Source organism: Strongylocentrotus purpuratus, unplaced genomic scaffold (genome assembly GCF_000002235.5).
Source record: "Strongylocentrotus purpuratus isolate Spur 01 unplaced genomic scaffold, Spur_5.0 spur5_scaffold_8, whole genome shotgun sequence".
NCBI lineage: Eukaryota > Metazoa > Echinodermata > Echinoidea > Camarodonta > Strongylocentrotidae > Strongylocentrotus > Strongylocentrotus purpuratus.
The window spans coordinates 14,529,645-14,649,692 of record NW_022145614.1 but is presented as its reverse complement, the minus strand read 5'-3'; the positions used below and the strand labels follow the sequence as shown (position 1 = coordinate 14,649,692).

Below are 120,048 nucleotides of genomic sequence, written 5' to 3'. Positions count from 1 at the left end.
CACGCAGGGGTCACAGTGGGTTCCACTTATGGCCTTAGCCTGTATCTGAGTTGTTGTCGTCCGTTATAGAGACTTGTGTGTAAAACCCTCACAATTGTTTTGATAAATCAATATCAGTGCTTTACGTATAAAATAATATATTATTTTGGTACAGCACCTTCTCATATGCTTTAAAAGTCTGAAAAGCAATCATCATATGAAATGGAGTATGATATTAAAGGTACTACGTCCCTTTTGCAGCCAACCTCAAATTCTGTAGAACTTTGCAGGAATTATGAATATGCCATGTATGTCCTATCTGTGAAATTTAAACGTTAGCAGTGTCCTCATATTCAAATTATGCAAGGAAACCCATTTGCTAGACTTCACTGTCAGACACTATTGAGTGACTGACTGGCTTTTTTCTTCTTTGGTAGTAACATCCATGAAAAGAGTTGTAAAGGGTACATGAGCATTTGTCTACATCAATAACCCACTTCTTGTGTTAAACTGATTGAATCTTTGCGCAGCATAAAACATATGACCATTCGGTACAATTGTCTGAAAATCAAGACTATTACTTTTGGGCTCTATAGCCCTAAAGTCGATTTGACAACTTATAGTCATTATTTTCCCTCTTGAAGACATTTTCAAGCCCCACCTTGTTTAGGGAAGTTCTAAATAAGTATTATCTTTCAAATGCAGTTGGAATTTAACCTTTTCATTTTCGGGCCTGCAAATGGGACATAGTACCTTTCAAGTCCTCTATAATATGCAACGTATTAATTAACTTATGGAAATACAATATTAACACTTTGATACAGAAAGTGTTTTGCAACAAGTTATTTTGTAGAAGACATTGGTATAGAATTATTTTCAAAATATAAACCACTCTAGTTTCCACAAAAATTGATAACAGTGATATAGGGTTATGGATTTATGGTATGTGTATAATTGAACATTGAATTTCTCCTTATCAAACGAGATATTCTTTAAGATTCAAGGGATGTGTTTCTTACATTCTAAACACAGTAACTCAACTATATACATTCAAAAATAAAATACTAGGCCTACATTAATGCATTCTTCTAAATTTTCTTGAATTACACAAAATGTTCTTTCAAAAATGGCGTTGTTGTTTTCATATTACGCATTTGAAAAGTAAATATAATTTCATGGGAAAGAGAAATTTAAATCGTCTTCATAAATTTAAGACAGACTTGTAAACAACTAAACATAACGGGGAAAAATATGCCCCGTAATCTCTGTTTTACTGCACTGTCAGTTTGTATATCTTTGTAATAAATAATAATATGCTATACACCATGAACATCTAATTGTTACGCCTAACACAACTGCAACTTCCTTTAGTACACCAAAACAAAACAACATCGAATAACAGTTGGCTTGCGCAAAGGGATTTCAATTCGGTTTAAAATTTATTCAACGCTCTTCATAAGAACATTTAAAACATACAAATACAGAATGGAGTTATAAAAAACAACAAGAAAGTGATAACAAACACAATGGCAATTTATAAGAGCATTTGGGATAGGCAGAAAGGAGGGATTCCTTATATAAAAGCCTACCCCCAAAAAACACACATACAGGAAAACGAGAACAAAAGAACAGAACAAAAAACAAAGAACATACTAAAACTTACTATCATGCACGATCAGAGTAAAAAAAAGTGTCAAAATTTGCCCGTGCTATTAATACTGATCATTATTTAACAGAAATTGTTTATATTTAATTTTAAAAAGATTGAGAGTTTTGCATTTTTTAATTTCCTATTCCATATTAATGGTTCTTTAAAAAAAATAATGAATTTTTCATACAATTCGTTCTAATCTTATACCAACTCTTCGGATATATACGTTTAATTTTAGTTTTATTGGCTTCTCAGAGCTCTTGCTACTCGTATATGAGAGTTTTGCATTTTTTAATTCCCTGAGGTATACGACTCCATATTAATGGTCCTTTAAAAAATAATGAATTTTTCATACAAGTCGTTCTAATCTTATACTAACTCTTCGGATATATACCTTTAATTTCAGTTTTATTGGCTTCCCATGCAGAGCTCTAGCTACTCGTATTCCCGTCCCAAGACCATACCCCGCGGGCTATAATATATTCATCCCGCATAATATTATTTGCGAAATTGAGAAGAGAAACCGAGATGACTTATGACAGATATTGTTACCATTTTCAAGCGGAGAAGAAAATGGCTGAATATTTCACACATAAGGCCAAATAAAAATCATATCCTACTCTTCAGTCCACTCCTACGTCTTATTTTTTCATTGTTATTTGTTATTTTTGTTATGAAATGATAACTAAGAACCTGAGGACGTGTAGACACTGCGGTAACTAAAAATTATAATGTAGAATGCAAATGCACCATGTTTTAATTCTCTGAAGCGCATCTGCAAGTGAAATTAAAGTAATGAAATTTGTGTTGAAAGTGACCCAATATCATTATTTACAAGACAAAAATATCGAATCTAAAACAACAAAGAACCCCTCCTCATTTCCAAAAAATCCTGACGAGAAACTTGGAATCAATTTTACTTGACGAAGGTTATTTGGAGTGTCTGCATTCATATAGATTGTTGTTTCTATATATATAAATAATCAACAAATAGTATTTCGCTTTTATGTTGCGCTTAATACATCTCGGACGTATCTAGGCTTGTGTACACGTATTGTCTTACTCCTGTATTTTAATTTACAGAAATTATGATGCAAGCAATTAAAAATGAGGGTTTCATCTTTAATTTGATTCAATTTGATTCAAATGATTTTATTTCTCATGCAAAACAAAATACAATGAATAATTATATCACAAAAAGTATGCAATGAAACGACAAATATAATAGAAAAAGCATGAGAAAAGAGGAACTAACTAGAAGCAGAGCTTGTTGAAGTGTTAGTTCCTCAGATGCTGTTTTACAATATAACATGAACAAAGTATGCTTAGAAATCAATAAATAGACAAATATGTAGCTAAGAAATTTTAGATTTTGGGGGAATTTTTTTTTAAAGAGGAAAAAATGGAGGAAAATAGTAAAAGGCAAAAAGAAAGAAAGATACAAAAAAGGGAAAATGAATGATTGCAAAAGCTCTAGAAAAAGTAAATTAGATTACTAGAATGAGGGAGAAAGCAGTCTGAAAGAGATTGAGTCGAGAGTCAAACAAACTGACTTTCAAATACCAATCCAAGGCATCCCCCCTCCCCACCCCCATCAAATTGTGCAAACATTTTCAATGACTTATTGCTTAATCCGAATACAATTTATGACACATACAATAATGTATCGAAAATGCTCTTCAGTGGATTTTTTTGCGGTCGGGTTTTTCTTTCTATGTTTTTTCCAAGTCTACTTCACGCTGTCTCTATTCTAAATCTTGATGTTCGACCATTTTGTTTTACCCCTCCCTGAAAAAGGGGCGCTCTATTGATTTTCTTTTTTTAGTAAGCAAGCAACTTATAGCTTCACCTGCCTGCTTCAAGCTGCAAAAGGGATTTCCCCTAATCGACCCATGCGGTTTGCACATTTCCCATCACTATTCATTGTATTCCGTCGAAACCCGCAAGAGGTGCAAATTACAGCAGATGGCATTCATTATCGGCTGTGATTTATTCAATCTACTTCTCAATTCCCGAATATATTCAAACAGCAGATTTTCACTAGTCTCTTCCTGGTAATAAATATGGTTGAACAGTTTTAAGGAAAATAACACAAATACAAACGTATGGGCGTACGGACTCAATTTCGCCAGTGGGAGAGGGGAGGGAGGAGGAGTGGGGGAGGGGGTAATGTCTCTTGCACGAATATAAATATATAAGTTTCTGCATTTTGCGAGGGAGAAAAATTAAGGATTACATTTTGGACGAGATACGGCATGAAGAACTGCAAATCTAATAACGATTAGACTTTTTATGATGATGATGATGGTGATGGTGGTGATGGTGATGATGGTGATGGTGATGATGTTGTTGAAGGTTATGATGATGATCATTATGATGATAATGATGCTTAACATCAACATGTGGATGTGTCGTGGTATAGTGGTTCATTCACTATTTCACTTGATTCGTCATCGCCATCATCACCATCACAATCATTTTCTGAAGTTATCTGCTCTCCAAAGAAATATAAGATGCTTTCAAATAATGGACATTTTGAACTTCATTCTATTTCACGCAGGCTGCACCTACAGTATATTTGTTGTACCCTTAATGACTTCTGGCTACTGATCCTCCGTCTCTGAATTATATTGTCTAGCCAGAAGCAGGGGCGGCGATTTCTTTTCATGACCGGGAGGGGGGACAAAATGCGAGGGACGAGGGAGCGCAGAGAACGATAGGGACGAAGGTGATGGAAGGATATTATGCGAGGGAGCGTAGCGACCGAGCGAGAAGATTTTGCATTGTTATTAGTTTAAACGCAGCATTATTGGGCCCTCCAGAGCCAAAAAGTGTTTGGCAGTCTTTAGTCAGTATTTGCTATACAATTTATTTTGGCACTTTTTTCAAATTTTCCGGGGGGGGGGGGACGACGATCCCCCTTAAAAAATTGAGATCGGGGAGGTGACTCCCCTGCCCCCATATTCATGCACACTCATACAAATATTATGCAGCATTAGTTAACTACATAGCCCAAACCATACTAATTGTGATTTGATAATAAATTGCTTATCAAAATAGCCTGTTATATATTAAAAAATATTAAAAAGGCATGATAAGGGGCGGTGTTCTGGCAATGTCACATTAACAATGCTTCATACTTCAAACTCTTTAAAACAATATCAGAGAAGAAAGAAAAAAAACAGCAGAAGGTCATGTTTTGTGAAAGCTCCATTTTGAATTTTGTTTTATTGTAAAAAAAAAATAAGACGCTGAGATGAAGCAAGAAAATGAAAGTGATTATAATCATTCTTCACTCTTCCTCGCCACTGTTCTTTCACTTCCAAAAAGTATGATAAAATGTATACCAAATAATGTATACACGCGGTTTAAACTTCACCATCTCAAAATAGATGTACAGGTGCTCCTCTGTGTCCGAGTGTAATGTAAAAGATAAATAACAACGACTTGCCTGATACTAATTCGTTCGTTCATTGTTTGGAGAAAAGTTACGTAAGCGACGGTGCTTTTAGTGTGTGGTCGTAACGACAGTATAGGAGCCAGGCAGTATATGATGATGAAGAAGAAGATGAAGAAGAAAAAGAATAAGAAGAAGGAGACGAAGAAGATGATGATGAAGAAGAAGATGACGAAGAAAAAGAAGAAGAATAAGGAGAAGAAGAAGATGAAGAAGAAGAAGAAGAAGAAGAAGAAGAAGAAGAAGAAGAAGAAGAAGAAGAAGAAGAAGAAGAAGAGAGAAAAAGAAGAACTGCTGTAACGTTCCAAACCTTCCCTCCTTTTTTTTATTATTATCTAATCATAAATCCTTTGATTCCGTTTGCTTGCATCATTTATGACATTTACGTAACACGGTCCCTATGTCTACACATTTGCTTTGAAGATTAGAATACAGAAACATTCGCGTTCTTGTTTCTTTAGTTTTATTGTGTTATCACTCAGGTGTTGTAAGGAGGGGGTTGGGTGATTCTTCTGTCGAAATCAGTCCTGTTAGTTAATTCGCAACTGTTTAGCACAAATTGTGTAAACTTTAATGATAACGTTGAGGCGGTTTCGCCGTGAGTTTGCTTATCTGTCAGCAATCTTCATTATGTTTTTCGCAAACGCCCCCCCCCCCCTCCTTCACAACAATTACATAGCTTTGTGGCCCTGGTTCTCACCAGTATTGTAGGACAAACAGTCTCCAAGGCTGTTCAAATATGAATAAAGACTTATATTACTGGGTAATGGTAAAGAATGTGTTCGTTCCCATATAATTTAAACATTCCACGTAATTTGAAAGAATGAATGGAGGAATTATAGTTGATCACCTAGCTATGCTCGACCAATATAATCGAATACAGATTATACAGTCCCTGCAATTTGAATGAATGAATGGATAAATATAGTTGATCGTCTAAAACGGATATGTGTACGGGTACACCCATCTCCTCAGAATCTTGAAATGCCAAGTTTCTGTTAAATGTCAAACGCATATAGTACTCTAAGACTCAGAGGGATTATATTTTGATGAGGAGATAACCCTAATTAAAGTGTCAAAACATTTGCTCGCTCGCTTCTTAAGCTCGTTTCCGAACTGACAAAATTCTTTCATCGTTTCGCTCGATTTTTACTCATCTAATAACTTATTAATCAGAATGGAAGGAGTGCTTTTACCATTATCATATTATACGCTATAGTCTGACAATCAAGATATGATTTTGCATTTTAAAAGGTTTTGGAGTCCTACCATGCTTACAATGACAATGTCTTAAGGGACTTTCATAACAAGAAGTTTTGACATTTTCATTTTTCTCGGTATTCTCCTTATTTTCCACATTGTGCTGCATTGTCGTAGTATATTTTTGCGTGGGATGTTTATTCATAAACATATAATCTTTCATACATAAAAGGTACCAGGTTGATGTATAATCGTAATAATATCGAGACTTCGGTGGAAAGCGCTTTAAAAGCACCGTTTTTAAAATAATAATTATTATTGTAAAGGAAGCCCCCCCCCCCCCTCCAACCTCCCTCCAACATAACAGGCATTTTAGTAAATCTGGATTTATATACAGCGCCTATTAGCAAAATAGTTTTTCGAAGCGCTTTACAGATTATCCCGCTCATTTGAATCATTCATGCACACAATGTGTGCACCATCTCCACTCAATAGGTATTATTCCTTCCATATAGTCACCGTGATGGGCTGAGGGCATAGTTATGGCAGCTACTATCACACCGGCTTCCGTCATCCTCCCCTGTTCTCATTTCTCTCCAGGGTATGGAGTGGCAAGTGTAGATTAATGCCTTGCCAAAGAAGTGCCGTGCCGAGTATCGAATCCACTCAACTATACGACACCTCTAATATTTCAAACCTCTCATCATACTTTTATCATTGAAGAACTGTTGCCCTTTGGAGGATTTTGTTATTGATCTGTAACTGATGGGCATAGAAATCACATCATACATAGGGGGGGGGGGGTTCCCTATCTCCCCCCTCCCTTTGATTTAAAAAAACAACACTATGATTCCTTCTTTTTTAAAGAAATGTATACACACTGACTCTGTAAAGAAATTACCCTCTGGCAATATCGTTTAAAAGTGATGGGAAAATATCGTCCATTAGGTAATATAGATTATAGATATAGATGCTCCTCGAGGCAGATTATATGGAGAAAAATTTGCACAAGAAATCTCGTTTTCTACAATCTTGCCTTGAGCACTATATGGCACTGCTTGAGATGAACTCAGTTTCGTCAAGTAAGTAACCAGGCAGTATCGAGGCCGATTAAATTCATGGATTTGATTCCCTGCACTGATTTCTATGATCTTCTACTTTCGGTTGAGGCAGCTAAAAGTTATTAACTGCATAAATACAAATCAATGGGTGGAAGGATGATTGAATGGATATAGAAAGTAAATGAATGGATGAATAAGTGAATGAGGAGAAAGATAGTGATACATAAATAGATTTTTTTTAAAGAAATGAATAAACGAATGAATAAATAAATAAATGTCTTGAATGAATAAATAGATGAATAACAACTGAAATGGAAAATGAAATTAGAAAAATAAGAATAGATGAAGATTTCAGAAAGGGGTAGGCAAGTAAAAAAAACAACAAATACAACACTGCATGCATACAGCAGTTTTGTTTAGAGAGAGAGAGAGATGAAGGGTGCGGGGGGATAACTTATAACATCATGAATAAAACGCCAAGGCGGGGGATTAAAAACAAAACTGATCACCCCCCCCCCCCCCCACCGAAACAACATTTGCCTAGCTATCTCCCTTGGGCAGATGTAGGGCGACCAAGCTAGATCGAAAGGAAATTCGATAGGGTGTTTTGTCATTCATGAAGTTCAAGCCCCCGAATGTAAATATTTGAGAAACAGTGAACGACTCTTTCGATAACAAATTAATACTAGTTTAAAGATCATGTGAAGTTCTGGTGAAAGTGAAAAGTAATTTGAACTTTCTCACTCGTCGTATGTGTATGTCAGCTTGGACGAATACCGTTGTAGAAATGTCCCCCTCAAAACGATTGCTCTTGAAGTATTGCCCTCTCTTTTTACGAAATAGGGCAAGAATATACATGTAGCTGAAACTTTTGGATAGGGAGAGAGTTGGTTTTGGACCACACGTTCAACGTGTTTCGTCATCAAACCCATTTCTGTGCGAAGTGCATACGACTTTCAGTAATATCAAGTCAATTATTATTTTGAGCTTTCCAAACATCGCAATGTACAACAATTCTTCTCATGTATATACTACGTAATCAACATTTCCCAATTGCTCCCAGACATTTTATGTCACAATTAAATTGCATGGCGGCCAGTAGCAGTGACGTAGCTGCATCGGGGCACGTGCCCCTCTCCCCAGTCGAATGGTGAAAAAACGAGAAAAGGACAAATGAGAAGGACGAGGAAGGAATATGTCTGGACCGCAACCCTGCACCGTCTCCCGCCAAAAGAAGAAGAAGAAAAAAAAGAAAAAAAAAGCGGTAGCCTTTTAGATTCGCATTTCATTTTCCGAGTTTAACCAGGATAATTCTTGTACATGCATTTCCAAATTTGGTTAACATTCTTTTCCTTCATTAAAAGAATTTATGCCGAGTTAACAACTGTTCCAAAGAAATGCCCAAATATGGATTACTTTGAACAAGAAGTAGAAAATGGTAAAAACATGTATCACAAATAACAGGTTTGTGTACCTTTCCCACGTGTAATATTTTGCCTTTTTGTATTTTTTTAAAGTCTACTTCCTTCTTGTCTTATATGTACATGTATTTATATTTAGCTACTGTCCTTCATTTGGTGCTACCTCAAAGAGCCAACAGAAAGATTTTATTTTTTTTTAACAATGAGGAACTAGATCCTAAAAATCAGACTTCTTATATACCATTTAGGAGCTAAAAATTGAGAATTAAAGCTAAAAATTTGAATAAACACTTTACAGTTTTCTGAAAACCTTTTTCAAATGTGCAACACAGTGGTCTCTTTGAGTTCTCAATGTTCATTAGTTATGTAAAACCAACATAATACAAATATTTAATTCTGCTGTGTAACAAGAACTGTCCTGACTCCTGAAGTTAGGATGCCAAAAGTTGACCGTTCTTTTGGAAGAGATATGATTATCAGTCATTATCAGAATGGAGGTCAAACAAAGGCAAATTTTATATTCATGAACTTTGTACAGCAAATATGCTCTTTAAAATATAGATCAATCATACTGTGTGAAAATAAAAGGTGGTAGTTTTCATTTTTTCTCTCTCTCAATGATTTGTTAAGGGAAATGAGGTGTGTAATATGAATTTCAATCCTTGAATAATATAATAGTATGATGCATGAAATGTCTATGAATATTAATATTCAATGAATGGTAAAAATGAACGATCTATCATGCATGTATGGTGTGCATATGAAGATTTTATAACTGCTTTGTCTGGTCTAACCTCAGACAAAATTAAATATTGAATGCAAGAAAAAAGATAAATGACAAATTCAATGTTTGTATGTTAAAAGTATCCATCTTTCATGCATAAAATGCTGGAAAATACATTGCATGCAATGTTTTAAGAAAACAAATTGAAAAATAAAGGTAATTTTATCTACATCTCTGACATATTCCATCTACCACAAAACCATATGGGCAACAAAAAAATAAACATAATATAATTATTACTTTTTGTAAACGCAATTTTAATAATCAGATTCAAATAAATGATTACAAAATCATAAATTGTCATATAACCAATTCAATGTACATGTACTCATTACAAACCAATCATAATTCATGTATTTTCTGATAATAATTGAATCCATCTGTTACATGTATATATATATTTTTTTATATGACAAGACAATTCTTATGGCAATTATAATTGTACAATGTAGAAGAACTTCAGGGGCAATAGCACCATGGGAAGTCATAATGCTTTTAGCTTGATCAATTAATACCTAGATATTCTTAGGATATAGTTGGTTGTTCACACTAGCATGAGCATCAATGCATGTTGCATAGTAGGTTGTAGATATACTCTTTATCTTCATTAATTAAAAAGCATAAGAGATAAACAATGACTTTACATTCCATCTGTCTAAGTGAAAATTTTGAAGGAAGAAAAGTCATTGAAGGTAGCAGTGAATACAGTGAAACCTGTCTATAAAGACCACTCAAGGGAAACAAAAAATGTGGTCTTTATAGACAGGTGGTCTTTCTATACAGGTGGTTGCTTAAGCAGGATTGACTGTACCTCTTTACATATTTAATTGGCTATTACAAAAAAAGAATGCAGACTTTAGGGATATTTATGCACAATTTGAAATGAAATAAAGCTACAAAGATTTAGGGTATACTAAAAACCCAGTGAGAAAAAAAAAGAAAATACAGAAATGGAAAGAAATATGAGGGAGAAGAAAAGCCAGAAAGAAAATGCTTGGTGTTCATGTTCTTGGCTACACCAGAATAAAGGACATATATCACACCACCCCTGCCCCCCAGGACATTAGAACATCATCCCCTGCCCCCCCCCCCCCCCCTCCTCCCCTCGGATTCTAAACAATACTGAATACACAATGGTGCTATAATTAGAGTCGGTCCCATGGAGTTTGTTTCCATGGATGAGCAAGAAACAGATTTAACAAAGACAGGCCTCATGCAAAGATCAGATGATAATACCGTTACCAATACAACAAACTCTCAATCAAAATCTTTACATACATCAGTCTCGTTCAATATACATGCGAGGTGAATAGTATGTGTATTTACCTTGACAACAAAGAAGATTAAGCCAATGTCTGTGGTTGGTTCATTTTTACCATAATGCTCATCAAAGTCACTTCTAAAAAAATACATTTCTATCCAAATAATCCAATACCTTCAAGTACTTCATGGCAAGATCGATTTTCGAATCCTGATGTAAAAGTGCTACCTTCATCGCAGTTGAAGAAATGAAATATTGCCTAGGAAACAAAGTAAATCATTTTTCGTCATAAACATTATATCTGCACAGCATAAGAAAGCATGGCATCACTTAATAGCTCTATTAAAGTGCTCTAAAATTAAATAAAATGTAATTCAATACAATTCAATTCAATACTTAATAGCTGAAGATAGAGAGAGGGAGGGAGGGAGAGAGAAAGAGAGAGAGAGAGAGAGAGAGAGAGAGAGAAAGAAAGAGAGAGAGTATCAAGACAATGTGCTGGTACTTTCAATTTCTCAATATCATTAATCAGTTTGCAGAACACCTGGCCATTCACCTACTAGTATTACATCTTTTATCTCTTACACTTCCTAATCAACCCACATCCTCATCCTATTACTGAAAACGTGATTGAAAGAATGAACCCTTTATCTGCTCAGGTCGATTAACCAAACAACCAGTGGATCGCCACAGTTGCCTTCTGTCACACATATGCTGTGTATGTCAATATATACTCCGAAAATAACGTGGTAGTCAAGGCAACTCGATTTGTAGCGGACAAAGATTTCATCAAGGCAATATGAATGTCCTAATCAAGTCATCAGCTGTACCCTTTGTGCCCATTTCTTTCTAATCATCATCACCTCTTCTCTTTCAGAATCCCATTCAAACCCCTTCTACGCCGCGGCCTGCAAATCCTACCAACAAAACTAAGTTTTTGACGAAGTGTTGGACTTTATATTTCAGTCACACAACACTATTAAACCAACCCAAAACCAGATCAACCGATTTAGGGCCATACCATACGTTGTAATGTCAATTATTGTTTGGCGTCTTGTGCAAATCCCAACCCAGATTTTAAGTGATGGGCAATGTGTTTACACAAATATCTCAGTGACACTGCCAAACCAACTCTAAATCAATGGATTGATCCTTGGCTGTTCATCGTAATGTCAATGATTGTTCGGTGTCTTGAAGGTCTGGTGTCGGTCTCATCGGTGTGACTTAAAGGTACTATGTCGAATTTGCAGGCCAAAAAATGAAAAGGTTAAATTCCAACCGCATTTGACAGATAATACTAATTTAGAACTTCCATTAAAAAAAGGGGGTTTGAAAATGTCTTTAAGTGGGAAAATAACGACTATTAGTTGTCATATCGACTTAAGTGCTACCAAGTCAGTAAGTAATAGTCTGATTTTCAGACCATTGTACCGAATGGTTGTACATTTTGTGCTGCACAAAGATTCAATCAGTTAAATTTTGGCCATTACAAGAAGTGGGTTATTGATGTAGACAAATGCTCATGTACCCTTTACAGCTCATTTTATGTATGTTATTACCAAAGAAGAAAAAAAGCCAGTCACTCACTCAATAGTGTCTGACAGTGAAGTCTAGCAAGTTAACGGGTTTTCTTGCATAATTTGAATATTAGGACACTGCTAACATTTAAATTTCACAGATAGACATACATTACATATTCATAATTCCTGCAAAGTTCTACAGAATTTGATGTTGGCTGCAAAAGGGACAGAGTGTCTTTAGTATAAGATTGGCAACATTCATTGGCAAAAATCTTTCTGATACAGAAACAGACGCATCCAGTCTGCAGTTTAGTCCCGTGGTTGATATCATATGTTATGCCGAATACATCTGTTAAACAAGTTGATTCTATTCAATTAAATTCAAATCTATTCCATTCAATTCAATATGATCAATACAAGCCATAAAACTGCTGTTAAAGTGAAAGTTCATTACGACACCTGTTTGAATACTTATTGGCACCGGAGTGATTGAAAAAAAGTAACACATACATGTAGTATAATTCAAGCCACAGGGGAATTACTATTAACCCATATACAGGGATATCGATTGGTTTTAACCGGTTATTTTACTGAATGAGCTTGAAAAGAGACTGGTAGAGTCCCAGTGCATGTGCCAATCAATATTATAAAGCCTGAAGGCCACGTAGCCTGAAATGGGGCTATGGCCTAAAAACAGGCATCCCTAATTTTGAACATGCAGTTAAAGTTCTTGCGGCATCATTTAGATGGTATATTAATTTGTATTCTGTCACACAGCATGATTGTAAATCCAATAGCACCACTCTACGGATGTTATAAAGGTACTGTTACACAGCTCTGTTTCCCAATGTTCGTGTACAGCTTCACCTGATTGTAATTTCATCATGTCTTTTTGCACCTTTGATGCCAAAGTTCGGAGGAAGATTGGTCCGGTCCTGGGGTCAGCTGCTCTCCTCAGGGACAGTGGTAGAGATCCTCAGTCCATGCATCTCTTTCACTTCCTCGGCTAAAGCCTATGATGCAGTCATAAAAATATAAATGAATGATAAATTAATGAATGAATGAACGAATAAATAGATAGATAACAGGATGGATAGATAGACAGACAAATAAATAAATAAATGAATAAATAAATAAATATACAATAAATTTGTGGCAGTGTCGTGGTCAAGTGGATATGTCACAGGACTGTGGCTCACAAGGTCTGGGGTTCAAGTCCCGCAGCGGCACTAATGTCCTTTGGCAAGACATTAATCTACATTTGCCACACTCGACCCAGGTGAGGTAAATGGGTACCTGGTTGGATTATTCCTTGAAAAGCACTGTGTGCTGATAACGCCTGCTGGAGCTGAAGCTAGGGTAATCATTTCCAAAGCTCTTTGGAAGCACATAGGAATGTTATATCATAATGTGTGCTTTACAAGAACAACTATCATTATTATCATTAAATGAATAAATAAATAAGTAAATAATCAATGAATCAGATAAATGAATTTACAACAAACAAAAATTACTCAGGAGTAGAGAATGATTTAACTCTGAGAAAAGAAAAGAGCTCTGAACACTTGAATCTTGAATCCGAACACGACTGCAAAGATATTCAAGAAAACAACTAAGAGGCATTTTGAATGCCTATTACAAGTACATTGTATATTGCCCATCATAATAGTAATCAGGTTCAGATTATGTTATATTTACAAAGGTACACAAGAGGCCACTGAAATTGCCACATGTATATTACCTATAGTGATCATGTTCAGATTTTGTCATGACATTGTAATTTTTGCACATTTCAAAATGAGATGAAAAATCTGCTGAAAATGCTTCAGGGTGGTATTGTTTATGTCTTTGCGATCGAGTTTCAGGCAAATCAATAAAACACATGAGAATATTCATGAGGAATTCTCACATTTCACAAGTACAAGAAGCAGGAGCAAATCCAAAGAGGCCTCCTAAAGACATTTTTTTTAAACACCAGTATTCGAGGAACATGGTGGGGGTTAGAGAATGGCATATTCAAAGAAAAAATATAATTTTATTTTTCTCAACGGATCCCTGCTCTTCCACTCCCCTCCCCCTCTCTTTCTCTCTCTCTCTCTCTCTTTCTCTCTCTCTCTCTCTCTCTCTTCTCTCTCTCTCTCTCTCTTCTCTCTCTCTCTCTCTCTCTCTCTCTCTCTCTCTCTCTCTCTCTCTTGTTGTCATTTTCTACATCAGGTTCCTTTTCAATTCTTCTTTTTCTGCCTACATTTTATATTTGTAAATAGTTGTTCATGTTTATTATCAATTTGAAGTGCAATATATTACACAATTCATCTAAGTTTTTAATTTCAATACATGTTACTTGTAAATTTGGTGAATGTTTTGTACCATTATATATATTTTTTGAACAATTATATTATTAAACAACTATATAAACTCTGTAGGTATCAGTCTCAAGGCTCTTTTGGGCTGTTTGTTGTTGGTCATTGGTTGTTCTGTTTTTATTCAAAATATAAAAATAAACAGGAAAATAACAAGTCTTATGCAACTGTAAATCAAAGGGCAATCCAGCCCAACTTCAATCTTGATATTCAACTGGTTGCTATTTTAAAGTCACAGCTTTCAAAACTCCAAACATAAAAAAGAAAACTTTTGAGAGGTAAAACCCAGTACAAAGGTTACGGGAGAGATTACGAAAGAAATTATCGAAGGGATGGAGGAAGAGGACAAAGACAGAGACAGAGTGAGGTGGTTTCCATAACAACAGTCAAACAATGAGTTAGGGAAGTATACTGAAAGAAATCAGTACAAAGGAACCTAAATTAGATGAATACAACAATAATGCTATAAAAGGACACCTTTACAAATTCTCATCCAGTTTCGATCAGTGTCTTTCACCGTGAAATTCACTGATCACACAACTTCACAAATGTTTCATGTTTATACATCCATTATATTTCATTTTGTACAATATTGCTGTGATTTTAAATCATTCAACAATGTCATATCTAGGTCAGAAAATACCATAAAAAGGATTTTGAAAATTCTATCTCCCTTATTTTTCCCTCCTTAATTGTTTTCATAGAAAACATGGTTTAAGGAAGTAGAAGAGGGGAAACAAAAGACTTCATCCAGGACTCTCTCCTCCCCATTTAACAAAAAATTATTATCATCAGTTATTACTAACAATAAAAATTGATAACGATCAAATGATGATAATAATGTTATTGTCATCATATCATCATTATCAATATTATTTAATCTTTTTTAATACAGGGTAGCCTGATCAGTGAAAAACATGGACTGTTTTCCTGTTCTCCGTGAGGGGAGGGGGGGGGGCGCACATGACTTTATCGCTGAGCAAATGTATGCTACATGGTGCGAACCCTCCTACCCTTTCAAAGACACTAATAGAAATGCTCAGACTTTCACTCACGAGAGCAATCACGCCAATATAAACTTGCAGCTTAGCCAACAAATAAATATACCAATCACTTTCAAAGGCCCAAATAAGAAAAGCCCTCAAACACGATCGTGTCACGTCGGTGAGAAAGTGAACCACGTCTGATCCCATAAAATAGAATCCGAGGGCCTCTATTGAAAAGGGAAAATCCCCAATTGCAATCTGAACTCACTTTCCACTTAGCCATGTTGCCTCCAAACCATAACATCACCATGAAGAGCTCGAGTTACAATTAGGTTGTCATGAATACATGCACGGGGTGGCACACTCTATACTGTTATAGCTGCAGGGCCTTTCACATTTTGAATAAAGAGAGAAAAAAAATTGTATGAAGAATCGTCTATCAAAGAAACAAAACATTCGCAGCCCCGGCCGGGGTGACAAAGCACACTAGGTTTGTAGCTATGGGGCTCTTTCACATGAATAGAGAGAACAGATTGCAAACAAAAACTTTCATCGAAGAAACACAACATACACTGACCGTACACATGATGGGATGATGAAAGTTACACTATTGCAGCCAAGAGGCCCTTTCATATAGATAAAAAGGGGAAAAAATATATAAAGAAACTTCTATCAAACAGACACAATACAATAACTGTATAGTACTAGCTAGTGTAAAACAGATGCAGCAAACCACTACGATAAAACTGCTACTACAAAATTCAAGTCCTTTTAAAGATAAACTTGAGTTCTGGTAAAAAAAGAAAATGAATTCTCACAGAATCTAACGAAACTCACACTAAATGTTCAAGATTACAAATAAATGTCATGTGCCAAACAATTTTGGAAGAAAATGTATACTGGCTGAGTAATGAGCATAGAAAGATAAGGAAATCAGGGTAGTACTAGCCCAGACACCATGTGTATTGTCCCATATACATCTTTCTGTGTAAGTGATTGTTACTTTACCAAGACTCTGCCAAATTTATGATGATTTTGATGACTCCAGAACCTTGCATTACACACCATTACTTACATGCTATATGATCCACTTTTCTGATCCATTCCACACCTTTTCTTTCACAATGCAATCGCATTACCAGAACTCAAGTTTATCAGTGAGTACTATGTGTTTCAAATATGCTTTTATACCAGAACATTGTCTACGGCCATCCATTAAAGTGCATCATTCGGCTAATGCAGCTCTTTGACGCGGTTTACCGAGTTATGTCTGAACTGGGCTTGAAGATGGAAAATGTTGTAAAAACAACCTTGCAGGGAACAGCATGGTTGGTATACATACATGAACACATTCTTATTTGACCCTACACTACCGGTATATTGCCTCTTGCCATTCATTCAAATGGCAAGTTTTGCTGTCATTTTTGTCCTTCTTAGTTGGCGTTTGTCTGAACTAGGCTTTAATTACAACATACCGGTCCTGTAAATGTTGCAAAAGCAACGTATTATACATACCGTATTGTCTTCCTAAACAACATTCACACAGTTAGTCAAGTCAACATTGCATCTTTCTAAAGTTCTCGTACGAAACGATGCCCAATCCTGCTTTACAAGATTTCATAAAGATCTTTACAGAAAGAAAGCTTAAAATCTTCAACACAACAAAAGAAAAAATCTTTCAAAAAAGACCTGGGGCCCGTTCCATAAATGTTTTATCTATAACAAATGCTAAATTTCTATGACAAATTTGCTCTCAGCCAATCCGATGCCTTGATTTCAGTAGCTTTTAACAGTAGCTTGTAACTTGTTATTAATATCAAGTTTTATGAAACATCGTCCTGAACCTACAGCCATCACATGAAATGTATTATTTTCCACATACAATAAACTGAAGTAGATCACCAGGGAGACACAACACAGATGATTAGGGGCATTAAAACCTCAAGCGAGAGGCAACTACCCATAGACACGACAAAAAAACCTGAAAAAAAAAAAATCCACTTCTGTAAACGTTCGCTCTCAAATAACCAGTGAAATGACTCTCCTTGCTTCCGTGCTGTGGCAAACAGAGCAGCAGCAAAAGGCACGTACGCACAACTTACACCAAAAAAAAAAGCAGAATCATCGAACACCGACATGTTTTTACTTTTTTTCCCAGTAATGTAAATGGAAGTACAAAAGAAATAAGATGTTTTTCAAAATGGTTTTCCTGTTAAAGGTACTATGTCCCATTTGCAGGCCAAAAAAAGGAAAAAGTTAAATTCCAACTGCATTTGAATTTAAGATAATACTAATTTAGAACTTCCCTAAAAAAGGTGGGGCTTGAAAACGTCTTCAAGTGGGAAAATAACAAATATTAGTTGTCAAATCGACTTTAGGGCTATAGAGCCCAAAAGTAATAGTCTTGATTTTCAGACAATTGTACCGAATGGTCATACGTTTTATGCTGCGCAAAGATTCAATCAGTTTAGTCTTGGCCATCACAAAAAGTGGGTTATTGATGTAGACAAATGCTCATGTACCCTTTACAACTCTTTTCATGTACATGTATGTTATTACCAAAGAAGAAAAAAGGGCAGTCAGTCACTCAATAGTGTCTGACAGTGAAGTCTAGCAAGTAAACGGGTTTCCTTGCATAATTTGAATATGAGGACACTGCTAACGTTTAAATTTCACAGATACATACATGTAGGTTGATACATGTTTCACATACATGACATATTCATAATTCCTGCAAAGTTCTACAGCATTTGAGGTTGGCTGCAAAAGGGACATAGTACCTTTAATATGTAAATGTGCCTATTTGTTTCAACAACAACAAAAACACAAGAAAAAAAATAGGTCAGTTCAATCTCTTTCTAGAGTGAAATCCTCAAGCCATCGGGGGGAAAGTAATCCCTGAAGCTCCAATGCGTATTCCCTCATCCATTCATTTGTCTATTCAATTACCGCACTGCCTCATTAGTTTTACCAGGTTGTTGATCGACGTAATTAAAATCATGTTGTATAATTGAATGGCATAAAACAGTGTTGTACATCGAAACTCAAAAGCCATCCTTTTTTGGAGGCTTAAATTCAAGACTTCAAACTGTGCTAAGAGTTGGTAAATTGTTTCTATGTCTCTTTCAGTCAGGCTTTCACAGTGAGTGAGCTATATGGATATATCAGTTGAAAAAGAATAACAATATATTTTCGACACCCCTCCAACAGCTTGTGAATTCTCCTTCATCTTTGTAAGGGAAGGGACCTGCAAATGACCAAATGACTTGGACTTGACCAAAAACTCTGGACCAGTCCTATACATGTTATAGCAGGGATGCCAGTTACAATTGATCAGAGGGCCTGAAAAACACACAGAATGAGCTATGGTCTAAAAATAACTTGCCAGGGCCTGAATTCAGGCAATTGCCTAAAAATTGGCATCTATAGGTTTGAATATGAATGTACTCCAGGGCTCCACAATAAAGGGGGTCCGGATTGACCTTTATTTACAGTTTGTATGCATGAGCCCTATGTAAAAATTTCAAAATTTGGGGGATCATGGAAATCCCATCCCGTCCAGGAAAAAGTTTTGAGAACCCCGGACCCGGTATAAACTATACATGTCATCCTGCACTAGGGGGTATTTTTCATGATACAGCTATTATCATTCTGCAAAACCTCTGCACAAAAGTAATAAAATAGAAAATAGAAGTAGACATTCAAAGTGAATCCCCCTCCCTGATTAGGGATAATCAATGAATACATAAAAACCTTGTCACCTTTTAGAAAAATCCTCAGTAGTGTCCATTTTGATGTGAAAGAAAGTCCACCGAGGCATTAAGCATGAATCACTTGGATCATTTGATGGATTATTTTTCTATACAATACTCCCCCTTCCCCCCCCCCCCACCCCGAAAAACAAACTCAAACAATTTTTTTAACAAAACAAAGTAAACCAAACAGCCTTCTTTTCTTTATCTTTAGTTCAAAAGAATAATCGACGGGTCAATTGATACGATTGTTTACATTTTTATTCAATTTAAATCTCAGCTGGAGCTTTAAAGCTCTGAATAGTGGTGAAAGGAAGGGAATTTCCCTCTTTAAGCTTCAAGTGAAAAACACACCGGGCACTGAGAAACTGACCTGGAGCCTGGAGGTTATTTTTAGCTGGTTAGCATTCTGCCATCGTGCGCCTTTTGTTGGTGTTCTGGACAAAATCAAATTGGCACTTACCATTTGTTTAGTCCTTCCATTTTAATGCATCCATTAATTAATTAAATTCCAATGCTGTTCCAACTACCAGCCCTTCATTTCCACAGTATTTAATGTTATTGATCTATAAATTTCAGAGTATATATAAAACATTAAACAAAGTACATTTAAGATCACCCACCATTGCTATAATAAAGAAATGATAGAATAAGCAAGGAAATTGATATATCACATTCAAAGGCAAAATATTAACCTATGCAGAAAGTATCTATTGTGTGAAAATGATAGCTAAAATACAAATATCACACAAGAAACAAGGATGAGGAATCAAGGTTTTGAATGCCTGCAAGATATGTATAAAGAAGTCTATGAGGCTGTTCACACCACAATGAGATAGCGCGGTCTATCGTAGCACCCCCTTTTTTCTAGCGCGCGCTAGACCGCGCTATCTCTCGTGGACCACCCCCAAAAGGTGCTCCAGTGGCCACGCCGTTTTGGCTCGCCGTAGCTCGCTGTTGGGCGGACCAAAACGACGTTGTACCTTCCAAACCGCAGAGATCTCTGCCGGTGTGAACAGCCTCATTAAGACTAAAGGAAACATATTGGAGTAATAATTGTGGGAAGTATTCATCAGTCAGGCCCAACATTTTATTGTTTTACTTTTCAGACTATATGTCAGACTATGTTAAATTTGTGCTCAAAACAAATCTGAAAACAAATGTATGGCAGAATTTTTAAAATCATGTTTAGCGTTCTTTTTTAATGAAAAAAATGAAAAACATACTGCTGCAATGATCTTTTTGGAAGAAAAAAAATTGAAATACAATATAACAGCTGGTGACATTCTTTGGAAATGTGCCAGGTGGCCATTTTGAAGAAAAAAAAAAAAAAGGGCCTCCTCCTACCTTAAAAAAAAAGGCAGGACGTTAAACGTGTTCTTAAAAAATTATTTAGCTTAAAACAATCATAAGCAAATTATATTTCTGCAGGAAATACCAGGTACTACTGCACCAAACCTTTGTTTACTAGGCATTTCTGTTGCCTGGAGCAAACAACAGCTTGGATAGAGGTTACTTTGTTCAGCTTGTATAGCACCGGGGATTCACTTCGACAGTGTACATGTAAAGAAGGCACTGGTCCTGTGAATCGAGGGTTGTTGTAACAAAATCACTGAGGGTCAGTAAAATAATATCTCACTGAAAGCTTTGTCTTCAATCTTCATTAGGCTAGAACAACCGTGGTAGCACCAGGCCAAGGATAAGAACTCACTGGTTACAGATTGTAACTACAGAGGGCAGCACAACATATTCAAGTCTGAGCCATATGTACACAGTTTTGACAACCTGATTACAGTGTAGAATTAGAGCACTAAGCCACATATCCAATGAAATACAACTTGATATAAATGAAAAACAGAATGAATGTTGAATACAAATATAAAGGAATATACCAGGATTTACCCTTTCATTATTGCACAAAAGCAAATCCAAACCTCATTTTCCATACCCCTCCAAATTAAGGGTAAACGAGGGGTCAAATTTGCAGAAGTTAAAGTGAGGACATAACATGTGGATCCAATGGGTTCACCTATGCAGCTGAGGCAATGAGCCGTGCTTAATTAATACAAAGTCATTCTGAATATGCACAGATGATGTCATCAAGTCGGTAGCAAGTTTTTAGGTCGACAACTTCCGATTTTCAAAGCTTTAGATTTTGAGTTTTCAGAGAGCTGATACTCCTCTGACAGACACTTACATGGCATATAATTGATATTATTGTAATCTATGGCTTATAAGATTCACGTTCATATAAAATTCATCCGTTTCACTTCTCAACACATGATCCATCTATCCCCATTCACTTCTCTTTACCACCTCTACTAGTTTCCACCAGGGGGAGGGGGGGGGGGGGGGGGGGGAGGGTCGCATTTCACAGAACTTATCATCAGTGACAAATGACATTTTTTTGTTATAAGCTTCTGAAATCCTCGCTTCTGATTGGTTATCAGCAGATTTGTCATTGAAAAATGGCTTTGTGAAACGGGTCCCAGACCAAATCTATCATATATATTTGACAGTTTCATACCACACATCTTCCGTAGCATGGCTCTTTCTGTTCTCCTCAAGATATGTTCTTTAAATGTCTTCACATAACAGGTTTATGAACTATATGCCATCGCTGTTCTAAGACAAGCCCTATAGATCTTACCTTTTATTCTCAGTATAAAACTTCTACCAGCTTTGTCTTTGTATCTTATGATTTTGTCTTGGTTTATTTTTCTTTGTATTAAGAGCTTTCCATGCCTCAACCACCCCCGTAAGTATTGTCTTTAAACAGGACTGCTTGCCTGACAAAGCAACATGTACAATGTAAGTTGCTTTAACCACAAACATCAAGTTTGCTACTTCAGTACTGTTGACAGTATGACATCACATGTCTATGTATATAATGGAAAATGTAAGGGATGCTCTAATAGAAATTATGACGAATACAGAAAATGATCTTACATTCATTCAAAGGGAAAAGATAGTTCTTTGAAAAGAAGGTCGAATGACAGAAGGAGAGAACCTGAATGCTAAAAAAGTAAGAAAATAATTTTTTAATTATCAATAGTTTAATCAATCAATTCTTTTTTCACAACACATTTGTTCTTACCTTGTTAACCAGCGTGTGTTGTTGGACAGTTCTCTTGCCTTTAAACACATCCGATTCAACATGGACTTGATACATAGCTCCACAACCACCTACGTGACATTCAGAAAATAAAGACAGACAAGCGAAATGAAGAGAAAACTGTCACCGACAAAATGTTATTCTACACTTGCGCTTCTTTACACAGGTGTGATAGCAATTGGTCCTACATCTACATGTATCACCAACTTTTTTTGGATAATCGCTCTTCATTATTTATTTCTATCAACTTCTTAACATTGTTAACAAAACAAAAAATCCTTTTAATTAGTAACTACATTATTATTACCGTAATCACAAAAATGCATTGTATATAAAAAATAAGGTTGATTCCAGAAAATAGACAGAGAACTGATACACATTGCATTGCATAGGTTATCCATATATTTTGTTTATACCTTACCGTATCTCAATTTTTTTGTTTAATGAATTTAAATTCATCTATAAAATTCAGCGGGATATTCTTGCGCTGGTAACAGGGCTTTTCATATATGGGATGGTATTAAGAACTCCTGATATTTTATTACGAATTGTGGGAAATGGACTAAAACCTGGGCAATAACTATAACAGCATAGTATCTTGGGGGGGGGGGGGGTACTCAGATTTGGTTTGGACTGGGGTGTGCCGCTCAAGCCTCGAAACCCCTACCCATTATTAGGGGGGCATTTGGGGCTTTATTATTTTGAAGAAATAAAACGGACCCATTTTTATTAGTATTTTTCTTAAAAAGTGACGCATTAGAGCGACACACCCCCGTATGTCCTAATATGTGAGTAACTCCCCCCAGGTAACATGTTCCAGGATTTTTCCCCCTTTCTGATAATCCTGATTCCATCCCTATACTGTATACAATTATGCAACAAGGTAGACCAAAATTAGTCTATTTCGTTCAGGGATATGTTCTGCCGTGACTGTGTGTCTTTACCAAATTGGAGGAGACTCAAGAGTATGGTGGCCCTGAAGGGACATCGCGAATAGACTAAATCGTGAAAAATATGCGATAAAATTCACGATATCGTCAATTTTATCGCATATTTTTCACGAAGAAATTCACGAAATTGACGATATCGTGAACTTTATCGTGAACTTTATCGTGAACTTTTCACGATGAAATTGACGATATCGTGAATTTTATCGTGAAAAGTTCACGATATAAAGTTCACGATATCGTCAATTTTATCGTGTACTCTATCGTGTACTCTATCGTGTACTCTCCTGACGGGCGCTTCGTAAACAAAACCAGCCCTAGCTGGGGGAGACAGAGAGAAGGAAAAAAGGGAAAGGGAAAGAGAAGATAAAAGGAAAGAAAGAATAATAAGAAGAAAAGAGGGAACGGGGGGGGGGGGGGGGGGGGGGGGGGGGGGGGGGGGGGGAAGGGCTCTTGCCTCCTCCTCACTCCCCCCCCCCCCCTCCCCGCCAAAAAATAAATCAGAGAGAGAGAGAGAGAAGGGAAAGGGAAAGGGAAAGAGAAGATAAAAGGAAAGAAAGAAGAGGAAGAAGAAGAAAAGAGGAAAACGGGGGAAGGGCGAAGGACTCTTGCCCCCCCTCCCCCCCCCCCCCCCCAAAAAATAAATCAGAGAGAGAGAGAGAAGGGAAAGGGAAAGAGAAGATAAAAGGAAAGAAAGAAGAGGAAGAAGAAGAAAAGAGGGAAACAGGGGCAAAGGGCTTTTGCCTCGTCCCCCCGCCCCCCGCCAAAAAATAAATAAGAGAGAGAGAGAGAAGGAAAGGGAAAGAGAAGAAAGAAAGAGAAAAACGAAAAAGAGGGAGAATAGGAAAGAAAGGAAAAGAAAGAAAAGAAAGGAGGCAAGAGCCCTTCGCCCCTGTTTCCCTCTTTTCTTTTCTTTTTTCCTCTTCTTTCTTTCCTTTTATATTTTCTTTCCCTCTCCCTTCTCTTTCCCTTTATGGCGGGAGGGGGGAGGGGGAGGTAAGAGCCTTTCGCCCTTCCCCCGTTTCCCTCTTTACGTCTTCTTCTTCTTTCTTTCCTTTTATATTTTCTTTCCCTTTCCCTTTCCCTTCTCTCTATCTCTCTCTCTCTCTCTCTCCTATTTATTTGTTGGCGCGGGAGGGGGAGGAGGCAAGAGTCCCTCTTTTCTTCTTATTCTTCTTCCTTTCCTTTTTTATTCTCTTTCCCTTTCCCTTCTCTCTCTCTCTCTCTCTCTTATTTATTTTTTGGGCGGGGGGATGCAAGAGCACTTCGCCCCCGTTTCCCTCTTTTCTTCTTCTTCTTCTTCCTCTTCTTTCTTTCCTTTTATCTTCTCTTTCCCTTTCCCTTTCCCTTCTCTCTCTATCTCTTATTTATTTTTTTGGCGGGGGTGGGGAGGGAGGAGGCAAGAGCCCTTCGCCCTTCCCCCGTTTCCCTCTTTCCTTCTTATTCCTCTTCTTTCTTTCCTTTTATATTTTCTTTCCCTTTCCCTTCTCTCTCTTATTTATTTTTGGCGGGGGGGGGGGAGGAGGCAAGAGCCCTTCGCCCTTCCCCTGTTTCCCTCTTATTCCTCTTCTTTCTTTCCCTTTCCCTTCTCTCTCTCTCTCTCTCTCTCTCTTATTTATTTTTTTGGCGGGGGGGGGGGGGGAGGTAAGAGCCTTTCGCCCTTCCCCCGTTTCCCTCTTTCCTTCTTCCTCTTCTTTCTTTCCTTTTATATTTTCTTTCCCTTTCCCTTTCCCTTCTCTCTCTCCTTATTTATTTTTTGGCGGGGGGGGGGGGGGAGTGAGGAGGAGGCAAGAGCCCTTCGCCCCCCCCCCCCCCCCCCCCCCCCCCCGTTTCCCTCTTTTCTTCTTATTATTCTTTCTTTCCTTTTATCTTCTCTTTCCCTTTCCCTTTTTTCCTTCTCTCTGTCTCCCCCAGCTATAGGGCTGGTTTTGTTTACGAAGCGCCCCTCAGGAGAGTACACGATAGAGTACACGATAGAGTACACGATAAAATTGACGATATCGTGAACTTTTCACGATAAAATTCACGATATCGTCAATTTCATCGTGAAAAGTTCACGATAAAGTTCACGATATCGTCAATTTCGTGAATTTCTTCGTGAAAAATATGCGATAAAATTGACGATATCGTGAATTTTATCGCATATTTTTCACAATTTAGTCTATTCGTGATGTCCCTTCAAGGCCACCATACAAGAGAGCGTCAAAAGACAAAATATGTTTAAAAAACCCCTCCAACAATCCCTCCAAGCAGAAAGTGATCTCCTCTTTCTCACCAGATATATCTTCCACCTGGATGTCTGTAGCAGTTGGAAACTTTTCCTGGAGAACGCTTTTTATTCTTCTTTCTCTATCCATTGCATCTTGTACACCCGATAGACCCCTTGGTTGCAGAGCTGTCAACTAGAAGAAAAAAACAATGAAACAAATAAAAAATAATGTTACATGTATTTGGTATAACTAGACTTCTATGTTTTTATATTTATATCGTTTAATTTATACTGATAATATCAAAAGTAATAATTTAATTAATAATAATAATAAAAATAGCAATTGAAATAATAATAATAGGCTTGATTAATAATATCACATTACTTTTGTATACTATCGCTAGCTTATAATGGAACTAATCAACTCTTACTGCATTACATTAATTATTATATCCCTTCTATGAATATTCATGAGTTTTCTAAATACATGATTGGTCAATTGGTGGTCACATGATAAAATATAATTTCGCTCTTTGAAACAAATCTCTGCCAGAGCTCCAAATATTTTCCACTATTTTTTCATGGGCAGAACTGCGCATGCTCTATGGATTTTCAGGTAGAAAAGCATTGTGACATCACATCATGTTCAGTCAAAAATAATGCGCAATTAGCATGTCTCATTAAATGCCCGTTTATATAATTGTGCGAAGGTTAAATTGACAAATTCAAACTGATTGTAAACTTCTCCAATACCTGGCCCAATGTGGGTGACATAAGAATAAAGTTAAAAACCATATGCCATCCATTCATTAAGTCAGACTTTCGGATCGTAACGAAGTGATATAAAACAAATATACCAAGCATTTCGTTCGTAACTCGTAAGAATAGTGGAAATCATATATCTTCGGAGGGACTGGCAATAGTACTAAGCCAGTCCCTCCTCAGATAAATAATTTCCACTATTCTTTCTCACAGCTTCGTATATTTGTATACTATATAGAAGTTATTACAATTTGAATTACTTACCATTCTTCTTGTGACGTTTGTAGTACTGCGTATTATAGCTTGAAACATTGTAGACTAGTCAATAATCAATTGAATGCGAGTTTTACTTGGAGCTTAATATGAACTGGAAAAATGAAAGGGGTAACCGGTACCCAGTAGTGCAGTTTTTTTTTCTGTGGCCAACTTCAGAAACTGACGCGATAATATCTACACGTAGACTGTATATGCAGATTTTGAGCAAGGTTCGTACTTCATCACAGTTTGTAATATATAGGCCAGGGTTTACCTCTAGTATTAGTTGCCTCATCGACTAGACTTGGAATTTTCAAATCTTCCCTAGATAGATGATCTGTTAGTAGTAGACTATAGACCTAGTGTTACTAAATTCTAGCTAAGTAAGTATGAATATTTGTTTATGTTGAAGTTTTCTAGAAAGTTTTTTCTGCTAAACTTCAACCTTCAAGCCTGAGCTGAAGTCACTAAGCTGAGCTGAATGTAGGCGACTCCAAAATGTAAACATCAGTCAAGATACTCTCAAAACAGCTCACTGCACTACACACATTTTTGTAATTCTGTGACTAAGAACATTACAGTTCTACTACACAACAGCATGTATTAGATGTTGTACATAATATGCATGTGTGTACTATTGCGCAACGGAATTCAGATCAGAAGTGAAGTCAGTACAGACGTTTTTACACAATATACTTTATTAATTATAAATTAAAATAATAAAACAATATGTAAGTTATTATGTTAATTAATGTTATACTAAAAAAATATTAAAATATTAAGTTTTGTTTGTTCAAAATTATATATATATTTTTTTAATTTAAAAATTCTAAAAACAAGCAATACAAGCCTAAAGTAAGAATAGTTGCCTACTTTTCCAAAAGCTCAAAATTTACAGATCGTAATAATATATTGTCTAAATTCTCACAAAATAAATGATTTCTGTTAATGGTTTGATGAAATATATTCTTAAATTACTATTCATTTTTTAATTTGTGTTTATATTGCAAAAATAGACATTTTAATATTAAATTTCACCGGCAAAATATTTGTTAAATTCATTCTAGATTGTCGGTTCGCAGGTTGCCGATGAAACAGAAACGTTCAATCACTAAATTTTTCGTCAAAAATGTCACATTAATAACACTTTCCCGAAAAAAGCTGGCACGATGGAAGATACAGACGGGTAAGAAAATATCCAGAAATAACCAGTATGCTTTAGTGTGTTTGAAAATACCTTACTCTTTGAAATTATGATAGGCGAGTAAATGCAAGTTACTTGTAATTTTCTCACGTTTAGACTAGACTCTATTCAATTCACTACAGCCGACAGTAGATCTACACTCGCTTTCTACATAGACTAGTCACTAGATAACTCCGGGTGGGTTGCGTACGGGCGCGTGCCTGTGTGAAGTTATCTACCGTCAGATCCTCATTACGGTAGATAACTTCATGCAGGCCTGCAGTGTTTAAAATAAGAGAAAAATATTTATCTTGTCTTTAAAAAATTATTCAATCGGTATGTTTGTAAAGAAGAATTTTTTAGAAAGCCGTTTTATTATTCTAACGTTAATGTTTTTTAAGCTGATTTATTCATCCTGCCGAGACATACCCGGCCAGTACAGACTACAGTAGCTAGCTAGCTGTGCTGGCAACAATTAACAACAACCCCATGCAGTGAACTGATTTGCAACCCATATTTATTTCGGCAGTTCGGATTGATTCAGGATGAGCTAGAATATGATTGGTAAAAATCAAATGATTTAAGATGGATTTTTTTTAGTGGTGTGCAAAACTGCAATTTTTTACATATTTCATTATTTTTATCGGAGCGTCGGTGTCCATAAAACAAAACCAGGACCCGACGGCGACGGTCGGATTCGGTGTGACCGACCGTACTGACTCGGGCCTAATTAATCCTTACCAATGGCGAATTGCTCTTTTGAGTAAAGCAGATGTAAATTGTAAACTCTTGCACACCAGTTGCACGAAGGACTCAACATCCAATTTTTAGATTGTGATATCAACAGAATTCTTAAGACAATGAATTTTTCTAGTTGCCAAATTTGTTGTTTAGAATTTTGCTGTCTATTTCGTAGTAATTGATCTATATACAGGGTGCTACAAGAATTTTTTTCACCACTTGCCCTGTCGGGCAAGTGGGTTTTCAATTTACTTGCCCAAACAATATTTCCACTTGCCCAAAACTTTAAAGCGAAAAAGGACTCGAGGTTAAAGCATTTATTATCTCGTAATGATAAGTTAGTGTTTTAGATAGCAAATTAATGCACATACATGTACAGTGTAACTGTACTGAATAATAACCTAATATGTCAAAGAAAATGGTCAACAAAGGATGGTTGAAGGTTTAAAAAACGCATTTTATTGATTCTCCATAAATAATCAGATTCACATGAATCTCGGCAAGGTAGAATGGTTCAAGCAGGTTTAAGTTTTTAATATTCAGTCATGTAAAAAAGCATAATGACCCTGTTGTAAAAAATATGATACAAACATGTCATTAATGGTAGCCACATGTACCATGGTGCAACATCACATGTGTGTCTGTGCAAGCCGCTGTCATTTGGAAACGTAGGCTAATTTTCAGCTTTAAATAATTTGGGTCAACTCTTCCATCAAGAAACGTCATGTAAATAATGGGTAATCAACTATTTAAAATAAAGTACGGACATTTTTATTTCATCATTCACTGCTATAAATATCATGCCAAAATTTGTAAATTCTTACTAAATAATAATATTGAAGATATTTTACGATAAATCTCGGATAAGTATGCGAAAACTAGACTAATCAACGTCGCTAAAACCATGAAAACAAAACAACAACGGCTTATATTCTGGGGGTCTCGATACTATTATCAAAATGACTCGCTCGGTCGGATCTTGAGACCGCAGTAATAAATTGAAAACGAGACAAAAACATTCATCTGATTTATATGAGAAGCGAGTTTTAAATAATATGTTCACAATCATTAACAGTCATTATGAATAAATATCAAACATTTGACTTTTTGTACTTACTAGAAAATCCCTGTTGTTTATTCCATTCCGATTCGCACGTGTTCATTTCCCTAGAATAATGACGTCATATTTGGCGTGATTCAACCAATCGGCAATCAGAGAATAGCAAAGGCCTGTCGGTGCGGCCTGCAGAGCTAGAGAGAGAGAGCGCGAATAAGCTCGCAGCTGGTACGATCGCGCTAGCTGTCTCTAGCTAGCTCACGGCCGGTGTCACAGGCGATTTGTTCCGTGCAGGCGATCGGTTCCTCCGGAACCGATCGCCTGGATATGTACCCGCCGATTTGTTCCGGATTCGTAGATTCGTTCCGCTAGTCACAGGCGATCGGTTCCGGCCAGGCGATTCATTCCGTGGAACCAATCGGCGGGATATTTAGCCGCCGATCCGTTCCGAATCTCATCGGAGAGCGTGCGTGCTCACGTATTATTGAATACATGCCATGGTACACCCCTAAAGCAAAATGAACTATTCTGGTCGGCCTTTGCAACCAATCAAACTTCTCCAAATTAGCTACACCAACGATTGCCAATTTGAGAACTTTGTATAGAAATGCAGATTCCCGTTGTTCAAATATGTTGATAATTGCGGCCAATGATTGACCACAAACAGTAACTATAGACAGCGCCGTCGCAAAGCGACGGGGACTGGGTGGTCTAGCAAAAAGGGCAGTTGTTGCCAAAGGCTTAGTTTGCCTGTAAAAGCAGATGTCGGGGTGTTTTCTAATCAGGCCTTCTAATTTGGTTTGAATGCTGCTTTATATGATATCGTGTTACGTCAACCACCTATTACCGGGCTTCATCACAGAATCTAATTATGCATGTGGGCTGCATACATGATGTACATGTAGTTTAAATGAAAGAGATGCGGGGGGGGGGGGGGGGGGGGCCGGGGTCAACACAAAAAGAAATGAGTGGTCGAGCTGATAATTAAGAAGGACCAATAAAAAAAAAAGAAGAAGAAAAGAAGAGAAAGAAAATTCCTCAAGTTCGCGCCCAGATCAGCATGCTGTGTCGCAATATATCGTGCCGAGCGTGCACGTGCGTGCATGCATATGATATACATGTACTCTGTGCGCATATACTAGTCAGTAGGTTATTTATTTATTTATTTTTCGTACCCCGCGTGGGTAATTCCGTACGAGGTTATAAACCTTATTATTAAGTAATATTTCAAAAAAAATAATATTATTTATTATTATTTATCATTATTAGGCATTTAGCTACGCTATTCATAGTACACTATATCACAGCGCTTACAATAATAACCACAAATCATAACATAACATAACATTGAACAAACAAAAAAAATAGCGAATCAAATAGGAAATAAATAGGTTTTAAGGAGTTTCTTAAAAACATCCACTGATGCAGCAGCTTTGATACTGGAGGGAAGTTTATTCCACTCCTTAGCTGCTGCAACAGTGAATGTGCGATCTCCTGCCTTACTACGAGCCACATGAAATGTCAGTCGAAATGGGTCTGCATTGGAGCGAAGGTTTGTACGTACAGGTTGATACAACTCAAGACAGTCACTAAAATACTCTGGTGCCTTTGGTTTTCATTGCAACAATAAATACAAAAGTATCAAGATAAGGCTAAAATTTATTTTTACCATGTTTATTCGACACAAGTAATACAAATATACGCGATTATATAAGCAGAAACGTTCGGCCAATGTCGGATAAGAACGGCGGCTTTCGAACGTATCTGCGAACGAGTCGATCCAGTAGATTCGTTCCGCGGAACCCGGAACAAATCGCCTACCACACCGGCCGTGCGTGGAGGCGGAGCGGCATTCATGGCTTGAAGTGTCACTGTTGCATGCGCGCTGAGCTAGCTGAGCTGGCTAGCTGTCTGTGAAGTTTTTTCGAAATCGGAACGATCGCTTTTTTGCTTCTGGATTTTGACGACGGGTAAGAAGTTGACGGGTGAATGGTAGAGTTCTTGGACACTAGGAAATTACTGTAAAAGTATCACTTGCCCGAATCGGGCAAGTGATAATTTGATTTACTTGCCCGACGGCTCAATTTGGTTGCCCCGGGACGTCGGGCAAGCGGGTTTGTCGCGCCCTGATATAATAAACTTGTGTAGAATATAAGAAGTTATAGATCGAATATCACATTCCTAATTCTTTTTAAATGTGTGTGAACTTCTGACACCCTATCATACACAAAGCCAGGCAAAATGAAGAGACCACTTGATTACGTATGGGGGGGGGGGGGGAAGGGGACTTATTTATTGGTTTTTGTTTAAATGTTTGGAATTATAGGGCAAACCCTCATGAGAGTCTCGTTGCTCAATCATGTCAGAGGTTTAGGGCTATGCCGCTATGTACAGTAGATATCACATTGAACGTAAATTGATTACCTTCTTTACTCATTTCTTCCAGGATGTCGAGTAATTCAGCCTCAGAAGAGGAGAACGTGAAGGGCGGTGCTCCAGCAAGTAAAGAAGATTCGGGCAAACAACGATCTCACAGTAGCAGTCGACACAAGAAGCACAAGCATAAGAGTAAGAAAAGCCACCACAAGCATAAGCATCACAAGGAAAACAAAGATGGCCACCGTCGACATAAGCACAAGCACAAGAAACATAAGAGCAAGAAGGATGAGGAACCTCCTGTTGCCACACCTGCAGCTGACGAATCGGAGTCAGACATCGAATTAGAAGATACCATTCCTTTGCCTAAGTTTGAGCCAAAGATTCCTCCTCCTCCTCCGCCGCCAAACAGTCGTCGAGAGAGCGGCAGGAAGGAGAGGGGGCGTGGTGGTGACGATACCCTCGCTGCTCTTGAGAAACAGAAGGAGCTTCTACAAGCCCAGCTGCTGGCTACAGCTGAAGATGAACACTCAGGAATGAATTTAATTGCTCAGGGTTACCAGTCTGATGAAGAAGAAGGCGAGGACGACGAATCCGCTCTGAAGCAGTCCCTCTCCAAGTGGATCCGGCCAGAGAGTTCTAGTTCCAAGCCTTCCTCAAAATCAGAGTTAAAAGACAGTGAGAGATCAGAGAAGAGGAAGCGGGAGAGGGAAGACGAGACCTCTCAGAAGAAACAACATCGCAGTAAGTCGCCTGCCACTGAGCGGTCCTCCGGCAGCAGCAGGGTTGATAATGGCGATGCCAAATCCTCGCAAAGCAGGACTAATAGAGACAGTCATATAGCTAGTGACAGGAAACATTCCAAGGACAGTGATAGTAGAAGAGACTCCAGGAAATCTTCACCAAGTGCCACTAAATCCGAGCAGCGGGAGTCTAGAGACAGTAGGGAACCAAGGGACAGTAGGAAATCATCAGGGCGTGACGGCAGGGCATCACCAAAGAGAGAGCTTAAATCAGGAGAGAAATCCAGAAGAGAGAGTAGCAGGGATTCCAAACCCATTAGGAGCAGGTCTCCTAAAAAAGAGAGGTGAGTGACTAAGTGGGTGCTCTTCTTCTCAGAATATGTACAGTTAGAATAGATGATGTATGGGAGATCTATCACCGTGGCAAACACATTGTGAATACCCAAAGAAAATGTTTTATGAAGTTGAATTCACTTCTTTTTCATTTTTATTTTATTGGAGAGGCAAATAAAGCAAATAAAATTTATAGCACATGATCATTTTCATTAGTTTGTTGTAAATACCTGTATTACACTTTCTTCATCTAAGGAAAGAAAAGAAAAACTCCTCTTTTTACTCTCTGTACTTAAAGTGCATTATTGACAGTTTGTTTTGTTATTTCCAAATCCTTGTAGGGTATTCACTGAACCTGCAAGGAGTAGGCCAAGCCCGCCCCGTCGATCCCCACCCCCTCGTCGTCCCCCTTCCCCGCCAGCCCGCCGTCCAGACCAACCCCTGGGTAGAAGAGGGCGGAGTCCCATTGAGAGGCGAGGCAGAAGCCCCTTGGAGAGGCGAATCAGAAGCAGCAGGTCACCGGCGGTCGTCGACAGGTTCGATAGAAGGAGGGGGGCATCCCCACCCAGGAGGTTTGGGGACATGTCACGTAACCGAAGGAGATGGAGCAGGAGCCCTGATAGACGAGGGAGACGAGGGAGGTGGGGAAGGAGCAGGAGCAAGTCACCCAGAGATAAATTCAAAGGCAGTCTGTCAGAGGGCTTGTCATTGAAGCAGGAGTCGTCGGATGACGAGTAAGTGACCAATTTTTAAAATTTGTTACCTTTGTTTTTCTTAATTTGGAGACTGAATATGAATAGATGCCCTCAAATAGTGACATGTCAATCTCTATATTTGAACATAATTCTTGGCATTGATACCAACTGAATTCATTGTTTTGCACAGAATGAATGAATCATCTATGAATAAATCATTTAAAAATTTGTCGTGATGTATTTGTTACTGCACACCAGAAATGGTATATTATGCTCAGGATTTAATTCTGTAAATATTTATTCCATAGTTAAATCATGAATTTCATAAACATATATTATCCATTTTATGGAAATTAATAGATATGACAGAGTGATAAGTTAGTTGAAATTGATGCTTCTTGATTGTATGTAAATTATTTCATGTCAGAAATCTAGTAACATATATGTGTATGTGTACTAGTAGGTAGAACTCCTGTTTTCTAAGTGAATGACTTGTGGTTATGATTGGCTCATGTATCCATCTTGAAGTTGCCAATTTACAGACCAAGAATTTTGTAATTCTTTTCAAGGATCCCTGATGTCGACCTGGATGAAGAAGAAGATGAAGAAGCAGTGATTGAGAGGAGAAGAAGAGAGAGGCAGCAACTCATGCAGGTTAGTGCTCAACTAACAATTTAACAACTCCACTCCTGAAACTTGAAGAATTCAAAGAGTCCAGTGATTAGAGTTTGCTGTATGTTAGCTCCATTTTAATACAAATTAGTACATTTGTCATACAGTAATAATATAACCTGTTTAAAATGTTGGTAATATGTAAGAGCAGTAACCAGCTGCCTAAAAGAGCTGCATTTGCCTGCTTGCTATATTTTTTTAATCAGCAGCAAAATTCCATTATATTTACAGTATGTGATTGTTCTGAGTTTCCTTAAGTCCTAGACGTGTTTGTGCATCTTCATCTAAAGTGCACCACAATCTAAGAAATGAGATATAATGGGCACCTCACATGGCTGAATTCTTGTTTTCAGAAATACAAAGTTGCTCCAGCGGAGAGCGCGACGTCTAGCCCCGCCCAGGGTCCTTCTGAGCCATCCTCCACCCCGCAGTCCCCGCAGGCCAGCGAGCAAGGGGGTAGCACCGCCCAGAGTCAGGATACAGACGATGAGGATGATGATGAGGAGGAAGAGGAGGAGGATGAGGAGGAGGATGACAGTGAAAAGAGTAGTTCATCTGATTCGGACGACGACAGCAGCGAGGTGGAGAGCAAGGCTAGTAGTGATGATGATGATGACGATGAGGAGGATGATGAGGGAGATGCAGCAAGGATTGAGGAAGAGGAGAGGCTCAGGGAGGAGGAGGAGGAGGCGGAGCAAGAGAAGAGGAGGGAGATGGAGAGGAAGAGATTAAAGGAGGCGTTTCCCCAGAGTGATAGCGAAGACGAGGAATCGGCTGCTAACAGCAAGAAGGGAGAAGGAAGTTTGGACAAGAACCTGAGTGACATTGTCAAACCCAAATCAGACAAAGGTGAGGTCTTTAATAGTGCCAGCAATGTTCATAGCGCAGTGAGTTGCTACAGGGTACAGTTTTCATTATTTGCCAGAATTACCAACCCATTACATGCAAAGTATTACATGTTTATTCACATCCCCCCAAAAAATGGAACACGATTTGCAATTATCAGTTAGTAATGAGTTTTCAATGTCACTATTTACAGTTTGAATGTATACAATGTAGTTTCAAATGTTGCATGAATTTTGTTAAAATAATATTTTTTTTCATTTCAATCTCCAGAGCAAGCAATGGCCAATAATGGACTGGACATGTTTAGTGAGGTGGATATGTTCAAGATGGTGAGTGATATGTAGGACATTGTTTACATTTTTTAAACATAAGTGGTAACACGTATTCCCTTCATGGAAAACAAGAGTATTATTCATTGTGCATCTATTGCGCACGGACATGCATGCTGTCTGTACTAGTGGGCAAATTAGAGCAATTCCCACTTAGTCTTGCATCAAGGAACTTCAGGGCCCTGTCTTACAAAGAGTTGATATCAATCGCAACTATGTACATAAGAGATAGGCGACTGTTGACTGGTTCATTTTGCGGGTGGTATGAGACTTTATTGCCCTCAGCTTATACATACATAATATGCATTTTACTTGCAAATTTTATGTGATATATTAGTTTTTTATTCCATATCTGGACGCAAAGTTCAGTGCCGTCTTGGTTGTACTTGTTCAAACTCCAAACAGTGTTTGTCCAATGCTCTCTTTTAGTGACACATCTCTCTCTCTCTCTCTAAGGGAAATTGCCAGACTTGTGTCAAATTGTCCTAAATTGTATTGTAGTTCCAAGAAATTTTATTTGATATTTGGGTCATTCCATAAAGTTTGGGGCAAAAAATAAGACAGTGTCCATGTAACGTAGGTAAGAGATCTTCTACTACACATGGAAGATGAAACTATCTGTTAAAGATTTTTATGCAATGAAAATATATACACCTGTAGTAGTGCCCTGTCAGAATCGTTCCTGTTTCAGTCGTTTTTCTTCAAAATCTATGCTTTATATACATTTCTCTTTTTACCGGCGTTACATGGACACCATATTCACATAACATGACATAAACTTTGGTCCATAATATTGATTAACCATGAAGCTTGAGTACTTCTGAAGATAGTTGGATATGCTTTTTATGCAGAACTCAATTTGAGCAAACATTATTACAGTTGATAGGAGACATAGTTTTTCACTTCTGGTATGTCACAAAAAGTGCCGCCAACTTTCTGGACGGACCCATTTGTCTATTCATGGAGTTATTTTATTGATCACTTTAATTTTCATGTTATTTCATGACAGAGCCCATCCACCCGTGAGGGTATAGGTCAGATGGGTCCAGAGAACCCAAGTCTCACCGATAACTGGGATGATGAAGAAGGATACTACAGTGAGTACAAAGCATTTCATTCGTTTCTAATCATTGAGATATTGCATAATGAGCAGCTGTAGTATTAAAGTACAGAGAAAAAAAAATCCTTATACTTTTGCTGAGTTGGTTAGGCTATGGGCATTGCAAAAGTTTTTTTGTTGTTGCTGTACAGGTATATTTGTAAACATCCCTAGGCTTTCTCTTTAAAGGCATCGTTTTACATTGTTAAATCGGAGATGCATGGCCCTACGTGTTATCAGTGTCACTGTCTGTGATAGGGTGTAATATTGAAGCCCTAAAAAAAATTGCGCTTTAAAGAAGTAAAAATATTTGAATGACCAGTTTTACCATACTCATTTCCCCTAATATACTGTAGTGTGATGAAAAATTGTAGGAAAACAGAAAATTTTGATTTCCGATCATAAATATCTTGATAATCAGACAGGCAATCGGCTTGTAAAAGTCATGGGATTCCTGACTGATTGCATGATTGCAGCATGAGCTAAATCCAGGATTTTGTTTCAGAATCTGAGGCAATGTTACCGAGTCATTTTAAGTTTTGCAGGAAACTTATTTGTCATTTATTTGGATATATACTGATATTGTTTATGCTTAAAATAAACTCCATGTATTGTTCAGGCACTCATCATAATTGTGCTCTTTATCCAAGTCCTCCAAGATCAAAATCCTGTACTGATGTATGAATCGTTGAGATTTGAGATGCACATGCTAAATGCTTCTGCTGTTATTTCCTATTGCAGGGGTGCGTATTGGAGAGAGCCTGGACAAGCGCTATGCAGTGTACGGCTACACTGGCCAGGGTGTGTTCAGTAACGTGGTGAGAGCCAGAGACACTGCCAGGGGAAAGCTAGACGTTGCCATCAAGATCATTCGTAATAACGACCTTATGTGAGTATTGATTCTTTACCCTTGCAACGTCGTAGTATTATTACAGAGCTGCCAACCATTCCGTTTTTTCATCCAAATTATGTTTTTTTTTTCTTCACAAAATACATTTTTAAAATTATTTGTAATTTTTTCTTTTTTTTTACAGAAAACTGCCCTCAAATGTTATTTTGATCACAAAGTCAATAGAAAACTAAGGTTAAAAGATATTTGAAGAGAAAAATATTCTCAAAAACAATGAAATGCCGATAATACCAAAATAACAACAACAAAATACCTACTTGTAAATAAACTTTAGGTCCTAATATTGAAACAAACTGCATGAGGAATGAACATTTGTGCATTAGAAGTGTGTCGCGCGTGGTTGTAAGTTTCGTTTTAATGAATTCCTGTTTTTTGCCTGAAATTCCTTTTTTTTTGCCATTATGGTTCCTTTTTTTGGTCGCACAAGGTTGTCAGTTTTGGTATTAACATTTATAATCTTCTTTCTTTTTATGCTTGCATTTCTAGCGAAAAAGATGAATACAGACGGTCAAACTTGCGTTAGTTACCACCTGTATAGAAACAACACCTGTCTATAATGACCACATTTTCTGTTTTTCGTTGAAACTGGCACCGAAGAAACCTGTACTGAAAGACCACCTGCTCATAAAGACAGCATTTCTTGCTTCACTCGAGCGGTCTTTATTTAGAGTTTTCATTGCATTTCCTTGTGACTTGCTAGTGTCTACGTTGATATGCCTTGTCAGTGCAACAACATTTTTACTTGCCAAAACTATAATATCAAACTGGAGGACTTTTGATCAGTCCAGATCAGTTGCAACTCTTTTAGCCCAACTGCACTACTTGAAGCTACTTGCTCCCTGTATATAGAAAACAATGCCAAAGGGGTGCCCGTTGGTCCCCCATGATCCTCTTTTTCTTATGTTAATTGAGAGCTGAGTTTATGAGATAACCACCTATCAGTGACCATTCTGGGTGGTCTAATCCCTCCTGGCCAAACTAGTACAGACAGGCTTTAAGGCAGGATCCTGAGGACCCTAATCAAACAATTTTAAACAGATCATTGTATGTTTTATTTTATTTTTTGTTGAAGTGACCATTCCCTGACGGGTTGGTGTAGAGTGTATGTGGGAATCAGTAACAAAGAAGCTGAAGCGGTATTTGTTGTAAATTGTCTTCCACTATCTTCCATCCCCCTATATCTTGCAGGCAAAAGACTGGGATGAAAGAACTGGAATACCTCAAGCGTCTCAACGACCAGGATAGAGAGGACAAGTTCCACTGTGTTCGTCTCTTTAGATCCTTCAGTTACAGACAGCATCTCTGTCTCGTCTTTGAACCACTCAGGTAAAAAAAAAAAAAAAAAAAAAGTCCTTGATTCTGTCTTGTGATTCATTTAAAATACAAGGAGAATATTCACATTTGTGTTAAATCAGCAAATTTGTGATAATAACAAATACTTTTACCTCCCATGTTTAGTAGAAGAAATCACTCATTACAACAATTTATTTTCGTTATAAATTTATTTAACAAATGACTGTCACATTCATGAAGCAAAAACCATTCTCAAAGTTAATAATTCATCAAGAATGAAAAGAAAAGATTAGAATGTAATCATTAAATAGTACCACAACACTGCTGTAATTTGTAAAATTAGCCAATTTCATACAAGACGTGCTTATCCTTTAAAGATACAAAGGGTTTCCGATGTTGATGTAGGCTTATGTTTAATATTTTTTTCTTCATTTCTTCTCCTTCTGTCTAGTATGAACCTTCGAGAAGTGTTGAAGCGTTATGGCAAGGATGTAGGGTTACACATCAAGGCAGTGAGATCATACACCCAGCAGCTCTTCCTAGCCCTCAAATTACTCAAGAGATGCAACATCCTGCATGCTGATATCAAACCGGACAATATCCTGGTGAGTTGAGGAGCTTTGATATCAATACGTCTGTTGTTGAGAGCCAGAAGGGCATTAACTCGCTAACTTTAACATAGAGTTAACATCCTTTTGGCTCTTAAAGGCATCGTTTAACAATGTTAAATCTGAGATGAGTGGCCCTACGTGTTATCATTGCTGTGATATGGTGTAATAATGAAGCCCTGAAAAAATTGCACTTCAGAATGATTATGAAGTGCCTCTAAAAAGTAAAAATCTTTGAGTGACCGGTTTTACCCTACTCGTTTTCCCCAATAGACTGTAGTGTTATGAAAACCGTTAGGAAAACGCAAAATTTGATTTTGATTTCCAATCATAAATATCTTGATAATCAGACAGGCGATTGGCTTGTAAAGCTATGGGGTCCATGACTGACCTAAAGGTTTATAATTATCATTGCAGCATGAGCTAAATCCAGGATTTTGTTTCAGAATCTGAGGCAATGTTACCAAGTCATTTTAATATCAATACATCTGTTGTTGAGAGCCAGAAAGGGCATTAACTCACCAACTGTAACATAGAGTTACCACCCTTCTGGCTTTTGAAGATAAAGCTTGAGTTCTGGTTAATGATAGAACATAAATTCTCACAGAATAAAAAAAAACTTACACAGAATGTTCAGGATTACCAATAAATGACATGTGCTAGACGATTCTGTTTGAAAATGTATAGGGGCTGAGTTATATATACTTTAATTGTATCATAATGTGAAAGAGGATGTTTTTAAAGAAAACCTAAATTTTGTATTCTTTCATCAATATTCGACTGTGTCTTAAATGACATCTTCTTTTACATTATGATGCAATTTCAGTGAAATTTTGCCATGAAATTGTTTGGCAAATTTGGGGCTCACAACACTTTAGAGGGCCTTTAACAACATTTCTTTAAAGGTAGGTTTATCAGTTAAATCAAAGCCTATGTCTCTTGTAGAGCAGCATCACTTTTCTGAGTTGTACATATCAACTATTTTTTATTTTCTTTCTCCAGGTGAACGAATCCAAATCAGTCCTGAAACTGTGTGATTTTGGCTCAGCCTCACATGTAGCCGATAATGACATCACCCCATATCTTGTCAGTAGATTCTACCGTGCTCCTGAAATAAGTGAGTTCAATTTCATTCTTACTTGTAAAACGTATCTGTGAGTGTGACACAGGCAGGCCTGATAAAAACCTATTTTTTTATTTTTTCCTGATTTAAAAAAAAAAAAAAAAAATCCGATTTTTTTTTCTTCTTCTCTATTTTATCCTGATTTTCCTAATTGCCCCCTTATTTTCTCTATTCTTCCCTATTTTGCCCTATTTTTTCCCTAATTTTTCTCAATTTTCTTACTCGAAAGGGGGGAATGTTGTTAGATGCCATTTTTTCCCCGCGAATCCTCTTCTTTTTTTGTTTACTCAATGGGGGCGTGGTTGAGGGTAAAACAAAAACCTATTTTTTTTATAGTGCTCACTATCACCCCTGCAAAGGTTACGAGGAGACAGAGATGGCTCAGTGGTAGAGCAGAGGACTTGAAGCCGTCTGTCCCCTGGTTGCTTATGTACCAGCATACACATGCTATTTTAGCAGTCGGGTAAAACAAACAAACAAACCAAAGATAACAATCCTAAAACTCCTCATTGATTTGACATCCATCCACTTTGTTTTTATGCCTCTGTTACGAAGTAGTCGGAGGCATTATGTTTTCGGGTTGTCCGTACGTCCCGTTCTCGTGATCGGAACCAACAAATGGATTACCATCAAACTCAGAACATGTATGTATCTTGCAGAGCCAATAAACTGATTAGATTTTAGGGTCAAAATGGCTTGTAATCACAATTTTCTGAGAACCTGTTATTGCATTACAATCAAACTTGAATTTGAAAAATTGCTTCTGTTTGGTTTGTTTCTATGGCGGAGGCATCATTTTCGACTGCGTGCAGACGAAGATGCCTCTAGTTTTGTGATTTATTTCATAGTTTTTATGCCTCCGCTAGAAAGTAGCCGGAGGCATTATTTTTTTATAGTTTTGTTTTTGGCGCCTCATAAAAGTGGTTTATCTGAGGGCTTATGCATATATATTTTATTACCAAATCATTAAATCCTGTTCATCTAAACCCAAAACATTATATTCCCTGTGAAGAGATTTCTTTCACTCTATATTCCTTTATCATGTACTGCGTTTCTTAGATATGAGCATTAATGGAATATTTTAAAGAATCTTGTATTTTATCGTAAAATCATAAAACCATCATTAATATGTATTTTATTGAAGGAATTATGGGCTTACCGTACTCAGAAAAGAAGGGGATTTTCATTTTCCTCTTCTTGCCTATGTTTCATTGTCTGGAAGTGATTTAGAATGTTTCATATTGATTTGAAAACAAGATTTAGGAAGTGTTCCTAATGGAATAGATAATCATTAAGAGGTATACTGATGGTGTATAGGAGACATTGATGATTGCAGTGTCTACAGTAGGATTTATATTCATGTCTTGATGCATAAGCCATTATTATAAAGCATTACATGTATGTCCTAGAAAAGTTTTGGCTGCTTTAAATTATGGTAGATCTAATGCATTTATAATGAGTTTTTGGTCATTGAACTTTTTTCTCAGATTAGACTTATATTTTTTTCTGTTGGTTGTATTATTTTTATTGTTCTTGTCTAGCAACATTCTTTCAATAAAACTTCTCCATTGAAAACTCATATTTCTTTTAAATTGGGGCATATTTTGTTATCTTCCACAAAATTTCCCCCATTTTGTAACATTTTTTATTTGTAATCTCTCCTGTTGTCTTTTTTATAAAAACTTCCTACTGCTCTATCTATCCTTTTTGTTTTGTTCCTTTCTCAATTTTTATCTTTTTATCTTCAATTTATTTCAAACTGAGACACTTTCTTTATTAACATTGATGTTCTTTTCTCTGTCCCTCTGTTCCCGACCTTTTCTCCTGTGGTACTTTTCTCCCCCTTTCTCTTTCTATCTTCCAATCCTACTGCTCTCTTTCTTATATTCCACCATTCTATCCTTCATGCTTTACCCCCTCCCCCTCCTCCTTCCGCCTCCCCCTTCTCCCTCCTCTTTTCCCCTCCTCCTTCCCCTTCCTCCTTCCCCTCCTCCTTCCCCCTCCTCCTCCTTCTCCTCCTCCTCCTTCCCCCTCCCCCTTCCCCCTCCCCCTTCCCCTCCCCCTTCCCCTCCCCCTTCCCCTCCCCCTTCCCCACCCCCTTCCCCACCCACTTCCCCACCCCTTTCCCACCCCTTTCCCCTCCCCTTCCCATCTTCCTTCCTCTTCCTTCCTCTTCGCCTCCTCCTCCCCTCCTTCTTCCCCTCCTCCTTCCCCTCCTCCTTCCCCCTCCTCCTCCCCTCCTCCTCCCCCTCCTCCTCCCCTCCTCCCCCTCCTCCTTCCCCCTCCTTCCCCCTCCTTCCCCCTCCCATCCTTCTTCCCCCTCCCCTCCTCCTTCCCCCTCCCCTCCTCCTTCCCCTTCCTCTTTCCCCCTACTTCCCCCTCCTTCCTCCCCCTCCTTCTCCCCTCCTTCTCCCCCTCCTTCTCCCCCTTCTTCTCCCCCTTCCCCTCCCCTTCCCCTCCCCTTCCCCTCCCCTTCCCCTCCTCCCCTCCCCTCCTCCTTCCCTTCCCTCCCCTCCCTCCTCCCCTTCCCCCTCCCCCCTTCCCCCTCCCCCTTCCCCATCCAGTCATCGGCATGAACTACGACGCGGCCATTGACATGTGGAGCACGGGCTGCACCATCTTTGAGCTGGCCGCCGGTAAGATCATGTTCCCAGGCAAGACCAACAACCACATGCTGAAACTCTTCATGGACCTCAAGGGCAAGATGCCCCACAAGATCATCCGCAAGGGCATCCTCAGGGACAAGCACTTTGACCCCAACTGCAATTTCAAGTACGTCGAAGTGGACAAGGTCACCGAAAGGGTATGTAATGGTCTTTGTTTTTGCTCTAGTCCGTTCTGTATTTCTGATTTTACTGATAAATTGACAAAAATAAGTGAATTTTCAAATGATTCACTTATTCTACTCATGAATTAAAAAAAATAAGTGAATTTTCAAATGATTTACTTTGTCTTTGTGATTCAATTTTTTGGTCAGTATCATCACTTTTCTCTACATGTTCTATCCTAGACATTTTCTTTTCTTTATAACAGTTGCAATTTTTTGTTTTCTGTACATCAAGCAAGACACAACAAAATTGTAAAGTTTATCTTCTTAGCATGACTTTTCTGAAGTTAAGAATATACATTTTCAGATTTTTCACCATGATGCCCATCATATGCGTGTATGATTCATTTCCATTAAGCAGTTCTGTTTGTATGTTGTAAAATGCCAAAATGGTTAGTTATATCTAGAATGACCTATACTGCGCTTATGTGCAGACTGTCAACGCTATTAAGACCATGAATGCTTGTGGGTTTTTTCAGGAGAAAGTCACTGTGATGACTGTTATCAACCCGACCAAAGACTTGACCACTGAGCTCCTGGGCTACCAGCGGCTACCCGAGGACCAACAGCGCAAGGTACTACAGCTGAAGGATGTCCTTGACCGATGTCTCATGCTGGATCCCTCCAAGAGGATCTCCATCAACGAAGTGCTACGCCATTCTTTCATCCAGGAGAAGATATGAGAGGGAGGGGGCGACCCCCTTCCAGGCAGCCCCCACTCGGTGTCGCTATTTTTTTTTCTTCAACCCAGTGCCTACCAGGGGGGTGTTTCACAAAGCCTTTCTTCAATGACAAATGACAAAAATCAGCGACAAATCTGCTGATAACTAATCAGAAGCAAGGATTTCACTAGCTTATAACAAAAACTCTCATTTGTCACTGCTGACAAGTTTTGTGAAACACCCCCTAGAACTGGATGGTTATAGAACTTACGGGGATTGGAGAATTCTGTAGTCATCCGGTTAACTCCAGCTGATATATCACAACCTCTGTGCATTGTAGTTCGCGTTGACTGTGCAGAATGCTCCTGCTTCAACTCAGGTTTCGTAATAGAGCTATGTTCCATGTTATAGCTTATTTTTACATTCATGAATCATTTTAAAAGACCATCTGAATTCTAGAAGACATTTGCTTTGTATTTTTGTGAAATGTGTAAAGATATTACTTCATATATATATATCGATGCGTTGATCCTGAAATCGGGACCTGTTGAACATTATCATGAACTTGTTACCACATGTTTTCTAAGTGATCTTTACCCTTTATTCAGAGGTTTTGTTTATAATGCATGGTTTATAGTTTTGTATTCAATTGTGATTCCTGTTTATCATGTCATTTCAATAACCAAATCTTAATGTGGTAGGAGAGGCAGCTTTTCTAAAGGAGAAAGGTAAGAGGTGAAATGTTCACAAAGGTAATTTTTTAGGAGGTTTTAGGAATCCATCTTACTCCAGCAACTTGCTTGATAAGAGACTTGATCTAGTTCCCAGTGAAGTATGATCAGCTCTCTGAGAAGTTCTTTTAGGCTTCATCGTTCATTTTTTAAATTTCTTTAAAAAAAAAAAGTCTTATTTCATAAGAATAACTAGGTATTATTACCAATCTGAAAATGACCACCTTAAACCTGAAGTGATTCCTTTTTTTTTATTCCTCAAGTTCCTGTTTCTAAAAATGTTGCCTTGAATACAATGGGCACCCCAATAAACATTTACAGACGAGATAATCTTAAAGTTTTGTTTTTTTCCTCAAGAATGTGCCGTATTGTAGAAAAAGATTCAGCTAATTTTTCTCTTGTGTTCTTCTTCCAGAACTGATCTTGCTGCAGAGAGCACACCAGGTTGTACCGTCACAGAACTTTAAACATCATGTGTGAGCACAAAAAAAAAGTCATTTGTGTAGTAATATCATTTTCATGTGTAGACAATCAATGCCCATGCTACATACAAAAAAATGCAGTATTTGGTAAGCCCCACCTACATTGGGGGGAAAACCCCCCCAAAGATTCCTGTGTCATTTTCCATCTTGTTTATGACAGATTTAAAAAATAAACTTGAAACATCACCACATTTCTTAGGGTAGGATCGGGGTTGTAAATATACTATTAAACAGAAGGAGACACTGTTTTGTGAGACACTGGTATTGACTAGTGCATGTTGAAGCTGGGTTGAAGGGGTAGGTTTAGTTCAGATCCATTTTGCATGTATAGTTTGCCAGGAAGTACATACAAGTCATTTCAGAAGACTAATGATGCAATTAAAATGTCTGTACATTTTTTTCTTATGATTTAGACCACATGTAGGATTTGATTCAAGATTTTCCTATGAGAGAAATGAAATTATAATAGAATGAATGAAAATTTGTTTACAGGTGGTGAAAAATTACTCAAATTAAAAGGCATAATTAGAGTTTAATGTTGATGCAGATATTTGATATAGTTATGTTAGTTTCTGTTATGCTGAGGGTATGCTTGATATGATATTGGGTATGACAATTATGGAAAGCCGTTAGCATTTTTGAAAATATTTTGTAAGAGTTATTTTAAAAGGCATAAAATTTGATTCAAATCATTCACATTTTCTATTATCAAGGAGATTTCATGTTCTTGGTGTGGAATTTATGAAAAGTCTAAAATACTTGATTTTTGCTTTTGAATATATTCTATATTAGGGCTACAAGTGGCTCTCCATAACTTTTAAGTTCAACTTAAGATCTTTGTGAAACACCCCCTGAGATCTAATGTACAGGTAGTACACATATTGAATACCAAGCATACCCTCGACCCTACTCTCTCAGCTGTTGAATTATAAGTTGATCTGTTTTTGCCTGATTTCTTTCCCCCTCCCCTCACCCTAGCGCTGGTTCGACTGTCGAGTTCTCGGCTCAAGCAGAGTTTGTTTATAAAGTGCATTGTGGCAGATCTCTGCAGGGTAATGTACATGTGTGAATGGAGCGTGACGTTGAAACATTCAAATTAAATGAAATGTACTATAATATGCATGTAACTAGCATTGGAAGGGGGAATCCCCTCTGTTTAATTTACACTGGCAGGCATTGCACGAAGAGCTGTGTTTTCATTTTATGACTTAAATCTTATTGCATTTATTTAAAGCCCCACTGTACTACTTGTAGCTACTTGCTCCCTCTATTGGTGATCATTGGTCCCCCATGATCCTCTTTTTCTTATGTTAATTGAGACCTTTCGGATGTGATACAAGAACGTTCAAACCATTTAATAGTACCGTACATGACTGTCTTATAATACTTAATCTGTCGGATGCATTTTGGTATGATGCATGTTTTCCATCGGCTCCAGTCCGCGATATCTGAGGTTTGGTATTCAGAGGGATTAAGACAATTAAGTCAGAAAATGATAACCAGCTCTTTCGTGCATCACCAAATGCCTGTAAATAATGCTTCGATCATTCAAAAGTGTGTGAAGTTTTTACCTTTAACCCAATGTTCAGACACATGGCCATTTTTATGTTGTCTTAGCCGTCAACTTATTTAAACAAAATTATTTTGACTCGTACTTAACGTACAATTGAAAGCTTTAAAGTATGCTTACATATTACTGAAAGTGACAGTTTTTTAATGTTCTTACATAATTGATTGCCCATAATTTTCCATTTTTATTTATGTTCCAAAAAAAAACTGATATGCATTATTTTGGAAAAATCTAAATGTTGAAGTCTTAGACTTTGTTTTAATTGTATATGTGTTAATTATTTTCTGTTTTGTGTGGATATAGTTTTGATAATAGTGCACAATCAATTATGATAATGTTTTTTTGAATGGTAAATTTTGGAGGGAAATAGAAGGTATTCTGTTGAAATTGCTTTTATTGTCACTAAATATCTGAATAAATTGACCGAAAGCATGGTGACCTTTATCACAGGAGGTCATATTCTGTAAACTATTGAAGAGATGAGGTATCTGTGAAAAGTTATGAAATACAACGAGATGGAAAACAAAAACATTGACTAGAAACTAGTTTCTTTTTTTCGTGAAGGGTTGATGTGCGATCGTGTTGTTGATGTTGATTGATGATCACTGTTGAGTATATAAAAGACAAGGTTTCACCCACACATCTTTTCTTGTGTTTCTCCCTCTCTTGGGATGGTCTGCGATGATGCGTAACCACGGTTACTCAAGCTGCCCTACTACTGGAAGCAACTCGTCTCCTCACAGAGGATGTTCTTGGATGCTTCATGCAAGATGCACTCGTCAACAAGTATGGATGGTATTTTTTTTTTTCACCCGAAGAAAATACGTTTCTATGAGGTCACTTGAAAATTTCAGACAAAATCAAAACCTTAACATCTAACAGACATTTATATTCGAACAAGAGTTTTGATTACATAGTACCTTTGATGGAAGAACCCCAAATTTATACAAAGCATGACCAGAATATAGTACAGAATGGGAAGAGTTTATTATTTACCCTTAACAATTTCTGGTCACCAAATTATAATTGGGTATGAAACATGTCTTTTCACACAAGTAAACACAAAGTGAAAATCATATAATAACTGATGTTATGATAATCTTGCAAATATTATACTGAAAATGTGGAAAATAGAGGCATTTGTAGTGTTTGGCCATTATTTAATTGCTTGAAAAAGGAGCCAAATAGGAGTATGAGGAAACTCTTATATCAGGAGGATCTCTTGTACATTTTCCAAATTATGTAGAAAATATTGAACAAATTCTCTGGACTTTCCTTATTTGTTGATGATGGCAACTTTATTATTGGGTGAGCCCCTTATGTTCTGGCTTATTGTGCATTTTTGTATTTGGCAGTTTGATTTAGACAACTGCTCTGCATGTAGCCATGTACTATATTGTCAGAACATAAGGGTATCCGATTACAAGAAATGAAATCAAAAGTGAGGCGAGGTTTATTATTATAATGAAGAGGAGAAGATTTGAGATGGTGATGATGGTGATGATTTATGATGAAGATGAAATGATGGTATTTTTTTAATGAATTGTAAGCGAGGTGAGGATTGTGATTATGATAAAGAGGAGAAGAATTGAGATGGTGATGATGATGAAGGTAATTTTTTAATAGATGACAAGAGATGACAAGGAGATGCTTTAATGAAGCCCTTATGGTGATTATGCTCAATACTGATGAAGTAAATTGAGCTATGAGTTGTGTGCATATATATGATTATGGTAGTGATCGGGATGTAAGCATACACTTTTAGGCAAATCAGTCAAGTGAGTTATCAGTTCTGGGAAGCGTTTCATAAAGCTGTGCGTAAAGTTATGCATGACTTTACAAATGATTTGAATATGAAGAGCTAAATCCGATTCTTAAATCCTTGTAATTGCATAAGCTAAATTGGAAATATGTAGATTAACCTTATCATTATTAACAAAACATTTTAATGCAAAGTGTGCTTTTGGCTACAATTTTAATTGAGATTATGGGAAATACAGTCACACTTTGTTAAAATGTCAGGAAAAACTTTGGGCATCCCATTTGGCTCTTCGTATTCATATAATTTGTAAAGTCATTCGTAACTTTACGCACAGGTCATGACAAACAAAATAAATAGGGACTTTTAGATTTGCGTGGACTGATACGTGCGACGTCGATTGTGGCAATCCACATTGTGGTTGTGCAAATCTAAAAGTCCCTAATATTACTATTCGGCAACCTATTACTATACTAAAGAGTCGCATTAAAAACAAACTAGGGGTTTCTACTTCATTATCAATTTATTCAATTCAAGGAAATGGTCAGAATTAATACCACAATTATAAAAATTGACAAATGACTTTGACAGGTGACATCATAATGTTGGAAATTATGAATGCTCAATGAAAATTTCACTCACCGCTAAATCTATTTCAGAAAGTTTTTCAGCATACGAGTAATACAGTAATAGGAAGACCGTTTCCAGTGAAAATAATCAACATATAAAATAGAATAGCCTAATTAGGTCCCTAATTATTTCATTTAGATTACCGGTACATTCTTTACTGTACATGTATTTTATGATTAAACCAAATAGAATATAAAGTTTGCCTAAAGGAAAGCTAGAGTTGCTGGCAAGCTTACTGAAAATCTATTGATTTTTAAAAATTGGTGTCAGAGTGTCAAAGAAAAAGAGTTCTACATTTGTAATTGTTTGAAATATTATAGGTTTGCAAAGACAATCTGCAGTTGTGGTCAGAAAATTAAATTCTAAAAAATTACTATTCATCAAAAATTATAAATGAATTACAAAAATTATTACAATTATTGCACTTGATTAGTTGTCATTCTATTTCTCGTAGCATTTGAATTTAATTCATACACATAATCAAGACCCTATCAAAAGTGATTGCATTGATCAGTTTCAGGAACCACAATCTTTCTACAAAGTGAAAATGAAACAGCAAATTACATACTTGTACCTTCGTCAGTTCCTTGGACTGAAAAGTCTGGAACATGATAAGATCCAATCGGGACATTTTCATTGAGAGGAAATAAAACAGCAAATTACTTTAAGACTGCCTGACTGCTGTGGAACTATAGCAGACTTATCAGATCGCGTATCATGCACCAAGATAACAATTTCAACTTAGAATTTCAACATTTCCAAAGAAAATTTAGGGTTTAATGATTTTATTCATTTTGAGAGAAAAAAATGAAATTAAAAAATAAAAATTAAATATATTTTTTATGAAATAGGGTTATGGTTGGGTGCAAAGCAGTTCTCATTTGATGAGGTAATATGAAAATTAAAATGTAGAATGAGAAGATTACTGTGACCGTGGAAGATTCAGCGATCAAGCAGTTATGAATGCATTGTGTGGCTGGCAGAAGAAGGAGAGCAAATCGCACTGTTCATGCTACACGCCAACATGCACTCTATTCTTCAAGCAGAGGCCATTAGCATTAACTGTGCTTTTGGGGAATGAAACTAGGTACTCAAAATAATTAGTTTTCATCCATTCCTACTTTTTTTTTTATTAGTTGATAAAAAGAGAAATCTAAAAAATGGTGTAATATCATTAGAGCAATCAAGACCATAGTAGTTAAGAGAATTGTGCTTTACGGCGTGCGGCAGGGTAGCACTTTTCTGCAAGCCAAACAACAAAATACATTAAGAGTTTTTTGGTGATATTTCAGCAGACGGGTATTTCAAAAGAATTGGAAGCCTCTACAGCCAAAAATTAACGGAGAGCAACATTCAACAATGGTGTTCAGAACAAATATACATTACGACGGACGATGTGAGTAGGTCAAGCTGCACACTGGACTAGAAAATACAGATTAGATTATTCTCAGCATTGCTAAACTTATTTTGGATTTCAGAGCACTGTGATCTCATACTCGCCCACGTTATCTATATATTCTTTAAAACTTTGGACATACATTTGCAATATTCACCAACATCACTTAAATATTGAGAACACTAAAGAGAATTTCTCTACAAAAAACAAACGACACAAGTCACACAACAGCTGATCAATCTCCTAAAATTGGTACATACACTGTAGGTATTTGTTAGAAAAGCACAGATCTTTGTTGTAGAATATCTGTCATCCATCAAGAAATTCAATAAAAAGTAATTCCTGTGATTGTCATGCATTTAATTACATGCATTTTTCTAAATGAGGTCCCTGGGGGTTGACATCACCCGCTTGAATATAAAATTCAGTTGATGCAGCATTTAGTTTAAGAAAACTTTGGCCTTGGGTTGGGTTTGGCCACACTTCACCAAACCATAAGTAAAACTCACAACAACACTTATCACAAAGGTACACACAAGTCGGTATTAGTTGCCTATATTTTTTCTTCTTCAAGATTTGACTGCTGGAACTAAAGAAGATGAAAAGAAAGAGGGATGGTCTTTAAAGTTGCTCATGCATGGGTATATAGAGGGCAGCACACGGACGTACGCACGGGAGCTTAATACCCATTGGCTCAGTGTTATGTAGTGATCGCCAAATGCCTACTTCACGAACGACTACATACCCACGCATGAACATCTTTATAACTAGCTCTGTTCTTCATCAACATTCATTTTCTTACTAGATACATGTATCACCTTGTTCTTCCAGAAAAAAATGTATGTACCAAGTCAGTGGATTAACTCTACCCACCAAGTCAGGATCAACGATGGAGTAAAGATATTATACTTTGATAAATAAATACCAGCCACTGGAATGGTTCTTAAATAGTATAAAGTAATAACTCTGAACATATAAAAACTTGAATACTTGGTCCGTGGTTATAACATAAATGACTTTGGTAGCATAACCAAATTTCATCCAATCAAAATTCACAGTGATTTCTTTCCATCAAATTTTCAATTTTTCTTAGTTTTCTTCGTCTTCTGTCTCGCTTTTCGTGTCCTGTAATGTGCGGACCTCACCCGAAGCACCTTGGGATTCATACTGGCAGCAGTGGTTGTCACAGGATCCTCTGTCAGTGAGAACCTCCGTTGAGATTGGTAGCTCTTCCCTGATATCAGGGCATCTCTCCCTTTGATATGTCTCTTTGACCCTGCTGTCCTGGGTCTTTGTTTCTTTGACCTCTCCTCGCCATCATCCTCATCGCCGCTCTTCTCTTTGTACTTCCGAGCAGACAACCTTAGCCTCTCCATTCGGTTGGACACCTCCTCCGCTCCCTCTGTGGAAGCAACAGTCATCTTTTTGGTTTTGGCGCTCTGCACCCTGGAGCTGCTGTAGGTGGCAAACCCAGACCGTGGTCGTCCAAGGATGACGTTGTTGGTGTTTATGGCATTGTTTGGGGTTTTGCTTCTCCGGCAGGTATGACACGATTTAGGCCTTCTCTTTTTCTTCTCCTCCTGTCTGGCGTACCTAATGTGCAAGTGGTAACCAAAATCGGTGCAAACCCCATTGCAGTAGGGTTGACGACAGTGAACACAAGAGTTGTACGAGGCTGCAACTTTACTGGGGCAGTCTCCTGCACATACCAACTGCAGGCATTGGTCGCAGCAGTTCTTACTTTGCTTAGGTCTCCCTAGGGCACTGTGGGCTCTCTCCGTGGGAACAGCAGCATCGGCATTCCAACCTTTTCTGATCTGAAGAGCTGATTGGCACCTCCTCCTTGGAGAGCTCATCCCACTCTCCCATTCTGCCGTCTCGTACTGCAGCTTCTCCATCTCAATCATCCTCTCCATCAGGACCGCATCGTCCTTGTCCGGAGCTGTCCTGATGATAGTCCTCCAATCTTTGTCCAACATGCTCAGCTCCAGGAGGTCCATGTGGCAGTAGGGCACGCTCAGGGCCTCTGCAAAAGGCTCCTGTTTCTTCTTCCTGCTTGCAGTGGAACCACTGTATGGAAACATGCAATCGATATCCCCAGTCAGCACTTCTGGTGGAAGATCCAACCGCATCAATTTCCTCTGCATCTTCTCTTGATGGTTGCGTATCTTCTCTATCCGGTCGTTGATCTCAATCTCGTCTTCCGAGGAGTCCATGTCAAGGGATCTCATAGAGTTGCTTCCAACGTCATACTCCTCGTCCTCGGAGTCATCTGCCGACAAGATGCGGTCATCCAACGACTCCTCCGATTCCATGCCCAGCTTGTAGTCGTCCTTGACGATATCAAAGGGTCCCAGATTTTGATCGTCACTGGTGGAGGGTGCATCTCCAGCCCCTTCTGCATTAATGGCTTCTCCTCGAAGGTGACCTATGATGCCTGGTGAGAGGTGGTCAAAGTGACCTTTGGACTGAGTTAGAGTACTTGAGTGGGGTCGAGGAGGTGGGTTGAGTTTGTTCCTCTTTGATGTGACCAAGTGAGATTTGGGTCTCCTGTGAAACAATTAAAAAAAGTAATGGTTATTGACTGGCATATTTGGTCACTTTCAATATTTCCATGTAGTTCTTTGAAATAAATATGGTTCTTTATTGTAATAATCAAATTGGAAGAATTCCTAAAAATGTCCATGCTTTGTTTCCATTGATGCTAATTCAAAATACATTCAATTGAACAACTAGCATTCTCAAGCTTTGATAGAATAGCATCGCCAGACTAAGAACCAAAAGTCTATAAATATGATAAAGATTGTGACTAATCTTTTTAAAGACAACGTATTTATCTATCACTCACCGTCTTTGGGAGGTTTTGAACGGTGTCGACTGGATCGCCAGAGAGGACTGAAACCCATCCGTGCCCCCCTCACTCTCCTTGTGATTTTGTATGCTGGGATGACTGGCAGGAAGACTAGCAGCCAACTGACTCCGACGGACACCCTAGGATAGGAGAAGCAAGGCAGGCCACAATTAATGCCAGAACTATTTGTTCTGGTAATATTTATATGGTCAAGGTTCCCTAAGATAAACGCAAGCGGCAAAAATACATGCAATTTGACGTCTTGATTTCCCCAGATTTCTGAACTGACTGAGCAACACAATAATCATCGAGATTTGCCCCCAAATGTTTATATTTTTTTTTTCATATCATTACTAGTAAGAAATAGAGGTGAAATTCACATTTGCCGCAAAACAAAAAATTTGTATAGCTCTTTCATTTTGTTGAACAAATTTTAAACTCATTTGAAAACGACCAGAATTTTTTTTCTTTAAGGTATGCAGAATTTAAAAAAAAAAAAATCATTCTTCAACACTGAATTATATGTCTTATAGCATGATTAAACAAAATGCAGAGCTTATGGTCTACTCTCCCCCAATCATATCAGTATCTGTATTATCAAACTAAAGGAGTTGCTGACCTGAAATCCTGAAGTGGTATATCTGTTATTGAGATGCTCGCTGACCTCGCTGACCTGCTGGGTCAACTTACGGAACGTGTCCTAGGAACAAACAATAAAACAAACGATAACGCAATGAGATAACCTCTATGACAGATCGTCTCGGTTACCGGTACATCGTATGATATCCATTGTGAACATTGATCTTCTTTTACAAAAAATATATCACTTTTATCTGCTAAAATTTAAGATTTGCTAAACCAGTATCATGTTTGTCTTTGACCATTTATGAAATCCTTTTAAAAAAAACATGAACAAAAACATTATTCAACAATTATATCCCATTTACCAATACTGATTCAGTTATGATTGATGCACTTTTTGTCCCTATCTTTCTCTTTGTCCATACATGTATCTATCTTGATAAATATATCGAGGGGTCAGTGACACAAAGACGTAACTTCATTTTGGCCATTTTGAGAAATATAGTGGTTATGTGTCACTAAGCACTTGGGCCTTAACATTTTGAGTCTATGTTTCATTAGCCATTGACTTCAATGAGGTGTTGTGTATAGTTAAGTCTTTTGTGTTTCCTGGAAAGCCCACATTTTTCTGAACATTTTGATATCAAATACTCATTTGGGCAAAATATGGAGTTACGTCTTTGGGTGAACCCTCGATATTGAAAAAAATCAAGATATTGGAAGTCAATATTATCATAAAGTGTCAGATCTGAAGATAAATACAGCAATCTCCAAAGAAGCCTTTCAAGAACAATACACAATCCCTTTAATATGAAGATGATGATTATCGGTCAAGTTTTAGAGCACAACAAATATAGGGATCAAAAGTCAAGTTGGATTTCAGCCCTAAGGGCAAATACACAATGGACCATTGATAAACTACTTAACTGATAAGATTCCAGTTTACTTAAACTAATTACAAGGTACTTACTTGAGTTATTTTGTAGAGTGACAGATCATCTGAAAAGAGAAGGGATTTTTTTTTGGGTATAAAATCGGTTTTATAATCACATATTTAAAGAAAAGCTTGAGTTCTGGTAATGATAGAAAATGAATTCTCACAGAATCCAACAAAACTTGCACTGAATGTTCAAGATTACTAATAAATGACATGTACTGAACGATTTTGGTATATAGTAGAGAGCAAGAAAGATATAGGAAATCAAGGTAAAGTAGGCCTGACACCATACATTGAAGATGATTTCTACTGCAGGATAAACAATTCAGAATAAATTATAGCCATGTTCTCTAGACAGTATACAATCATTCCCATCGCAAAAGTTAGAAATTAGTGCAATGACTCGGTACATCTGAAAGCATTTTGAAAAAAAATATGTACATGTAGATTCAGGACTTGCTTAGCCTTAAGTTTTGTCTTTATTAAACATAAAGTTGTACTGAAACAAAATGTCTACATTCGTATCAAGAAAAGAGATGGCTTTCCCTTTTTTTCTTCTTCTTTTTTTCTTTGATTTTCATGAATGACTTCAAATGGGAAATAACATGATAATGACAGACTTCACTTTGTGTAGGACAAAACTTGATACAATTCAAAGAGCCTTAACACCACCCCAACCCTCCTTAAAAAAACTTTAGTAAATGAATTTCCCATCACCTTTATCACTATTATCAATAATATATATTACAATTTTTATGGCATTATTAATATTATTTATATTATTATCAATTACCTTCATGATCATCAACTGTCTCTATATCATGTTTGAAAGAAGACCAGCTTCTCCACTGAAGCGTTCCCTGGAAGAAATCAACATGAAAATGGTTTAATAAGTGAAGGACGCAGCCTTCCGTCTTTAACTCAAGGTTTTCTACCACAGCATCAACAATTTACCCCCAAGAAGGATTGCATTACATAGTTAACATTCAGTATAGAGAAGATATTGCAGAGGCAGATACTGATAAAATTTGTACAGGTGTTCAGGGAAACTGGATGGTCTTTTACGTTGTTCTTTATGGCCTGTAGCTTTTTAATTGCAATTAATGAATCGAATCTCATTTCTATGTAACGGTATGCATAATTCTAACGATGAATTCAATCATAGATGATAACAAATAATAATGAACACACATTGCAATGACAACTGACAATATATGAATAAATGAGAGCAACGGTTAAATGTAGCTTTCCTAATAATCTGTACGTACCAACTAAAATTCTTCGAAATCCATAGATACCATCTAGAGATGAGTGAAAATACAAAGGGTTACCGGTAATGATAAAGAAAAATAAGCAACAAACCTTGTCTAGACCCAGGTGAAGAGGCAGATCATTACCCCTGATGACTCCATCGCCTCTTCCCTTTGACTGACCCCACCCTTCCTTTGCCCCTCTCCCACTGATGCACAGTTCTTGGTTTCCATGGAGATTGTTCACACCCCTCCCTACCCCTCCTCCCTGATGATGGGGGTGGAGCGGGGATCTTTGGTGGGCTCGGGGAGACTGCTGATTGTTGACTGAAGTAGAGTGCTGACGTGTTGAGCGAGGGGACGTGGATCGCAGGCCGTGAGATCTGGAAAAAAATGCAAGAGATAGATTGATTTAGTAAATATGCAAGATACACACCCAGCCCCCCCCCCCCCCCACTCAGGGGTCGGAATGACCGCATGCGTGTTGCCAAAATGTCCGGTAAAGGGGTACTTTTCGTACTTTTCGTGCGGCCCGAGAATTGTAAAAAAAAGGGGTGTATTTGACTTTTCACCCAGAGGTTTCTTTAAAAAGGGGGTGTTTTATCTTTTTTTCTCTCATCTCTTTGGACTCCTGAAATATTATTCCGAATTTAGGGGGGTACATTGAGCATTTTTCCTGATAACAAGGCAGGAAAAGCCTGCGAAAAGCCCGCGAAAGGGGGGTTCGGAAACGTTGGCAGTCCTCAGATAGGGGGTGCTTTCAAAAAGAGGGAACGAGCATATGCGTACCCTAAATAACACACAAAAAAAAACACATCTAGTTTCATCATACAGATTCTTTAATTTCAATAATGAAGATCTAGACACCTACCTCGACTAATGCAAATAAAAGGGCAAATATTGGGATTTTAACCCTGATAGATCTAAATAAAGTTTGAAATGTTTGAAATTAAAATTAAACGAAACCTTGCCCCAAAGAATAAGAGTAGATCTAGGCCTAACAATTTAGATTTATAGTATTCTGAAAAATTCTGGCCCTTTTATGTTGTGTCAGAATCTGAGGCAATGTTACAGAGTCACTTTAATTATACAGCCTAGATCTACACTAGATCTACAGCCAAATAAAGGGCCCACGCCCAGAAATACTTGCCCACTGAACCCTTTCCGAGGGGGATGGTTCGTGTTTGGTGCTGGCCAACTCTGTCCATAGACGGCTGTCAGAAGAGCAGTATTGCGGACATCTAGTTGAGCCATCGTGAATGACTCTCGTGAAAATTTGTCCAAACCAAATCAAATCATCATTTCAACGATTCCAAGAACAAGTCAAACTCTGCACTGCACTGTTGCGCTGTTTGCCATATTAGATCTAGAAAATCTAATTGAAACATTATTGATTCAGTTTTAAAAGTATTTCCAATCGATTGCGTATGAATGAGGCGGAGGCAGTGCATGAGGCAATGAGCCAATATCTTTTCTCAAAAATTAAATTACAGTCTGCGAGATCGATATTCCAAGTTCTGCAGCACTGACTGGTACACCTAACTGAGCAAAGCAGCGGGAACCAGTTAACCCCCACAGCCTGAGCTTACGGGCGATCATGCGTCGACCGACAGCCTCTACAAACCCGGCAGTACACCTGTTGCACCGTCACTACAGTAACGAGACGCTGATCTGCCGGCGAATCCGCTAGTTGCCAATCAGACACAAATTATGTAAAAATTGTATTCACCAAATATATAATATAGCTATTAATATCCAGTAAAATATTTGTTTATGATTTAAAAGATTTTATTTGATTATAATAAATTACTTAAAGTAGATTTAAACGCTTTTAAAGGAAATAAAATCAACTAAAATCGGCCACACTAAGACCTCCTTGTCGGTGTTGAGTTTCTCGCCGGTTTACCATCACAAAGGTTATGGGCGCACCAGCCGTGTATTGTATTCGTAACATTGTTAAGGGGATGAGTTTACTGATATGACAAAAGGTTTCGGCCTTCACTGCTGCTCACTTGCCTCGGATTATTGGCTATTGAGAAGAAGGAAGATATTGACATAGCCCATTGAGAGGCCGTGAATTTTGGGAAAGGAATGGAGGCTGGAGGAAGGTCTTTTGACCAACTAAACAAAACTGAACAAACTTTTAAAAAAGTGACGAGTACGTCTTTCTAAAGAAACTATTGATCATGATTGATTGTGCCTTTTTGTGGTGATGAAATTCGTTTATTTCTCTTTTCATAGTATAACAAAGGACGATAATAGAGTCCCGTATGATGGTCTAAATTGACAGCTTGAACTACTTTTTGACACTTTAAATTAAAGCGTCAAAAAGTAGCTAGAGCCTCATCCGAGATGACAATTACTTTCAATGAGCTTATCCAACTTCATTTTCCAGTCAAGTATTTCTTGAGATCATTACCCGCAGCTAGAAATATGGCTAAAACAAATTTGCTCAGATTTCCTTATTATTCGATTTGTTATGTTTCATCAAAAAAATTAAAGACCTGTGTAGCTGCGGCCCCGAACATAAGTTTTTTCAATCTTAAAAGAAGAACTAATTTTATAAAACCTCTTAAACTGGCACAGTTCTATATGTGAATGTTATTTTCTTTTACTTCATTCATCTCTTCTTCAAGAGTGCATTCCCAGTGGAGAAAGAGGAAGAGGGTTTAATTACAGACGGGGGAATTCGACTCTCGATATTATAGGATCAGCTATAGCATCATGATGCTCATATTACTTGTGGAATCATGAGAAATATATTTAAAACAGTTAATATCCAGATTGTGCTTTTTATCATATGGGAAAATCTCGTTTTCCTTTTTCACATTTCACAGTAATATGCCTCGCCAATCTACAATATGACAACGCTGATCCGTTAAATTGATTAGACCTGTATATAATTGTTTTGTCTTTGTTGGAAATGTTTACCAGTTCCAAGCAATTTCAAGCATTTCTTAAAATTGAAGTATCAGTAGGCCTATAATGGACTGTTTTTCTCGCAAAGTTGGGAGGAAAAGGCGGAATACTTAAAATGCTTTATATCATAATGCGTAAGATGTGATTAGCATTTGAATGCAGAGCATTTGAAGATGTTACTAACAATCTTGCTTATTATTTTTGATTTCATAGTTTTTACATTACATACATACCAAATATTCAAGTAATTATATAATCCTGCATTTGGTGAACATGATAATAAAGAAGATCCACTCGCGCCCGCGCAAACGAAATATTTACAGATCCCCCATCTCCCCCCCCTTTCCCTTTAGTTTCTTCTTCTTCTCCTTCTCCTCCGTCGTCTTTTTCTTCTTCTCCTCCTCCTCATCCGTCGTCTTCTTCTTCTTCTCCTCCTCATCCTCCTCTTCCTTCTTCTTCCTCTCCTATAGCTGGAGAACTGTGAGATCCTGGGGGATTCCAAGATGAGTGTTTTGAGATAAAGATTTACGAAAATATAGAGATAGAATAATAAAGCAGACACTGAGATTTCAACATTATAGGGAGAGTCTCGGCGAACCAATTTCAAATGCTAACACATAAACAGAATCCTTTCTAGGTTTCTTACCCCTAGCCACCTAAATCGATTTTAACTCAAGAGCATCGATTTGGTTGTGGATATAATTGGAACACTATACTACAAACAATTCTCCGTGGTTATCGCGGTTGATTGTTGGGGACACTGCTAACTTTGTAAAGGAATTCAATGGATCGGGGAACAGAATTTAGAATCTGTCACAATATTGACTTCGTGAGAATGATGGAGAGTAGCTATGATGATCGTTTTATCTGGATTTATTTCCGTGCCTCAGCAAATATCTACTGAACTTTTAGACTTGTGTAAACAGTGACGGGCATATTCTTACTAAAGGAAAAAACATTCGGAATTTGATTATATTCCTTTCTCCCAGTTATTTGTGTTCGCAATTGCCAAGTTATTTTTTACAAGCTGCAAATCTCTCTCTCTCCATTTTTAACTTTGATAATTTCCTCTTCGATTCATCCGCACTATTATCGGATCCACCCCATATTCAATTGTTTCTTCTAGATTTTTGTCGTACATTTTGTTGTCTAATTTTAGACTGTCCCTTTCCTCGACATCGTTTATGATTTTATTGATCATCATCTACGTTCTCCCCTACCCCCTCCCTCCCTTTAATACTCACCCCTCTCTCTCTCTCTACCCCTCCCCTTTCATATCTCTCTCTCTCTCTCTACCCGTCTGCTAATTCTCTCTCTGAAGTCTGAACAATCCCAACTTTTCTCCTCCATTCCCTATACGATCTGTCCGTTTCCCCCCTCTTATATCATCTACATATCACGCCGTGCATGCGAGGACTACACATTACAACCTACCACAAATATGGACACTTATTGGAAATAGGAAAATTATTTATTACATTATACATATATGTCATCAATATCATACTGGAATAGAACAGTAGACATCAAAAAGATGCATAGTAAAGATCACATCATCTACAGAAACAATAATCAACAGAACTCTAAACACATTTGCAGTCCATTGACTTGAACATAACCGACTAGGAATGCCAGAAACTAAAAACAGATTCACAATTCGACAATTCCTATGACTGTTGCTAGGAAATCAAAAAAATAAATGGTTTACAACTAGTGGATTCCTTTTACAGCTATAGTGCTATGATGATAATAGTTCCTTAGATCATTAATTGAAAATGTCACATTTGAAAGCAATTTATTGAAATAAAAAATATATAAAAAATAAAAATTTGTAATGACTTAGTTGATTGGGTAAGGGATTTGAAGTACAATAGGCTATATTCGCAATGTAACCAAATTTATGCATATGCCTTTGTGAGGCGCCTCGATACAAATTATTTCAATCGCCAGTTGCAAATAAATGTATTGCAATAGTCAGAATTCACATCGAATGTATTAGGTGTTGCTAGGTAGGACAAACATTATGGCTTGCCCAACCTAACGACACGTAATATATGCAATATGCATTCCGACTATTGAAATACAATTATTCGTAACAGGAGGAAAAGTTCGTACCCAGGCTCTTCGGTGTCTATTGGGTTACATCACAAAAATGGCCTACCGGTATTCAATTTATTTAAGCTGTGGCACCTTATCGTATCATCTGGTTGGAACCAGAAGGACATTAACTCATATACTTCAACATATACTTAACACCCTTCTGGCTATAAACAGACAATTTCATGTGTTCACCAAATAACGTGAAGAGGTTAGCCAAAAGACTCCACAGTGTCAAAATACCGGAGCAAATTATTCAGAGTAGGTAATCCTCAACAACGACAAAAGGCCGGTTGGCTATCAATCAGCAATAAAATCCATCCACAGACTAAAAGTGTACAAAAATTCCTTGACGGATCTCCAGTAATAACAATTATTTTACTGGAAAAACTATCAATGGACGATTACACCATTCGTACTAAAAATATGCTACGTAAACAAATCAATACAAAATATGCAAATCTATTTCATTAATGTCAGCCTAATAAAATGGATTTTCACCTTACAACGTGTCTTTATTTAGTAGTATAAAAAAGAAAACCTTTGCTTTATTTTTTTCAGTCTATTTTAGGTTAGGTATATATTGGCCTTCGCACCATTTTCTGCTATTGTAATGTTATGTCAAAAGAGGCCGCCAGTTTTTTACCCAATAATGTCATTTCAATATTGACCTAAAGCAAAAAAAAAGACGGAGAAGACATTTTCATATTTAACACAAAATCATGACATTATTCTAATAGCTCTCTCTTGTCACACATACAAATAATCTGGTGGATTAAAAAGGCAATAAACAACAAAAAGCCTGAAAAATAGAGTATGGACGTTATTTCACTCTCTAATATTCAGTTTGCGATTATCACAGAAAAAAAACTATTTCAAGATGTTGTTCATAGTGCGAGAAATATCTAAAATAAACATACAATCGTGACCACATCGACATCAATGTCAGTTTCAATCTTAAACATTTATTGTAGAAATGATATTCACTACCTACGGTAAAACTGAAGCGTTGGAAATATTTCTAAAGGCTCATCTCATGATCGGCTAAATAAGGCAACTAGATACAGAGTATACATGGAGAAATGAATATTAAAGAAATAGAATCAATTTGAATGTTATTGACTACACATTATTTAGCCAAGACAACTTAAATTCACACCTTTTCTATACAAAAATTCTGAAGATATGGCACCTCTACGTAAACAATGAAAACGATTACTTACACAATAAAAGAACATGAAATAAGCCCTTTATTATGTGACTGAAACAGTGACAATGGCATGTGTAAAATACAAAGTTACAATACATACACTTTACAATGAAATATATTGTATGTACCGGTATATAAATAATCTACCTCTAACATAGACTTATATATGGCTACCACTAAAGTTCCTTTCCAAAGAGAGAAAAAATCCAAAGACATACGATGAATTTTACAGCATTAGGCCCTGTTACTCCTGTACATCACATTTCATCTCTACATTTCATCATTCATAAATGAAAAATTTCTACATACTGGTATGCTATGACTTTTGGTAGCGATACCAGGGGAGTGTTTCACAAAGACTGAGATCGACTTTAAGCTGGACTTAACTATGGCAAGCCATTCACGCCACTGGTCGCACTCGCCATTGGTCTCTTAATTATGATCTTTAGATAATATTTTTTTCCTTCAATAATGAACTATCAAAAAATGTAAATTCTGTAGATTTGTGACAACTGCCTGGCATTTCTCTTGAGAAACCAATGCAAGGAATGGTTAGAGGAACTAGTGGCATGAACGGTCTGCCATAGCTAAGTCCAACTTAATGTTGATCTTAGTCTTTTGTGAAACACCTCCCAGAAAGCTTAGCATCATTTTTCAATGGTCATTTCAAGAGACTGAGAGTCCTGATTTTTTTTAAATAAAAAATGTGGAAAAGGGACATACCGGTATGTTGAAGGGGACTCCGTTGCATGGAATCGCCCAGCAGCAAATACGGTCACTAAATTTTGAAGGGCACTGACCAATCAAAGTTTCTGATAACATTGGTGCTTCAAGAATACAAAAAATGTGTTGCAATCATCTACATGTACCTGATCTACAAAAAGGTGTGTTTGTTGGAGGGAGGATGTGAACTTGAGGCCTTATCACAACAGGCAATGTGATTCATTTATTCACAAAACCTGTACGAATAGAGATCTGTGACATTGCAGATTTGTTCATTGGCCATTACTCATATGCCATAATGCCTATGGTCACCAGATAGGTGGAATTCAAAGCGATAAGACGCGATGATGATCCTTGCGTCAGCTTAGAACAAGATAATGAACAGTAAAGTACTCACGATTATACACGTATGGTTTTGTGACAATTATAAATTTCTCTTTAGTGATGATATTGAAATATTGCCACAGGAAACATCTCATCTTTTTATTCCAACACATCAAAGTTATGGCCGACAAGCCGTATAAATACACCAACAAACTCTTTTAACATCAAACATGACGCATAGAGAGGTTTTGTACATAAATGTACGAAATTCGAAATTCGAAAATATATGTAATAGCTAAGATAAGACACAAACACCACAGCATGATACATCCTTAAAAATATATTTTAATAATCAAACAGTCTCCCTCCTTTCATTTTTTTTGTTTGTATAAAACTACCTATGGTACACAACTACAATCTACAAAATAGCTACGATACTTCCTGGCTATGCATAAGTTGATCTCCTATTTTTTCTATTCAGCTTTCTATTCTAACGTACCCTCAAGGGCCTATAATTCTGTACATTTTTAGGTCTTATTGAAGAAATATGTACACCTTGGCCCAATCAGATATAGACAATATGAACATTAAGTCAGACGGCTTATTGTGTGGTAGCTAAAGTTTATACAGCATTTATTCAAGAAAAATACATCCTGACAGAGTCATAATGATAACAATTAAAAAAAAAGTTTGTGACTGTTGAATGACAGGTTTGGCGATTTCTTTGAGGAATTTTCACACCAATGCTTCATGCTTGAACCAAACTTACATCAGATCCCTTCTTTGACGTTTTACGATCCAAAGGAATTAAACGCACACATAAACAACTGCATTAGAAAATTTGCTAAAAACAATCATTATCGTGGGCGAAGAGAAAAAAATGTTTCAAGGGATGGTTAAAATGAACTTTTGAGTGAATTTCACTATCTTTTGTATTAAAGTTCTTTCAATAATAAAACAAACACTCAAAACAAGGTAAAAGCTGACTTGTAAAATAAAAACAACGATCTTTTCGTGGAGCGTTGCTTTCTTTCGTGTGTTGACTAACTGTAATCACCATTCAAATGTTAATGATCGTTACACATTAAAATCTGAATAGAGAGAATCAAATGATCTCTAAATAAAATAAATTAAAAAATAATATATCTGGACACGTTAATTACCAGAACAGCTACATCGCGAGAAAGAAAGAAAAAAACAACAACAGTGAATCAAGTTTTACATCGAGTTCAGTTGCTCTGCTTTCATGCATGATATTTTAATGCAGTACAAGGGAAACAAAGCATGTCTGAAAAATAATTCTAAGCTTTGGATAATTTGTAAAGCCCATAGTCACAGGGTGCATATTGCCTAGGGAATTTCTGCAGACCTGCAAATGCGGTACAACATAGACTGTGACACAACACATGCAGGAAATGAAAGGAAAGCATCCGGCTTCACTAGAATAAAGAGCAACTGAACTCGACTTTTACAGATTGGACTTCTACGGCTTTCCACAGAAGACGTAGCTTGCTATGGATAAGAAGAATGTAGGAGACTCAAATAGACAAAGAGAAAATGGCCAGAGAGGCTTGCAGCCCACAAGGTCTTCTGTCATCATCGGTCAACTGGGATATCATACCTGCCAACATTTGAAAATGAAAATTAGGAATTTTTAGAACAGTATGCCTTCAAAAATAAGAAATCCCACTTGCAGCGGTAGTGTAACTGGCAATACGCGGTAAATCTGTATCAAAAAGCAACTACAAATTCGCTGCTCGATCATGCAGCCATTCAACGCACACATTACATGAACTCTCAAGTCGCGGCACATGATGAAACAAGCTTAATTTGGCTAAAGCACAAAAAAAAATTGAAATTTTGTTCAGAATATTCCGAATTTTCAGGTCCTAAAAATCAAGAACATCAGAATATTCCGGATTATTCGGAAGGGTTGGCAGGTATGGGATATGCCGCACAACGACAGAGAGTAGCAAAGAAGACGGAAAACAGAACGCGACACACCAGACATACACTATGAAGAAAGGAAGGTGTCCTTGTTGTACGCAAATCTCCGCTCCACACACAAATATTTCTAATTTTTTGAATTCCAGCCTAGTTGTGCGGAAGCTGAATTGATCCATCATTATTTGTTCTTGACTTCCTGTCTGATCCGCTTCGTGACCCGTCCGCAGCAGAGGCCGAAGAAAAAGAGGACGCCCACGAAGGAGAGGAACACCATCACAAAGTAATTGTGAGATGGAGAACTTCTGATCTGGTTGTATAGCTCGTAGAAATTTAATGCTGGTGCCACCTGCAGCAGAGAGGACAAGAGAGAAAGAAAACAAACGTTATATTATCATCATACAGTTGTGTGTTTGATTGAAGTTCGGACAAAAAATGGATTCAACCCAACCGCCCTACCTGGTCTAAAACACATAAGCAAAAGAATATTCCCCATGACAAACTGTTGGAACTTGCTCACAATTTTAACTGATAATATATAAGTGTGTTCATTTCATTTCTTCTCATCTTCATCCCCGTTTTCCTTTTCTTTCCATTTTCCTTTATTCCTCTGAAATAATATCTAAATGATTAAAAAAGAAATTGAGATATATTTTAAAACAAAACTTCACAACTCAACTAATGTTTGACCATTTTTTTAATTACATATGAATTTATAAGCAGATTTTACATTTTACTGATGTATGAACATTTATAATTCAAGTGAAGAAAATACAGATTCTCCCACTTTCTCTCCCTATCCAACTCTTCCCCCACTCTCCCTGTCTCTCAAAGCCCTCTCCCACACTCTCTCTCTCTTCCTCTCATATATTCTTCTTATTTTTCTTCTTCCTCTTTCTCCTCTCTCGACTCTTCCTCTTGCTCTTTCACTCTTCCCCTCTTTCTCTCTCTAATCCCTCTCTCACTTGCTCACTTTTTCTTCGTCTTCCTTATCCTCTTCCTCCTCTGTCATCCCATCCCCCTCCCTCCCTCACGCTCTTCACCCTCTCCCCCTTTCTTACTCTTACCTTACCTTCCCCTCCCTCCCTCCCTCCCTCCCTCCCTCCCTCCCTCCCTCCCTCCCTCCCTCCCTCCCTCCCTCCCTCCCTCCCTCCCTCCCCCTCCCCCCTCCATCCATCCATCCCTCCCTCCGTCTCCCCTCTCTCTATCTCTGTATGTCTGTCTGTCTTACCTGTGCAGCATATTCCCACATTTCTTTTCTTTCCGTCATCATCCTCCTGCAATCAGGTTGTAAACTTACTGCTTTCTCATCTAAAGCCTCCAGTAGACAAGACATCTCTGAAACAGACAAACAAATTCAACAAATAAGTACTCCCAAAATTGCATTTTCCATTAAACTATCACCAATAATACCAGAACTGAAATAATGCACGTATTTTGTATTGCCATCCTCTTCACAATAGTGTTGTAGTCAAGTGCTGCCATGAGGCAATATTTTAATAGCCCTGGCTAGGACTCGGACAGAGTCATTAGCACAAAACCTATGGAAGGTTAAATTGTCAGCAGCTTTGTGACTCAGAACTACTGGCCTCGACTACATCACTGGTTTACAAACTCCCATGATGTTCTTCTTAAGCACACTTGGGGGTGGGGTATGAAAGGGGTATTGTACTTCCCACCAAGACTACTACTATTACTATTACTACTACTATTACTTCTACCGACGACGATGATGATGAATACTAATACATGTAGTGGGTTTCTGAGTAGCACTGCTATCTGCCACACTCGACTCTCCCTGAACTCTAGCCTTATCCTCCCGACTTCAAAAACGGTGCTTATAAAGCGCTTTCCACCAAATTCTCGAAGCTGCTTCTAAGAGGGTCTGTGAAAGGGATTATAACACTTACGTTGGCCCTGTCCTTGTGGGATGCCTGCACAGTAATGTTTGATGTCTAAAGCACAAGCCTTGTAGAGCAGAGGATCTACATGGATATCGGCTAGACCTTCACGGAAAAGATTTACCACTTGCTGTTAATCAAAACAAAAATCAAAGAAGATTCAATAATGACAGTATCATTGTTACTAAGAAGAGCTTTGAGGCACACCTCCACATCACCGGTTCCTGGGTTATCCATCTCCTTAGAACACTTCTCTTTGATGGTACAGAGGCATTACCACCATCGCGACAACCATCACTGCAACTATCACCGCAACCATCACCACTTCCATCAAAACACTCATCACCATCACAATTAATACCATCATCAAAACCATCACAACCACTACCACCAAAACCACCACAACCACTACCACCAAAACCACCATCATCGTAACCTTCACCACAACCACCCACACACACAATCACAACCACCATTACAGCCAAAATTATGACCACTGTGAAGACCACTGACCTGTTGGCAATTGCCATCCTTGATTTCACAAAGGCATTACCACCATCCATCGCAACAAAAATCACCGCAACCATCACCACTTCTATTAAAACACTCATCACCACCACAATTAATACCACCATCATTACCATCACCATCACCACCACTACCACCGAAACCACCATCATCATTACCATCACCACAACGACCACTACAACCACCCACACAATCACAAATACAACCACAATTACGACCAACATTATGACCAATGTGACAACCACTGACCTGTTGGCATTTTTCATCCTTGATTTCACCAAGATGAGCCTTGAGGCACTCCTCCACTCTACCAGTTCCAGGGTTATCCATCTCCTCGGAACATTTCTCTTTGATGGTATGGGAGCAGTACTTGACCAAGTTGCGGTCCAGCCGGTAATCCTCTGCACCTTCCTTCAACAACTGCACAAAATTAAAATATTGATAATAATAACATTCATATCCCCACGTAATGTAAACTTCTACTAACCTCAAAATTATTTTACAGGTTGGTATCATAAATAATAAAAGGTATTCAGTGTTATATATTCTAAGGCTGTGCATAACAGTGTAATGAGGTACTCGAGTACACTCCCAGGATTACAGGCGAATACTCAAATATTCAGACGCCATGTTGTTGTTTTTTATTTAAAAAAAAAAAAAAAAAAAAAAAAATCCTGGTTACCTGGCACTGTCCAGGCACACGCTTACTCGTGCCGGGAAGTGCGCCGGCCACCGGCCACCGGCATGGTACCGTGGGGAAAAATGTTTCCAGCTCAATCACTGTCAACTCACCTCTCAGAAACTGGGACCAAATGTCCGGATTTCTGTTTGGACTCGGAGGTAAAGTCATCTTTGGTTTTAAAAACAGCATTGTTTACTATTATTATTATTATTATTAAATCGGCGCCTTCAACTGCAACTCGAAGTAAAATAGCGGGAGTTTTAGGAGACGAACTTGGGATATTTCCCCATAATACCTTGCGTTACTTCAGGGGGTACTTAAGGCACCTAGAGAGCACTACTATCAACTCGCACAGCAAACTATTTGATCCACAGCTCCGCCAAATATACTACTCACTCCTAGACCACGACACCTTGACTAACATATTCACAGCAAGCGATGCACTATCACCATATCTTTTACAGTCGGTGAATTGTTTGTAAATAGTTTGATAAACATGAAATCTGGCTTGAGTCAACATTATCTCCAATCCATATTACAATTGCAACACATTTCTCCTTACATTTTTCTCTTAAAAAAAACGTGTATGGCAATGATCAGCATTGATAAGCAAAAAACGGATTAGGGGTTCACTAATGAGAATTGTCATCCTTTTTCTTCTTCCCCTGTAGAAAACCCCAAATTATACCTATCATTGCAATCTAAAAGCTCTTAAGAATAAATAACCTTGTAATACTTACTCCACTCATATGCTTGTCACAGGCCGGACTTAACTTCTGTAATCGAGAAAAAAAGCAAAGAGAAAAATATATTTCTGAACATCTTAGGACACAACCAGATTTGTACTTGGCGAATGAAATGCACATTAACATGGCCATCAGTAGAAGAAAGAGTGTGGCAGACAGTCCTTTCATCTTCTTTTCTCATCTTTTCCCCCTCACCATTTCCTCACCTCCCCCTTTCACCTCACTTAATACTACTATTCAATTGGTTGAGGAGGGGAGGGGAGCATATGCTTTATCTGGTCATGTGTAGCTTAAAACTTGGGCAAGTCTAGATGTTTGTCTCATAGGCTACCAACATCATTAGTAACTCAATGCTTTATCAAATTTATAGCCCTACTAGAGCTTGGATCGGATGAATTACAAATAAAAGTAAACTTGCCTCTTAATTTTTGTTAGTTTTCTCTATTTTGGGTAACGAATGGAACAGCAAATGACCAAGCACCTTGGACTTGCATAAATTCAACAATACATAAATAATACATAAATACATGAGGTCTACTCACAGGTTGTCTCTTGGAGAACTGCCCTCTGAGGCAGCCGATGATCTTTCCCTCCATGGCAGTGGGGTTGTTCTTCATCTCAAGCTCCACGTCTTTGCAGAACTTTGGAATGTCCATCTTGCAGGCCTTGCGCAGCAGAGGATTGAGCATGATGTTAGAGTTGCGCTCTATCTGCCGCTTGTTCAGCACCATCCTGCATCTGTGGATCAAGTTATTTGATTTGATTACATTTGATTTATTGGTTTCTGCATTTTTTTTTCTTTCTTTTTCATCATACATTTTCATCAACATAATACGGTTTGCTACAATATTTCAAGTGAACTTAATTTTATACAAATAATATACGAAATCAAACAAATATATTGAATGCATATTTAACATACATTAGATGCAGGAGGGCTACAGAATAAGCAAAGAAGCTTGACTTGCCCACAGCCCTCAACTTAGATACAACAATAACAATACAAACTAGATGGAATTTTGACTGCGCGCAGTCGAAAATGATGCCTCCGCCATAGAGCAATTTAAACAAGTTTGGAGTTTAAATCTCCAGTGGTTCTTGAGATATCATGATAACAATCTCAATGTATGGAATTTCATAAGTTGACCTCTGTGACCCTTGACCTTTGACCTACGTGCTCCAAAATCTAATCAGATTGTCTTCCTATGGTGATACACACTATCATTAAGTTTGAAGTTTAAATCTCCAGTGGTTCTTGAGATATTATGATATGGTGATACATACTATCATTAAGTTTGAAGTGAAAATTCTCCAGTGGTTCTTGAGATATCGCGATAACGATCTCAATGTATGGAATTTTATAAGTTGACCTCTGTGACCCTTGACCTTTGACCTACGTGCTCCAAAATCTAATCAGATTGTCTTCCTATGGTGATACACACTATCATTAAGTTTGAAGTTTAAATCTCCAGTGGTTCTGGAGATATTATGATAACAATCTCAATGTATGGAATTTCATAAGTTGACCTCTGTGACCCTTGACCTTTGACCTACGTGCTCCAAAATCTACTCAGATCGTCTTCCTATGGTGATACATACTATCCTTAAGTTTGAAGTTTTTACATCTCCAGTGGTTCTTGAGATATCATGATAACAATCTCAATGTATGGAATTTCATAAGTTGACCTCTATGACCCTTGACCTTTGACCTACGTGCTCCAAAATGTAATCAGATTGTTTTCCTATAGTGATACACACTATCACTAAGTTTGAAGTTTAAATCTCAAGTGGTTCTTGAGATATCATGATAACAATCTCAATGTATGGAATTTCATAAGTTGACCTCTGTGACCCTTGACCTTTGACATACGTGCTCCAAAATCTAATCAGATCGTCTTCCTATGGTGATACATACTATCCTTAAGTTTGAAGTTTAAATCTCAAATGGTTCTTGAGATATCGCGCTAACAAACTCAATACAAGGAATTTCATAAGTTGACCTCTGTGACCTGTGACCTTTGACCTACGTACTCCAAAATCTAATCAGATCGTCTTCCTATGGTGATAAATACTATTCCCGAGTCTTAAGTTTAAATCTTAAATGGTTCTTGAGATATTGTGATAACGGTCAAACGGGACGGACGTACGGACGTACAGACGGACAACCCGAAAACATGATGCCTCCGGCACCACCTTCGGTGGCGGAGGCATAATAAAAAAGCAGAAGAGTGACTTGCAAAGAATAGGAAAGGGGAGAGAAGGAGCGTTGGTTTTCTGTTAATACAATAAAATAATCTAATACATCTGCTGATTGAATGCAGGTTCTTTCATGGATGGATAAACGATGCTAGGTCATGGACGATTATACGTCATTGGTTGAGTATACAGTCACTGTACACACGAACATGAATACAGTAGAATTACACACGACAGGTTCAATACTTAGACAATAACACAGTTTTAACTGCCTTCTTAAAGGCCCACTGCACTACTTGTAGCTACTTGCGCCCTCTACATAACAAACAATGCCTAATCGGTGACCATTAGTCCCCCATGATCCTCTTTTTCTTACGTTAACTGAGAGCTGAGTTAATTAGGTAACCACCTGTCCAGTGACCTTGCAGGGTAGTCTAATCCCTCCTGTAAACTACGGCAGATAAGCTTTAAAAGAATACAATGTTCTAAGGTTTCTTACAGTGTATTACAATGGGCAGAGAGTTCCAGATGTCTGGGCCAGTGTGTCTAATGGATTTGAGAGCCAATGTGGTTTTTGGATTTCTTAAATGGAATTTTCCAGCTTGCCTTGTTATAGAAGGAGGAATTCAGCCTTTAGATGTCTGCGCTTATTACAGTCAAATCTCACTACTGAGGCAAGCCAAGCTAAATGGAGAGAGAGAGAGAGAGAGAGAGAGAGAGAGAGAGAGAGAGAGAGAGAGAGAGTGGCCACTGTAGGCAGGTGGCCTTTCTAGACAGGTTCTACAACAGGCATTTCTTTTGTATATACATCCGATAGGATTGGTCATTTGTGTGTGCGTGTGTGTGTGTGTATGTATGCATAATTTGGGTTTTTACATACGTTTATCAATCAGATATGACCCAACCTTTAACATCACCATCCGAAAGACGTTCAACTCAGTCTTGAACATGGGTTCGCTGAGTCAGTTTATAGGCGAAAACAGAGAGCTGACTGTACCACAGACATTATCAAGATCAGGTGGGTGTTTCACAAAGATCTTAAGTAGAAATTAACTCTTATGAAGAGCCATTTGTAGCCTTAAAAAAAAATGTATTCAAAAGCAAAAATTAAGTATTGTAGACTTTTCATAAATTCAAGAACATGAGATTTCCTTGATGATAGAAAATATGAAAGATTTGAATCGACGTTTTATGCTTTTTAAAATAACTTTTACAAAATATTTTCAAAGATGCTAACGGCTTTCCATGATTGCTAAGTCCAACTTAGAGTTAATTTTGAATTAGGATCTTTGTGAAACACCCCCCTGTTAGAGTTGAGTCTTACCTTGGTTCTGTATCAGGATCATCCTTGTGCTGTTTCAGGCAGTCAATCAATTTATCAGGGTCTACGTCTTTACACTTGGTCTGGAAAACATCAAGAATCAAAGGAAACAGGAATAACATCTTCATAAATTATTTAACATATCACCTGTTATGGGAAGCCTTTCTAGAGACGTTTTTTGTTGGAACCCATTAGACTTTTATACCATATTACCAAATTTTAAGGCCTGTTTAAAGATACTATGTCCCTTTTGCAGCCAACGTGAAATTCTGTAGAACTTTGCAGGAATTAGGAATATGTCATGTATGTCCTATTTGTGAAATTTAAACATTCGCAGTGTCCTAATATTCAAATTAGGCAAGGAAACCCGTTTACTTGCTAGACTTCACTGTCAGACACTATTGAGTGACTGACTGGCTTCTTTTCATCTTTGGTAATAACATACATCAAATGAACTGTAAAGGGTACATGAGCATGTGTCTACATCAATAACCCACTTCTTATGATGGCCAAAATTAAACTGATTGAATCTTTGCACAGCATAGAACGTACGACCATCCGGTACTATGGTCTGAAAAATCAGACTATTACTTACTGGCCCTTTAGCTCCTAAGTTGATTCGACAACTAATGGTCGTTATTTTCCCACTTATACAGGTGTCATTTGTAAGACACACCTTTTGACCCCCGGGGATGGTGCGTCATGGTTGCTTCATGTTCCCCAAAATCGCGACGCACAGTACCGTCATGGCCGCAAAATGTCCGTCACAATACTGACCCATATGTGCGTCATAGTAAGTCACTTTACCACGTTGCGTCATTTGGTGTGTCAATGGGACCGTCACTTTCTCCAAGCAGAAGTGTTTCTCAAATGTGCGTCATTGGCTAGTCATTTTCATGAAATGGTGTGTCATATGTTTGACTCAAATGTGCGTCGATGGAATGTAATGGTGTGTCACTTTCTGTGACGGAAGGTGCGTCATGGTATCAAAATGTACGACTCACATCGGTACAATGACGCACCATTCCCGGGGGTCAAGAGGTGCGTCTTACAAATGACAAGTGCATTAAAGACATTTTCAAGCCCCCCTTTTTGTTAGGGAAGTTCTAAATTAGTATTGTCTTTTAAATGCTGTTGGAATCTAACCTTTCATTTTTTGGGCCTGCAAATGGGACATAGTGCCTTTAAAGGCAGTTCCATCATACCGAATAGAAAAAAATCATGGAAAAGTGAAGAAGACAGCTTGTAAAATAAAAGGATCCATTCATAAGGCCAACTGGTATCATAGTGCCAGAAATAGAAGCAGATGAAGAGTCTTGATCACTAATGTCTGGAAATGACAAAGCACCTAGCTAGCTAGCAAGCACGCTAGGTATACATGTGTGTCATTAAAGAGAAGGTTGAGTTCTGGGAAGAGGTGAAAAATACTTTGTGAGCATTATTATTGTTATTATGCAAGTGTGGAAGAATATCAGATAAAAAATGTTCCCTGAAAAGCATGGCTCCTGAAATGCCTTAATATTCTAAATATGGCATGTAACAGCATACAAATTGGGACAGATTTTTATCCCACATGTTTGTGTAGTCCCTTATACATATTTCTGTGTACAGTGCTTGTAACTTTAAGACTGGGCCAAATTTCTTATCATTTTGATGATTCCAGAACCTTGCAGTACACACCAATACTTATATGCTGGATGATCAACGTTTTCTGGTCGATTCCACACTGTCTCTTTCACAATCTATTTGAATGACCAAATCTCAACTTCATCTTTCAGAACAAGAACAGTGAAGAAAAGTGATGTACCTTGATGGTTTTCTTGCAGGAATGCATGAGGGCATAATCAATGTCAGGTTTGGCAGCCATCTCTTTCTCCCTGTTGAAGACCTTGACGTGGCAGTCATTGCCCAGTTCTTCCTGGTGGGACCGTAGGCACTCCATCACCCTGGCATTGCCCTGGGTCACCGTGGGGCAAAGCTTGGTGACTTCCGTGCCACACGATTTCGTGAGCTCGGGATCCAACTTGATGTTTTCATCCTAGGGAAGCAAAATGGGTATCCTTGAATAAAGTTCAAATTGTAGAAGTCCACACAGCACACACAACACCAAAAAACTCTTTCACCTTAAAAATGGTCTTATAACAAGCCCTAGTACATTGAACCTGTAATCTTTGAGGAAGTTTCCCTCCTGTTTGACCCTAACATGGATCGAACCTGAGCTCTACTTGACACTACCCAACCCCGACATGATTCCAATATAGCCCTAGCCCTAAGGTGACCCCTACTTGACACCTACATGACCCCAATTTAACCCCATACAACGTCTACTTGACCTCTACAAGACCTCTTACTCACCCTCTGAAGGAGCTCAAACTTAAGTTGCGAGCGGCACTCTGGATCTACAGGTGGTTCCTTTTGTTGTAAGACACTATCACGCACAGCTGTGCTCAGACGATTGATGATGAAGGGCCTTGTGAAACAACCTGCCCCCACCATGAACCCAATTTAACCCCATACGACCTCTACTTGACCTCTTACTTACCCTCTGAAGGAGCTCAAATTTAAGCTGCGAGCGGCACTCTGGATCTACAGGTGGTTCATTTTGTTGTAAGACACTATCACGTACAGCTAAGCTCAGGCAATTGATGATAAAGGGCCTAGTGACCCTACCTGCCCCCACAATGACCCCAATTTAACCCCATACGGCCTCTACTTGACCTCTACAAGACCTCTTACTCACCCTCTGAAGGAGCTCAAACTTAAGTTGCGAGCGGCACTCTGGATCTACAGGTGGTTCCTTTTGTTGTAAGACACTATCACGCACAGCTAAGCTCAGGCAATTGATGATAGAGGGCCTAAGGAAAGAATAGAGGTAAGTGAATGGTATCGAAAGGGGGCAGCAGTAGGTTGATTGATGATAAAGGACAAGCCATAGAAGATTTCTTGTTCACTTGTGTCTCATATACAACAATGGTACAATGAACGTAAATCATCAAGTGACATTTTGAGCATCATTTTACTGGGTAATTCCTTGCACTGGATGGGCGAACGACTTCATTCAAACTCCAGGTAAACTTGAATCTTTGGTTTAAATTGTTAACTAGTGGTCATAAACTTTGGACTTGCCATGCAAAAAAATTTGCTTCCTTGCAATAAATAAATGATCTTTGTAAAAAGAATGGTCACATGCTCCGAGGTTTACAGATAAAGACCAGTTATGGTCATGCAATTGCATTTTGAAAGAAACGTTGTGAAATCGATCAGAAAAGGTTGATATCTAGCATAGATGTACTGCAAGGTTCTGGAATCATCAAAATGATAAGAAATTTGGCCCAGTCTTCATAAAGTTACAAACACTGTACACAGAAAGATGTATATGGGACTACGCACACGTGTGCGACACGTGCATTTTTATCTCTCACACACCAATAAATAAACTAATCTACCAAATATATCAATTAGTAGGCGGTTTCCCGGCAAATTTTTTATCATCATGTATTATTCAAAACATATATCTTTCACATGATTGGTAATAAGAGCTTCCATTTAATTTTTTGAAATTGGGGAGTTTCCAATACTGGTCTTTACCTTTAATGGAATCATACTACTGGCATCTAATGTTTGTAAGGAGTCCTATTACTTGCAGTTTTAACAAATATTTCTGAATGGTCAGTACACTAAATATCTGAATCACTTTGGGATACATATACAAAGACAGAAGGACTGAAAAGGATGATAAGATTATAATGTTTTTAATGAAATGATACACTGTAAAGACAATCATTGAAAACAATGCAGATTTATAAATCATGTATCCTTGTAATACTCACTTATCTCGGCTTCCTTTGCAGAGTTTAAGAACATCTTTGCGACAGCTTTCCTTGAATTTGAAGGTGAATTGGTAATCTTTCAACTGAATCTGTAAATGCAAACAGAATGTATATATATATTGCAAACAGGTTATTTGTATTGAACATTTTTTTTGGTTGAATATCAGTGTTCTTTAAAATATCCAATGCAAGCCTGATATTTAGTATCCATCTATCCTTCCTTTTATCCATGAAACTTTCATTTAACATGATAATTACAAGTTGGAAAAGTTCAATGCTAGCCTGATATTTAGTTTCTATCTAATCATTCATTCACTAACTAATTCATCCATCCATCCATCTATTTTTTCCCAGGGGTGATAGTGAGCACACACACATACAACAACAAAAAATCAAAACCCTTTAAAAAAAAAAAATGGGAAAATTTCAACCAATTTTTAACCAGAAAATCAGCAACAACAAAAATGAAATAATGAATCGGTTTTTAAAAATTGAGCAAAAATCAGGTAATTATTAGGCCTGATCCTTTGCTTCATTGATGACCCACTCATCTAACAGGATACTTACAAGTTGAAAATGTTCAATGCTGGCCTGGCATTTTGCCTCCATCTCATCATCATTCTTGTGTTCTATCAAACATTTCAAAGCTTCTCCTTCATCAACCCTCTTAGCTTTCAACTTATCCTGAGAGAAAAATAATACAAAAATACAAAGACTTAGTTTAGCTGTTTTTAAACCAATATAAAATAAGACAAAGATATAAAAACAGAATTATAGTGATAATACTTTGGCCCATATTCTGATGAATAATCAAACTCAACTATTCATTAAAAGCTCTAAATTGTTTGATGTAAGTAAACTTCTTGATGTAAGTAAACTTTTACTATAACAGAGCTTTCAAAATTTATTATTTATCTTTTTTATTAAAAAAATAATTCTCCATTTTCTTAGCGATACAGTCTATATACTGACAATAAAATATTGATTCAAATCACATTGGAAACACTTCATTACAAATGTTATAATTTTAAAGACAAAACAAGCGATAACATTGCGAAAGAAGGTGTTTGGAGGAAATTGGGAAAGACCAACGATGTAGTACAGAAGAATTGGAATAGACTGAGAGGTCTCAGAATCACCAAAGGAATAAGAAATGGAATCGTCTTGCCGAGAGTCACATAAAATTGCACACAGAAATATGTACATGTATATGGGACTCTACACACACGAGTGGCATGAAGGTTTGGTCCACACTGTGCAGCAGCAGCAGCTGTTCCTTGTCATGTTTGAAATAAGAAGAGGGTATTAGTGCATTCGAAAAGCAATCCTTTTCAGGGACGTTCCTTCTATGATATTCTTCCGCACATGACTGAAAAGGACGTTAAATGGAGGCCCCGTGTACAGGAGAGTCACCACCCTTGCACGTTAGGAACCCACTGCACTATTCGTATCAGAGTAGGGGGAAACCCCGGTGTAGTGGTTCACCTGCACACCCCAATCAGGCTGAGTATATACGGCATCTGCAAGAATCTTCAGTATTTAAGGAGGCAGATTTTCTTGAAGAAAAAGAAGAAGAAGAAAAAGCTCAGAAATGCATTTTTCATCTTCACCACAACTCCACCTTCTCCTCTCACCTGGCAGAACTTCCTGAGCATTGGAGCGCATGCTGCGATGAGCTTCCTGTTCATCTGCACATCTTCTGCTTCTTCCACAGTGAAGTTGCCCACGGCTTGCCTGCACTTCTGTCCCAGATCATCCATGTGGTCTTGAAGGCACCTCAATTCCTGGAAAATTAACAAGTTTAAAGCCCCACTGCACTGCTTGTAGCTACTTGTGCTGTCTATATAGCAAACAATGCCTAATCAGTGCCTGTTGGTCACCCATGATCCCCTATTTCTTATGTTAATTGAGAGCTGATTTGAGGAGATAACCACCTTTCGGGTGACCTTGCAGGGTGGTCTAATCCCCTGGCCAAACTAGTACAGACAGGCTTTAATCCTACTTAAGTCAGTTTCCTGAGAGCTGATTTGAGGAGATAACCACCTTTCGGGTGACCTTGCAGGGTGGTCTAATCCCCTGGCCAAACTAGTACAGACAGGCTTTAATCCTACTTAAGTCAGTTTCCTACTTCATATACATTCAAATTATATAAGGCAAGTCCAGGGTATTCGTTCATTTGGTTTTTAATACATTACCTATTATCATGGTATTATGAACCTAAATTGATGTTAAAAGTATAATTTCACTTGATAGTTGGCCTGCTCGAATATTGATAAAAAAATACATAACTTGGGTTTTCTGTTGTACGCAGAAAACCTAAATTTCATATTCTTTCATCAATATTCGACTTTAAACACAATCGTTTTGAAAATTCCTACAGAAATGTGTCTTAAATAACATCCTCTTTCACATTATGATACAATTTAAGTGAAATGTTGACATCAAATTTTTTGGGCTCCCAGCACTTTAGAGGGGCTTTAAACAAGATACTTATGGCCTTTATTTTTTCTTGCAAGTCTAAAGACAGCAGACTTTTTGTTGCTTACCTCTCCTCTCTTGGTCTTGTCGTTACAGTGCGCGCCCAGATCGACCCGGCAGTTCTCTTCTATCCTTGGGTTGAGGTGCACGCTCACAGCCCTCTGACGGAGAACACGGTGGACTTGGTCAGCACAACGGGATTGAAGCTGAAGTACAAAATAAAGGAGTTTTAACAGAGGGCCAGGATACTATGCTTGCTCGCTCTATCTCTCCCTATTTCAATCTTTATCTCTCTTTCTATCTCTCTCTCTCCTGCACCCCCTCTCTCTCCCTATATCTCTCTCTCTCTCCCCTCCCCTTCTCTCTTTTTCTCTCCATCTTCAGCAGACAAAATCAATGACCAACTCTTGCAATCACCATTACATGACGGTACATTCAGCCCTCCACATACTGAAGGATGCATGGCAAGGAAATTCTTTAGCAAATGCACCGTTTGAATTATCCAACATTGTAAAGGTACATGAGTTAATACCCTTCAGGCTTTCAAAAGACAAGAGAGGATTCTTACAGATGCCTTGTGGCCATGAATAGATGAGTTCTATACATCTTTCTGTGTACAGAGCTTGTAACTTTACAAAGACTGGGCCAAAGTTCTTATCATGAACCTTGCAGTACACACCAATACTTATATGCTAAATGATCAACCTATTCTGATCAATTCCACAACGTTTCATTCACAATGTAATCGCATGACCAGAACTCAACTTTATCTTTAAGTTCAGGGCCACAAGGGGGCTCACGCTATGTAAAGTATATGAATTAATGCCCTCTTGGCTCTCAGCGGGGAGCATACTTACTGGTTGGGAGTGGTCATGGAGATGACGATGGAGACAGGAGAATACAAGACCGCTGGGGGTCTCCTCCTTTCCATTCCACTTCTCCTCGTAGCAAAATATGCTGGCATCCGATTCACAGTTTTTAAAGAGAAGAGGGTCTAGCCTATAGAGACAGGGAGAATGGACAAAGGTGATCATGCAGTGAAAACAAAATGATGGTAATCATAACGTACTATAAAAGAATGTCATGCTAATCATGGTCCACTTTATTATTTACGTATGCACACGTAGTGGATAGCCATGGAGAGAATGTGTCCTGAGAACCTCCCGTCAGTATTCCAGATTGTTTGATGTTCTTCTGGTGACATTTCATGATTAAATGGATGTTTTTTAACCATATGTATGATAGTCCCTGTGCCATTGACATGAAGCTACCACTAAAGGACGGCCTTGCTTGTGTATGCATTTCTGTGTAACGACAGCAGCAAAGAGCATGCCATTGACTGCTGACAGCCCTACCGCTAGTGCAGGCGGTCGTTGTGGCAACACTACTTCTTCCTCGCGCTGTCAAAATGGGCGGTTGCTGGCCGCGTTAGGCAGGTGGTCATTACAAGCGGGTTAGTTAGTACATGACTATTCTGTGGTGGAATTATTTGTGGTCGTTATGGTCAGGTGGTCGTCATAGACAGGTGGTCGCTAAGGCTGTTTTGACTGTACCATAAAGAAGACTGAAAATAAGACAACTCACCTGAAATTTCTGGAGATGAAATACTGTATTTCCATAAGCTTTTCAGCACAGTAATCCATCATCTGGCTATCTTCAATATTTTCCATTAAACAAGACAGAGTTCTGTGGGAACAAAATGCAATATGTACTATTAGACAAGCATACCAGTCGTTTAAACCAAATTAGCCTGAAAAGAGGCCCCATCATGTTACATCCCTATACATTCCATATGACATAGAGCCAGAAACAGATGCGTGACAGGGCCTGAAATCAGGCAATAGACTAAAAACTGGCATCCCTGATAACATTATGGGGAATGAAAACAGAAACCATGCCATCAAACTTGGGATAAAATAACAAAATAAATGCCACCAATAATAATAATAATAATAACAATATTTGTAATGCGCAACATATCCATCTCTTAGTGATGCTCAAGGCGCATACAAATGAAGAAAAGCTTTGAATTTTATATGTAGATCATTCAACTTGATGTGCTCTGTATTTTTCTTTAAGAATCTCCTGAGAGCCTTGCTGGATTAGGGAAAATTGAGAAAATAACAAATAGTCATTGCAGTCAGTCCGATATCACTCCAAAATAAAAGCTGGTAAGGCCTTTTCCCTGACTAACAGATTTACAATTCACAGCAATTCAATTTTTCTATACTAATGACTGATAGTTAGGAATTCAACGAGTCCAATAAATCGATCGTGGGGAAATGATCACCGAAGTGACCTATGATGGAGCACACGTTGTACAATCCTAGGGATACCTACTCAGCATCGTCTTTCTTGGGGCAGAGAAGGGCTCTGGACTCCTTACAAGCATTGCGAAGAGCGGGGTCTATTCTGTAGTCTGATCCAGCATCAGCCTCTTCCACAAGGGTAGACAGCTGCAAAACAAAAGTCCAGTACATCGTCACACATTTGGGGTCAATGGTCATATTAGGAAGTCAAAAGTTGACTGCAAATATCAATTGTGCAACCAGTTGTTCCTGTCACTGCTACAATTTCATGCTATGTAACAAAGACCCACAGAAACAAGTGTTATCATACTAAACAAGTTTTATTGTGTAGGGTATGGCCAAAGATTCAGGAGATGCTCATTACCGATTGGAGTGGAATATACGAGTAGAACATGGAGGCACCCTAGAGTTTAAACATACAAAGTAAAACAAGTGAGGTCTTGGAGGCTGCATTTAAACACAAACCATACATTTTGTGTGATGTCTTCATATATTTGGAATGAAGACCTCTCTCGACTTAGGTCTTTACATACAGGTGGTCACTCTGCGGCAGGTTGAGAATAAATCACTCACCCCCTTCTTGCATTCAGCCGATATACCTCCCTTCTTAGCCAGCGCCATGAGGCAGTGGATTGTCTTTCCCTCTCGTCTCAAGCCCTTGCACTGGACATCAATCTCACTGGAGCAGGCCTTGACGAGCCCAGGGTTGATCATATAGTCGGACATGATCTCCTTGCGGGTGTCTGTGAGCTCAGCCTGGCATTCTCCGCTGATTTTGTTTCCTAGAGGGAGGAGGAATCGAGGTGGTCAAAGGAATGTCCTCAGTGGGGTCAGGGTTTCAAGAGGCACAATGGTTCAATGGAAACTTTGTATTACCTTTAAAAATAACTACTATACATTTGAAAATGGAATTTGTGCTGAAATATGAATTTGACTAACCTGCTCTGCCAGCACTTTCCAAGCATATCAAAATTTCAGCCAATTTGACCTCCTTGGTTTTGGTTGCTGTTTCCTGACATCCAGCGGTCTGTATCTCCTTCTTGCACCGACGGTGCAGCCTGAAGTTCACCTTGTAATCCTGGGCAACAACCTTCTGCCGGGTAGTAAGCTTGTCTTTACACTGTTGAATCAAAAATCAAATCAAATCAAATCAAATCAATGCAATCTGAAGATTCAGGGGAGGCAAGAAAAGTGGTCTTCATAGGCAAGTGGCCTTTATTACATGTTTGCAATGAGAACCACTTTTCAAAGGGGAAAATGTGGTCTTTACGCACAGATGGTAACTGATGGAGGAGGCCATTTGGGTACAATGTATTAAAGCCAAACTGTACTACTTGTAGATACTTGCTCCCTCTATATAGAAAACAATGCCTAATCGGTGACCATTGGTCCCCCGTGATCCTCTTTTTCTTATGTTAATTGAGAGCTGAGTTGATGAGATAATCACCTGTCCAGTGACCTTGCAGGGTGGTCTAATCCGTCCTATAAACTAGTACAGATGAGCTTTAAGCACTTATTTTTACACAGGGTGCGGGGGGGGGGGAGAGTAATTTTCATGAATTTCATGAATCATTCATTGATTGCAATTGAACAACACGCACAAATATTTCCAGGGCTTAACGAGGCATGAAAAATTCACAAAATCAAGCTCTGTTGCATGAAGCACACAGTGTCTGTACAGTAGCACAAGCCATCAATGGGTCATGCGGCGCAATCGGAGACCAGACTGATTATAATGAGGCACTTCAATAGATTAATTTCATTTATTTCTCCTAAAATAATTCTTATATTATGACGTTTACGTTACTCAGTAACGAGTTCATGCTTCACAGAAACAGAATGGAAGTAATTGCAAAGCATAAATGGAAGTGGTTATGGCTTAAAGGGATTGGGTAACTTTGTCTCAGATTCTGCAATAAAATCCTGGATTTAGCTCATGCTGCAATGATAATTTTAAACCTTTAGGTCAGCCAGCAACCCCACGACTTTTACAAGCCGATCGTGTGTCTGATTATCAAGATATTTATGATTGGAAATCGAAATTCAAGAATTTGTTTTCCTAACGTTTTTTATAACACTACTGTCTATTGGGAAAAATGTCACTCCAAGATTTTTACTTCTTTGAGGCACTTTGAGGCACATATCACAGACACTGCTAACACGTAGGGTCATGCATCTCAGAATTAACAATGTTAAACGATGCCTTTTACACAAATATAACAACACTTTGAACCTCTTGAACCCTGTATCTGCGAAAATATCTTTACGTGAAAATAGTGGCTTGTACGGCACTTACATCTGTGCTCATCTCCGGACTGAACTTATGTTCCTTGAGGCACTTGTAGATGTTGCCCTGACCGGCATGTGAGTTGGCGCAGAACCTCTCCCGATCTTCCTTGCAGGCGAAGAAGAGGGACCTGTCCTCATGGTAATCGTTGGAGGAGAGCTCCGCCACGCGAAGGATCTGAAGCTTGCAGTCCTTGTCCAGGGATTGGATGTTCTTCTCCAGGCAATGGATGGTGCCACCTTGGGAGTGTGGTGGCTGGGGCTGTGAGGGTTAAAAAGAAAAAGATCATTGCAATGGAATGGATTCCTGCCCGGATATAAACATTAAACCTCACCCGGTCAAGTGCAGCAAATGTAGATTAATGTCTTGCCAAATGACATTGGTGGTTCTTGTAATTGTATAGTGCTCATGTCTGTCACACTTTACATTCATAGCACTCCATTATTATTATCCTGGCATAAGCATATCTGCAATTAAGGACTTAATTCTGCCCGGTACCCACTAACCTCGAGTGGGTGGACAGTGACAAATATGGCAAGCATACAATATTTGACAGTGACAGGGACGGTAAAGAATATTTCGCAATAATAATCGCGCGCACCTTGGAGGCTTGGCCGCGTAGGGCCAATTGGTCACATGCATATTTAGTAAATACATGACCTGCTGGCCATTCATAGTGAAGCATGAATATTAGAAGATTCCTGCGTAATGTCCCTAGACACAGCTCCTTGTGAAATGGGTCGCTGCCATATTCAGTACAGTAAATTATCCATCGAAAACCACTAAAAATACAACGCTTACATTTGTACAGTCATTTTGTGGTGTAGATCCTATATAGTTAAAGGCCCTTTCATACAGGACAAAAGCCTGCAAAGCATTTGAAGAGGATTTTGTAAGGCTATTCAGAGGCTCTGTTTCAAATCCCTGACAGGCAGTGGTACCCTCATGCCTCTAAAGAGTCTAGACAATGTATCAATACTATTTACCAATACCTCTGGTTTCAAGCTTATAGGCTCATTAGTCATGTAATCTGTGGGATTCTGAGGATTACAGCCAAGAATTTCCATTTCGGTTTAATAAAATTTGGAGTGGACTATTAGGCTATTATTATTATTATTATTATTATTATTAAGAGCCATAAAATTGTTTGCTTTAAGTGCTTTTTGATTGACTGAAACTGCTTACTAGTAAGTGATTTCTTTAATAAGCTTTTGAGGCCTCCAAACTATAGGATTACAGCTTTAAAATAATGACATATCTTGGGAGTATTTGAGGAAGTATTTACTTTGCAAATATGGTAAAGAAGAAATCCCAAGTAGGTTTATCACATATTGGAATGTCATTTCATGAAATCACATAAATATATATATATATATATATATATATATATATATATATATATAATGTAAAAATAAATGGTTCTGCGTCGGTGCATAAAATGAATAGGACACAAGGTAGATAGATAAAGTCAGTGTGGAGGGTGACACTCTTGCGACTGATATTCACTACAAACCTACGGACTCGCATTCATATCTCAGGTTCGACTCTTGTCATCCCCCATCATGTAAGAAGGCCATCCCCTTTTCACAATTTCTGAGACTAAGACGAATTTGCAGCGACGACACTAATTTCAAGTCAAGAGCGAAGGAGATGAGAACTTTCTTCTCTGACAGAGGCTATCCCGACAAGATCGTCGAAGGGGGAATGATGAAGGCTAGCCGAATCACACAACATGACGCTCTGACTAAGAGACGTAAGGATTCTAATTCCCGCACCCCTCTTGTACTCACGTACAACCATACATCTCAGCGAATTGCTAAGGCCGTACGTGAAAACATCAACATCCTCCGGGCTGACGAGACGACTCTTAGTGTATTTGGGGCCAACCCATTCATCACGGCGTACCGGAGGGGGAAGAACATCAAAAACGAACTTGTCTGCTCAAGACTTCCCAGTCAGATACCCCACAGCATCACTAATCCTGGTACCACTCGGTGTAAGCGTCCTCGTTGCAAGACCTGCGCCCATGTCTCATCCCATGATGTGGTGGGCCCCAGAGGAACTTGGCATATCAGAGGAGAATTCACATGTACCACCACTAATGTCATTTACGGATTGACATGTACCCGCTGTTCCATGGTGTACATCGGGGAGACAAAGAGACGCCTAGCCGATAGAATCACGGAGCATCTGCGTTCCATACGCCTGAAGACAGCCGGACTACCTGTAGCTCACCACTTCAACATCGGAGATCATAATGCTGATGACCTTCAAGTATGTGTGCTGAAATCTTGCCGAGATGAGAAAGAAAGGAAGCTGATGGAGGAGAGGATAATCTTCAAACTTGGCACTCTCCACCCGGACGGGATGAACGCCACTTTCAGATCTTTCCCTAACTCACACTGAACTTTGTTGAACTTTAATATCTTTATTACGTCATAATGCTTTTTCTATTGCTTATTTTTCTTTCTGTGCGCCTCTTCTTTTCCTTTTCTTTTGCTTTCCGCGTATCTCCCCTGGAGATACGCTCTTCTAACGCTCCCTATATTTCTAATTTTCTCCTATTTTCTTTCGTCACAATGGTCCAACTTTTGAGCTTTGTGACGTTTCTCTATCTCTTTTTCTCTTCTTTCGCGTACTCTCACGCGCCTTTGCATCTTGACTACCAAGCGTCGCCTATATATTTTTGATTTTGTATATTGTTGTTTATGCTTGAATCACTTCGATAAAGGGCTATGCCCGAAACGTCAGTGGAATATTCACTTCTCCGGTGTTTTTATTTATCTACCTTGTGTCCTATATATATATATATATATATATATGTACCAGTAAATATATAATAATGGATGTATGACTATGAAGCAAGAAAAGAAGTCAACACATTCCCCATTCTTGTGTTCAAATCAATTTTGTCATTGCTGGTTTAAAGTTTAAAGTATAATTCAAATATTCAAATTTTTATTACCACAAACGTGGAACTTTACGAAAGGCAAGAAATTATGTTTTTAATGATCAATCTTGTTAATTTGACATCATGTTGCTGGGGAGATTTGGGTGTGTATGGTTTTTTAAATAAAATATATCTGTACATAATTTTGATCACAGTTGGAGTTTGGAACATTTTTTTTCTTCCCAGAGACGGAAGTTCAAAAGTAGAGAGTAAATCAAATACAAAAAAAATTGAATATTAACTTAGTAAAGTTCAGGAAACTCGATGCCATGTTGACTCTCCTCGTTTCACATTTCCACGAGATATAAAGCAATTTGTCTGTGCAGTCCTATCGGCTCAGGTGCTCTATCAATAAGACTATCAAGACCTATAGGATTTAATGCCCTGTTCTAATGCCCTTTCTAGATGATACACACGAGTCAATGTATGCTATCTTCACAAAACAAATGTTTCTCGAGAACAGTCTGTACTCAGATTGTTCTATTCAATAGCTCCACAAAGTTCAATAGCTCCACTAAAAATCTTTCAAAACTCATGGCACCCAGTTTTGGCTTAATTAACCTTGTAATTAAACAGACTAATGTTTTACCATGAATACCCTTGTATGGTGCATTATGAACACTTAGGCTAACTATTAGAACCTCTCAGGATTCAATTAACAGTTTCTATTGCTCTCTGATGTCCACACAATAAAAAAAAAAAGAAAACAATGTATGCAATACCCTGTACTTACGAACCAAAAACCAGATCTCTGAAATCTAAATAGCGATCTATGGTCAATTCGGTTTGAAAGCTTGAAAAGTCATAATAATATTCTTGAATGTATATGTATAACCAGTCTTGGAAGGAGAGACGTGAATGCGTTTGAATTGCGCATGCTTATATGTTAGCATGGTGTCAATATGCATAATAGCTAGGTAAACGATAGTTGTTGAGTTTTGTACTGCCAAGGCATATTAAGTAGTCTGATTTACAGTAATAATCAATGTTAAGTGTCATAACTTGGCCAGCTATGAACAAATGTCTCTCTCACATTCTTGTGCTTACTTTGAAGTAATCCTTTAAAAATGTGTGATGCACTATCATTTTGGGGGAAGGGGGGGGGGGGTCGGGTAGGGATGGAGAGGGGAGATCTTTGGCAAACAACATGAAGGTGAAATCGCCAACGAAAATGAATGAACAGTGGACCCACTGGCGTATGGAGTAATTGCTTTCACTGGCTTGATTAATGCAGGTGACAATGCCATAGAAATAACGCCTTGAGTACAACAGACATCAGGCCAAGTGTCGGGTTTGACCAAGGGTGCGTTTATCGTGTCTTGCCACTAGATACGTACATATCGAACCCCACTTTGAACCCCACTATACAAACGTGATTTGCGGGATGTCGCATTTATTGTCTCTTCACGATTCAAAATAAAGGCCTTGTCTCTGCGCAGCTGCTTTGCGCCGTTTGACCCGGGAAGCAGACAGTTTCTCGGAGGTCAACTACACACACATACTTGTACAACAAGATGACACAACACATGGTGTGCGCTAGCCTCCGAACCGGAAATTAGCCTGGGAAGGTCCGATTTGTATGTGGGGTTCAAAACAGCTTTGCGTTCATCGTGTCTCAGAAACGTGATTCTGGCTGTATGTCACATTCAAAAGGGGCATTTTTCGGCATTACAATATGCCCATATCTAAAGACGTTTGAAAAAGGCTTTGTGTGTACCACCTTAAAAATTTGCCTGAAAGACGTTTGAGAAACCCGATTCTAGTAAAAAAATTGGTCAATAAACGCACCCCAAGTTATAAGAACATGGATCTAAACATACGTATGCCGTACCTTGTTTAGCGGAGGTGCCCCACCTTCGTTGACGACGCCGCACTTGAACTTGTCAATGTCATCATTGCAGGTCTGATAAAAGCCTGTGATGAGCCTGTAGTCACTGAAGATGATCTGCTTCATCCTGTTGAGGTACTGGGTACACTGGTCGATGCTTATCTCCTCTACGTGATCGAGGAGGCACGGGAGAACCAGACCCTTTCCGTTCTCAAGGCCGCTGCAATCTGAGAGCTGTATTTCACAATGATTGAAAACAAAATGAGATTTCATCTTCTACAACAGTCGAACTTAACTCTAAGTTGGACTCAACAATTATGGAGAGCCATTTGTAGCCTTTAATTAATATATTTAAAAGAGAAAAATCAAGTATTTTAGACTTTTTATAAATTCCACATCAAGAACATGAAATCTCCTTGATAATAGAAAATATGAATGATTTGAATCAACATTTTATGCCTTTTAAAAATAACTTTTGCAAAATATTTTAAGTCCAACTTTGAGATAAGTTCAACTTAAGATCTTTGTGAAACACCCCCCAGCAATAATAACAAGAATAATATTAACAGTGATGATAATAACAATAATAATAATAAAAATTATAACAACATTAAACATGTAACGAGTAATGATGATAAAGAGTATATTTGTATAACATATCACAGAAGTAGAAAGGTGTCAATGATTTTAGTAAAGCCCCTACAAAGGATTCAAGAGTATAAATCATTTAAATGCCCTTTGATGTTTAATAATGGGGGTACATTCTGAAGATATAGGCAAGACATACATGTAACTACTCTGTAATGTATCCAAACATTGAATATATTGAACGTGGTATGTGTACCTTTGACAAGTCCTCTCTGCATACTTCAGCCGCAGCATTATCAAAGCGATAATCAGTGGTCAAATTCTTCTTGTAACTCCACAGAAACTAGATGGAAAAAAAACAAAAGCATGTAACATTAATTATAACTTCTGTGAAGCAATATTGCAAATTCAGACACAACAAAAATAGAGGTCATTGTAAGAAACTTGAGAGCACACTAGAATCATATGGGTACACATGTGCAAGGGGTCGACTCCCATGCCGACCCGGATATAAAATCATTACCATCTCTCTGAAATTGGTGACCATTTGAAAGTCTGGCATGCTTGTAGCTTGAGGAGTGATTTCATGTCTATCAAGTATCAACTACAAGCAAGCATGTAGTCTGTTGAGAACTAAAAGGGCATTAATTCAACTCAGAAGCTCTTTACAGACTCAACACCCTTCTGGCTCTCAACAGATTAGAAGCACATCATTCTACTAGTGATTGCACCCTTTTACGAAATACTTAAAGACCATACGCGAACTGAAAAATGAAATGGATGAATTATTAATCAACGGAAAGCATATAAGCTAGATAACTTACAATAATATTATGTGCCATTTTAGTGTCTGTCAGAGGAGTGTCTGAAAACTCAAAATCTAAAGCTTTGAAAATTGGAAGTTGACGACGTAAAACTTGCTATCGACTTGATGACATCATCGTATGTGGAGTACGCATATTCACGATGACTTTGCATGGCTTATTGCCTCAGCTATATATGTGAACCGATGGGGTCCACATGTTGTGTCGTCACTGTAACTTCGGCAAATTTGACCCCTGTTGACCCATAATTTGGCGGGGTGCGGAAAGTGAAGTTTTAATTTGTTTTTGTGCAATAATACACGGGGGCTCAGGGCAAATTTGCCCCCCAAAAGAGCCCCTGTAAATTTGCATAGAGTTCAATGCAAAACAAATTTTAGAGAGTTATTTTTATGCAGGCAAGCTTGAAAAGGAGCCCCTGAAAAATAAATATTAATTTTTTCCCTGTATATATATGTATTCTACATTCATTCACTTTCCATTTATATCAAGTTCTATTTTCATCAGATAGGGTCTTTAATTTAGAACATCACCTACATGAACTCATCAATCTAACCCTGACTACCGATTACCAGAATTCCAATCATATAGCTAGACGAGAATCGTACGCTATTAGCTAAATTAAACATTATTTTCTAGTCTAGACATCGTATAATGAAACGTATATGGAAAGGCATGTTTGTGCATCATTACAAATGAAAACCTCGATAAAGAATCAGGGTCCCACTCAAGTCAGAATGTAGTATTGAACAAAAATTGTATAAAATTGTATGAAATTGTATGAAATTGTATGAAATTGTATGAAATTGTATGAAATTGTATAAAATTGTATGAAATTGTATAAAATTGTATGAAATTGTATGAAATTGTATAAAATTGTATAAAATTGTATAAAATTGTATAACATCAAATAACTGGGTGAGGTTTATCAAGAGTTCACATTGATGATTGGCCAGTTGTTTGTCAATTTGACCTCATAAAAATTGTTTCTTCATACTGATGCTGTTTGCCAGTCTATACAAAGTGTATGAGAGAGGTATAAAGCAAGATATTCTTAGCACAATGTACGATTTACCGCACGACATGGGCATCGCCATTTTTTTTTATGCCTACTGATTCTCCAGAGGCACTCATCTCTACATCGTACATATCATGCAAACAAGTATGAATAAACACATCATCCCATTGTAGTAAGCCCTGCCGTTTTTTTATACATAAATGCATTTTCGTCCCTTCTTGTTCCGATCAATATAGAAGCTTTTGACAAGAACCAGTCATGCTTATAACCAGACAGAACAGACAAAAAAAGATCAATAGTATTTCTGCATTATCAGTTAGCTCTGTAAGTTCGGATGTGTGGGTGACCTCAAAAGAGTACTTGGGGACAAGGCTATGTACATTGTACACGTGGACGATGGACTTGTTTGCGTACAGGTGTATTAGTCATTTGGATTTTGAACAACATGTGAACCTTAGGCTTATACCCTTTTCCTACTCCCAAGATTTTCCTTAGACCAGTACTATCAGCGGGGCTAAGGGAGGCCTTAGCCCAGCCAACAGTACTGGACTATGCTTCGCCCACTTCATTTTCATACTCAATTAGCACCACCTTTGGGGTGTGGCTAAGGATAAGAAGTGGGCTATGTTCAAGTGAGACCAAGATAGACCATTTTCTTTGGTAAAAATGTAATCAAATTTGATGCACAAATCTTTGATAAGTGCCTCATTACAAATTATTTCATTCACCTGTTATGAATAATTGTCTTTCAAAAGTCAGAATGTGAATTGCATACATTGATAGCGCTAGGTAGGACAAACATTAGGGTCCTACCTACATGTATAACAACACGTAATATATGCAATTTGAATTCCAACTATTGAAATACAACTATTTTTAAAGCCCCTTTTAAGTTTTGGGAGCCCCAATATATATATTGATGAAAGATTGTATATTCTTTTATCAATATTTGTCTTCAAACACATTTTTTAGGAGAAAATCTTAGCAGAAGTGTGTCTTAAATGACATCCTCTTTCACATTATGACACAATTTAAGTGAAATTTTACCATCAAATTTTAAGCAAATTTGGGTTTCCCAAAACTTTAGAGGGGCTTTAAAAAGGTGAATTATAAGATATATTTGTAATGAGGCACTTAAAGGTATAGACCAGTTTTGGAAACGCCCCCTCTAAAAAATGAAATGGAAGCTCTTATTACCAATCATGTGAAAGAATATGTTTTGACCACCGTAATGCATGATGATACAAATTTTGCAGGGAAACCGGCACCTTATATTAAATTATTGCAATCTAAACCTTTGAAGGCAATATTTAAACAATATTGAATGGATATTTTGCACCCAAAACCCTTGAACCGCAATTTTATCACCACCGGTGAATACCTTTAACAAAGATCTGTGCATCCATTCACTTTGATTACATTACAAAAAAGACCTATTGAAATACATGAAGTTCAGGGTTAAGCATAGTATAGTGAAGGCCACTGCTGTAAATAGATATCCGTAAGCAAGTCAATAGACCACTCCAGAGGTAGCACAAGTGGACCCTGATTACCTGCAGATCTGTTAAAACGCGGGGAGAGTCCCACTATGTGCATTTTAGTTGCCAAAGTGAGAAAAATACTTTTTGGAGACTTACCTCTTGTCTGTCCTCTCAAAAAAGAATAATTCCACCTGCGTATCATATAATGTACTATGCAGTGCATAAATGAATTGCATAATCATCTAAAACGGGTTTGAGTTTCCTACAAAAGACCTTATCTATAGCTTCTAGTCTTGGGGTAGCCATTGCGCAAGTGAGCAAAGGATAGCATGGGGTTATAGGCGAAGTAAACCCTGAACTTGGTTTTATTAGAAGCAGAAGAGGGAAACAGGTGAGTGAAAGTTTGAGCAAAATCAGATTAAAAATAAGCAAGTTATGAATTATTGAAGTTGCGATTAATCAAACACAAATTGGCAACTCTGTGACGTATCTTGTGAGGTTCCCTCCCATTTGCACTGTACTAATTAAAAATCAGAAATGCCTATTTCCCCCAAAAAAATTCAATCATACATGTACATGCACCTTACTTTTGTTACCGGTATTGCAAATATGTTTCTATACAATCCCTATAAGAAACAAATCTTCTCCGTCACATATACTGTAATTAAGAAAATGAAAGCTTATGAAATTTCTGTACAGAACACATTGGAGAGGACCTTGCAAGATATGTCACAGAGTTGCCAATTTGTGTTTCACCGACGACAGCTTCAAAATTTCATAACTTTCCTACTTCTAATCAGATATTGCTCCAACTTTCACAATTACGTTTCACTTGTATTTATGCTTTTATTAAAACCAGCTAATGATCTGAATTCCTCTTTAATACTCTTCTGGACCCATACACATGACAGTCTTTAATAGATCAATAACTGTCTTCTTGATTTTAAGAATCAAAAGTATTATTTCGTCAATATCATTACATTTGCATGGTTGCCTTTAAATTGATATTTTAAGTCGTAAGAATAATTATAGCGAGTAGCTTTCATGTTTATACATCCATACAAACATGTATACATGTACATCATAGTACTCCAGTTATAGGATTGAATATCAATGATTACTAAGTATAATAATTACAAAATACATGTAGAAAAAAATCAAGAGATACTCACATGGTTACAATCTGCTGATATATCACTGTCTGCCTGCATAACAAAATAGAAATGAGAGAACAAATAAGAAAGTGAGAATAGTATGACTTGAAACATTCAAATTGTACTTGAAATTAGATAACACATGTACATTTACTGTATGTCATCTGTTTTAAGGAAAGCGTTTCAGAATTCATGGAGACATTTACTGGAACTACCAATCAAACTTAAAAAGAAGCCGGAGTTCTAGGAAAGGTGAAAAATAATTTGTGAGCTTTTCAATTCTCTATACATTAGTGTGGAAGAATATCGCACACAAAAAAGCCCTGAAAGCGATAGCTTTTTTTACAATCTCTTCATATAATCAAAATATGACAAGAAATACATGTATCTGAGGTGTATGGACCAATGTGTTTGTGTAGTCCCCAACACACATAAAGTTGGATGAACAGTATGTGACTTTCAACAAGACTGCCAGACCGAGTCAATTTCACTACACATTCACTAGTTATCATTCACATCCAGAATGCTTCTTTCACAATGCAATCACATTTAATACCAGAATTAAAGTTATCTTCACCCTTCAATTTGAAAATACATAAATAATAACACAAACAAACAGAAATATTTTCACACAAATTATCTTTAAATTATCAAATACAAAGTAACACAAATTTAAACAAGCATATCAAAAAGCTATTGAGGCATGGTAGGTTGATTGTCCCTGCCAAAAACTGTCATGTGGTGTGGAATAACATGAACACACAGTAACAACTTATACAGCAGAAGAGGAAAAGTTAAAGTAATTGTTTGGGATAGTAACGCAATCCCTTAAAACCAATTATAAAACATACCAAGTTTGAGCTTCTTTTGAATGAGAAATTGTTTTCTATATATACCGTATACAGTAGATGTTGATGTACTCATGCAGCTTTTTTTTTAAATGCTAATGGATTTGTTTATAAAATAATAAAAATCCAAAGTGATTTGAGGAGCAAGATAACTCCACGATAAGTCAAAGTGATAGCAAGTTCCTCAATCTTGTATATTAATTGAATTGACATTTTGCTGTAAATGCATGTAGTAGCACCTGTCTGTCAAAGAATTGCTCATAAAAAAGCAAATAATCATGTAACGTGGCAACACTCAGAGCACTCCACTCTCATTAGGGACTTTTAGATTTGCTTGGACTGATACGTGTGACGTCCATTCAAGGCAGTGCATTACAAGTACGTCGATCGTAGCAATCCACGTTGTCGTTCGACAATTCTAAAAGTCCCTATTACTAGCTGCAGCTCAGCAGCTACATGTACATTCAAAGATTTCTATAGTACCGAGGTATTCAATCATTATAATATCAGGTTCACGTAACCATGGAAAAGGAACATTCCCATTTACATCTCAAGAGGAACAAAACCTTGATATAAACAGGCACTGAATTATTTTAGCACCGAGGCATTCAATCATCATTATATCAGGTACACGTAACCATGGAAAAGGAACATTCCCATTTACATCTCACGAGGAACAAAACCTTGATATAAACGGACACTGAATGGTAGATAGTACCAGTCTGAGATACAGAATCTCAATATGTGGATTGAAAGCCAAGTATTAATGAACAAATGCACCTGTACCATGACAGGGACATGTTTTGGATATATATATGCAAACTTTGCTTCTAAACATTCATGCATTCAATTCAATTCAATTCAATTTCGTATTTATTGTCCATTTCTGGATATTTGGTTTTCACTGGTGTAACATATACAGGTTAACATTTACTAATGAATTTACAAAAATGTAGACATTAACAGTAAATAAACAAGGTTTAACATATGATTAAGCACAGATTAACAGAGGATCGGATGTTGTTTTATAAACACTAATTCAGAACAATGGTTAACATAGTAAATGAAGCAGAGCAAAAGGAGGTGTCAGGTGATCAACAAATTACCAGGTGAGATAAATGTAAATATACTGAGGAGGTTTGGTATCCAATCTACCCATACATGTATTTTCGTCTTAAACCAATTTGGGAATTATTAATTAGATTAAATATGATATTAAAGTACAACACTGGGTCTTCGAGACATTCCGTTGTACATATGGATAGAGTTTGATATGAATGATTGCCGAGTTCTCACTTGTGCAAACCTGGGCACACACAAACGAAAGCCTGACCTATTATAATTGTAATTAGTGTGAAGCGGGTGGGTGGGGTCGTTCATGATTCGTTTGACTTTAGCAAGTACTCTTTCTTCATACAGTATGGATACTGCGTGTAGGCTACTGCCAATTATCCGTTGTGCTACTCTCCTCGTACCATCTAACTTCTTCTTATCTTTTTGAATTGCATTCCCAAAATAGCATATTATGTTATACATGTATGTAGCTACACTCTCTATCAATGATCTATAGTATAGAGTCAGAATTGTTTTGTAGGTAGGGCTGGTTTTGTTCTCCATTGTTGTTAAGACTCTGAAGTAATTAATGGACTTGTTTTGAATCACTTGGTTTTAATACTGCAAGTTTTTCCTGATTGGATGTGTTAGGTGGGAGAATGAACCTAAATGACATCTCAGTGTATTTGGACAATCTATTTACTGGCTCGACTTTCCTATCCTCTTGAACAAAGCAAATTATTTTTAGAATTAAACTATGAAATGAAATATTATCTATTGGAATCCATCCAACTATATTCATTAATCAGACAAAGAATACCCTTATTGGAACATTATTAATATTTGGTGAATGTGAAATTTCAGCAACATTATTACTCTTTTCACACTGGTTTTGCTCAATCCCGTACTTTGCGTAGCCCCGTACTATCCTTAACCCCAGACTATTTTTTTTGGCTTTTCACACACGCTGTTTTCAGTCCCGTACTAGCGCCTATTCCGGAATAAGAAAATTCACGCTGTTCTCACTGCAATTTGTTAACCCCGGATATCGTGAATGTTATGATTGGACATACTTCGCATCTGGCCAGCTGCGATACGCTCCATTGCGTAGTACCAGACTATTTTTCGTTTCTGTTCTCATTCATTTGCTTGGCACCGCAATTGCAGGGTTAGCAGGAGTTAGCATCACAATTGCGGAGTAAGCCCTGCTATTTTGCAGGGTTAGTTAACCCCATACCATAGGTGGGGTTAGCCAACTTTAGCCCACTTTGGTAAAAGCCAGTCTGAACAGAAAGTGGAATAGGCTTAACCCTGTACTATAGGTGGGGCTAAGACCCCCCTTAACCCCACCTACAGTACGGGGTTAAGCAAAATATTGCCAGTGTGAAAACAGTACTAGTCTTTAGCAAATCAAGTTTGACCGACTTCAGACATGAAGGCATCTCTGATATTGGCAAAACAATTTAATTGCACCTCCATGTACTGTAAACATTAAATGTTCGCTCTGGGCCATGTCTGACCGACCGATTCATTAATAGGGATAAAAATATAAAGTGCCTATCCTCAATTTTAACCATATCAGAATGGAATGAAACCGCTAAATCCCTGTACACATAATACCATTCAGAACACAATTACTTTTCTCCTATGCTCACACCTTGCATATTAACTTGAGAAATTTCATTTGGAATCCAAGGATACTTGCTCATAAAAAATAATAATAATAAATTCATTTGATTCTATTTGCCGCCGCCACTATACTACATTAGGCAATGCCAATTGCCACCAAAGATAAACAGGATGTCCGCATCATGCACTTGTGCATAAATGTGTATATTGGGTGTGCGCTGCACTTGTGTTCATTTGATTATATTCACTCTTCTCCCTCGGTATTTGATGGGAGGGGGCGGGAGATTTCAACCGTTTTACATGACAAGGAATTCGACCTATACATATCCGTCTGTATAGCTAGTGAATCAACATAGTGGTATGCTCAAACTTTTGAGCATGGGATATTATAAAGAAAAATTGAATTTTCCAACAACATAACAACAACAAAAACTGCCAATAATACAAGTAAATGTCTTCAACAAAAACAATGCTAATAGAACATGTCACCTGTTTGGAACCAGAAGGGCATTAAAGGGAACCAAAACCTTCCTACTAAGTTACTTTTATTGTTTAAGATATTTGAATAAAATCAGTGAAAATTTGAAAAAGTCACATGATTTTACACTGCTCTTCTAGCTCCAAACAGATGAATTAGATGATGTTTCATATATTTCATTAATTAAAAGATAAAGATGAAAAAAGTAATACTTATTACCCCCCCCCCCCCCCCCCCCCCCTCTCTGGATAATAGAATGGGTAGTCCCATGTGTGTACACATTTGTTTGGAAAACATCTTTCTGGTTACTAGACTAGATTCCTGATTAAACTACAACTTTTTATATTCTATTACAATCATACAATGGACAAGTATTAGTTTGCAAGACTGTAATCTAAAAATGTATGTGTCTTATTGCAGGTTCTGTAAGCGCCCATAATGTGGCAAAACATGTAGCATGAACATACGATATTACAGCGTAGTGTACATTTACACTGTAGGCCTATACAATGTAAATGTACACAAATGTACATCTCGTCATATACATGTTCTATTTGTTATATAAATGCAAAGTTGCAAACAGCTCAACTTCCATCCATATCTCTACAAATGTTCACAGCTGATCAAACTTTTTCTTCTCCTCATCGTTTAATTGTTCAACCATGAATTCACAGAGTCAACACATTAATTGCATTTTTCTAATAGTAATAGCTCAAAGTGCGATGCCTCCAATGATAATAAAAGTACATGTACCATATGTCATCCTTCACACACACATTTCCCATTTTTACAACCTTTCCTCTTTCTCACCAGATTTCTAAATTTACTGTGTTTAAATTTCCTTTACCATTTATCTGGCGACAAAGCTCCAATCATGGCAGTATACTATAGCATTGCATGCCAATGACGACAAGCATTTGATAGGAGGCTGTGAAAACACTTTCTATATTTATACCAGAAATAGGACACTGATAAATTACATTCTCTTCTTCCACTTCGATGAAGGATGAAAGGTCACGACACCAGAAACCAAATTTGAGAGCTCGAAATTTTCAAAAACCATCTTTCATTTTCATATCTACATGTAGTAGATTCTGCCAGATCTGCCCACTTCAGCAAATGTAAATAACAGCACAATAAAAGAAAAAATACTGCTCTTAGTTGAAATACTATTTCAATAGGCCTACTGCAGTCATGCAGTGTATTCAAAGCACATGCAATATCAAGAGATATTAAAGGTAAAGACCAGTTATGGTCATGCGATTGCACTGTGAAAGAAACGTTGTGGAATCGATCAGAAAAGGTTGATTATCTAGCATCTAGCATCTGCAAGGTTCTGGAATCATCAAAATGATAAGAAATTTGGCCCATTCTTCGTAAAGTTACAAGCACTAAGCTGCACTATACACAGAAAGATTTATATGGGACTACCCTATATCTCTCACAGACCATGAGAGAAACAAATTTACCAAATATATGAATTAGTAGGCGGTTTCCCGGCAAATTTGTTATCATCATGTATTAGTCAAAACATATTCTTTCACATGATTGGTAATGAGAGCTTCCATTTCATTTTTTGAAATTGGGGCGTTTCCAATACTGGTCTTTACCTTTAAGCTGAACTAAGCAAAAGCAGAATGTTCCCTATCTGAAAAGAAACCTCACCCCACAATTTTGTGAATAGTTTTCTGAGAGATTTATTGTATTCTTGCCCATTAATCCACAATTGTCCCCACCACAGTGTATGATAGAGGTACAAAGCAAGATATTCTGAGCTTAATGCAAAGATTCTTGGCACGACATGGGCATCGCTATTTTTGTTAATAACGTTAAGTATATATATATATATATATATATATATATATATATATATATATATATATATTCAAATTTATGGATGCTTCCTTCCCAGTGCGTGGTGATGAAGTATTTCATTCACCTGTTATTATCTTTCGTAATATAATTGTCAGAACTCAGAATAAAGTTGTTGCTCTTCTGGAGTGAAGGTTTGACATAAAAGAAATAGATTGATCAACTGCTTCAAGTGATTATTATAAAATTGAACAATTTGTCCCCTGTTATACATTTATCACCAAATATGAATTTTACCTTCTCAACTACGATTTTCCCTCTTTGTACAATGTACATATTGTACACTATAAATGTTTCCATCATACTTTGCCTACAATTTACAAACTGTACATACTGTACATGTAGTATGGAAGTAGATAATAATTTAGTAGATAAGCAAAATGGCTTTTAATATAGATCTACATGTAGGATAAGCCATATTGCCCTTAAATAAGACATGTAAGGGGTAATGGGGGCGGGGGAGCAGCGTGGTTTCCATTGATCACTCCAATGGCTGATCATTACATGTACATCAGATTAATTCATCTTATCCCTAAGGGCTCATCAGGTATATCTCATCAAGGATATCTCATCAAGGACAAGCCAGTCAGCTCATGCAGCTTTACGTCTACCTGTACCCACCATTCACACCTCAACAATAAGACTGCTCCCTACATCGTGGTACAGCCCCCTTACAGTGTACAGTATGTGAGCATGAACACCTGTTCACACTAATCAAATTAATTGACTTTCTGCAACATGTAGAAGGATAAACCCAAATGTGAGCATGAAAACCCATTCACATTCATCAAATTAATCAACTCTCTGCAACATGTAGAAGGATAAACCCAAATGTGAGCATGAAAACCCATTCACACTCATCAAATTGATTGACTCTCTGCATACATGTTGGAGGATAAACCCAAATGTGAGCATGAAAACCCATTCACACTCATCAAATTAATTGACTCTCTGCATACATGTTGAAGGATAAACCCAAATGTGAGCATGAAAACCCATTCACACTCATCAGATTAATCGACTCTCTGCAACATGTTGAAGGATAAACCCAAATGTGAGCATGAAAACCCATTCACACTCATCAAATTAATTGACTTTCTGCATACATGTTGAAGGATAAACCCAAATGTGAGCATGAAAACCCATTCACACTCATCAAATGGATTGACTCTCTGCATACATGTTGGAGGATAAAGATAAACACAAATGTGAGTGTAAACACACAATTTCAACAGGAAGCCCTCTCCTTGACTCATACAAACTCCAGTTACGACACCCAAAAGATTTGAATAAAATGTACCACTTATCCAATTGTCTGAGAAATTTTAGAGAAATATTTTTGACCTAAAGAAGGAACATTTCAACTTTTTCAGGGCTGCAAGGATGTTGCTATCGGGTGTTAAATCAGTACTTCCAGGAGCATACTGCTCCAAGCATCAAAAAAGCCTTATCTTGATCACTATTACATGTACAGTGTAGTGCCTTACAAACTTTAGGCATTTCAGTTTACTTGTCTCAATATTTTGTGTACCTTAAAAGCTTAAAGGCTTAAAGATTAAGGTCAGGTCAGTCACTGTCTCCTTGCTCATGTCCATTCTGATCTGAATTAATATAGGTCACTTTACAAGATAGCAATCAACAATAAGGATTAATTTCTTGTCAAAATCAGAACGTGAAGAGCACAACAGGTTCATTAATTTCATTCACCATTAAGCCCCAGTCCCATATAAAGCCGGACCAGCACGGACGAGCACGGACCACTCCGGACCATCCCGGACCATGGTCTGGGGTGATCCGGGATGGTCCGGGATGTTTTGTTAAAAAAAGTGTGATGCTTTAAAAGCTACAGTCCCATATACGTCCCGGACCGTCCCGGACCATCCCGGACCCCATCCGGGGTGATCCGGGATTCGGTCAGTGTTGACACCGTGTTGGCACCGGGGTGGTCCTGGATGGTCCTGGATGGTCCTGGATGGTCCTGGATGGTCCTGGATGGTCCTGGGCGGTCAATAACTCACTCCCGGACTGCCACGGATCAACACGGACCGCCCCGGCGCCACTACGGATGACCCCGGACCCAGCACGGTGGCTACACGGATCACCCCGGATCAAACTATTGTCCCGGACCGTCCCGGACCACCCCGGCAGTTTTTGACCGTCAAAAACATCCGGGGTCGACTCCCGGACCGCCCAGGACCATCCAGGACCATCCAGGACCACCCCGGTGCCAACACGGTGTGAACACGGACCGAATCCCGGATCACCCCGGATGGGGTCCGGGATGGTCCGGGACGGTCCGGGACGTATATGGGACTGTAGCTTTAGTTTTTGAAATAATGTACTTCCACAGCCACAAATCTGAATTTGAACATGTAAAGCCTCGGACTCAAATGCCATTATGAACTGCTATAAACGCTGTAGGAACGATTTTCAGACAATGGAAATTTCGTGAAGACAATGGAAAAGCAGAGATTCGTATGAACCTTTGTGACCGTAGCATTAATCAGGTTCTTTCAGGGAAATTACAATTTTAGCAACTACATGTAGTTGTCAAACAGTTCCTCATCAACACTTACAACAGAATGCGGAACAGAAGAGGCTTTGGATTGTACATTAGTGTCAATGTCATTCACTGGGCAAGGAAAGCACATGTATCCTGGAGTAGTGAGACGTTGTGACTTTCAAATGAACTTGTCACAAGCACCGATCGATCGGGTCCTACAAACACATTGTAGTCTCATTCACGAGCCCCAAAGGGGAGGGGAAAGATTGATATAGATTTGCAGATCTGTGCCAACCTCCCTTGTCAGTCATTCATGCACACGATGTCAGGTTGAGACTTGAGAACTACATGTACCTGAAGGCTTTACTGTTGAATAAATAATACAAATACATGTACACTGTATGAAGGCATCCTCCAGTAGCAACTAATGCTACATTGTATTTGTACATACAGTTGTAAAGCTGGTGCAGGCTCAAGTCAAGTGGGCTAAGCTTAGCCCAGGATGGGCTAAGAGCCTAAGACCCCCCCCCCCTTAGCCCCACTTGTAGCCAAGGCAAATACCACAAGACTAGCCTAACTATATCAAATAAAATATTCTCCATTTTATACAACAATATTCAACATTCTTTCTTAAATGTCAATGACTTTGAACTGAAACCTTTACATCATGGACGTGTACATGTCATGTACATTGCAATTTTGTAATTTTTTTGGTAAATTTTGTACATTGCAATTTGCTCACTGCTAGGTGGTTCACGAGGGGTTCAAAAATATAACAGCAACAGGCTTGAAAATCAGCAACATTATAATTTCATTCTCAAGCAAAATGACTGTAATGTATTTGAAAATGATTCAAAATATGGCTCAGATTGCACCAAGAGTGCACTTCAGAACCTTAGAGCCCTTCAGGAAGCCCTGGGGCCCGTTTCACAAAAAAACAGTGACAAATCTGCTGATAACTAATCAAAAGCAAGGATTTCAGTAGCTAAAACGCCCCCCCCCCCCTCCCCCTGGACTCTGGAGCCCAGCCACAACGGACTTCGTGCTTCCCATAAACATGTACACATGTACATTTATCAGTTCATACTCCTTTTAATTTGTGTTTGTGGACCAACCTGTTACTGTAGATATATATAAGATCATGCGATTACAAAAATGTATGCTTGTTATTGTCACAGATTCCCCCTAGTGTAACCAGTAGAACTACGTGTACCGGTACACTACAGTAATTGTGTGTTCACACAATGCGGCAAAAGGGGACTTTGGACCAGGGACCAAAGAAGAATGAATACATTCAATATTTCATGGAAGTTATGCAAATCATAACCATTGACCAAGAAAAGCTCTATACATGTGCATTCAATGGACATAATGAGGAGATTCGATTGAGGAGATTCAATTAAAGCTACATGGACAGTACGTGGCAAACTGCACTCATACTATCCAGTTTGTCGGGGACTTTAAGTACACAGGACCTTGCACATGTGGCTAAGGGTGCGTTTAATCGACACTTTTTCACCCTAGAATCACGGTTTCTAAAGACGTTTAGTTTAAAACGCAATGCGTTCAAGCGATTTTTTCGTCGGTCGTAAAAATAAACGTGTTTGAAAACACAAACATGAAACGCTGAAAAAGATGCGTTTTGTATCATGATTCAAAAGAATCACGGTCGCTAAAATTCGATTGAACGGACGGAGTTCTCAATCATGATTGTATGACGAAGCCTCTTCCGGTTTGGGAAAAACCGCGCGCCCGCTTTGCATGCAATTTGCGTTCACTATACCATCGTGGCCTGTTCCGTTATGTTATTCCTTGTTTTTCCTTCTATCATTTTTTCTTTCTGTTTTTCCTAATGTTATTCTTTGTTTCTTCCTTCTATTCTTATGTTATTCTTTGTTTTTTTCCTTCTATCACCTTTTCTTATGTTATTCTTTGTTTTTATCATTCTATCATTTGCTCTTTCTGTCTTTCCTTATGTTATTCTTTGTTTCTTCCTTCTATTCTTATGTTATTCTTTGTTTTTTTCCTTCTATCACCTTTTCTTATGTTATTCTTTGTTTTTATCATTCTATCATTTGCTCTTTCTGTCTTTCCTTATGTTATTCTTTGTTTCTTCCTTCTATACTTATGTTATTCTTTGTTTTTTCCTTCTATCACCTTTTCTTATGTAATTCTTTGTTTTAGGCATTCTATCAATTTCTCTTTCTGTCTTTCCTTATGTTATTCTTTGTTTCTTCCTTCTATTCTTATGTTATTCTTTGTTTTTTTTCCTTCTATCACCTTTTCTTATGTTATTCTTTGTTTTTATCATTCTATCATTTGCTCTTTCTGTCTTTCCTTATGTTATTCTTTGTTTCTTCCTTCTATACTTATGTTATTCTTTGTTTTTTCCTTCTATCACCTTTTCTTATGTAATTCTTTGTTTTAAGCATTCTATCAATTTCTCTTTCTGTCTTTCTTTATGTTATTCTTTGTTTCTTCCTTCTATCATCTTCTCTTATGTTATTCTTTGTTTTTATAATTATATCACTTTCTCTTATGTTATTCTTTGTTTTAATCATTCTGTTACTTTCTCTTTATATCTTTCCTTATGTTATTCTTTGATTCTTCCTTCTTTCACCTTCTCTTATGTTATTCTTTGTTTTAATCATTCTATCACTTTCTCTTTCTGTTCTTCCTTATGTCATTCTTTGTTCCTTCCTTTTTTCACATTCTCTTTCTGTCTTTCCTTATGTTATTCTTTGTTTCTTCCTTCTATTTTTATGTTATTCTTTGTTTTTTTCCTTCTATTACCTTCTCTTTTGTTATTCTTTGTTTCTTCCTTCTATTCTTATGTTATGCTTTGTTTTTTCCTTCTATCACCTTTTATGTTATTCTTTGTTTTAAGCATTCTATCACTCTCTCTTTCTGTCTTTCTGTCTTTCCTTATGTTATTCTTCGATTCTTCCTTCTTTCACCTTCTCTTATGTTATTCTTTGTTTTAATCATTCTATCGACTTTATCTTTCTGTCTTTCCTTATGTTATTCTTTGTTTCTTCCTTCTATCACCTTCTCATTCTTTGTCTTATTATTGCGATCTATGCTCAAAACAGCAGTCGACAGTCGGCCGTAAACAATTCCAGAAAGCGCGCGCCGAAGTTCCTGGGCCATACTGCGCAGTGTGATGCGCAGTGGTTTGGCTCGCAATGAGCTAGAATCAGCGTTGATGAAAAATCGCTTGAACGCAAACCGCAGTGACCTTGCTTTTTGTAACGGCGTTTTGAATTGTGATTCATGTTTGTGATTCTAGCTTCGAAAATTCGATTGAACGCACCCTTAGTCATGTGCAGGGACAAACATAGAGATAGTGAACTACTGAACTATGTGTTAACGGTAAATGTAAAGTACATCAATGTAAGCAGGTAACATACAACATTTATTAGGCAATTCAGATTCCGCTCTGTTTGGCAATTTAAACTGTATATACATGTACATGTATGTACACATGTGACAAACGTAGGCTTGCATGTACAGTTGTTATTTATGGATCGTTAAAAGATCGCAGTCACGACCCAAATTTGTTCATTTCAATGTCGGGCTTTTCTGCATCTTTCAAATGCATAACATGTGTTTCCCATGCATTTCTGTCCTACATTGCAGCCTTGGTTCAAAGTATGCATTTTAATATCAATGTCACTTCGATACCGGTTCAATATGGAGAATTAAAGTGGAAAGTGGAAACTGGATACGCAGCGGGAAATTTGTAATTTTGAAAAATTAAAACACAAATTTTCTCTGGCTTTTGCAAGGTTGATATGTTTTCCCTAAAATGCATGGGAAACGCAGCATAGCTATATCGACAGCTTGCTTCTTCAGTTTGCACATCCAAATGGGCAAGGGCTCAACGCATTGGTGCGACATTAATGACAATAATGACTATGATACACAGTACATTTCATACACGTACTTGTATCACAACCTACAGTGCACATTACTATGAAACAAGTTGGGAAATTATTTACTTATAAAGGTCAACCAGCAAGCCTACATGTACATGTGACATGCTACAATGTATGTCGATTGCATAGCCTCTTGCCATTATGTTTACCATTGACATTGAATTGATTTGAAATTTACTGGAACATTTCTAAGGCAGGGCTCGACACTTACATTACATGTAAGAAGCGCCCGGGGCACATAGGCTCCTAAAATTTAAGTCCGCACCCCCAAAATTCTTAAACTTTTACATAGGGCTCATGCAAACAGACTCTTAATAAAAAAAAAGAGTTCAACTTGAACCCTCTTCCCCCCAAAAAAATTGTATGCATTACTATGCAGCCCTGTGTCATGTATTCCCATTTCATGAATAAGTCTAAAACATTTGCACTTGGCTACCCGCAAAGCTTGCCAGACACAGCAAAAACTTATAATGCACGCAAAGGGGATTCCATTCATATTGATGCTGCTTTGCATAATTTGTGTATTTGATAGTTGATAAAAAGGGGTACATGGAAGAATGAACTAGAAATCACTCAGTAAACTGGGCCATTTCATTAAAACTTTCTTTTCATTTTTTTATCAATAACAAAAATCTATGACAAATCTATTCATAACCAATCATATCTTCTTAATGATAACAAGTATTATGAAACAGGGCCGGTTCTACTTGAAGGTAAAAAATACATGGAGGCTCAGGGCAAATTTGCCCCCGAAATGCCAAAAAGAGCCACCGAAAGTCGTAAAAGAGCCCCCCAAAAATTTGCATAGAGTTAAATGCAAAACAAATTAAAGAGTGTTATTTTCATGCAAGCAAGCTTGAAAAATAGCCCCCAACATGTTTTAAATATTGTTTTCCCTGTCTACAAACTTGACCTACATGTACATTGTACACTGTATCTATCATATCCTCGTTGTATACAGCATTACCAATTTACCATCCTATCCACATGTCTGTAGTAGGCCCATATGGAGGAAGTGGCAATATGTTGTTTCACTTCTTCACTTTGCAATATTTCATTTAGCCCACGACCGATGAACGAGGGGGGCAAATGCAATATATGTATCATTTGGACACAGCTGAATAATATCTCCCCAGCAGGGAATACACAGATCTGGAGATCGAGGCCTCTAGCAACGACACACACCGTAGCAGCAAAGACAACATGAAATGCGATAATATCTTCGCTACGCGTCAGGCCACACAGCAGACTATTTTGACGCTCTCCCCGTGCATACCCTGGAGAGGAATACTGAATGTCTGAATCCCCGATTTTTTTCTTCTCCATCCATTGTGATCTAAGGACCTGTAGGTTCTTTGATGGAATAAGGCGCCTTGCCTGATGATGGGTACAAGCAGTAACAAAAACAAAAACAATATTTTGCTCATTATCATTTCAATGAACACTTCACTTATGCAGGCATGATTCTTGATCAGGGCTGCGAATATTGCCCCAAGATTTATTGAAATGCAGTGTATCTTTGAAAGCCCTCAAACTTCAAAGAAGCAACTTTTTTTTCTTAAGAGATTTCTTTTGATTTCAAACAGGCCAAAGAGGGAAATTATTCCATGTAGCAAGACCACAAAGCTTTTTGGAATTCAAATCTAATAAAATGGCTGTTTGGCATAGGAATTTTGGCGTATTACTGAACCCAAACAAATGAATATTCACTAGTTCACAGGTGCCATGTTTCAAGTATACAGTACACACATACAGGTATGTACATGTTGTAATAAAGTGTAGCTGTGGCAGGATAAGAATTAGAGCTGACTTGTCATGGATATCCTTCATCACTTCCCCCTTGTCCGAACTTGACCCCTTGACCTCTTGATATGAACTTTATCTCCTAATCCAGTTACAATGTCACTGCTTGTTTTTTGTTCTATGTTTGTTTGTTTCCAATTATTTTGTTACCTTGACTGGGTATTATCAACCTCTTGTAAAGAGAACATTTTAAGCTCTCATGAGACTTCATAGAGTTGCCAATTCGACACAGACACATTTTACAATGAAGTAATGTACATCAATGTAAATGAACATATTACAGCAAGATCAATTTGCTATATACAGAGTAGACAAGTGATGTTTCTGCTTAAAAAATGACAGTTCACTAAAAAACTGAAAAGGTGTATAAAATTAAAAAGGGTTTCTGCTATGAACAGTTAGAGATGCTATGCCTTCTGAGCTCTTGTGCTGTGTACATTTTATCCACATGGCTAACCATCCATACTGTCTTACATGTATGCCTAGATGGCCAACAACCTTTTATCATATCAACATTCAGTTAACCTTTTCAAATTATTTTAGAGCGTCATTGCTCTCCTCCTCTAGATTTACTTACAATGAGAAATGGCAAAATCACATGATTTTCACTTAAGCCATATACTGTACCATGTATCATCTGTTGAGAGCCAGAAGAATTAACTCAAATTATTTTAGAGCGTCATTGCTCTCCTCCTCTAGATTTACTTACAATGAGAAATGGCAACTCTGTGTTAAAATATATTAAATGCCTTTCTGACTCAAAGCAAAGAATTTTACTTCATAAAAGAGTTTATTGCTACAATTATTGATTATCATACAAATATGAAGCTAACAAAAATTGTAAGGACTAAGGATGCGTTCAAGCAACACTTTTTCACTCTAGAAACACGGTTTTCAAAGATGTTTAGTTTAAAACACAGTTGCGTTCAAGCCTTTTTTTATGTTGGTCGTGAAAATAAATGTGATTAAAAAATGCAAACAAGATACATGTACACTGAAAAAGATGCGTTTTGTATCGTGATTCTGCAGAATCACGGTCGCTAAAAATCGCTTGAATGAACAGAGATCTCAATCATGATTCTATAACATCATTATCGCGGCCTGCTTCCGGTTTGGCCGACAGTTGACCGTAAACAAATTCAGAAAGCATGCAGCGAAAGTTGACCTACATGTATACTTCCTGGGTCAAACTGCACAGTGTGATGAGCAGTGGCTGGGCTTGAAATAGCGAGAATCAGTGTTGATGAAAAATCGCTTGAATGCTCTCCCGCAGTAACCATGTTTTTTAACGGCGGTTTGATTTGTGAATCATGTTTGTGATTCTAGCTTCAAAAAATCAGTTGAACACACCCTAATAAGAATCAATGGGGGTTTTTCTTTGAAGGTAATGTACTTGTAGGCTGTGGGGTAAGCTGAAGACCATGGGTCTGGTTTTTGTACTTTTTTCAAATTTAATAATCAGAATCATACTTGTAAGACTGTTGTATACAGCACTACACTACAATGTGCATGAACATGCAAACGAACGTGGACATTGGACACTCACATACGCTTAAACATTTAATAGGGGCTACACTAAAATATACAGCAAGTAGTACGTATGTCAAACCAATTAAGGCATGCATGTACTTGGCCATGAGCTACGATATACACATCATGTACTGTATGTGGATGTTCTGATGGATGAAACATGATCATGATGACTGAGTCTTTTCTGTGGCTGGTACAAGTGTAATGTACCCTTTACCTGCCTCATCAACATCTTCATCTCATGACAACCCAATCTGGGCTTGATGGATTGAGGTAACAGCTTGGGAAGATTGTGTTAGGGATGGTACTACCATGTGAGTCAAAAAAAAGTTTACACCTAGAAAATTGCTAATTATTTTAAGAATCATCTATGAACAGTAAATTATATTACATCTTATGAAAGAGTGTTTTATCCCAAATCATTTAGTATCATTTTTGTGTGGTATATGTTCACGCTTGGATGAACAGGAGGCATTGTTTGCGAGAATGCAAAAATCGACTTGCGCCAAATTTGCTTAATATGTGATGTCTTGAATGTATCAAATGAGATGCATTGCATAATTTTATGCTTTTTGCAGAAGCAAAGTCACACACGCACACACACACGGGCACAAATGTTCTCTGATATATTTGACATTTCATATTTGATACGTGTGGGATGATTAATTTTGTTAGGGATATTATTTGGATCTGCAAAGACCAAATTAATACCAAAATCCTGATTGTTTTATTCAAACATCACATCAGCAACTTTGGCGCAAATCAATTTTTGCACTCTCGCAAACAATGCCTCCTGTTCATCCAAACGTGAACACATACCGCACAAAAATGATACTAAACGATTCGGGATAAAACACTCTTTCATAGATGTATAATAATTTACTGTTCATAGATGATTTTTTTAATAATTAGCAACTTTCTACATGTAGGTGTGAACTTTTTTTTGACTCACACTGTATATGAAGCGATAGACAGTATATGTATGGCCTATAGGTGATATCTACAGGATCATTAGCACCTGGATCATTTGTATCAGGTGTTCCATGGGAAGAAAACAAAAATACAAAGGAGAGGTGTGAGCCATTGGGGCTTTGGAATGATGTAAAAGAGTTCTGGAAAAGTACATACGAAATCTCCATTTAAAAAAAACCAAAGAATCAAACAGACAGACAATAGGCGGTGTCAGACAGGGCCAATTATCTAGATACCGGTAATTGACTGCCTGTTATCAATAATCCGGCGAAAAATCCTATAACTTAACAAGAAAATTCCCCCCTGAAAGGATTTTCACAGGATTTTGTCACCAATGTTGAACAAATTTTTTTTTTACAAATCCCAAAGAAAGGTCAGAGTAAGGTCAACTTTTAACTCAATGATCGGCAGGCATACAGGGTATGTGCTTTTTAACGCGCTCTCGTTACCTGCGCACAATCATATTAGCGTGCATTTAATGAGACATGTTAGTTGCGCATTACTTTTGATTGAACGTGTGATGTCACAATGCTTATCTATTAAAATGAGGAGTGCGTGCGCACTGGCCCATCAATTATCTAGATAATTTGTAGCCTGTCTATCACCGTACATGTACATAAAGTGAATTATCTAGATAATTCAAGTTGGATCGGGAAAATCGTGTCTGACACCGCCTATTGAAAGATACATTTATAAAGAAGATCACAGCAAGGAAGGCTCACAACAAAAAAGTCCTAATAACCAAAAAGGCCCACATTCTGCTAAAATTTTATCCCGACAGGCTGACACTCGGTGTAAGCTTCTCTAATCTCTACAAAATCAGGTTTTTAAAAAGGAAATTAGTCGGAGGTCGTAGTCTTTCTTATGTTGAACATGCATGATCTTAGTTAGACCCTGGGTCAGGTTTAACCAAATCAGTAGAAGATGACCAAAGTGTTTTTACACAAATATGTCCTCACCCATCCTTGCCAAACAGTGGTAAACCAAGTACATTAGTGCCTACTGCATGTACATGTGTAGCTATATTGCATCTCTAAGCTTAATGTATTCTGGTATAAATGGAATTGCATTTTGAGGGGGATGCATTATTCAACACAAATGCTCGGTAAATGTTCATACATGTACCGGTACACTGCGTTTTGTAGAATGGCCAGTTAAATGCCTGTGCAAATTATCTTGCACGCATTGAAACTTGTGTCCCACTTGAAAATTGGCGCAAGAGGTACATACATACAATTTTTTGTACATGTACCGTGATTTTCTGCCATCAATGGGAGTTTAAAGTTTTCTTGAGTGAAACTATGAAGCAAGGCAGCATCTCTTTTAAGAAACATGTACCGTATATGTAGAGAACGAGAGAACGAGAGAGAGAGAGAGAGAAAGAGAGAGAGAAAGAGAGAGAGAGAGGGGAGAGATGGGAGGGAGGGAGAGAAAGAGACAGAGAGAAAGAGAGAGAGAGAGGGGAGAGATGGGAGGGAGGGAGAGAAAGAGACAGAGAGAAAGAGAGAGAGAGAGGGGAGAGATGGGAGGGAGGGAGAGAAAGAGACAGAGAGACAGAGAGACAGAGAGAGGGGGGAGATGGGAGAGAGAGAGAGAAAAAAAAATACAGGCATTTGTTGTTTGCAGAGCTACAAATGTATACAGACTACAAAGAAAATACATTATTCAATACAGGCAGTCGATAAAAGACATCTGTTGGGAGGCCATCCTATTCATAAGTCTAGATAGAATTGAAATGATTCTAAGGTTACACAGACTGTACATGTTTACCATGAGATATGTATCTCAATAACAATAACAAGGTATTGATAGCAGGTGTTTATGAAACAAGACCCAGAACTGTGAGACATCCTAATGATCTACATGTATATTCTTTTTATATTGCATCTTGGACATGTGAACTAAAATAATATAGAGAAATTACTATCCTCCTATATATTTCAAATGGGTCACGGAAATTAACACTGAAGTTATTGCTGGATGTCGCTGAGACTCTGGAGTGCCTTGCGATCACCAATCTAGTATCTACCACCAGACCAAAAAGAGCTGTCAGTGTACACAAAAGAAAACAGTGATACCTCAGGCTCCCATGTACCGCAACCCGTAGCGTACATGTATGTATCTCTGCAATATTTACCAAAACTCCATCTTCCTCAGAACTGTGAAGACATGGAGTACTTACGGCAGCTACATCCAAGATAGTTTTTATTTGCACCTTAAAATAAACACTAATAACTACCTCAAAGAAAGTTTTACAAGAACCTTCTATGTTGAATTAAATGGACTACTCGTAAGAAAAAGAAGAAGGAGGCGAGTTGGCTCAGTCTGTAAAGCATCTGCCTGTCGAACCGAAGATCCCGGGTTCGAATCCCACGCAGGCGGATGACTGAAGCCTGCATTGTGTGTAGTGCTGTAAGTCAGACGCTATGTTCGTGTTCGGTTCGGTTCGGCAGAGTTCGGCAATTTTCACCCGAACTTGGTTCGGTTCGGGGTTCGGTAATATAATAGCAAGCAGCGTTATAGCCACGCCGGTCGGCACTGGGCTGGCCTGCCGGCCTGCCGGGCCCGACCAGCACGGATGACTTCTGCACACTGCTTCCGACCAGCACGAATTTCACATTAAAAAACTGCTCTAAACGTAATTATTTGTGAAGAAAAATACTACTTACATTCGTATTTCCGTCTTGAATCGTGTTTTATTTTCAATTTTAAAAGAATCATGTTTTCAATTTGTCAATATATGATATTTTTTAAAGATTTTCCGAGACGGTTGTTGTCTAATGTTAGAGTCATGAAAGCTGCCATCTGGAATATAGAGACTCAGGCTCGTCAATAACTGTTTTTTATAAGTTTTTATTTTCAATAGGAAAAATATAAAATCCCTATTTTTCCTAAATAAATAAATACTATACTATAATATATATTTATTTCATTATTTATATTGTAAAATTTGTCCGATATCATTACCATTAAAATATTAATTTTTTTGTTAAATGGGTTTTGGCTGAATTTGTTTTGATCACGCACATGTATTCTTGTTTATGGCTTGAGATCTCGACGTAGCGTGGTCAGGATTTGGGATTTAAATGGCGCCAGTGAAGTCGCGCCCACCACTGGATAGGCATAAATCACAAAGGCGGAAAATGGGAAAAAAGTAAATATAAAATGAGCAATCATGACATGAAAATTAGGTACAAAATGACAAGTTTATTAGCTTGCAAAAAACTTTTATATTTTTCTGCCGAACATCCGAACCAGGCCTTTGCATTCGGTTCGGTTCGGTTCGGTTCGGAAGTGCCATGTTCGGCGAACTCCCGTTCGGTTCGGCGGTTCGGCTACAGCACTAATTGTGTGTTAACGTGCCCCTCCCCTTGTTCATAGACGCAGGCTACATGTATGTTAGGTGGAAAACACTCCATCCCTCGGATAGGATGTTAAATGGAGGCCCTGTGTAGAGAAGAGTCACTACCTTTGCACGTTAAGAACCCACTGCACTATTCGTATTAGAGTAGGGGGAGACCCCGGTGTAGTGGTCCACCTGCACACACCCCAGTAATATAGTACGATAATACTCTGTAAAGATAGGGAGGCCAATGCCCAAATCTAACTTTTTAATTACGAATTTGTTTAAAATAAAACAAAGATTAAAAGAAAGCATTTACTTTCACTAAGAAAACTCACCCATCTGCCGACTCCAGAAGTTCCATAAAATAGGAGATATCCAGCTAGTTCCTATGAGCTTCCTTCTACGCCTGGCCGTACGTAAGAGCCTTGAAACAATCAATTTCATGGTCCCAAAAATTACGTCGAGAATTAGACAGGCCCCAGGGAATGGGCGTGTCATCATGGTCATTGCCCGGACAACAAGTTCAAAACTTCGCGCGAAAGTACATTCATCATCACCGGCTAGCCTTGAATTAGTCGCACACACCGACACAGTACTGCAGGCCGTCCAGGTACGGTAATTGCATGCAAGCCGCAATCGAGCCATGCTAGCCATGCCACGGCATGGAGGGTCAAAACATAATGAGAGAAAGCTCGAAAACCACTCATTGTAAATTAAGAAAATTATTGAAATAAATAAATAGGCCTACCTTAGTTTTGATATGTATTCCAATTATTTCCTCATGAGTAAAGATCAATCTGACACTGCAAAATCCAACAGTTGCAGCGATCACAATACGATCGATAAATCCAACTGTTGCAGCGAACACAATACGGAATCAAACATAGTCAATAGGACTGCACGCATTGATAGACGTGTACTGACGGAGATATTTCTCTCCCTCTCTCTCTCTCTCTCTCTCTCACTATTAAACCATATGATGATATCATACACTAAAACACACACGTTCAAATCATGGCATTCATTACACTTCTCAATTGGAGTATAGACTGCTCACGTAGACTTTTTTTTTTTACTGAAATGTCTTTTTTTACACTTCTCATACATTACTGCACGACACTGACCTAGTGCTGAGAATAAGGTACTATGTGTGAGACTACGTCAAATTTGTTTTGCGCGCGATGAGACCGGACCTCATACATATTCATATTATGATGTCGCAAGACTTCTATTTTGGGCTGGAACAATGACGTCTCTGTTCACAGTTTTGCTCCCCAATTTGAGATGGCTCTATGGGGCTCAAACCAACGCAAGATTGACAAAAACATCGTACTCTATCTACCTTTGATTGTGCAGTTTGTAAAAATCTGCAATTAAAAAGATATGATCGTTTTTCGTTATATTTTCTAGTTGTTAAAAGTGACATTTGTGCACAACTGATATGTTAATCTCTATCAAAAGTTCTTTGATATTAAATTGATTCCATATTTTTAGGCGCTACCTTCAGTCATTGAGAAGGATTTTAGTGAGCTAACCTCATCGCCCTCTAGGACCCGTCTAGTTTCTCTTGTCCGTCCGTTATTTTCGTCTGCTAGCGCAATTATTGGATCAAAATACATCAAAATTTGCAAGATCGTCAACAAATGGTGAAAGACCATTACAGATCCGTGATTATAGGTATGTGTAATTGTGTATTTGTTATACATTTTATTCCATAGATATTTGTTTTCTTTTTTTTCCCCTTTTTTTTTCTTCTGGTAATTTTCTGACTTGGACGACGAGCGCACAAATCGTAGGCGTAGAAGCCTTACGCCCGGGCATTGGCCTCCCTAGTAAAGAGGTATGTACTCAAATGGAAGAAGAAGAGTTGTCATCAAGCACTTACAATACATGTACATGACGTATGCAAATCATTTTCGCACACTTCAATTTTTTTTTCGAATCAGCACTAGATCTAGTCTAGATCTAGATCTACAACTTTAGTTTTACTTAGAAAAGAATGCTTCACTTCAGATTCTTTTCTTTTTTTCCAAAAAAAATCTTAAAATCTTAAACTTGACAAGATTTTTAAAAATCATTCACCTTGACCTTAAGGCTACTTAAAAAATACCTATTTTGGTACTCACCATTTGTAAACAGTCGAGAACGGCAAAATTATTTCCTTTCCTGGGGCAAATATGTTGAACATCCGCGATGCAAGCTGGATGGTCGGCTATCCTTACAGGCTTCAAGGGAACTGCTTTAGATTTGATCGGTTTTCTATATCCTTTATCTGGAACTTGAGCTTGTGGCTGCTGTGCTTGAGCTAGTGGCTGTTGCGCTTGACCTTGTGGCGGAAGCGCTTGACCTTGTCCTTGTTGGGCAAACCTGTCAAACTGCTGCTGCGGCTGTGCAACAGCAGCACCAACTCTGGGTTGAAAAGCATTCATATTTCCTGCTCGTTGCAACCCATCATTCACTTGCATCTGTTGTTGGTTGTTCAAGCCTTGATTGAGTCCCACCTGCATCTGCCTGTCTTGACCTTGGATTCGTGGCTGCTGCTGCTGAAATTTGTTAGGCCTATAGTTACCTGCTGCTGGCAGCAGGCCGCGGCCGTCGGGGTCGATAGCAGGCCCGGCAGCATCCCTGCCGGTCCGTTCCCGAGCAACTCCATCGAACCGCCCACCAAGTGCACCACGATCATCTCTCACCTTGTCAAAATCATTGTTACCAAATTTACCTGCATCCTTTATGATACCACCGTCACGTCGTCCAAGTCCAAAGACAAATGTGACCTGAAAACAGAGTAAAATAGCAACACATGTTGCCTGCTTGACACGTAGATGAGCCGCCATTTTGTACATGACAAACGTTATGTATATTTGTAACGAGTAGACACGGTGTACGATGCGTTGGTGTCTGGTCAGGTCGCCCCCAAGCCGGTCGCCTCCTATACGCAGTCGCCTCCTATACGCAGTCGCCTCCTAACGTAGTCGCCCCCAAATTGTGTGGTCGAGTCGCCTCCTATACACAGTCGCCCCCTGTACAGTCGCCCCCTACGTACAAAGGCAGTACGCTAGCGCAGCGGTCAGAAGCAGGTCATTTAATATAATGATGTCCACCTTCTTCTAGATAACTATTTTGTGCTAAAGTATAATGTGATAAACGTTTCATTTTATTTTGATGCAACAGAGATTTACATTCAAAGGTTTTACTTTTTATAATTGTACAGTAATATTCTTCTCATTTCGACATTATCAGCCACTGGTTCTCTGTTTCATTCCCTAAACTAAATAAAAGGTATATGTGAGAGGGGGGTAGCCTGTATAGACCATACTGTATTCATTGTTATGATATTTGTCTCTCCTCCTCCAATCACTCCCTTCCGGCTCTGATTTTGTTCTTTAGTTTGTCTCTTTTGGTGTGATTATATCTTTTCGCTAAAGTATAATGTCCGACGTATACCATCAGGAATATGTTATAATAATTAATCTCAAGGAAGGGATGATGCCGGGATACAAGCAAATGGCGGAATAGACAACATTATGGAAGATGAAGATGGACATAGAGAGAGAGAGAGGGAGAGAGAGGGAGAGAGAGAGGGAGAGAGGGGGTGGCGGGAGATAGAAAGTTGGACGTAGTCTGTACTGTATTTATTATTATGATAATTGTCTCACCGACTCCCCCCCCCCCCCCCCAGCTCATATTTTTTCTTTAGTTTTTCTCTTTTTTGTTTGTTTATATCGTTTGGCTTAAGTATAATATCCGACGTATATACCGTCAATATAGCATAATAATTTTTTATTTTTATTTATCAGTTTGAATTAACAGAAATTTACAGTAATATTCTTCTCATTTCGATATTATCAGCCCCTCGTTCTCTATTTCGTTCCCTAAACTAGATATAAGGTATAACATGTGAGAGGGGGGAGGGATAGAAAGTTGGACGTAGCCTGTATACTGTATTCATTGTTATGATATTTGTCTCTCCTCCTCCAATCACTCCCTTCCGGCTCTGATTTTGTTCTTTAGTTTTTTCTCTTTTGGTGTGATTATATCTTTTCGCTAAAGTATGATGTCCGACGTATACTATCAGGAATATGTTATAATAATTAATCTCAAGGAAGGGATGATGCCGGGATACAAGCAAATGGCGGAATAGACAACATTATGGAAGATGAAGATGGACATAGACAGAGAGAGGGAGAGAGGGGGAGAGTGGGTTGGCGTAGTCTGTACTGTATTTATTATTATGATATTTTTCTCTTAATCCTTGTCTGAATTCAGTTTTCCCTCACCGCGCTGACGTTTCATTAAATTATTAGAGAATGGTTTTCAACTCTTAATCCTTGTCTGAATTAAGTCCCCCCCCCCTTCCGCATGAAGCGCGGAAGCTTTGACGTTTCATTAAATTATTAGAGAAAGAACAAAAAAGACGATTCGTTGTACCGACTCTTCATCATTGTTTGAATTATCAAAAATGTTTCTTTGTTATTATTATTATTTCAGCGTTATCCTCCGCGCGCTTTATAATAATGAATGACAAAAACGCCGCGACATAGTGATAAGGTATGTATTTGGAAGAATAATTGCTTTTTATTTGTGCACATATTAAAAGAAAAGTGACATCTATACACAAAATAAACACAAATTATTATACAGGTTAAGGTTGGAACCTACTAGTGCTTTGGAATACTTGAAAAGATGAGCAGATGTTCATGTTGGTCACGCATGGTCGTCCCTTACAATATTCATTAAACAAAATCACGCACTTATATATATATATATATATAATGAATTGAGAGTAAAATTAGATAACGTTTCGTTCATTTGGGTTTACCGCCGAAAGCTTTTATTTCGATCTATTTGCTTCATAATAAACTTATATAAGTCATATCAATTATAGCTCACTTTTAATTCAATGTAGAGACATTCTATTCTATTTCTATTTTTAAACTTTTACAACTATCTCATGACGACACGTTCTAGTATGGGTCTTGTAATTAGTGAACACAAACTATATGGGATTAAAAAGGGATCTGAAAATGCTCTAATTTGCTTGCGTGTACAAATTATACTTGAGAAAAGCTAAGAAAGCCAATCTATTAAATCCTTATCTCTATAGCCTGTGGATTTAAAGTTCCGTCACTAAGCCAGCCAGAACGATTTATTTATTTATTTATTTAAAATGGTTTATTTCATTAAAAAACATTCGCGGCCCGAGAGCCGAATCAGTTTCTTTTACAAAGTATACATCAGTGACAAAGTAAAATTACACATAAAAATTATGCATGGTAGCATAATGGTAGTAAAATTGCAATTCTTTTGTACATAATTGTGCTTCAACGACCTTGGCAAATTGCTTGGTACACTCTGAAAACTGAAATGTTAAATCACCATTTAAAAGGGCCGAGGAGTGACCACTCTTTCAAAATGGTAGATTAACACTTTGAACATGCATGCTGGATCCAACACTATAAAGGTCGAATCTAGCAGGTTAAAAGAAACAATCTGACATTTTAAAAGAGTGGTCACTCCTCGGCCCTTTTAAATTTACATTTAACATTTCAGTTTTTAGAGTGTACATATACAGAAATCTGAATTGTATTACCATATTTGCAATTAAATTATATACTGAACTTATACAATATATGAATAGTGATACACTTTTGATATTCAAAAGAATATGTTTTAGTTGGAAAATGCATAGCCAGATGGGTATGATTACTATGGTTATGGTGTTTTCTTCAATAACAGAAACAAAGACATCAACAGAAACCAAATCCAGGAATTATAAAATCGAATAGATGCTACAATGATTTAAACAAATTATACATTGTAGGCAAAATGCAGAACATTTTGTATTTGGGCCAATTTACTAAAAGGTATACATGTAGAATATGATATTGCATAAAAATAAGATAAGTTTCGCATAAAAAACATGGGTAAAAGTTTGCCATTGTAATATTCGATATAGTGTGCATCATCTTGGGAATTGTTAAAAAGTCAAACAGGATTTTATACAATTAAAACTGATTTAGTTTGAAAAAAAGTAAAATTCTATATTCTAACCCTATAGTAACATTATTAAAAAATGCATTCACATGTCACCCTTTCATTTAAGAACTTATACCAGAGAAAGTGAGAGAGAGAGAGAGAGAGAAAGAAGGAGAGTGAGAATAGGGAGAGAGAGGGGGTGGGAGAGAGATAGGGAGATATAGAGGGAGAGAGAGAGGAGAGAGAGAGAGAGAGAAAGAGAGAGAGAGAGAGGGGGGGGGGACAAAGAGTGAGAGCACTGGCGTACCTATGGGGGGGGGCAGGGGGGCAGAGTGCCCCCCCCCCTGAGGGGCTCCAGGG

General features: G+C 37.9%; 4 protein-coding genes across 5 annotated transcripts; 1 reads left to right on the top strand and 3 right to left on the bottom strand.

The window, feature by feature from the left end:
* Window positions 1–12,475: 12,475 nt before the first annotated feature.
* Window positions 12,476–27,073, bottom strand: LOC100891144 (bolA-like protein 3). Its single transcript, XM_003729324.3, has 4 exons — window positions 26,730–27,073; window positions 25,770–25,896; window positions 22,530–22,618; window positions 12,476–13,347 (listed from the first exon to the last, which is right to left on the bottom strand). Exons 1-4 carry the CDS (start codon window positions 26,775–26,777, stop codon window positions 13,276–13,278), a joined length of 336 nt encoding a protein of 111 aa, XP_003729372.2. The 5' UTR covers window positions 26,778–27,073; the 3' UTR covers window positions 12,476–13,275.
* Window positions 27,074–27,785: 712 nt separating this feature from the next.
* On the top strand, window positions 27,786–46,701 carry LOC586937 (serine/threonine-protein kinase PRP4 homolog). Of its 2 annotated transcripts, XR_004062211.1 has the most exons (14): window positions 27,786–27,906; window positions 32,148–33,164; window positions 33,495–33,887; window positions 34,418–34,502; window positions 34,874–35,369; window positions 35,637–35,695; window positions 36,705–36,792; window positions 37,536–37,683; window positions 38,893–39,030; window positions 39,449–39,602; window positions 40,608–40,722; window positions 43,293–43,531; window positions 44,035–45,424; window positions 46,409–46,701. XR_004062211.1 is itself a non-coding variant. In XM_011662278.2 (13 exons), the coding sequence occupies exons 1-13, from the start codon at window positions 27,890–27,892 to the stop codon at window positions 44,236–44,238; spliced, it is 3,153 nt and encodes a 1,050-aa protein (XP_011660580.2). In that variant the 5' UTR covers window positions 27,786–27,889; the 3' UTR covers window positions 44,239–45,604. The 2 variants fall into 2 exon arrangements, 1 of the variants encoding a protein (XP_011660580.2); XM_011662278.2 differs by lacking the exon at window positions 46,409–46,701 and having other exon boundaries at window positions 44,035–45,604.
* Window positions 46,702–50,192: 3,491 nt separating this feature from the next.
* LOC585566 lies at window positions 50,193–58,100 on the bottom strand. The gene is made up of 7 exons (XM_795253.5): window positions 57,556–58,100; window positions 56,518–56,788; window positions 55,949–56,015; window positions 55,189–55,217; window positions 54,256–54,336; window positions 53,634–53,776; window positions 50,193–53,335 (listed from the first exon to the last, which is right to left on the bottom strand). The coding sequence occupies exons 1-7, from the start codon at window positions 57,657–57,659 to the stop codon at window positions 51,865–51,867; spliced, it is 2,166 nt and encodes a 721-aa protein (XP_800346.3). The 5' UTR covers window positions 57,660–58,100; the 3' UTR covers window positions 50,193–51,864.
* Window positions 58,101–60,773: 2,673 nt separating this feature from the next.
* Window positions 60,774–116,602, bottom strand: LOC585057 (Golgi apparatus protein 1). The gene is made up of 23 exons (XM_030975472.1): window positions 115,839–116,602; window positions 93,759–93,791; window positions 89,523–89,609; window positions 88,682–88,912; window positions 83,910–84,161; window positions 82,553–82,733; window positions 82,187–82,395; window positions 81,645–81,760; window positions 80,889–80,990; window positions 80,162–80,303; window positions 79,373–79,510; window positions 78,461–78,610; window positions 77,394–77,510; window positions 76,827–76,915; window positions 75,737–75,851; window positions 74,804–75,034; window positions 73,000–73,079; window positions 70,022–70,217; window positions 69,474–69,509; window positions 68,301–68,471; window positions 67,533–67,653; window positions 66,854–66,960; window positions 60,774–65,971 (listed from the first exon to the last, which is right to left on the bottom strand). Exons 1-23 carry the CDS (start codon window positions 116,553–116,555, stop codon window positions 65,804–65,806), a joined length of 3,789 nt encoding a protein of 1,262 aa, XP_030831332.1. The 5' UTR covers window positions 116,556–116,602; the 3' UTR covers window positions 60,774–65,803.
* Window positions 116,603–120,048: the final 3,446 nt, after the last annotated feature.

What these genes read in the sequence shown, in the direction of transcription:
- LOC100891144 (XM_003729324.3), bottom strand. Translation starts at nt 26,777, where the DNA reads ATGTTTCAAGCTATAATACGCAGTACTACAAACGTCACAAGAAGAATG. An exon ending in CAAACGTCACAAGAAGAATG is followed by an intron (nt 25,897 to 26,729) that starts GTAAGTAATTCA and finishes TTTTTCTTCTAG; the next exon opens with TTGACAGCTCTGCAACCAAG. An exon ending in CCAGGTGGAAGATATATCTG is followed by an intron (nt 22,619 to 25,769) that starts GTGAGAAAGAGG and finishes AATGTCACGTAG; the next exon opens with GTGGTTGTGGAGCTATGTAT.
- LOC586937 (XM_011662278.2), top strand. An exon ending in CTCGTCTTTGAACCACTCAG is followed by an intron (nt 39,031 to 39,448) that starts GTAAAAAAAAAA and finishes CCTTCTGTCTAG; the next exon opens with TATGAACCTTCGAGAAGTGT. An exon ending in TCAAACCGGACAATATCCTG is followed by an intron (nt 39,603 to 40,607) that starts GTGAGTTGAGGA and finishes TTCTTTCTCCAG; the next exon opens with GTGAACGAATCCAAATCAGT.
- LOC585566 (XM_795253.5), bottom strand. Translation starts at nt 57,659, where the DNA reads ATGGCTCAACTAGATGTCCGCAATACTGCTCTTCTGACAGCCGTCTAT. An exon ending in CACTCTACAAAATAACTCAA is followed by an intron (nt 54,337 to 55,188) that starts GTAAGTACCTTG and finishes GTTTGTTCCTAG; the next exon opens with GACACGTTCCGTAAGTTGAC. An exon ending in TTCAAAACCTCCCAAAGACG is followed by an intron (nt 53,336 to 53,633) that starts GTGAGTGATAGA and finishes ATTGTTTCACAG; the next exon opens with GAGACCCAAATCTCACTTGG.
- LOC585057 (XM_030975472.1), bottom strand. Translation starts at nt 116,555, where the DNA reads ATGTACAAAATGGCGGCTCATCTACGTGTCAAGCAGGCAACATGTGTT. An exon ending in GGAAAGTGCTGGCAGAGCAG is followed by an intron (nt 82,396 to 82,552) that starts GTTAGTCAAATT and finishes TCCTCCCTCTAG; the next exon opens with GAAACAAAATCAGCGGAGAA. An exon ending in AGTTCTCCAAGAGACAACCT is followed by an intron (nt 69,510 to 70,021) that starts GTGAGTAGACCT and finishes TCTCGATTACAG; the next exon opens with AAGTTAAGTCCGGCCTGTGA.